This window comes from Mercenaria mercenaria, chromosome 1, assembly GCF_021730395.1.
Source record: "Mercenaria mercenaria strain notata chromosome 1, MADL_Memer_1, whole genome shotgun sequence".
Taxonomy (NCBI): domain Eukaryota; kingdom Metazoa; phylum Mollusca; class Bivalvia; order Venerida; family Veneridae; genus Mercenaria; species Mercenaria mercenaria.
This window is the reverse complement of record NC_069361.1, coordinates 52,972,993-53,107,469: the sequence shown is the minus strand read 5'-3', so window position 1 is coordinate 53,107,469 and position 134,477 is coordinate 52,972,993. Positions and strand designations below refer to the sequence as shown.

Genomic DNA, 134,477 nt, shown 5'->3' with positions numbered 1-134,477 from the left:
TACTTCATGATATTTTGGCCACATTGATGATCAACAGAATGGTACAATGTTTCAGTTTTAACTTTTAGAAAAAGCTATGGTTTTGTTTAATTTACAGTGCAGCTTTATGTAAAGGAAGTGTCGAGGGGTAACAGATCGGTTCCTCTAGACAAACCTGTTAAGGATTGTCTAAGAGTAGGTGTCTCCTTTTTTCCAGATATTGTTGGTTATTTACATCTTTAGGTTTGTTCGAAATGAAATATCAAATAAGATTTAGTCAATATTTACATAAAATTTGATTTGGTGCAGTTAGCCAGCATTCAACGAAATATCAAATAAGATCATTGAATTGGTGCAGATTAGCCAGAATTAACTTCATTGCTGACCTTTCTTTCAAAACATAAATAACCATGGTAAGACGAAAATAACACACAATGTCTGAAAAAGAGAGATCTGTAGTGCCAGACAATCCCTAACATGTTTATCTAAAGGTAATCAGATTCTAGAAGATTTAGTATCGATCCATACACCTGGACACTTCCTTATGTAAAACAGTAAAACGGAAATTAAAGGTTATTCCCAAAAGTTTTAAATTTTTGGAAGTACAAATGAGTGTGCCATTGAAGCCTGGTAAATATTGCTGCAAAGAATTGCATGATTGTGTGGGGAGATTTCAAATGTTCAAATTTAGATGGAAAAGTCTTGCTACATTTTGTAGGTCTGTGGTCCCCGCCGCCCCCTTCTTGACACAAATTCCTGCATCCGCGTTTTAAATATAGTACGGTAATGTTAATCAGTTAATATTTCAATTTCAGCTTTTCATACCATTATTTGAACAAAGTTAATCATGAACATGACCCAGTTGTCGACACTTTAACAGGCGATTTAGCTAACGATCGAGTAACTTTTAGTGTTATATTTCAACATTTTAGAAGATATAGAAAACACAAATGTTTGAGTTAAGGAATGTAAACACTAAAACAACCTTTACACTAAAATCAAAACATCATACAAGTGATTCCCACGTAGACCAATGTTTCGAAACAATATTTAACCAGCGATTAGTATAACAAACAACTTGGCCCTGGTTGGTCAATGTGAGATTCCGTATACATTGAAGACTACAAGAGCAGACTTCCATCAAGAAACCATAAAAATACTGTTTTATACCCATAATGTCCTAAATTTAGTGTAGATACTATTTTTTTTCTTGTGTAAAATGTCTGCTTTTCTGGCCTTACTAATACATTAAACTGCAATATAAGAATTAACATTCATTTTGCATTAAAGCAGTGTCAAGTGAATGTGTTGACTTTTATGGCGAGTCGACACAATCGCCGAGAAGAAATTATAGATCTATTAAAACGTAAATTGTAAAGCATCTCTGAATATGTATATGTAAAAACGTAAATTGCAAAGCGTCTCTATAAAAGTATATATAATATAAAAACGTATCGCAAACAACAATATTGCAAATATGTGACTCAAATATTTAATGTTCAGATTTTGTGATAAAAACTAGTGTCAACAACTTTAAACAAATTTCACTTTGGGTTTCGTGTGAAGAGAAAAATACCGTTTATTTTTATTTTTTTCAATGATTTTCATACGTTTATTTCTATTTCCTCCTCCTAACGCTATTTAAAAAAAAAAACTCGTAAAAAAACAAAACAGAAACAACACTGGCTTAAACAAAGAAACTTTGCATAAGACTTTAATTCGTTCAGTTCTGGGATAAAGTTGTAGTGTATGACATCTAACATCCACTTGTACAACTTAGTACAAAAACTAAGAGGAATGAATTATCATGATATATAGTCTTGATTTTCGGCTATTACAGACGTCATCCATACGATTTGATCGAGTGATTTGAACTAGGATCTTGTACTTGTTGAATTTAATGACGGTTGCACTAAACGACACACTTTAAATTATAAGACATCTTTGAGATTAAAGGCGTTCTCATATCGTTGTATTGTGTTAAACAATTTGTAAAAAAGAGTGATACCATTTTTAATCCCGATTAGACAAAGAATGACTGTCGGATCAATTTATCTACAAAAATATTTTTTAATAATTACCACATAAACTGATAAAATGGTTGGTGTAACTAGACACAGTCACACTTTTGGGTCAAACGCATTTTTGTTCGTTTCATAACAGTTGCAGAATCTCGAGGGATAGGTTGGTATCCGAGTCCGGTAGGTCGAAGGTACCAATGTTTCCTGAATGAAAATGCGCACACATTATTTTAGCATAAAATGAATATACAAATGTGCATTGTCCATCAACATCATGAAGTTTCCATTATACGCACAGAAATGCCATGTTGACGTCATTTCCTGTTGAACTATTCGTTATTGGGCCGTAATACGTCCACGCTTTGCCACAGAACGCTTATATATAAAAAGATGTGTTTACAGCGCGTGAGCGCAAGAATCTGTGAACACATGTACACGTTAACTTTCCTGTTTAAACATACCCTAACAAGAAACGTGGAAATTCCCCTAAATTCCTTGAAAACCAGGATTTTTCAAGCATTTTCCTTTTTAGTAACATTGACTTTGACATAACAGTGACCTTGACCCTAGTTACCAAATAAATCCCCTAATCATTCTTTCCTAATAAACTTCCTACATACAAAGTTCTATTGCAGCATCTCATTAGAGCTATTAAGCGTAAAGTGCTTTTCTTTTTTAGTTATAGTGACCCCAAATCATACATAATCCAAAGCTTTTTTCATATTTTCATAAGCTTTCTGTGGTCTGTTAATCTCAACTAAAATTATAAACCGGAAACCACCTTTCTGATGTTTCCAGCAAAAATAATAAAAATAATCTCTTTTCAGTAATGGTGAACATGACCTTGTGATGTAAATGGTTCTTGTTTTATTACCAAAAAAATAAAAAAAAATAGGCACTCAGTGGGATTTGAGCCGAAGCCCATCTGTTCCACACCACAAAATGCAACTTCGGTCTAACGCTTTAGACCATTGCGCCACTGTGACAATGGAATTTTCAAAGCAGTTATAAAGACCTTGAACCTGACTCCACTGACCTAATATGCAATCCAAGCCTTGGTTTTCTTAAAACTACTTATATACCGAGTTTGATTTCAATCCATCAATCGCAGAAACTGTTGTTTTTTTTTCTATTTTAGAACATTGACCTTGACTCCGCTGAACCCAACATTTATCTTACAACAAGCTACCTAGAGGCCAACTTTGATTTCATTTTCAATACCTTACCCAGACCAAAGTTTTGGAACGAACACTAAATTTGGATAACGATTCCAGCAAAATAAATCTTTTAGAAGCCATGATCGTAACATATATAGCCTATAAATAAAATTTTTCATAAAAAAAAAAAAAGAAAAAAAAAATTGGTTGAACCGCCAGCCATACGTTCCGCAGCACAAAATGTAACTTTTGCCCAACGCTCTAGATCATCACTGCGCCGCAGTGGAATGTTCTAAGTAACTATGCAAATTAAATCAGGTCTATTACCTTGTACATGTACCTGACCCCATATGCTGTCACAGGTATGTTTTGTTTTTGTAGGCTACTTATATGCCAAATTTAACCTCAAGCCATTAACCATAACTTGAGTTTTTGAGCTGAAACTGGTTTTCCCTATTTGTAGTAACAGCGACCCTGACATTGACCCCCTGACCAGAAATTAAATCCCAAGTTTGGTCTTACCAGAAGTACCCGCAGGGCAAGTTTCATCTCAATACCTTAACTTAAACTAAAGTTACATCTTGGCGCCGCCCATCCATCCACCCATCCGCCAATCGGCATCGCCAATTTAATAACTAGGTTTTCAACTTTGCAAAACCTGGTTAAAAACGCTTTCATGACCTTTGGTCCAAAGACACGTCGTCTAATTAAAATTTGATGTACATGATAATTTCGTCTGCTGTGACATAAGGCCGACCATGTTAATTAGTCTAAATTAATTTTTTTGACGAAATTGGTCGAAAATAGACAAAACAATGTATCATACTACTTTCACTTTAACTGAGCTTAATTGACAAGCTGCGTTTGGTTTATGATTATGAACAATCTGACTAAAGTACATCTCCTATTACGCTACGCATAGGATCTGACAACGAGCTATTCATGGCCTCGTTCTGACAACCCTTCCGCTAGCCAACCAAAAGCTACCTTACAATATCCTGCAAGCTTTAAAAGCCGTGGGTTTTGATATCAACAATTTTTATGTTGAAAGATGTCAGATAGCCGGTTAGCTCAGTCGGTAGGGCACTTGCTTTGTAAATGAGAGGTCCCGGGTTCGAGCCCTGGATTAACTGCAAATTTTTCTTACTCTGACATTCGAACAAGTTGTCTGGTTGGTTCAAACAAAAATAGATTTGCGAAAATAAAAATAGCAATATTGGAAATCCAAAATATACAGAAGACGAATGTGAATGGGTCGTTCTCAGATCTTCGTTTAGAAGATCAAGTACTTTAGTCAGATTGGATTATGAACAGTTACAAGTTTCTCACAAAATCGATCATTGCATGAACAGTCATCATTTGATATTATTCATAACTTTATCATGACATCTTCGTACATCAAGGGTTCTCACTGACCAATTAGAGAGCTGCATTTTCAAGTACCTGCCAGTTTCCAAGTATATTTACAATGAACATATAGTGATTTTACAAACTAATATACACTATATTAGAAATCAAATTAAGATTTTTCACCGCACATGCTCCAGATGATGCTACAAACAACAGAACTTTGAAGTTTCATTGAAAAGTTATATACATTTAATACCTTCATATTAGTTTAAAGTTTTACATTTTGCACACTCAGGTAGTCTATGATAAAGTTCAAGTGAAATTTAATCATTACCCAAGTGAAATTAGTATCCTTCCGCAATGTTTCGGACATGTTAAAGGGGGTTGCGGGGAGGGGGGCTCTCTTGTCAAATTCAATTCAAGCATAATTGGTCACATAATTGGTCGAAATGGGACGAACATCATACCTCATTATACGGTAAACAAAATCAATCTGCGACATTTAGTCGAATCTGATGATCTTTTGAATAGAAAAATGAAATCGACGAAATGTCGTATCTATGAAGGAAAAATGGACCAATTTTCTTATTAGACCAGCTGACGTATTCGACCAGAAACCAGTAGGCAAAATTTTAATTAGACCAGTTGTCTTTCGACCAAACGTCGAAATCAGCATTTTTATGCTAATAAGTGTATTAAATATCACTTTGTCTAAAGCTTGCGTAATATTTTATGTAAGAGCCGTCATATCACTGTTTATCGCCTTAATTGTCTTTAATAGAGATTTTTTTTTGTGATTTTGACACCTGAAATTTATTATCTGTTGTTTGTTAGAACGTCGTGTTATTTCCTTTTCTACGATCTCAAGTGTTCTACAGCTGTTTTGAAGTGTTTGATTTTAAACATACTTCACGTTGTGACATTATTCTATAACATTGTTTTGCAGCTTTGTGCAGAGTGAGTGAGTGAGTGAGTGAGTGAGTGAGTTGGGTTTTACGGCGAATCGACACAAAATGGTCCTATATCGCCGAGAAGAAGTCATATTGCAAACGCCAACTATAAAGCCTAAACATTGATGTAAAAATGTAAAGCATACCTAAAAACATCCATGTAAAAATGTAAAGAACACTATGAATAATGTAAAATATATCTAAAAGCATCCATGCTTTGTGCAGAATACATGTAGGATCCGTCGCATTAATACTGGATAACTTCAAATACTGGAAAGTAAATTACTGATTAATGCCGCAACAGATTGATTTATGTTTAGTTTATACATAATACATTCGCCAGATTGCCGGTACCCCAATCTTAAAAAATGCAAATAAAAATACCGCTTGCTCGAGTTTTAAAAAAAAATCGTTTCCATCCCATTTGTGCAGACATGGACGGAAAGGAATATTTTTAAGACGCTTAAAATGAAACATCCAAGGTAAATTCTCATTTCCTTCGGAATTATCTTTCTGGTTTTAAACACTGTTGCAATGTTAAAAACTAGTTCCGTCATACCCGTGCCCATAAACAATGTGTGTGTTTGTGTTCGGGTTTAACGTCTTGTTCAACAATTTTTCAGTCATATAAACGACGGTATAAACAACAATATGTAGCAGTTTAGTTAGTATTAAACACGAACATGTGCATACTGTTGCCCGTGACAAGACAGTGACAAAAGCAAGTGAGTAGGATTTTAAACCGCTTAGATGCAATTAAACCAAATATTGCCGAGGAAAATCAAAATTATAAAAAAAATGTAAATAGCTGAAAATATCAGACTGATATCACGCATATAAGAATGTGAGGGCACGAAAAGGCCTTTGATATTAAGGTTTTTGACGTACATGTTTGTTAACCCCGTATTTTTAGATAGAATCCTATCAATAGCTACAGATTTGGATGTACATGTTTGTAAACACCAGTATTTCTAGATAGATAGAAAGCTGTCCTAAGCTTGAATTTGATAAACATGTTTGTAAACCCCTGAATTCTAAAGAGATAAAGAGCTGTCAACTGGTATAGATTTTGATGTACTGGACTAGAACAATAATTGTCATGCATGTTATAACGCAAACGCTGGCTACACAGGTATCCTGCATTATGCATTTTGAGTCATGACATTAGTAGTGAAGGTCACTGGTACCAGACCAGAAAGAAAACATTATTGTACATGTTATTCCCTACCCGTAGGTATACTTTGAGAACCATGGTATGTGAAGAAAATCTAGCTCATTTCGATCGCAAAATTCTTACCTAAAACGCGTAGTTCAGTAATTGGTACTATGCTTTTTAAACAACTGGTAAATTAAATTTATTTTCCATCATACACCAATCACAATTATTTTTCAAGCTTCTTATCAAAGAGACACTGCGTATTTTTTTGTTATCGTCAACGGTATAGAAAACATTTTAGGTAGTATGGATCTAAAAAAAATTAGTAGGGAACGGTATAACATTTACTTACTGGCCTGGTGCAGTCCACGGTGACGGTGGCCAATTGTTACGGCTTTATATTTATGACATAGACTTATTGTTTTTCAAATAAATTGCCTAGGGCGTTTGACATATGTCCTACGCTTTTGATAAAATGTCGAGCGATCGGGAGTTGAACAGATGATGTAGCGCGCTTGAGATAAGATGTCATTCGCTCGAGATAATATGTTGCGCCCTCGAGAAATGATGTAGTGCGCTCGAAATATTGTGTCGTGCGCTCGTGATATTTGCTTAAAACGGCTGTAAGCCGATCATCTGAGTTTCACAACTAAGACATACCTAAATACGCATGTTGATGCAAGTGAGTGAGTGAGTTGGGTTTAACGGCGAATCGACACAAAATGAGAATATTTTGAATGATGGAGGAAGACCATTATTTCATCACGAGCGGGCACCTGGGTAGAACCACCGACCTTCCGTAAGCCAGCTGGACGGCTTACTCACATGAAGAATTCAACACCCCGAGTGAGGCTCGAACCTACATCGATGAGGGGCAAGTGATTTGAAGTCAGCAACCTTAACCACTCGACAAGAAAAGGGACATAATTATATAAAATTTTAATAGCCGGGAGTTATCTCCTTTGAACTAAACATAAGTCTAGATACAGACTAATTTTAATTATGAGGCCATGTAAAATAAATGTTGAATTTTACGTTCCCTGAAGTCTTTTCACATCCCAGGGTAGATTTCTTACATCAAGAACAAAGGAACATAAATACTCATTTAAATCGGTGTTCACACCAGATTTCATATTGTGATTATGCCCTGTATTTTTTGAAACCCTTTCAACGAGATTAAAATGTCAAGGTCCTTTTCGGGTGAGTGACTTGGGCCCGTTTAGGCCTCTCTTGATTATGTTTGGATCTTACACGCAAATACCTAAATAACGTTTTTTTCTGCTTGGGCTTTCTGATGCTCCTCGTTTGCCTTTTACCAGAATCCGTTTTGGTGTCACATGATTTTCTGTGTGAGGATGTAATAATAATAATACATAACTTAATTTTCTGAAGGTGACATACACACAACTTATTTCAAGTAAGGCCTTCTATGTAAAATGTTGATCGACAGTATCTACTTCAATAACAGTAACAGGAAAAAACAGAAATATATCAATACAAACACACTTTGACATTACAGAATTTGAATTCTAATATGAAAAATCGTGTTCATTTTTTGTGTCTGACAGTCATAAAAATGGCTTCACGGTGTATGTGCGTGTGAGTCTGTCTAGCCAATATTGTCCGGATAATACCTTTGATATGCATGGAGCAATTTGTTTTATATTTGGCAGAAACTAGGTCAGAATGTAAATCTTGATGATCTTCATGTCAAGTTGAAATTTGGGACAGGTGGGGTCAAAAACTATGTCACCAGGTCAAATCAAAGGAAATGCTTGTTAACACTCTAAGAGGCCACATTCATGAGTGTATCTTCATGAAACTTGGATCAGAATGTTATCCTTTATGATCTTTAGGTCAAGATCGAATCTGGGCTATGCGCGATCAAAAACTAGGTCACTAGGTCAAATTAAATATCAAATATAAAGTTACATTGGAAAAAACTTCAGAAATTTTCTAACATATTTCATATGCTATTAAGTATAACTACTTGATGACCCTTATTGATTACACAGTCCCTACTTCTTATTAAAGATAGTGCCATAAAATTAGGACCACTTATACAGTTTTGAACACACATCTCAAAACTGAATTTCAGTGACCTTGTTTTTGACCTACTGACCCACTTTCTTTTTTTCATGGTACAGCAATTAAATTTTTAAAGTCTTATACAGTTTTGAACAACAATTGTGCATCATCAAGTTCATTGTACATTTTCTCCCTGTGCAAAATACAAATGCAATGAATCCAATTTTCAATACCCTTGTTCCTCTGACCGCTGCTGTCTGGGGATATTCATCACCATTAGTTATGTCTTGTTTAATATTTTGTGACCCCGAGATAAGAAAAGAAATAGAAGTTAAGCTTTTATTGTCACTAATGTAGTGTTGATAATAATTGTAGCAGTAGGCCTACACATGGTCACGGATAAAACACTATTTAGAGCACGATGAAACACGACAGAGCCCTGACAATAAGCATAGTCCTTCCGTAGCAGAATTTAAGCACTTGTTCTGTCATCATCATACAACAAGCATGTGACTTTAAAAAGGCATTGAGTACATACGTTTTTGGTTCTAAAGGTTTGCTTTTTATATATTTATACACGAGCATTTTTGTGTTTTACATGCCATGCCTTTTTGTTTCCATTACGTGTGTTAGAGATTCACCTGGAGGGGATTACTTTTATTTACACTGTCCCGTGTCTTTGGAACATGGTGGGGGTAAGAGTGAGGTTGGGTGCACACCATAAACCGGTTTCAGCTCCCCAGTGGTGTTTTTGCCACTGACCGTTCCAAGGCGGTGCCCCACTGTGTTCCTTTGTTTGTTCGTTTTGTCCTCGTGTGTTGGCTTTTTGTGTGTGCGCGCGCGTGTGTGTTTGTGGTGTGCACGTCTGCGTGCTGTAGGTTTCGTTTTGGGGAGGCTGCGATTTTGGTACGTGGCATTCCCTGTTTGATATTTGTCTTTGTTTTTTTTTGTTTTGTAATGGAGAATATAAATTACGTCATTATCTCGAAAAATTACGTCATCATCGAGATGTATAACGTTATTTTGAAAAGTGGCGTTTCATGGCGGTGCCCTGCCTTGTGCCTTTTTTGGTCTAACGGTATTTTGCAGTTATAAAATAAAAAAGTGGAAACTCCACAGGTCGCTCAACACGACAAAAACGAAAATGTTGCAGGCTCGGTTTGATTGAGCCTGTTCACGGACGGTAGTGGAAACGCATGCTACCGTCCACGCCCTCTAGCCCCGGGTTGAGCAGAACTCAACATTTACACATGCTAAAAGTACAAAAAACAATTTTGAGACATCCGCAGATGTGTTCATACAGCGGTGCACATGGAACCTTCAATGCTACACTAGCGTGTAATTCCATGAAAAGCGGCGTATGGTCCCCAGTTAAAATAATGGGTTTGCCCTAAACGAGAAAACAATGATGAGAACTAAACAAACTGGAATTTAGAAAGGGGATCTGAGGTTATGGAGCCTGCATATAACAGGAACTGCTAAAAGACAAAATTAAAAAGCAGGCACCATTTCCAAGGGGTGATTAAACAATACCCAAAGCTATGAAAGTTTGAGTTTTGGAACCACCCAGACCGAAATGTTCATGCTGAGAAACTAAACAGTACCAGTAACACGACATAAAAGTCGTGCTGAACGATCTGAGAAAATCGAAATATAACAGCCCTGATTGAATGTAAAGTTAACGTTTTATTTAAGGTTATCAATCACATTAAAACAACTTTTTATGTCAGTTTTAACTTTCCATGTATTCTATTAAAAAGAGATATAGAGCTCTACTTAAGGAACAAAAAGACCCATAGTTTGTTCTTGGGTTTCTTAAATCCCTTTTACAGAATAAAAAAGTGGAAAACCTCAGGTCGCTAACACGACGTAAACGAAAATGTTGCAAGATCGGTTTGAATTTATGGAACTGCTATAAGTTCAAAAAAAAAACAACAAAAAACAAAGACAAATATCAAACAGGGAATGCCACGTACCAAAATCGCAGCCTCCCCAAAACGAAACCTACAGCACGCAGACGTGCACACCACAAACACACATACACATACACGCGCACACACACAAAGCCAACACACGAGGACAAAACGAACAAACAAAAAAAACAAACAAACATACATACACGCGCACTGTGTATAAAGTCTGCGATCGCTAAGGAGCAGTCGTAGATCAAACAAAATGGCCGCCGCAATATTACAAAGGCAACGCCAGCGGCAAAAAAGGCGAAATTTTAAGGAACGTGTGGTCATCATTGACCACTTGACAGCAGAAGGTCGTCTCCAGATACAGACTTGACAAAGCGTCAGTTGCAGAGTTGGAGGGGCTCTGTAGGGAAGACCTGTCGCCCAAGACACGGTTCTTGTTCCCTATAGAGCATGACAAAGGTGATTACTAAAGTTTAAAAAGCTAATTAAATATATGTGTATTGTAGGAGAGTCAACAAATGTGACAAAGTATCGTATACACAAATGCATGTTATCTCCCTTAACACAACAACAACAACGCAACACAGAGTTGTCGGATTGTGTTTGGAGGGGTCACGTAGACATCTACAGTTTACAATAAACTTGTAGATAAGTACGAGTCCTAAGAGACATTTTGTCCAGTTACTTTAAATGGTTTGTTATGGTATTCTTTCCATACTTTGGAGGAATTTCACTGACATGTGTTGCTACGTATTTCGGATGAACGAATATTCGGACTTGAAATTCCATGTTCGAATAAAATATAAAACGATGTATATACAGTTCGGTTGGATGTAATGTCTACGCGTACACATATCAAGACAATTGCTGAAGTATTATGTCTTATACATGTAAATTAGCTAAGCTGTAGCTAAACATGAATTATGGATAAGTATTGTGTTTGTCATATATTTTGAATGATGGGCAGTCTGGCAAGAAAAATAGGAATTGAACATTGGACAATAATCTGCAAGTGCTTGGCAATCAAATAAGGGCCCAAATTATTTGACTTTACGTCCGCATATGCAAATATATTTAATTGCATCTCCTAAAAGACACCATTACTGACTTTTCGAGAAACCGGACTCGAAAGTGACTCAGTAAACTACAATGAGCTAAAATAAATTGGTATAAACTAAGCGGCTAATGCATCCACTGTGCAAAATCATGAAGGGGCATTTGGCCACCTGTGCAAGTCTCATTCCATCGCAAGTGTCATGGGCTATATATACAGTAAAACCTGTTAAGGACTACCTGCTAATAAAAACCACCATTAAAAACCCTTGTAGCTGTCTGTAAAGATTACATCGGGAATGTTAAAATTCTCCCAGATTACATTAAGTGCCGTCAGATCATAATAAATATAATATATTTATCCTGTTTATAGACGGAAGATACCACCTGTCTACAAAGACCACCTTTTGCTATTCCTTGGGTGGGCTTTTCAGACAGGTTTGACTGTATATATCAGTAGAGCAACCAAGTCGTCTAAATCTGGTTTCTTTTGTTTTCCTTGAGCTGGAAAAATAAATTAATACAAGTCTGTCCTTATAAGTTGCATACTTGATTTTTACGCCAAATTATGATTATGTAAAGGGTGATTTATAGATGCGGTTTGAATTTAAATTCAGCATCAAGTGCTATAAATTAGTGGATTAATCATATCTATACATTTAATAATTGTACTTGAAATCAAATTAATTTGTGAAATGTCAAGAAACTCTCCCAAAAATAATAGAGAATATTTTAAGGATACCAAATGTTGATTAAATTGTTACGTTGAAATATTAAAAGTACCAAAATGAGTTTTGAAAAAATGTTGGATTGAAAAGGATTTTTGTGGTAGAAGGTAGGGTGTTTGAGATGGATTTTTGAGCGGGAAAAGAGCAGAAAATAACTGAAAAAAGACCCCCCCCCCCCCTTAAAATGGGGGGGGGGGTGTAATTTGATGGGTGTACGTTCATTTTAGTACAGGCTTGTTGCTGCAAATAAACCTTCATCGGCGGTAATATACTTTGGATGTCCAGGGATGAATGGGATGGTTGAAAGTTTCAACCAAAGATAATATTCGCATAAATTGACTTATCGTAAGTATATAAAAAGCAGTATGTTGTCTTTAAAATAAAACAACATGGGTTCGGTTTCCTATCAACACGGCGATATTATTAGCATAAGAGGTGTCGATGCTATTTGTCAGCAGGTGAACTGTTTGACGGTGAAAGCTCATGGCCTGTCATCACAAATAGCTAAGAAATATCCGTGGGCTGACATCTACGCGAAAAGAAAATCGATAGGAAATAGAAATCTAGCCACGGTGGAAACGAGAGGAACGCCAGGCGATGTTGCTATATACGGAGACAATTCGGGTTTTCACGTTGTTTGTTTGTTAGCCCAGTGGGAATACGGCAAATGCTTTCGGTCGCGAAGAAAACAAATTTCACCGTATTATGATACACCGGAGAAAAGGTCGCAATGGTTCAAGGAATGCTTGGACAAACTAGGAAAACGCGATGACATACAAACGATTGCCTTTCCAGAAAATATCGGATGCGGATTAGCCGGAGGGAATTGGAAAATCTACTCGGAGCACATTAAAAACTTTGCAAAAGATTACAATAAAACGGTGCTCATAATAAAGTATGACGACTGAATGCACGAGACACTCGGACACCGCCTTGGTTTACAAGCACAGTAGAAGAGACATCACTGTTGCCAGTAATACTGACTTTTCCAAGGCGGTGCCAACTGTGTGCATTTTTTTTTTTCAGGAGAAGTTTGGCATGCCGCAGGGCGATATTTCGAGACCAGATTTATATCTTTAATGTATTAAAGAAATGCAGTATATAAGCGTCAGGAAGGAGTTCATCTTACATTCATTCATAAGTTCAAGATGGAAAATAGCTCAGTAGTATTCGACACAATGGCGAATTCCTTTAATACTGTACTGAGCGAGGCGTGTCCGACACATCACAAAGTGTCGATTAGGGAAGAAAATATAAGCCGATTACATCTTGGAATTTCGGAAGAAACTTGGATGGAATTATTCACAGCCTACATCACGAACAGGACAAGTTTGAATGTGGACTTCTCAAACATACCAGACAGTGAATATTTGATTGATGTAGAGTGTGCGTTACGTGATTTTCTGACTGCAAAGAAGTGTCTGTACGTTAAGTACGAGGACATAGCAAAAATAAGGACAGACTTGGATATGAGGTTATCTACCTGGATGTATATGTTAAGGAAATACATGAGTAATTATCATTCTGATATAGAACTCGAGTGGTGCGAGCACAGTTTGGACCCAAATTCGGATTGTACTTGTAATATCACGACGGAACCCAAAATGACGAATGGAGCTGAAAAAGTCTATGTGAATATTTTAACATTATTATTAGACCACCACGTTGTCAGAAATTGGAGATAGAATAAATGTTTTTACTAAATGACTTAGCTATGAGTCTCATACTGTTCATTCACCCTTTTTATTCGCCAACGCTTCCCCCCATAAGGTTCAGCTGGAATTCGGCGAGTCAACCGATTTAACTTTCCAATGTTCAAAGTCACGCACTATACGTTTTAATTGAGCCGATACCGAGAGACTTCCTAAGAATGTTCTTTGCACCATTAACGTCTCTGTTTGTAATGTAATCGCAGGCAGGATTTGTGCACTTGAATGTTTCGCTGCCTCCTAATTTGTCGTTTATCGTTCCACACTCGCTGCATGTTTTGGACGTATAGCTTTCCTCTTGAACAATAACATTGGTCTTTGTGCCTTTGGCTCGATACACGAGCCTTTCGCGGAACTTGCAATGATTCCAAACTGTAAGGTGACGTACGGACTTCTTGTTGATGCGCCTTCGTTTTCCATTACATTGCCTACGAATGATACTAGGTATGCCTATCTTTCCGATGGCTACGTACGAGTATTGCATGAGATTAGATGTACAACGAAGATGCACCCATCTGATAGCATTACCTAGTTGATAATACACCTTTTGTAATTGTCTTTGCCGATCTTCTTTTGCTTGGGGCTGCTTTCGCCGTATGGCTGCTTGCATTTTTGAATTTACATAGTCTATCTTTGCGTGCAGACCGTCAATCTTGTCTATGGTGCTCCCGACCCGGCGCTGACTTTTCTTTTTCCTGTGCCATTTTTTCCCCTTTTTCTTTGTCCGTTTACGAACTGGCTTAGATGGCGCTTTACATCGAGATGCAATTTGAAATGCCCGTGGCTTTGATGGATCGTATAGAATCGAATGGTTCGTCGTACCGTTTGCTCCTCGTGTACTTTGGATCGCACGGTATATGTAAGACGAACTTTCCTTTCGCTGTCTTGACAATCTTGACGGCATGTTCTAAAGGTGGCAGTTTACTCACTGGTTTAGACAAGCGCAGAAATCGATTTCTTACATCCTTCCTTCGCGTCGTAAAATTGTTAGTCATGGCTAATACACAGTGGCGTAAGATATCATTATCGTCAGTGTCTGTCTCCTTCAATGTACGAATAAATTGTTTTTGAATCTCGAACGCTCCTTGATTCGGATTGATATCGTCCTTGTCCTTGAGACTCACAGACTTGATGTACTTTTTCTTCTTCTTTTGATTCGTTAACGCCGACTTGTACATGGTACAGAAGTTCTTACAAGCTGTTTGTTTAATAGATGTCATCTTGTTATTGAAATACCAGTCGTCGTCTTTGCACATTCTGTAATCATCTAGAACGTCACTAGAATTTGTCTTACAAACATAAGTCTGCAAGTCGTACAGTTTAGGTTTCAAGTTCTTTTCACGAACCAGATAGTTGCTCCAGTTGTACGCGTGATTGCACACTCTAAGCATCTCGTTCAGCACTCTTTTCTGATTTCGAGGTGGACGTATTCCGACACTGAAAGTCGTCAGGAATGGTTTTTCGTCTTCCAGTTTCGCTCGCTTCCTTGTTCGCTCGAAATCAGATGCAAACACCTTGTTGTGTGATTCTCCATCCTTCGCAAATTGTACCCAACACTCTAGGTTTTGGTGCTTGAACACGTGTGCCGCCTTCCAAAGCGTTAAAGGAGAGAGGCTTCTCTTGCGATTCATAGTCGTTGTTTGATCTGAACTAAGGCAACGTGCATCTTTTATGAGAGTAAGAAGCCAATTTTCACAAATATTATTTTTTTAGTCTCGGTTGCAACAATCTCTCTCGCCTGCCACTGACAATGCGACTGTACATGATTATATGCAATGTGGGATATGAAAACATAATGTTTCGCTAGTGGTAACACGATATCGAGTGTCATAGCATTTAGAAGCCAAAGTCACTTTCAAATTGACTAGATCAGTATCTCCACAAGACATTGTCATGCCAGTTCCCGATACTTGCCGCGGCACTCGGACGACAAGGCTATTCAAAGGTGTATTCGGACGTCTCAATACCTTCCAATGAACGTGGCACTGGCATCTTATTTCTTGCAGACAATCATTGCAATGACGGGCAAACTAATTCCCCGCACCGGTTTCATTGCCTATCAAGTGCGGAGTCGGGCCGAAGCCAGCATTGACAGTTTACCCGCGCCGATCTATGAAAGTCAATCTGAATGAAAACTTTCAGTTGCCGTTCGGTCCATTAGCATTAGTAATTTTGATTTTTGTTTTTTTGAAGAGCAAGAGGAGAGAGAAAAAGGTTGCATCGTTTTATGTACAGCTGTTACATGCCAAATGAGTTGTACATTAGATACAACATTGAATTTGTAGCTTTGACCTTTCAATTACAAGTAAGAGCTTATGTTTGCCAAAGTTCTGAAATTTTGATGTCACTTATGTTATCATGTAGCAGTGTGAGCAAGCCAAGAGTCGTTTTCTTAAATTAAGCTAAACAAGTAAGGATATGAAAACGCCCCTTGCCGTACTCCACCACCAATGATAAAAGTGACAAAGCCCTGTGAAGAGAAACACATTCAATAGCTACAATAAGTTGTGCACAACTTTAAGATTTAACAACTAACATCTAAGACATAACTATCATATCTAAACATCTTAACTATTCTTATACTAAGGTTGCAAAGGTCCCGTCGCTCTCGTTTCAAACAACTTGTCATTGCTCCTAACATGCAAAAAAGATGAAGTAAAAATGTGGTTCGTTAATTGCCTATCGCATTTTCTGGCGATCTGCAAAAGCACTGAACGATCAACAGGTGACCATGTCTACCGTCAATATCGGAAAGCAGCATCAACATGATGCAAGACTCAAACAGTAGACACTCAGACGACCTCGAGAGTAAGTATATCATCTCGAGTGTCATTTCAATCAAGAGAGAACTCCAGCTATTTTAAGCTGGAAAGATATTGGTCGGGATGACGGGGACAGGAGCTCAACCGTCTTTCCATTTTTGGTATATCAAGTCTCCTCGCCCTAACCCAACTACGCCGAACACTGGACATTCTCAATTGATCGAAACCCCGGATCAAGTTCTAGCCGAACCAAGACTCGGCATCGCTATGCCAATGTGCGTTGCCAGTCTTATGTCCTAACCAAGTCCTAACATGTGCATTTAGAGAGCGACGCGACTTTGCCAAAGTACTCACCCCAGGCATTCTTCATCTGTCTTGTACTCTTGCTACCACGAATAACACTTTCAAATCCACACTTGAACATTTTTAACACAAGAAAAAATTAAAAAAAATTGACGCGGAAACACCTTGAAATTTTGGTGAAATCCGCCCGGCCAACTGAACAACTGAGCTTATGCAGCCGCTTTTAAAGGCTCGCCTGCCGAAAAATAACTAACTGTGACGTCACGAACGATTTGATTGGCTGATAGCTTTCAACGTGGTTTCGTCCAACGGGACGAGTCTACCAATCAGCGTCGAGCATTTTTTCCTCAAGTTGCAAGTGGTCACATGACCAATTGTACAGCCGTCGAGAGCGGACGTGTTTTTGCATCGCTCTCGGCTTGGTGTGTGTGACAACGTGGTTTCAATATTATTTGATCTGGCAGACACAAACATAGTCCTAGGTCCCAAAGTATGTTCACGATGGTTGAAATGCCCAAATGCCAACTTTTTCCTTTAATACTTAAAAAAACACGAGTATGGACCACTTTAGGAAATATGTCTCTGCAGCATCAGACAATATCACATACTGTCATTAATGATGCTGTTTTGAAATCCTACATATAATGTAAAACTATCAAGGTGGACTGTTTTGACAAATTTGTCTTGCATGGTAAAATGTATTAGGCGTACAATGATAATACATCTACTTTCTTCTATCATTTGGTACTCTATCCCAAATTTCTGTAATGCAGCCATGGTCCAGTATAAACATCGGTGAATCTCAATGTAACTACATTTAGTAAGCAACTACATTGAATTCTCAGATGGTGATACTTGGAAACATGACGGTGGCAAGCCCGTTAAATGCAGAGCCACGGAAATTTGGTACTGTACATTTTTCTAAAGGTGATATTGCGATGCTGAACGAATACGTCGGCTCGTACCTCAGGCCGATGTCTGATTAGCTTATGATTGAAAAACGAAATGTCAATTCATACTGGAGAATTGGACACGATATTTTTACATGCTGAAGACCCTTGATGCCTAGTTTAGACCATCTATTTTGCTTTGAAATTGACACAAACTTAAAAACAAAGAAATCACTGCTTTTTTAGGTGATTAGCAAACTGGCTTGTTTTTCTTACCACGACAGAAATTGATATAACACATACAAGGCTCATTATTCATGCAACGTTTTCTCCAGTATGAGTTGACATATGCCTATTATATTTCTCAAGGCGTGAACGTATCTATAATGAAAAAGTTTAATCATAAGGATTCGTGACAGCGTTCTTTGTACACTTGTACAGAAACATGATGACATACCGAGTCTGTTTCAAACTCTGTCTAACCTAAGTGGGATTGCTATGTTTACATTACTATATGACAAAGTAAGACAAGGCACTTTCAGTTATGGTCATATATTTTTTTGTCATATTTGCTCTAAGGCCTAGATTTTATTCACTTTCATAGAGCTAAATGTTTTGAAATATATTTTTTTCACTACCGAGTGTTATATGCTACATTTCAGATTTTTGATCTCTTGATCAAGTTTTAAACCGAGGTACACTAAGCACAAGGCGAGATCGATTCTGTATATTCTCGTTTTTATAAGGCTAATTCACCCTACATCGACTTTCCCTCTCGGCACTAATCACCCGCACAGCTCATTTTCGCTTTCAATTTGTGGGGTAATTAGTCTTTTACCGTGCAAAAAAAATATACTCGTACCCTATATACCTACTCTTTTCTCGTGGGACCAATCGCTCTAGAAGCCGATTTCACTTTGGACAAAGCTAATAACCTATAAATATATCTAACTTATATATAACTGAAAATATGACTGTATGCATGTATTCCCCATATATACTGTTTGTGTGTGTCCTGATTTTTAAAAACTATATAACATATTTTACATGTTAGATTTTGATATGTAGACAGAACAAGTAGATTCTGCTAAAACAGCTTAAAACGTAATTGCGAAAAACCATAAGTATCAGTTTTATTTGCAAATATTTCCCCTAGATCCTTGTATTTTTTCATCCTATTTTTCTTTACGCATGTTCGTCATCAAACTAATAAATATCTATGAAATCTTTGTAAAATGAAGATGACAATGTGAACTTAAAGCATCTTTTGTATTTACAATTGATTCATGATACAAGCTGCGTAGTCTTTTTACGACAAGTGCTGTTTTCCGGTTCTCCGTAACCTCGTCATCTTGAAATCCACTTGTGAGTACTTACTTTAGAGAATGAAACTTTTATCAGCTCACAACACAAAGATTGTTAGTCCAGATATATACATGTACTTACAATGGAAGGTTCACTTATTCGCAATACATTGAAAATATTCACGAACAGGAAATAGCTATGGAGTCAGAACCCAGAGAAACGGTAAATCGTTTTATTTTTAATTTCTGAGTCTAGTTTCTTTTTTAGATTTAACTTTGCGAAGAATAAAAATCGCTTAAGAGCGCAAACTGAAGCACATTCAGAAAAAAGGAAACTGTATTGTTTTAAGATAAGTTGTCATTTCCCATAGAGGCAATTCTAAAAGGGAAATTAGACGCGCCTCGAATAACCGGTCACTTAGTTTATTAGGAAATCATAAATTAAAACACGAGCTTAGAGGATGCCAACATTTGTGAATGTTTCCTGCTTTTTGACAACTTTTTGCTAAATGTTTCCTAAATCATTGAGATCCGGTAGTTGTTGTCATAATCTCTTATTTCCTTTTTCTTGTTGAACTTTTCCTGAATGGCCGCGGCTAAAAAAAAGATATATAAAAGCAGGAACTAAATTATTAACATTGTGTATTGTACGAAAAAAAAAAACTAACCTGTTGTTGTTACCCTAACGAAATATCTTGGGCCGTTTGTCTATCATAATTATGTTGTAGATATGTCGGTGATAGGGAATGGACAAAGGTATGACTTGAAGTAATATGTTACCATGACAGATTAATGTCAGAAAGGTAGGTATGTTGGAATTGAATCACGAACACGTGACCATGGTTGCCATTTGACATATTGGTATATAAGAAACGTCAAACATATTTGTAATTAAGTTAGCCTTAGACTGCCGTTGCGGTGCTTAATAAAAAATATACTTAAAAAAATGATTATTAGTCAACACCTCATTTTTATATCTTTTCTTTGGCTTGCTTGTTTAAATCCTGTATTGTACATTTTGTATTAATGATATTCTATGCTTGATAATGTTTGTATAATGTTGTGTATATACTGCATATATTATGTTGAGGCCCACATGGTAGATGGGGAAACCCAATGTTTAGCCTCTGAAAATAAAGTTGTTACTTACTTACTATTATATTCTTTAAACCTAATATATAGATTCGGTTTTTTTTTCTGTACATGTTTATATCTACCTTTGAAATTATATTTCTCCGCCCTTATTACGGAAGGGAATTAGCTAAGGAAAGGAAAACGCAAAAGTCAAGAGCCGTAACGGATGACGTATACAGAAGCGAGTGGCCGTTCTTAAGTTTCTGCGATCTCGAATTACGTCTCCAGGATAGGTGAGTAATCTGGTACAAGTACACAGGTGGGTGATTTTACAAATTTAAACACAATATAAAGATTCTAGATAGATGTCAGAAAAAAACAACATTCATTTTTCTTTACATGTTTGTATTTACTATTGATGACATAAACTATATATATACATATATATATCTCCGCTCTTAATACTGAAGGGAAACGCAAAAGTCAAGAGCCGGTAAGGATGACGTACACAGAATCGAGTGGCCATTTTTCAGTTTCTGCGATCTCGAATTACGTCTCCAGGATAGGTGAATAATCTGGTACAAGTACACAGGTGGGTGATTTTACAAATTTAAACACAATGTATAGAATCTAGAAATTTACCGTTGACGACATAAACAAAATATATATATATATATCCACTCTTATTACGGAAGGGAATTAGCCAAGGAAAGGAAAACGCAAAAGTCAGTGGCCGGTACGGATGACGTATACAGAGGCGAGTGGCCATTCTTCACTACCCTTGACCCAGTTTCTGCCATCTCAAATAACACCTCGTGGATCAGTGAGTAACCTGGTACAAATACGCAGGTGAGTGATTTTACAAATTTCAGGTGAGTGATTTTACAAATTTACATTTTATACATGACAGTATTGTACTATTTTATTGACGGTACTTGTCAAAATTTTGTAGCCGGCTTTCATTACATACTGCTGACGCCTTAGTAAGATTAACATGAAAGCCAGAAACACGTTTTGACAGGTCAATGAAATAGTACAATAGTATGATGCCGTTATTGAATTTAAAAAATGTAAATCTATCTTCATTAAATTGATTTAATTGAGTTATAATTATTCTCAAGGTAGTACATTTTGTACAAATATTTGATAAGAATTTATCTATAATATGCTAGTGTGTGAGATCTAGAACAGTTCCAGGTGTTACGGTTACGGTTACAGTTACAGTTACCGAGAAGTACTACAGCCTATACAGTCACAGATTACAGGTTTTTTGCATGCTTAGTTATTATATCTTAAGGAATACACCGTGATTCCTTTATCAAAGTTGAGCTATTGCATTCATTCACATACCGATAGGTTGAGCTATTGCATTCGCTGGAGTTAACAAATGTAAACCATAGTAAATCGTTGTTTATTTATGACGAGAATTGTAGTCCAAATAGAATATACCGACCACTTTGTGTTACGTGTCAACGTATATCGTCCAACGTTACGGGTTAATTGTACATCTCAACTTGTCCCTCAAAAACTCGAGAGTACATTTCATATCACAAATCTCTTGCCGATACCGAATATATTTGTTCGGATACATACGATTCACCAAACCTCCAAACAATGACTTCAACAGTGTTTCGGTCACATCAGCGCCGTCAAGATTTCGATACATTGCAAAAAGAACGTTTGCCTCATCAATGATTTGTATGTTCTTCAAGATGAAATCATAGTTCTGAGTCGCCTGATTCGATAAGCGACAGCCGAATCATTCATAATTAAATGGCATGCAGTAACAGTCGATTGTTAAAAAAACTCTAACTTTTAGTGGTAATACGCACTTACACAGTGTTCAGCCATACCTGTATACAGTGTATATTATTTCTAACATAATACTCTGTTAACACACATAAACTTTATAATTGTATGTATGCTATGTAGTATTTGTTCATATATCAAATATGAAATTTTGGTTTAGTATTTAAGGATAGTAATCGGGAATATTTGTTTTTATCATATACCGATATAGATTCTGTAAAAAATGGCTTGTACTTCACAATTGAATATGAACAAGCAGAAAACGACCATATTGTACCTTTTAAATTCCGTATTGTACCTTTCGTATTGTATGCTGCCGGACTACTTTCATTAATATGCATGAACTGACACAAATATATAAACAGCGCACATAAAAACTTCACTTAGTTCCATTTTAATATAGATAAACTTTGAAGATTTCATTCAATAACAAAACAACATCTGGGATTTTGTATTCGTCGACCGTGGATTTTTCAAGGTCGGATCACACTTGGCGCTTGCGCGCCTTGTGAAATTCGATCTGGTAAAAATCCACGAGAGCTGAATACAGATTGAGCTACTGTTATAATAACCATATTATATCTTTTTGTAAAATTTGAACAACAAAATTTCTTACCAACACCACAAAGATTACAAAAGTCAGGGCACAAAGATTTAGCGTGATTTATATCTTTGCAAATTCCAAATACCGAGTTCATTCTGGGGCAGTCTATTGTTTCGTCATCAATGCATGCAGCAGCTGAAACAATTTTACCACACATTTTGTATAAAATAATATGTTGGCTAGATAGGACACATCGAATCAATGTACATATTCAAACCTTCTAAAAATATCACGAATGAAACACTTTTCCTATGCACAGCTGAGATGCTCTAAGATTTTTCTCAGAATGCATTTGAAAGTTGCCCTTCTTAACTCATTACGATTACAAGCGGAAATCCTCGAGTTCAAAATAAGGCTATTGTGTCTACAAAAAACAGTAGATATTTGTCCACAAGACACACGTGTTCCTTGTTTACTCACTGCGGAAAATGATTCCGTATACGGGAGTGTACGCAATTCGTATACTTCTAATATACGGGCGTATACGGAAACATTTTTCCCGTATTTGGAACATTCCATATACGGGAATCCTGTATTTCTTAACTGGACATTCAAGTTTTTCTCACATGTATCCGTTCATTCATACTTAGCATAAATACTTTTCAACAGTTTATGTCAGTATTCAAAGTTAGGGATTGTCAAGGTCCAAAAGTATGTTTAAGGCGTATGTTTTGATCATACTTTCAGGAAAGATACCTTTTATATGATATTCGTATATTAGACATATACGGGACCGTATACTCCCGTATATGCACATATTTTTCGCAGTGTACTGTCACCGCTAATGTATTATTCTTATCAATGCTAGACTAAATATAACTTAGTTTATCTTTACTTTTGACTTTACCGACAGTGACATTTCATTAGGTTTTTTGTAATTCCAATGCCAGTTTATTTTATCATCATAGGATATTGAACCTACGACTTTCAAAAATCATACACGTTTAATGGCGTTTAATTCATACTTATTTTTCGAAGACAGTCGAGCAATCTGAATGTACACTATGCCAAACACCATTATGCTTAGCACCATTTACTATTAATAAAACATACTTGAATTGATTGCCTGGATTTCACACCACAGCGCGGCCATAATTAAATGTTTTAAAGAGTTGTTTAGAACCTTTTCTGTCCAGATTTGAAAACAGACTGCCATACATCATAAAATTTGAACATGAAATGCTTTGTTTTTCTCATTTACTGCGATAATGTTGTGTTAAGTGCATCTTATTAATCCCCCGCCACGAGTGGTGGGGGTTATATGAATGGTCTCCGTCCGTCCTTCCATCCGTCCGTAGCACTCGTGTCCGCTCCATACCTACTAAACACCTTGAAGAATTTTCATGAAACTTGGATCAAATGATCACCTCATCAAAACAATGTGCAGAACTTGTAAGTCAGCCATGTCGGCTCAAGGTCAAGGTTACAACTCAAGGTCGAAGGTTTTAGCCTTCCATTTCGTGTCCGCTCTGTATCTCCTAAACCCCTTGAAGGAATTTTATAAAACTTGGGTCAAATGATCACCTCATCAAGACGATGTGCAGAACTTATGAGTCAGACAAGCCGGCTCAAGGTCAAGGTCTCAACTTAAAGTTAAAAGTTTGAGCCTTCCATTTTATGTCCGCTCTGTATCTCCTAAACCCCTTGAAGTATTTTTATGAAACTTGGGTAAAATAATAACCTCATCAAGACAATGTGCAGACCTTATGACAGACATGTTTGCTCAAGGTCAAGGTCAAAACTCAGGGTCAAAGGTTTGAGCCTTCCATTTTGTGACCGCCCTGTATCTCCTAATCCCCTTGAAGGATTCATATGATACCTGGATCAAATGATCACCTCATCAAGGCGATGTGCAGAACTCATGAGGTTTGAGCCTTCCAGTTTGTGTCCACTCTGTATCTCCTAAAAGAGGACTTTCATTAAACTTGGGTCAAATGATCACCTCATCAAGAACTCATGATTCAGCTTTGTCAACTCAAGGTCAAGGTCACAACTCAAGGTCAAAGGTTTGAGCTCTGTATCTCCTAAACTCTTTGAAGGATGTTCATGAAATTTAAGGTCAGATGATCACATCATCAAGATGATGTGCAGAATTCATGAATCAGTCATGTCAGTTCAAGGTCAAGGTCACTGCTCAAGGTCAAAGGTTTACCCTTTCACTTTCCATAACAGTGGCAGGGAATTTAGCTGTCTTTCCTGCCTTGTTTAACACTATAATTATACATATTTTTGCTAATTGATTCTAGCGATGTTTTCCAATATACATGTACACGTTATCAGTTTAGTTTCTTCTCGGCTGTAAAGATTAGCCTTGAAATCCAGTTCACTCCCTTATTTGAATTATGGAGACGCGTACTTGGCAGCCATAATGTTTTGTAGTATCACATCACGAGTATATGCTGTAGAACATGTCTTACGTAAATCGTAATTTTAACGCTCAACACGGTTATGATAAATTGACTTACTTCCTTTTTCAGTTAACACACAGAAAAAAAGATATATAAATATCTTCACATATTAAAGTGACACGTGTCTCTTCTAGATGTACATTTACTACAATAAATTCATGACATTGGCTACTATATTTGGACATATTTTCCCATGAAAACTCACAATTTAACTACTTGTCTACTTTTTCTTATTATGCTCGGCTTAATCAGGCTAAATTAAGCTAGGAAATTACATGCACACAATTATCAGCTTACAGAATTTCATGCATGTACCATAATGACAATCTATGAAATGCCTTTCTTTTGTCGTTCAAGCGTTGGCCTTGAACTTTTTAAGTCAGGCAGTATAAATTAGTCATATACATGTATAATAACAAGACAAACTGATACAAAGTACCAAGCAGGACCAAGATCAAGGTCTTCAGGGACACAACCCCGAGTTCCCATTTCGTTACAATAACATGACATCATTTACAGTCCAAAAAATAAACACACGTGTTTGTAAACATGGTCGGATCCAAACGGAAGGGGAAGAAGCATTTTATAGAAATATTCCGATGGCAAAATACAATACATATCGTAGCCCTGACCAACCTATAAACCGGGCCAGTCTATTTTATAAGTACAACAACACGGTTGACCCATTTAAACGAGTTGTAATATCAAGCGGAAAGCTTTGTAACATATATATCTCCACGTTTCAGTTTAGTGATGCAATCTATACAACAGAGGCCTTCTGGGAATATCCCAGCTGCACCAGCAATAAAGCGGGGCCCCTTCGAGGTATCAAAATAATAATTAGGCAGAAATTATTTACGTACGGTTTCTATGAGCACAAAGAATTTCGTTACATCGATCAGTACCACAGCATTCTAGGCATTTTTGTTCTTGTCGCCTTTTTATATCTCGACCAATCACAGTCAAAGAATCAGTTGTTGAAGCCCCGCATTGCTACAAAATCATGATTTTCTTCAATATTGTGGAGTTGTAAATGTTGCATTGTCAAAGAAATTAAGTTGCTAAATTGTAAAAAGCATACTTTCGTGCCAATCTTCATAAGCACATTAGATTCATATAAAGCATGATTTTTTTCTTTTCTTATACATAGCCAAAAATATGTCGTTTTGAAACAGAAGTGAAATGTACATATAGCTTTAAAATCCAGTAAATTCTGATTTTAAATCATGAGCGTCAGCTCGTTTGAGTAATCATACCTTGTTATTTATACATCCTAACGTGACTATTTTAGTCTGTCCCGACACAATCGATTCCTGATAACAAGCCTGAAATACATTTTTGTGTGTGAAAAGGGGGTTCTAAAATATCTACATGGTACTAGTGTTCTAGTTCTCTTCATACAAAGACAATTATTTCAAATTCTTTGATCCAGTATTTTCTGACAAAGCGACTAATGAAACAAAGATTTATCGAAAGAGGACCTGCATTGTGTTTTAACAAACGTCATTGTTGCAAATTAAAAAAGGGAAGATTTGCCTGTTTCACTTTTACACATATAATTTCGGAGAGAAACTATAAGAAGGGTAACATACTTCGTCTGCGGCACAGGTGATCGTGGTATTACACGTACTTGGTTCACTGATTTTCAATGTCTCTAAAGTGTGTACCAAAGCGAATGCGTAATTATCAATAATTCTAAGCATGTATCTAACAAGCAATTAGTAAATAAAAGTTTGTAAGGATTTTTGGTCGGTATGGTTACAAACTAAGTATATATGAAGAACTTTTGAAAGCATAGAACATGACCAATCAAGATAGTACATGACTCTCTTAGAAGAAATTCGACTGTTCAAATCAGACCATTCAACCCATAACCCAACAAACACTGAATACACATATTGCCATAGAATTACGCAGAACAATAAACATTAACGTTTTTGACTGAATTGTGGCTGCATACCGGACGAGGGATCTTCACCTACTTCGGTTTTAGATTTCTTGTAGATATTTTACAACGATTTTTAGATGGTTACAAGAGCGTAAAACTACCTTAAACAGTATAATTATAATATAGTTATGTAAAGATGTTCAAAGCTGGTTCAAAGGTGGATCAAGTTTATCTTGTGCCTCCGTGAATCTGCCGGTCTGTAAACCGTAAACGACTTAAACCATCAGTGCTAATGAAAAGCGACTTAAAGTCAAATAGGTTCAATCTCTTGCTTCAAGATCATCTTTTACTTGATTTCACATCTTTTTCTATTTCTAATATCAAGATATACATTATATATCCAGCTCTGTGTAAATATTTGTCACCTTAACTGAGAACGACTACTTGCGAAACTTTGCATACAAATCATTTCTAACTTACCTACATCTGTTATTATCAGAATTGTCCATATAGAAGCTGCAAAATAAAAAAGATGCAATGACATTATAGAAAACGTATCTTAAAATAAAAATCTTAGCTTATTTATATGTATTCAGTTGTCAAATCCTAATCAAGAAGACATATAGCCCCTACGTAAGTACTCTGGCCAAATATAAATATTACTGTATGATTTATGAATTCTGTTTTTTTTTTTTCGTTTTTATTTAGCAAGAACGAAGTTATGATCACATGTTTATGATTTTACGCGGCCAGGACGTGAAATTAAGAACTTAAAAAAATGAAAATGTATCTAATAACTGTATATTCAAAATTGTATTGTTCACAGAAAGGGAACAGTTCAAGGTTCGAACTACATTTTTGATAGTGCTGTAAGTGTGACCTGACAAACATTTTTATTCTAGCTGACAGCGAGTTAATACATATTGAATGATCCAATGCGGTGACAATAGGTATTTTTCATACTACTGGGTTTTTGTTGCATTACATTGTATGTTTTATATTCGTCATGGGCAACGAACGAATCCGCCATCCGTAAGACCTGTATTGTGTAGCTGTGGATCAAACTACATGTACTTTCCAGTTTTACTGTATTCTGCTTATAATTGATATCTAATCATGCTGGAACGCTTTTAGTACATGTTCCATTGACATTTATTTATCAACGTAACATTGCATCACGCTGCTGTGCTCCTATACTTTGTTCGTTTCGGGGAGGGGTAGGGGCTCCGTGGCCGAGAGGTTAAGGTCGCTGACTTCAAATCACTTGCCCCTCACCGATGTGGGTTCTAGCCTCACTCGGTGCGTTGAATTCTTCATGTGAGGAAGCCATCCAGCTGGCTTACGGAAGGTCGGTGGTTTTACCCAGGTGCCCGCTCGTGATGAAATAATGCACGGAGGGGTACCTGGGGTCTTCCTCTACCATCAAAGCTGGAAAGTCGCCATATGACCTATAATTGTGTGGTTGCGACGTTAAACCCAACAAAATAGATAAATGTTCCTTCCTGTGAGACAATATAAGAGATGATTATATCTTATCCTGACTTGCTGGACTTCATTATTTATTTCATTAAGGTTCTAATGTGTCACAACTCATAGCAATACAAGTTATTTATTTTTATGCCTGCGTACAGGTATAGAAATCGCAACTTCTGTATAACCGAACTTGTACAATTCTTGTTTCAACAAAATTATACTTTTATCCCGCACTGTATTTCTTGTTGATGTATAATTATGCATGGCGTGTTTTGATTGTGCATTTTAGTCATAAATATGTGCATATTATAAATTCTCTTTCCATTTACGCTAACTCAAAATAATCTTGTGATAACTTGTAATAACTTTGAAACGATAATGTCTTTTACAGTATTATTATAAGAAAATATAAAACGTTAAAGAATTACCTGAAAGAAAGTAGACCTTGTTCATTGCTGCGTTGACAGTTCTATCCTAAATTGTCAGACGGACTTCATAATGGGATGTTTAGATAAGCGGACTGTCTTGACCCAGATATATTTATGGAAAGTTTGTGCACTCATAATCAGCCAAACTTACACAGTAGGGCCATTATGACACCACTTTTTTCTCAGCTGAGTACATGTACAATACAGTTACTTAAAGTGTCTATAGTCCTGTTCAATAAGGGTTGTTATCTCCCCTGATTTATTACTCCCCTTGTGAACTCTTCAGTGCCAAAAGATAAGATCAGCATACATTCAAAATATTGGGGAGCAAACATGATTCACCGAATTTGCACATGTAACAAATTGCCGATAACATTCTATTGACAGAAATTGAATATTTTTCATATTTATATAATAATTGATAAAAGTGTAAACAGCATGTCATCTGGTCTAATCTTGCATTATCAATTATGTGAGAAATTCTGTTACTTTGACTGTAATATTAAATAATTGAAATCACGAGTGTCCTGATATCCTAGTTTTTTTGCAAGATCTGAAAAACAATTCTAAGCCTTACTGATTTTATTCAAAACAAAATTTCATGAGATACATGTATAGCTGATACTGAGAAAGACCATTTTTAAAGAAGTTGAAATAAATGCCAAACATTGTTAAAAAGTGAAGCGAGTGCGGATTTCCTCTTAAATATATCAAAAGTATTACAGACTAACAGAGCAGATACTTGATTGTTTCAGTTTAAAATTGAAATATATTTCACAGATTGGAACATCATAATATTACGTAATATTTATACGAGTGGGCAGCCACAAGAGAGCATGTAAATTCTGGTGTCCACATGTGAATTAAATTTCACCTAAAATATGAATAAGTCGCTTTAACAAAATGTGAAGTTATTAGAAATAATTAAAGGTACGAAAGTTTTCATGTGTATATATATGTGTAAATATTTTGTTGATTCACTGAATAAATGCTTTAGATGTTTAATTTAAGAAATAGAGTATATTTGTTATTAAAGTTTTTTGAACAATGAAAAATATGCCCCTTCGCTCACCCTGCTGGTTGCAGTTACATTTCATTAAAGAAATTGTTCAACAGGATTAAAATTGTTAATATGCAGGAAGACCTTTGTTGCCTAAAGTAAATCTGATTAAAGCATGCAGTCATTTACCAGTGTTCAATTTCATGATAGCTTGAACCTCATTTAAACAGCCACATTTATAACTTTGACCTAAGCCGTACTGTCCTTAAGTTACCTATCCGAATGTAGATATATATTTTAAACCAGTCATTACCTTTGAACTTTGAACATCTAGTAAGTCTAGAAAAGGTTTTAGTCCTTTTGGCCAAAACATTGTAGACTGTAGCATTTTAACTGGTAGGTAGCAGGAGGGGAAACAAAGTTTTATTTCATAGTGAAACATTAATTTCAACGATTGTTTCCTTCTTTATATGCCGCAGTTCTTCCCAATTCAGTCGCTACAGGACCTTTTTCCAAAGTGACAAAAAATTCGCTGAATTTATAGATAGTCCTTTTCAGGCCATTTTTTGACAGCTTATATACTGATCATGAGCTAACCCTCCAGTCATTATGCCATCTCAGTGATATTGAAATTACTCCCATTTGACAATTGTTGGGTTTTGTTTTAAAAAGTTAAAAACTATTTCAAGAATTCTCTCAAATTCACGAAAAAAATCAGCTAGTTGTGAAAAATATAAGGAAAATAATATGTTGCATTGTGTTCGGCGAAATATTTTAACTATTTAAGAGACGGAATAGCTCTTCTTGATTAGTATGTAGGTAAGTTCCATTTTAGGGCGAAGAAGCTGCTAAAATAAACTAAAAATACCCACTACTTTATGACATTTAATTATTCACTAGAAATAGTTCAAAAGTTAGACAGTTAAGTATTCAGTAACAAGTCACTGAAACATTGTTTACAGTAAGACATAATGAAATTTAACATTCACATGTAAGTGGTTGTTGACAAGTATTCAGTCTTTTTCAACTTTAATACAAAGATTTTCCCTGCTATACATGCTCTGAAAACAACTCTTAAATGAATGCTACCTTGTAGAATGAAATTAATTTTGGCAACATTTCATTCCAAACGCAAATTAGATCCTTTCAACAGAATGGCCCTTCAAAGTCTATACAAAGAAGTCTTGGGCTCAGGTATTTTCTCTCCAAGAGGAGTACAAATTTAAAACGTTCTAATTGTCGTTGTTTGTAGCGTTGATCGTTCTCGATATGTATTTCACAAAGTGGCCTCGTACCTAATTTAACAAGTCCTTTAGCACGTTTTATTAATTATGGCCTATTTCCTGGCACATATGCACCTCTATCCCTTCAATCGATTCATCAATTCCTTTGTTCGTCGTCATTTTCTGATATTATTTTCTCACCGGAAGTAGTTTCTATCAATAACGACAACTCACGCAAGGGAAGTAACAACCTTATTGAACAGGACTATAATATAGGTGTCGGCCCAGTACAATTTCTTCTTCTTTGCTGTATAGTAAAACAAGCAACTTCTGACATGGATTGTGACTTTCACAACAAAATTGCAGCATTGACAGTCCTGTACTTCTGAAGAATGACCCTGTTCCAGTCAATATAGCTTAGAAAATCACTATCATCAACGATGAACTTTTTTTGCTACACATCAAAGTTTTAAGTCCATGTTTATATTTCCAATACACATCTGTCATGTCTACCAGTCTGGAGTAGTTTTTTAATCCATCCGCACAGGAATATAGTCCTGAAAAACACAGACAAAACAACTGTTAAAGACATCAGAAATGGCACAAAATGTACACAGTGTCAGTAAATACATTTAAAATATAACATGTCAAAGTAAGAATGGCTTTAAATTGGGAACTTCAAAATTTCAAAGAACTACTTCCTAGGATACAACGACCCGGAAGTACTTCAATACCGGGATGACACCTAAATCTAACCAAAATTTGAATTAAGCCAAATTTTTTACCCATATTCTAGTAAATTAGGGTATTGCGAGAAATACTCAACAAGGCATTCTCACCACAAACTAAATTCTGTACCGTAGTAACACTTCAAACATGAGGCTTACTCTGCGGACAAATTGGCTCGGAAACCGGTATTTCAAGTGAAAATAGACACATTAGGAAAATTGTCATATCTTGAAAAAATTTTGATGGATTCTTATGAAATAAAGTTTGGTGTCACCGGCTTGTCTTGTAGAATCTTTTATATAACAGTATGCCTTATTTTTTCTGTAAACTTATATATCAAATAAGAAATTACTAAAAAAATAAGACATTTTTATTTAAAAAATACAGAATTTGCTAACTAAAATGAAAATAAATTGACATTTTAAAGATTTAAAGGACAAAATTCCATGACTGAGACCAATTAGGATTACTACAACTAATATCTGAAAGTAAAACACACCCATACACCACACTATTTACTAATAATATCAATTAAGATCAAAAGTGATTATCTAAGACTTAACTCCTCTTAATGATGCACTTCAAACAGACTTTCTGATAGCTGGATTAGCATATATTATCCTTGAAAAACAACCTGAATGTGTTAATAATGGCACAAAAAAGACTTCTACTTACAATACTGCCAGTCTTTAAGCAGACAGCATCAAAATCTTACATCAACTGTATAGAATTCAACATGGCAAAGGGTAAACTTAAGCGCCGTGCTGCTGGCAGACATTTCAAGCCAGGAAATAAGAAATCACCTGCTTGCCTTCTTCCTTCTAAGGCTGCAACCGATCCTGGATGTAGTTCAGCTGTAAATGAAGACCAGCTGGATAGGAGCTGCCCAAAGAAACCCGGACTTCGACCACACCAGCTGGATCTGAAAATGGAATGTGAACCATTAGGGAACAGGGTTGTGAATCTGGACCAACTTATTTACCTTATGAACAGTGTGTATCAGCAACATAGTTCTGGAAAGTGTAAACAGTTAAATATTTCACTGCACAAGGAAGAGAAATATGGACTAGGCTCAAAACTGCAGTTCACGTGTAATTCCTGCCATTTCCTCTCAAATAAAATGGAAACATATAAAAAACGTCGGGACGGCAAAGGAGCAGCAATTAACATGTTACTTGCTTCTGCCCTTCAGGATACTGCCATCGGAATAGAAAAAGTGAACTTGCTCTTAACATCTATGGACATACCACCACCAGCTAGAAGCAACATGCAAACTTTACTGAATGCTGCCAGCCTCAACACTGTCAAGCTGAATGAGGACATGACAGCAAAAAGGCAGCTAGTCATTCAGCATAATCTGGAACAAGGACATCAGAACCCGCAACTTCTAGACCTGTCCTTTAATGGCCGCTACAATGCAACAAGAATGGTGTCTTTTTACAAACCTGGACTGGCAGCTTCACAAGCCTATGGAATTGCTATTGAAAACCATACAAGCTACAAGTATATAGTGGGACTAGCTGTACAAAATAAACTCTGCTGGACAGGGGCCTATCTGAGGAACAAGGGGTTCGACATAACTTGTCCTGGTGGCCATGCTGAATGCACAGCAACAATATCATACATGCAGCCTCATTCTGAAAGAAAAATGGCATATGGCATTGCTGAGCAGTTGTCAAATGAAGACCTACTTGTCCGCACACTGACAACTGATGGAGATACAGCAGCTCATCTGGGAATGAATGACTTCTATGATAAGCTAGGCTATGCCTGCAGTGTCAACCGCCAGGCAGATCCGCATCATCTTGGCAGCAGGCAAGTGAGAAAAGCCCGGACTTCCAACTGGAGCCAGACAGTATTCGAAGGCAAGAAACTGACAGGCAGTGCCAGACAACAAGCCATTTCTGCTCTGGGTAAAGATATCAAGGCCAGATGTAGCGCCATCATAGAGAAACTTCGAACCGATGGAAATGGACTGACAGAAGAAGTAGTAAATCGCTTACCGGCAATAAGAGCAGCTACTATACAGTGCTACGCTGGAAACTGCAGCTTCTGTCCACACGACTCGATAGTTTGCTCTGGTCTAGGGGGTGTTGGTGACTGGTGGTACCATTCTAAGTTTCTACCAACCCATGGAATTCATCACCTGCAACTGAACAAAAATGACCGTTAGCTGTTGTCAACAATTCTTGAGATAAGACTCAGTGAGTGTGCCATCATGAGTGTGAAAAACAACACTTCAACACAGAAATGTGAGGGGTTCAACAGGGCAGTACTATCTACTATACCGAAAGATATTAACCTGTCCAGAAACTTTGCTGGTAGTCTGGCATCAAAACACTTCAGCTGAATAATTCATTGCAAGCTTCTGTGGAAAAAAAGTCAAAAGCATTACCGGACTGGCTCTTTCACCACGGGCAAAAAGGTATCTGAAAACAACTTCAAAGAGGTCACAGAGACACAGAAATCATCAAACAACAGCCAAGTTCAAGACCCGCAGAAAAAATAATCGAGCAAAGCTGGAATATGCCTATCATCAAGCCCGCAGTTCAGGCCAGTATCCGGACGAGTACGTGAAAGGACAACTTGATGAGGCTCCATCAGCAAAACAGTGTTTCTAAAATTTAATGCCTTAGAAACATGGCGGTTGTTCACCTACAAGAAAAAGAAACAGAAAAAAAGGGAAAGAGCACCGTCACATTCATGGCAGAATGTCTGATGATGGCCTGATGCCGGCCGAAACGGAAAGAGCTCTTGAACATTTACTGAAACTAAAATAATACATAAACAACAACAACAACAACAAGAACCAAAACAACAGGCATAACTAGTATCCATCTCAATTTCATTGTAATACAAACATTGCCCTGTAAATTAAAAAAAAAATAACAGGAAATTAAAACTATAGTCAATGTGTTGATAAATGCACTAGACAGTCTGCTAAGCGGTGCCCTGCCACATCAAAATGCCCATAACACCTAGAATGAGAAAAACAATTTTTCCTTAAATTATTTGTACTGTTTCCCTCAAAAACAAGGTGTTCAACATTTATGCACAGTTTATTATTGCACAAATGTGATGCCTGTTGACTGCCTGAAATATCAAAATCTCTATAATGAACCATTAATGTAACACGGTGACTGGTTCGTGTTCTATAACCGGCAGACGGTGGGTCTCTTGGATCTCTGTAACGAAACTGACCGTAGCCAAATTTGTTAATACAACCAGTCCAAAATATACATTCTCCATTTTCATGCAAGACACTGTTGATCTGCAGTTTGTTGCGGCAATGTTCCAGTAGGTCATCCATCCTAAAAAAAATGTTCGAAAAACTGATACACAAAAATAGTGATTATTCTAAAAAGTAAACAAATTAATTTTTCTCTATTTTTTTTTTGAATTAATAAAATCTGTATGATTTTCTCTTATATAGCCCGGTTAATAGTCTTTTTCTTGTTGAAAGTCTTTGCGCTATTGCAGACGACTGAATAATCAAAGGGAGATGACTGTTACTTAATTTAAATGAAAATTTAACTATTAAATTTTTCAAAAATTCAATAAAATTAAAATTTCACAAACTTTGATAAAATCTTTTTAGCCACTGGTTTTTATTGTTATCAGCTACTAGTGTGTGAAGTTTCATTGCTGTATACCCTTTGGTTGCTGAGATATTCAAAATTAACTTTTTTTTCCCATATAGGTGTCGGCCCAGTACAATTTCTTCTTCTTTGCTGTATAGTAAAACAAGCAACTTCTGACATGGATTGTGACTTTCACAACAAAATTGCAGCATTGACAGTCCTGTACTTCTGAAGAATGACCCTGTTCCAGTCAATATAGCTTAGAAAATCACTATCATCAACGATGAACTTTTTTGCTACACATCAAAGTTTTAAGTCCATGTTTATATTTCCAATACACATCTGTCATGTCTACCAGTTTGGAGTAGTTTTTTAATCCATCCGCACAGGAATATAGTCCTGAAAAACACAGACAAAACAACTGTTAAAGACATCAGAAATGGCACAAAATGTACACAGTGTCAGTAAATACATTTAAAATATAACATGTCAAAGTAGGGATGGCTTTAAATTGGGAACTTCAAAATTTCAAAGAACTACTTCCTAGGATACAATGACCCGGAAGTACTTCAATACCGGGGTGACACCATTATATACTTAAGGTATTCCATATATCATTGAAAACCACCATTGCAAAAAGGCCCTTATTTTATAAATAATACTGCACGATTTAAAAGATACTTTTTTAGGGGCATTAATACGTAGAATACATGTAAAAATTATAAAATGCCAATACTATTTAATGATCCAATGTGGCGACACGAGGTATCTTTCACGCTTACGGAATGTTTGTCGCATTACATTGAATATATCATATCCGACATGGGCTTATCGGGAACGTATCTGGCAAAAGCGAGTGCGTACATGCATGTCATCAGTTTTCGAGATATATATATATATATATATATTTCAAATTCTAAAGCTAATATCTGCGATGATATTGAATGCCTAGGGGATATATCAAAACAAATTTGAGCACACTGGAAGCAATTACGATAAAACCCCTTTATTTACACACATTAACATTCTTTTAACGTACTTCCGCTAAGTGGATTTACTACCGGAGCCTGTCTGTTAAATGGCAGTATTGTATAAGACATTTTATCTATTACTAGTCTAGTTGCTATACAGATCACAAGATATCTGACTTTTAGCAAAATTAAAATTGTCGTGTCTCCTTGGCAACTTTTTTTTTTTATATTTTACATATTGTATTAATACATATTAAAAAAAGAACATGTTTTAAAAGTAATAATGAAACATCAAGATTTAATCAGTAAACTTTGTAATCTGACGACACTCAAGATGTATCGAATACGGCCAACACAAAAATATGTTAGTTACTGACGGGAGCTCAGACTACATGACAGCTGACACTCGTGGAACAGTTCGACAACAGCGATAGTCAAATAACTTTGACCATTGCAAACATTTTATATTATTTTCTGGATTCCAAATGAGTAGACACCTTAACATGAAGTATAGATAAAACTAATGACTTTAAAGTACTTTTTCCTTGCCTATAGGGATGAGCTTGTTGATAATTTGTGCCGTTTCAGAAACATTTCTTGGACAATAGTTCCTCTTAACCGAATTAATTTCAATTAGTAGTCAGTATATCTGCACAAAAGTGCAACATCTGATCTGTTTATATATTTCATCATTCCAGGAAAACGCATTAAGTCTCCTGAGTCCGATGAAATTCCCGATATCACAGCAATGACTCAGTAATAGTTCTCTTAGCATGTGGATTGCAATTTAATACATACGCCATTCCTGATTAAATGCATGGAATTTGCAATAACACTGAAAGATGCGTAGGCTTTTTCCTTGTTTTGCAGAATACACTAATCACTTTGTCCTCAGTAAATGTCAATGAAAGTGTGATTTTCAAGGAAATGCCATAATTATCAATAATCATAATTATCAAGGAAAGTCCTTATCGCTAATCATAAAAATGATCTGTACAATATTTTTACAGACCTTGCATGGTTAACGATGCAGCAATGCTGTTCAAGGTTAATGTAATTTGTCTCCATAATAACATTGAAATTACAATGTTACAGGAAAGTTAGCAATACGAGCTGACCTCCTGTACTGAATTTGGCTAAGCTAATGATGCGCGATATTTTTTTTTATAATTTAAAGTTTTAACAATTGTGTCCTGATAATACTAACATTCAGTTCTTAGGTCAGGCTAAGATATTTTACAAAATTAACAACGAAATAGAATATGTTCTGCGTTTACATTTTTCATTAACAACCAGATCTAACAATGGCAATTTTGAAACAACCATACTGTTTGCTGCATTTTTATCATACATGTATAGCCTACTTGTATGTGAAATAAAAAACCTGTAAAATGGAGTAAGCAAATACGTGTACGTGTGTTCAAACCAGCCATAAACCTGTTGATAAAACAGAACAATTTGACATGCTTATGTTTTAATCTCATTGAATTTTCCATAGAGCTAATTTGCATTCACAAAACCCTGTTTGTGTTAATTTAACCCTGTAGTTATATTGAGAGTTTGATATACATGTATATGGCTTTAATGGCTCGAAAGTTTGTCACTGCATCTTTTTGTTGGGTTTAAGATCACACCGACGCCATTTTAGGTCATACAGCGACTTTCCAGCTTATAATTTTCAACTCCTGTGGCAGATTTTCTGTTTAAAAAATGTTTTTTAATTTATGAAAATTTTCTTTGATATTAAAGCCATTACACGGGTGGTGAACGCGCAATCCAATTCCCACTGGGAATACGCTAAAAATGGGTTGCGCGGCTTCCGGTGCTGGTGTTGCGCATCAATATATACAAAATCGAGGTAGGTGGGTTTTTGTTTTTGTAAATAATGACACATTTAAATGTGCTTTCGAAAAAAGCAAGATGCTATTCGACACAAAAATGAATAAAGATCATATGTGTGAAATACCAACTTATTAATTTAAGAATCAGCTCTGTTATCATGAAAACTCTGCTGGCTCGAGCTGTCAAAAAAGCATAAAATCATGAAAAATGCAAATTTTCTAACTCTTATGCCTTCTTTCTGGAAATGTGATGCCTCTAATGATCAAACGCGTGTAAAACAGTCATAAATATTACATACACTTGAATGAACTGTTGCTTTTGGGGGAAAGATTGGCAAAAAATAATTGGGAATGGGGTTGCGCCTTGGGAATGGAGTTGCGCGTATACATTATATACATTATGATGTATACGAGCAACTCTATTCCCGGTGCGCAACCCCATTCCCGATGATTTTTTTGTCTATTATGTCCCCGTAAGCAGGATTTGAAGCAAATATTTTTGATATTCGTTACATTATATCTGTTGAGTTATCATAAAAAGCATCAGATGTCCTCAGATTAGGCATATGAGGTCAGAAACTTCCATTTTTGTTGATTTCATACTTTTTTCACGCTTCGTGTCACCCGAGTTTTTGTGATAATAGAGCCGAATCGTAAATTACAAACCAGATATTTTACATGTTTGATGTATTATTATATTTGTGTCGAATAGCATTTTGCTTTTTTCGAGAAAATTCATTCTTGTCTCTTTCTAAGCAAAATCATAACTTCACATACCTCAATTTCGTCTTTTTTTACGCGCAACACCAGCACCGGACGTTGCGCAACCCATTTTAAGCGTATTCCCGACGAGAATTGGATTGCGCGTTTACAACCCGTGCATTAGCATCGTCTTTTTGAATCATTCACAAAAGTTTTTAATTCCTGTAATTAGAATTGAATTTTGATGACAGGATAATCATACACGACTAGTCAGTCTTTTTACTCTAGGGGAATAAAACTGTTATATATAAATATGCAGTCCTACGTATCTATTATGCTCAATGCGCATTAGGGCTAAACTGTTTGTTGATAGAAACTCAGCCAGCCGATACATTACGCTCATTTTGCGCCATTATGCATCATTTTGCTGTACATTGCTGTATTAAGGCAGACCCTACACGAAACATTTGTCTTTTGTTCGTGTCGGCGGGTCGAAGTAACGAAAGGTCGAAAACAGCTAAATTGTCGTGTGTTCGCATTTCGCCTTTAGAGGGGAATACACAAAGACACGACAAAAGAAGAGTGACAACACGAAGTTTTAATACCCGCCGACGCGAAAAGTGATTTATACGTTTGCCTATGAAATTTCGTTATTTTGCCTTCAATGTTTCGTTACTTCGTGCATGTATTCGCCTCGAAAGTCGAAAGGCGAACACACGACAAATAAGCATTATTTCGACCTTTCGTGTTTTCGTTACTTCGACATTTCGCCTCGCCGACATGAACACACGAAATGGCAGAAATCAGCCACCATAACCTCTTTGTTTTCTGTGAGTCAATGATATAACACTTTCGGACCTGTATACATGTAACATTTACGTTTCTGATGTGATATTCAACAGCTACATATGTACATTCATTTGCAGACCCTATGAACTTGTGGAGACGTTACCTTATTTCTAGCCCTTACGACCTATAAAACATTGCTATGTTATGTTCTGTTACGTAAGTACCAAAAAAGAATATTTACACATTAGAACACTATATCTCTACAGCGGTCACTTTCTAATTATTACTAAACAGTCTACTTCAATTTCGTACTTACTATCTTAATAAGCATGAAATTAACACTGGATGCGAACCAAATTGTTTTAATGTGTTGTCAAATATCGCTACATTCTACCCATTACTCGTATATATAAAACTTCAAAGATTTTATTCTAGTAAAATTTTAATGATAAAAGTAAATACATTGTTCGTCTATGAATAAGATAACTTTTGAGGTACTTAAATATTCTTCTGTGGAGAGCCCTAGATGAAGTTGAAATAAATTCGGCTGAACCCTTTTTGTATCCTTGTTTATATGCTTGTTTAAATGAGATGTATGCAGGTGTGTACATATACAATAGATATTATAAAAGCAAAATGTGGGCATAGTTTGGTTGTAGCCCTAATTCCCTGGGTGGCATATATATCTTTTTATGTACAAGGTTTATTTTTAATATCACGACAAATATGAATAATGGAATATCAAAATCATTCTGAAGATATACATAGAGCGTGACGCCACTCATTCCATCTGACGTCAGTCTGACAGTATGAAAGCGCTACCGTAGTGTACACAATGCCATCAAAATTGTGAGTTAGGCTAGTGGCCGGCTAAATGGCTTTAAAAATAGCAGTTATAATATACTTTAAAAATGAAAGTTAATATTTCAAAATAAAAGAATCGTCATCTTTTAAGCAAGGGCATCAACATTATAGCAAAACAGTATTTCCATCTACAAATCGTAGTTTGCGCTGATTCGGCGTTGTTTTTGACTGCACTTTTATACACAATATCCATTTTTGAATATATTTTAACTATTATGATATGCAAAAAATAATTTTCATCGTTTACCTTATAATCGTTTTACTGCACTTTATAATAATTTTTACCATCTTATATTTACAACATTACATGTGGTATTATGTTAAATTCTCTAAAAAAATGTTGAAGAGCCGGATTGTTAAACATACTTGAGTTTTCCATGTGTTACTGGAGCTACACAAATAATGCGTTTTTAACTTATCTCTGAGGAGAAAATAAAAACGTTCTTGCATTATCCATGAAATAAGAACGGTGCAAATAAGTGAATCTATTTCATTAACTTTTGTTCCACTTTCAGAGAGCAGCCTTTCAACTAAAGAAAAAAAAAATAAATACAAGTACAGATCAAGAGTTCCAAGCTATGTGAAAGTAGAAACATAGTATATCTGATTCAATAGTATATGTTTTTGTTTTCAATTAATAAATATTTTACATCTTTTCCGCCGCAAAACCATGAACATGAATGCAAAATTGTTTGGTGATTCCAGATAAATTCTAGCAAATCCAACACATTAATTTACGCCTGTGAGTAAATTAGTCTTTCATAACAGTTCAGCTTAAAGAACATTTAGTTTCTAAGACAAACAAGTGCAGAAAAAAACACAGGTCACCGAACTCGCTTTGATTTTACAGGTAACAACACACTAAATAGCAGTTCTTCTTTATTCTATATAAAATCGACACATTTCCCATGTCGCAGCACACATCAGGACCCACTTTAAATGCCTGTAACTTACATTTTCCTGGAGAATATTGTCAGTGCTGAATAAAAATCAAACGAAAAGTGGTGGTCATGTTTGACGCAAGAATTTTTTTTTCCAAATTGCAGTTGTGGAGTATGATATAAGTTTCCATGACAAATTTTGTCACGTTATTATTTCATTATGAAAATGCGACCTATATGTCAAGCATTGATATGTCATGTGATTTCAGCAAAACAAATGCAAAGAAAATTAAGGAAAATAGCATTACAGAGCAAACCACTGAGGACTATTTGAATCCGCCATTATGCCACTAACATTTTTTTCCGTGCCATTTTGCTATTTAGTGTATGTATGCCAACATGGCATTTTCTTTACCCACTGTTTAAGGTAATATGCGCCACCTAACGATTTTCAACGGACTGTTATGAAATTTTGCCAAATTAAAATTGACGGTATTTACGATTTGTTTTCCAATTTTCTATTATTCTCCATTTTGCAGCTGTAAATCTTCGAACATGACCATTAACGTCATTTTTTTTTCAGCATAGCAGAGATAGTTTTTTGAATAAATTTGAACAAGCGTGCAAAATTTCAATTGCTATCGATTCTGTAAAAGAAAAATGGGGGTCACCGTTTTAGATTTCTCTCTATTTACCGTGGTTACTTTTTCCGCTACCCCCAGTAAAATGAAATCTATCAGGCAATTTCTTAGATATGGGCGTCTTTACGTAAAATTTTGGGTGAAGCTCGACGTCAGTTTTACGAGTTTTGTGTTCATAAATCGTTTGCCTCCGATGTGACGTCGAAATAAACTTGACACATTATATATCATTGAAGAAATAATTTTAATACAAACTTGAAAATAAAGAATTTTTGCCGTATTTTTGTTGTATATAAAACGCTACTTAAAAAACCTGTCAAGTACGTCAATTTGCGCTCTGCTGAAAAAATGACGTTAGCGGTCATGTTTGAAGATTTACAGCTGCAAAATGGAAAATAACAGAAAACTGTTAAAAAAATACCAGTCAATTGGATATATCGTCAACTTTTATTTGGCAAAATTTCAGAACAGTGGCGCATGTTACCTTAAACATTTCTGAAATTATGTAATAATTATAATATGATATTGAAAAAATGGGGGTATTTTATAAAACGTATAATATCCCACTTAATGTTTTAGGGATTTCAGGTCTTACAGGTTACTATGAATACCAGGTGATATCAGTATTATAATAGCGTAAATGTCACATACAAATCTTTTTTTTTTGTTTGGTCAAATGGTACATTATAAGCCATACTTTAATTATTTAGCATTACTTTTTGGCTTACATTTTGTTAGAAAGAAGTATTCGAAGAAAATATTTTCAAAATGACGAATATCCTGATAAAAAAAAACGCTCATACACTCAATCTGACTTCGGAAAAGTACATAAATAGCGTGATCAAATGATTTTTCTCAGAAATTATACATGAAATGTACGAGAGCAAATGCACTTTGAATTTAGCTGCAAAAGATGTACATTAATAAATATTCAAAACAAAATGCTAGAGACCACATGTTCAAGTGGCATTATGCACACCTTATTGCACATACTGTGTTTTTGTGAAAGCATTTTTTGGTTGCTGTGTAGTTAAATGTGTTAAATTAACAATGATACCACATCAGTTTTTGAAGTTGATGCTATAGAAATAAAGAAATCGGACTTATAACATAATAGTTCTTTTCTTCAATTTTCTAGTATTTCTTTAGTATTTTTCTTTTCCCAAGTGTACATTTTAGTAATTGTTTTATTAATGACAGGTCTGACTAAACAGAAAAGTTTTGACATTTTTACCCTGCAAAATAACATCTTTAAACAGCACATCTAAATAATATCATTTTCTTTGCAGCTGGTCAAGTTTCTTAAATAACAAAACAACATCAATAAAATACTAGACTGCACATTCATAGAACTGCCTTATGAACTCTTCAATAAGGAGGCTAGAAATATACAATGAATATTATGTTATACTCCATACCAAAATAAATAATATATTGTCAAAACATTATTCCAATGCAGTGTATCACAATGAAACCTGTTTCAAATCAATGAGTATATAAAAACTACATCTCGTATGCAAACAAATCGATATATCACTCCAGAAAACTGTGTTAAAGCTCATTCAACATCACAAATACTAAATTACATGTATTTTGTAAGCTATATACAGTATAAAGTCATTGGAACAGACATTTACTTTGAGATAACCCAGCCTTGACTTAAAAATGATAAATGGAGCTGGCGTTTTCACTGAAAATATTTCCACGCTTATATATGTACATGCAACCACTGCAAAAAAAAAAATATTCTAACACAACAAGCAAATAACCTACATAAATGTAGAGCAAAATCTATTTCGAGTTATTCTGCAATAAACCACACGCGTGCAATGATGTCATCCGATTCAGGTGCGTAGCACGGCCGTAAAAAGTAGTTACCATATTTTCTAACACTGTTGATACTAGTATTTTGTGTTAGAATCGAAATAATAAATTTGTGCTTTATCGTAGAATAACCAGAATTTTTCGTTCTATTGCGAAATAATATATCACTCAGGCTTACGGCCTTCGTGATATATTCTTACGCATAAGAACTCAAAACTCGGGTTATTCTATGATAAACCACGTTTGGGAACTTATTATTTCTAAAATATACATTTTGAAAATATTTCGCAAATGGAAAACGTTTGATATGTCTTATATTCGTAACATAAGCGCAAATCTGTATTTAGCTAACATATACATTTTTCGACTTAACGAGTTATAACTTCAAAGGAATTTGACAAGACGAGACATCAAATTTACCTAGACACAAAAGTATCAGTATGTTCAATTTGCTTAAATCAGCATGAAGAAAAAAAAAAAACATTAAGAAGTACTTAAAAGTCGACTAAAACAATTCTTTGAGACATCTTATAACTTGAAATGCACTGAATCTGACTGTTTATTGTATCTGTCTGAATCTGCCACACTAAACATTATAATTAAACATCGAAAAACCTTAATGCGCTTTAACATTTTTCTGAATTCTCCTTGAGATTAAAAATATCCTAGAAAATTATATGTTCTTTGTTTTCCAAAAAATCCTAGAAATAAGTTTAGTAATATATTTTCTATATTGTAAAATCATTAATGTTCATGAGGAATAATTTCTGTGGATTTCTACATTCAACGGTCCAAGAAAATATTGTTCCGACAAAATTGTTAAGAATCAGAATAAATTACATGTTTATACTATTATGCACAATCTGAACATGGTTATTTTCTTGAGCATTTGTTTCAAGATATATGAAATTCATACGATTCGGAAATTTTGCATTACTTGAGCAAATACTGCAGATCTGGTTCCTATACTTAAGGTATTGGACCCCTAATAGTAATGTTTAAAAAATGGCATTTGCTTGGTATATCCTTAAAGTTGACCATGTTTCACACTGTGTTGCAAATTTTAAACAACTTTTACCGTGCCGTTTTTTGTAAATTTTGTATAATTTATGGTATTTCCTCACGCTCAAGAAGAGGCAAAATTCAATGTGATGGCCACTATCTAAAACGTTTGCAGATAATTCATTACAGCATTAATTTTGATAAAAGAAACATCAAACTATTGTTAAACAATTATAAAACACAAAATAAAACTGTAAAAATCATTTTTGTCTAGGGTGTCTCAAGTAAACAGATTTAATGAGACAGAATTTTAACTCCAACATTGAAACATTAAGGTCGAGTCCTGTGGGTCTATTTTGAATTTTGCTCACTTCATTCAAAAATAACCTTGGGGCAATAGTAAAACCTACCAGCATTTCTTCCACAATATGTAATCTGAAGAATAAAGGCAAAATAGAGAACTTTTACCGCACGTAACTCAGTATTTTTAAAGATGTCTAACTCTACCCCTCCTGATCCAGAGGTAAATTCACATTGAATAGCAAAAAATCGCTTATAAAATGAAAATTTTCCACTTTTGTACAATTCATCCATAATTAGTCTTGAAAGAAGTAAAAACTTACTAGAAAAAAGGAAAACATGGAGAAAAAAAATTTGGTCCCAGTGGGGTTTGAACCTACGCCCCCCCCCCCCCCTGAAAATTGCAGTCAAAGTAGGTTTATGGTAGGAATTGAATACTCTTCAAAAAGGAGATACTCTATTACGGGTCCAATACCATAAAGTACTACGTTTGGAGATCAAGTCCAATTATGCTGTACTGTCACTGGTCAAATTCAAGACTGAGTTCAAACCAGCCAATCAGGTGCTTAAGTTTATCAGACTGACCTCAAAACTCAATTTTATTACCTTTAACAATGGAATGTAGAAGATAGTCATGATTAATTTAATGTCTATACTATAATGCACAATGTAAACATGGTTATTTTCTTGAGCATTTCTTTCCTTTGTGACTATGTAGCTTTCTTGGCTAAAACCTATTTTCCCCATTTACCAAATCAATGTTTATTTAAACATTAGCTGTCAGATGACAGCTACTATCAAAATGAATGAACAAAATGACATGAACAAACGAAAGCTAAAGAGACAAAGTTTTAGCTTAAATAGGAGTCACAAACAATAGTTTACATTGAAAAAATAATCAAAAATGACGATGAAAAGGACTGTTAAAACAGTAAAGTATAATTATGGAACATGTGCACTAAATGTCAGATCACCAATGTTAATAATTGTGTAAAATTTCATTTCATTCAAACAAGTGTTAAAGGAGATACCTGATAACAAACAAAAACAAAAAGAAAGTATTAATACAACATATCTACCTATTCATATTAATACAATATGTCTACCTATTCATAGGATAGGCATCCAAAAAAAAAAGTCAAAACGAGGTTCTCTGTTAAATATAGATCTATACAACACATAACAAGCACTGATGTGCATCAACTGTCACAAACATAACACAGCTCAAACTTACTGTTTGATCCACTTAATCTCTAACAGTGTTTTTTTCTTGAGAGAGTATTCATTTTATTGTACAAAATAAGTACACGTACATCAAGTACCATTGTTTCCATTTTTGATGGAAATGTTGCTATAATGCTATAAACTGTGGTATACATAAAAGTTATTTTCTATAGATATATTACTAAAGTATATATTAGAAAGTGCTTATCAAATTCGTATTTGTAAAAGTAATCAAATCTATTCAAGATATTTTGGAAGTTTAAAGAAGTTCTAATACATATTTAGATATGAAATCTTTCAAAGGATGTATAATAGAAATATAATTGTCCTTTCTTTAAATAGAAACAAAGTACGGAAAAAGTAAATCAAACAGTCAACTTACACCATAGCAATTTCTATAATAAATACTATAATAATTTCCATATCAAATACTATAATAAAGGCACTGTACTTGAAATATTTTGAGCAATTGTATCATTAAGCAATAGAGAAGTAGTAGACAATGTTGTTAATTCTGTACTAATTAATGAAGTCAATGTTGAGTTAATCAGTGTATGTTCTGTTGAGTTTTTCACCACTCCAGTAATATTTTTGGCTATGCCAGTAATTCCCTGGGTAATGACTTTGCCCTGTGAGGATCCAGTCTGTTCTATAACAATGTCTCGTATAGTGTTATAAATATCATACCCCACAGCAAAACCAAAATATACAGGTATGATATACACCAAATAGTACACGAATGGTGGCATTGGAAGTGGAATCTTTAAATTTCTGAAACAAACAAAAATATACAGGTATTAGAGACTCACACTAAGCCCTCTTTACTCAAGGGAAACAATCTGTTTACAGAATAAAATTGTTAAGTAAACACTGTTTGTTAAATCCTAATCCTGTCAATGTAATATGAATGCAGTGGTAAACTAAACTATCTAATAGTATGTTACCTGCTATACAGGATAACACTGTCATTCATCTAACAGTCCTGAAATTGTTTCCTTTGATTTTCTCATATTGCTAGATATATTTGCCATTCTTTAATGCATATATATTGGTAGCATCAACAGCATTCTTAACAAATTTTACATTTTACCTTGTGAAATTTTGCAAGTTTCAACTTCCATTTAAAAGTTGTTTGTCTGTTGACAACTTTAACCATAAAAAATGTCGCACTTTCCTTAGGGCATTAACTGCATTTGATATTTACATTTTTTCTCTACAAACTGCTAACCACTGCAGTAATTATGCATGATTTATTCATGCCTAGAAGTAAAAAGTGCATGGTTTGCATGAGATACTATGTACATAGTCATCAAACCTACAATGATATTTTAAGAATTGTCTCCATTTTTTTCAAGCCCTTTTACAGGATCATAATCATCTTTTAAGGCTTTCCAGAATAAAAAAGGAAATTCCATTTGTCCTTTTTCTGGGGTGATATTGAAAAATGATTATACAGATACATAACATATACAGAAGAGCTATAGATAGGGTAACATCCCCCCACGTCCCTTTTAACAAAAACAAAATAACTTTTCAATTTTTCAAATACAGTAGAGCCATAGATAGGGTAACATCCCCCACGTCCCTTTTCACAAAATCACTTTTCATTATTCAAATACAAAAGAGCCATAGATAGGGTAACATCCCCCCACGTCCCTTTTAACAAAATCAATTTTCAATTTTTCAAATACAGTAGAGCCATAGATAGGGTAACATCCCCCCACGTCCCTTTTCACAAAATCACTTTTCATTATTCAAATACAATAGAGCCATAGATAGGGTAACATCCCCCACGTCCCTTTTAACAAAATCAATTTTTAATTTTTCAAGTACAGTACAGTCATAGATAGGGTAACATCCCCCCACGTACCTTTTCACAAAATCACTTTTCATTATTCAAATACAATAGAGCCATAAATAGGGTTACATCCCCCCCACAAAATCACTTTTCATGTTTCTTTAAATATTAAACTACCTCGTGGTAGGCATAACAAACTAACAACTCGGGTTTTAAATGTCACATACATTTTATTTGTAGAAAGGGGAACATTCCCCCACATCCTTTTTCACCAAAAATCACTTTTCATTTTTCTTTGAATAGTATACAATGTTAGGGTATGCATATAAAATTAATAAAACGAGTTTCAAATAACATAAACAGTAGAACCATAGATAGGGTAACATCCCCCCACTTCCCAATTAACAAAATCACTTTTCATTTTTCACATACAGTAGAGCCATAGATAGGGTAACATCCCCCCACGTCATTTTTAACAAAATCACTTTTCATTTTTCACATACAGTAGAGCTATAGGTAACATCCCCCCATGTCCCTTTTCGCAAAATCACTTTCTTTTTTTCTTTAAATATTGAACAACCTCTTGCCAGGCATAATAAACAAACTACTCAGGTATTAAATGACACATACGCTATAGCCATAGATCGGGGAACATTCCCCCTCGTCCTTTTAACAAAAATCACTTTTAATTTTTCTTATTATAGTATACAACGTCTAGGTGTGCATATAAAATTCAGGAAGCGAATTTCAAATAGTACATACAGTAGAGCCATATTTAAGGGAAGATCCCCCACGTCTCTTCTAACAAAATCATTTCAAAATATATAATATTTAACATCGTAGTATGCATGAAAACCTTACAATTCGAGTTTCAAATGGCATATACAGTACAGCCATACATGGGGAAACATTTTCAGTACAACCAGCTTTCATTTTTCCCTAAATGATGTACAGCGTTATAAAAATACAAAACAAAATGAAAATCTCGGAATTTCAAATGATACATACAGTATAGCCATAGATTGGGGTACATTCCCCCAACGTCCTGTTTAGCAAAATCATTTTCATGTTTTGAAAAATAATATAAAACGCCAGTGGAATGCATAACAAACTACCAACTCGAGTTTCATAAGACACATACAGAATAGCCATAGATAGGGAACACCCCCACGTCCTTTTAAGCACAATCACTTATCATTTTTCCTTTTCCTTATATGATATACAAAATCGTGGTTTGCATAACTATTGTTACCAAAAGTTAAAGCCGTAGAGAGGAGAATTTCCCCCCACATATTCAACAAAATCACTTTCGTGGTATTTTATATGATATATAGCGCCGAAGTATGCATAACAACTAACAAGGAGAGTTTGAAATGGCACATACTGTATAGGCATAGAGAGGGGTACATCTCCTTACGTCCAGTTCAGCAAAATCATTTTCATGTTTTGAAAATAATATACCGGTACATAATAATCACTTTTAATTCATCAACGTCTAGATGTGCAGATATCATTTGAGAGAAAAAATAAATGACGGAATAATCAGCTTACCTCAGAAGACACAAATTTGTTTGGCAACAGCAATCTAATGGTTAATTAGGAAGGTCCGATTTCTTCACCCCCACATATTTGCCAATAAATAGGAAAGACGTTCTGATAACCGGGCTCCTATTATCAGAACCTCTTACCTAGACAAAATTTTACAAGTTTATGATATTTGAATTTACAAACTAAGGTAACATTTGGTGCTTACCAGTTTGTATATAGTTAAGATAAAAGTTTTGAGTACTGTCTTGTAATATGAAAGTAACTGACTAGACATTTTACTTATATAAATTGAACTAAGGGCAACACTCACACAGATATATAAACTTGTCTCCATAGCATTAAATTAGTTTACATTTACATGTAAGACAGACAAAAACACATGATTCAAATAACAGTTAGACAGCGTCTTTTCATGGCCTAATATGACATTTAAAATTGTAGAACCTTTGTGTTTTAGATGAAAATGAAAGGTGAAAAATACCAACATATTATTTAGAACCTAATGTCGTCCAACGTACAAGAATGTTAAGGCAATATGGATTAAACAATTTTTCACTTAACAGCTGGTGATTTTCCTGGCTACACTGGGACAAAAAAAATATATGATGCCATTTACAACATTATGGTGACTATAGATTGAATTACATACTACGTAGACTTTACAACACAAACTTTATTATAGCGACTAAAGATGAAAAACTATCATTGTGACTTTACAACAAAAATAAACAATCTTACATGAAATTATGTATCATGGCAACTTTAAAACAAAAACTTTATTTCTGAGACTTTTGAACAGTTTGAACATGGTGAATTTAAAACAAAAACTATATGATAGCGATTTTATACAAAATATGACATAGTGCTTTATCAAAATCACATAATTATGACTTTTAATAAAAAAAATTATATCATGGTATGGCGACTGTAAATATGAAGATATGAAATATCATGTTGCAACTTTAAAAAGGTCACTTTATGTCAAGAAAAATGTTGGCAATGTTTCGACAAAAGCTATATGTTATTGCGACTACATCACATCTTCCTTAGCAATTTACTAGTTGTGCTGATTTCTTCCTTATCATGTGTAAAGCAGACTTGAAAAATACAGTTAAATCACTGCAATTATATTTGAATCTCAAATATTGCACATCAAGAAAGTCAAATATATTATACCATATGCATATCAGCTGCCACTACTTACACAAAAAATCGGACACGTTTTTGACACTTTCTAAATTATCATCACATTCGTTGTATAATTTGACATCAAATGTATTCTGAATGTTGATCATTTCTTTTACATTTCACTAACAGCCGCGTCTATTATCCTTTGTTTTTTTTACACGAAAACAGAAACATCGCACTAAATGCAGACATAATCTCATCAATTTAGTATTTTGGTATATAACAATTAAAGAATCCTTTCATTTTCGTTGGTCTGTCTGCATGTCTTCTATTTTTGTTTCTGTTTAACTTTCTTCGCTTTCACAAACACCTAGAAAAAATAGAATATTGATGTATTCATTTGAATTCATGATTGATGCATCAACCAATGTTGTCTATCTGATGCCAATTTACCTATAGAAGAGATCGTACTTGTATACCAATCTTTTGTATTTTCTATTTTTAGAACTGATAAGACATTGGTCGGATGGGCATGCCAAACATCCATATTTTGAGGGTAAAAAACTGATGTTTTCTACGGCCTAAACTTTCTTAAAGCACAAATTTTATCAATATTTTTTTAAAGTATTTTCCTATATAACTCATGTAACAAGTGCCCCATGGGTAGCCATTTTAGTATTAAAAAACGAGTCCTCTAACTTGTCTGAAAATAGAGTGATGCTGAAGTAAGTTGTTTCTGGTTACACAAAAGTTCAACTGTTTATTCTGCAAATTCATCAAATAAAGGTATACATGTATAGTTGAACATTAAAATTCAATTCTTAGGAAATAGGATGTAATTTTATAAACCAAAAAACAGAAAATATCCTTAAATGCCAATTCACTCCTTAGTGTATCCTAAACAGAGCTTTTCATCCTTTATATAACAGAGGCCTGTATAAGACCCCAACTGTGGCAGAGATGTTTCCCAAAATGCAAGGAAAGAATTCCCAAAATCATGCCAACAGATTGTTAATATTTTGTTTTAATTTTAGTATTTCCAGAGGAAGTGTTTGTCTGGCATTGAGTTTTTTCGCACTACAGCCTAACAGCGCACAGAACCACATGTGACATAATACAAGTCTAAGCTGTTATGTTCCATGGCCTAAATTCTAGTCAGTGTTTCAGGGGAGATAAATTAACTTGCCTTTTAGTGTTTACCTCTTGTTGATTATTTTCCCAAAATAGACAGTTACCGCGCATTTATAAATTTCCCAATTTAAAAGGCCTAGGCCTCTTACCAATTTCCTGACGAAAAGCACTGCTTAACCTGGGCATTCATTAAATGGGGTATAAAGAGAAAAAAGAAATGAGCAGAACACTAGAAATGAAACAAATGTTTTATAATGCCTACATCATTCCTATTATTGACTACGGTGCGATAATTTGGTGTAATGCTCCCAAAACATACTTTTCAAGAGTATCGGTGTTTCAGAAAAGTATTGCTAGATGGATATTAGCAAAACCTTTGGTATCTTCTTCTTTTGCTATGTTTAAAGAACTGAAATGGCTTTCTGTCGAAAACAGACATAAATTACATATAGCTGTTATGACGTTTAAAGCTCTACATGGTTCAACCCCGGAATATATTACTCAGTTGATTACTGTTTCCGACAACAAGTCATACAACCTAAGATCTAATTCCCAAGGTTTAATTACTCATTTCAGACTCAATTCAGATTATATGAAACAATCTTTCAAATTTTTATCAATGAAAGTGTGGAATTCTATACCAGTTATTATCCGTAATGCAGCGAATGTGAACTCTTTCAAATACAGTTACAAAAAACTTTTATTTGATGAAGTCTGCACTGCATAATCATAATGCTACAGGTGCTCAGATCAAATGTGTTTTTACCTTTTGTTGTTTTTTTATATTGTATTGTTTTAATATGCATTTTTTTTAAAATACTTTGTACCTTGTTGAAGGGCTCATTGTAAATATGTGATTTCATTTGTATCTGCTTATGTGATTGCATAATGAGTTTACCTTCGTAAAATAAAGAAATTATTATTATTATAACAGGTTTACAAAAGCTTGAGGCCGCATTCGTCCTGTCTAATTTTATCATTCATGTTATAGGCATGCACTACAAAATAGTTTTACATTTTGAATGAATAGATATGCAGATGATTTGCTCTGGTTGCTAATCAACCATTCACAAAGGTTTTCTCTGAGAATCGAAATGTCAAGTTATTCTTGATAAAAATGGCCAAAGTGTTAATTAACAGTATACATGTCAATCGTTTAAATGACATCAAAGAAATGATACCTGGTGGTCTTCTAACTCCTTATCCAGCATTTCTGTCAGATGAGGCTTTAGTTTTATTTCTTTGGCAGGACTGCCTTCAGCAACAGTGTTCAAGTATGGTAATAGCCACACTGCTTCATGCGCTGCATACTCTTGTAATTTTGTGTCGTTTGTTGAAATCTTTTCTATTTCGGCTATGAATCGCTGCCACCACCAAAACTGACGATCTTCCATATTGTATTTGTGTTTTAGGATGTTATCTGTGAGTGAATGGGTTATAATTTTGCCGAAGTGTGGAGGAATTAGTATGTCTGGAGTTCCATTTGGAATGTCATCCAATAGCGTAATCTCCGATAATGTCCAATCTTTTGGACTAGAGGACTTGAACTGAAATGAAACTTTGCTGTCTGCCATTTTACAAAATTTGAAATGAAGAGGTTTAGAATGATTTGTAACTTTGTTAATACATGGTTCCAACCACTGCTTTATGTCAAATAATCCTCTCGTTTGTATTGTATTTGGCAGCACATGTAGCAAAGCGGGTAGGGTCTCAGTGTCATTTCTTCGAAGGAGGTCCGCAAGATAAGAGAATTTGGCATCAATATCTTCATGTGTGTGGCCAACCGGTAGGAAAGAAAGATGAATCTAAAATTAAGTAAAAATACGTTCACGTAAGACATAATATACTGCTCTCATACCTTTAAAATCTTCATCCTTTTAAAGCGCAAACTCTTGGGCACTGGAGTGGTCACATTTATTTTAATTTGCCAACATTTGCCACCCTCACATACGCATGTTAAGAATGAGCGCCTAAACGAGAGTTTATGTGAAGACATTTAGAAAATATATTATGTAGCTTTTTGAGTGTTATTTATAACATGGTACTGGTATATGACCGTCCAAACATGGTATCAAATTTTCAAATTATACAGACTTTGAAAGTAAGTGCAGAACTAACTATCTTTACCTCACTAAATACATGTAGACGTACAAGTAATTCACAAAAAGACATCACGTATTTGTTCTTGTTCTCTCTTCCACAATTATCGGCCTGAAGAAACAACACCTCTGGTAAAGTTCCAAGCTGAAACAGAATTAATTTAATTTATAAGATGAATAATACAAACATTTTAATGCAATTAGTTCATTTGGTCGTTAGCTTGTCTATGTGTAAGCATAAGCAATAAACAGGGAGCGGCTAAAAACAGGGATTATAGTAAACTGTCATTATATAGTATATAAACTTTGAGATTTTTTATTTGGTATTCTTTTTTCACGAGGAGATTATTTTCAGAAAAGGAGAAAGTAATTGTTTAGAAATGCATCAGTAAGTTGTGTGATACTATGCAGTTTGAAATTTGTATTTGCAATGTTTCTTATAATTACATGCCAGTTTTTACTTCAGACAAAATCGAATAAAAATATAATGGCACAGACATACCTTTGATTGCGAGTCATGAATGGCACGCAGTAGAGTGTTCATCACAAGATTGGAATCATGGCTGTATTCATTTATGTCGACATAGCATTTAAAAGTACTGCAACCATGGTTTAGAATCCCCTGTACATGAGTCTTCAAAAAGCTGTTTGGATCTACACCCTTAGAAATCATAAACAAACTATCATTACTTGAACAGGCAGATTACTAGCATTCATTTAATTTCGTAATACTAGGTTAGGTATTGATAGTTGAAACCTCAGCAAAAAGTTTATTATACAATAAGACTTTTATTTTCAGTTGTCCATCATAAATAATACTTCTACTGTAATGGTTCCGGCTATTTCAAAATAGAAATTCACACATTATATGAAATGGTTCAGTGGTCTACAATTATACTTTGTAGTCAAATTTTTCAAAGGACCACATCAATGTCAATACAGATGCAAAATGAAATAACATTGAACAGGTAAATAAACAAATTTCTAACAAAACTGACATAAATTCTTAGCGTCAAACCTTCCTTTACCTTTAGCAGTCTGCCCGTAAAATGTGGCAGATTAGTTTTAGACTGGTCCATTCCATCAACAATGAGACTCAAAAAACGTCTAGGATAGTCCTTTGCCTTGTCTTTCTTCTCATAGTAATACCGCCTTTCATTCCTGAAATTCCAAGACATTCACAAATAACATGTGCATTGCTTCACACTTGATGATTTTTGAAGTTTTAATAAGAGCACCAAGTGGTCCTATGTCACTCGACTGAGGAACATCTGAAAAAATCTTGCTAAAAGATTGACCTTGACCTTAAAGCAAGTCATCCAGAACACGCGCTTTGCACGTCGTCTAAGTGTGGTGAACATTTGTGCCAAGTTTCTTTGAAATCCTTCAAGCAGTTCAAGAGTTACAGAGCGGACATGAAACAAACAGATATGACATTTGACCCATAAGTGTTACAAGAAATGTTTCTTATCAAATTTCACACCATTTTCAACTGTATTTTCAAGAAAGATGTCATACCAAACATATTGCCAAGTTTCATTGTGAAATTTCGAGATTTTAGAGAAAAATATACATTTAACAGAAGCCACCCCCTACCCATTTACTGGGCTAAATTTTGGCCCTATGGTCCTTTTGTTGTATATTTTGCTAAATGTTTCACTTGTTTGCATTATTTTTCACTGGGATTCTAAAATATCATTCATTCCGTCATGAATAAGACCCAGAAGGATGCATTTTGTGCATTTTCTGACATTCTGGAGACTAAATATTGGCTTTTCAATCCCAGAAATCGCTGCTGAAATAGGCGCATCTACTCAAAATATGGTCAAAATTCAAAATTTTTCAAATTTCATTATTATTTTACATTGGAAACACCCTTTTATATCATATACAACCGATTTATGACTATTAAGACTAATTGCGGTGTGTTTCGAGAAAAGTCTTATTTCAGCTCTTATAGGTTAAAGGTCAGTAACTCAAATCCTTCTTTGTTTCATATAAAAAACGACAACTTCCGGTCGTCTTTATGTATCTTTAGAGAACATCACTTTTTCCTACACCTATATTTCATGAAAGTTCTATCAAAAATTAACGAAAAAATGAAAAGAAAATAGGGGGTTATGTAGTTCCTAGTGAAATGCCAGTCAGTGTGGTCTGCTACCCTAAAAATGGCGCATATTTACTCTCGTCCGCGCAATAAACACCTACTTCCGGTTTCGATCTGCAAAACCCGCCATGTGGGGTGTATGAACATGAAAATCGTCTCATTTTATGCAGAATGTATTCTAGAGGTGAAAAACGGTGATTAAAGCACTCGTTCTACACGAATTTGCGCAAAAAATGGGAAAATTAGGATCTATTTATTATGGACTTCTTTCGACTACACCACGGAAGCACATTTTCGACCGAATTACTGACCTTATACCTACATTGACCTTGAAGTGACACATCCAAATCATGCCCGCTGCACGTCGTCTCGGTGTGGTGAACATTTGTGTCAGGTTACAGAACGGACAGGAAATTGCTTACGGATGGACGGACACCAGTGTCATAACATAATACGTCCCTTCGGGTGTATACAAATAGATACGACAAACAATGTTCCTGTATTTGAGCTTTAAATTTGGTCTAAATGGTAATGTGTGACCATGATGGTAATGAAGTGTTCAACAAAATAGAAAAAGTGGAAACTTCGCAGGTCGCTCAGCACGACAAAAATGAAAACGTTGCAGGCTCGGTTTGATTGAGCCTGTTCATGGACGGTATTGGAAATGCATGCTACCGTCCACGCCCTCTATATCAAACAGTATAGACAAGATATGGAATGATATGAGAAACTTAACACATATCTATGTCCAAAAAGGGCTATTCTTAGTAAAGGCTCTAGGCTTAGTTAGGAAGTCTTGCCTACATAATGTAGACTACGATGGTAAACAAGTTTCAAAGCCAAACACGTTAGCCAAAATATGGACTGGTATGAAATAATTAAAATTCTATCACAAATTAACGAATAAACTCATTTCTAAATCCAAAAAGGAACAAAATTCAGCCAAAATTGTTAACAGAGTTAAGTTCTCTTGCCTACATATGGAAATCATGGTGATGAACAATTGTTCAAAGTTTCAAAGCCACATGTTAAACAGTTCTGACAAAACGCTGACTTGTACGAAAAACTAAACCAATTTCAAAGTCCAAAAATGGACATAATTCAGCCAAAATAGTTTTCACAATTATGTACTCTTGTCTATAGATGGACATTATCATGAAAAGCCAGTGCAGTTCAAAGTTAAAAAGCCATATGTCAAATAGTTTTGAGAAAATATGCACTTGTTCAAAAATGGAACAAATTTCCAAGTCCTGAAAGGGCCTTACTTAAGCCAAAATAGTTGACAGAGTTATTTCCTCTTGCCTACAGATAGAGACTGTTATGACAAACAAGTGATAAAAGTTTCAAAGCAATACGCCAAACACTTTACACAAATTTGAACTGGTACGAAAAACTAAACCAAGATTTCTAAGTCAAAAAGGGGCCATAATACAGCCAGAAGTCTTGATGGAGTAACGAACTCGTGCCTATAACTGCACATGGTGATGGTTAAACAAGTGTTGGAAGTTTCAAAGCTTTATCTTTAAAGACTTTGTCAAAATGTGGACTGGTATGAAAATTTAACCAAGGTGTGACGCCGACGCAGACGCTTACTCTGACACCGTGGTGAGTAGAAGAGCTCTACTTATTCTTTGAATAGTTGAGGTAAAAACTAATATATCAGAATACTAAAACTTACATTTGTCTTTCATTGTGAACAGCAACCATACTTTTTAACTTGGTTCTTGATTCTGGGTCTCTTGTTTTTTCCAGCTCCCTCTCCAGATGAACGCATGTGTTACATTTCGAAAACGAATTGGTCTACAAAAACAAACATTAAAGTTAAAAAATGATCAATTCTATAAACTAGATGATGCTTTTCTACAAAAGTGCATGTTTCCTTCCGTGCTTAGTAGTTATAGGGAATAAGTTGAAAACGGACAGGAGCAAAAGTCAAATGGATTCTGACGGTTAGCTCCAATGGGGATCATCTACTTTGCATGGCAAATCATCCAAGAGTTTCAACGACCTGGCCTTAGTGGTCCTCACGCTATGAAATGGAAATGGTTTTCCCAGTTCAGGCCCCTGTAGCCTTGACCTTTCATTGAGTCATTTCAGTAAAGAAAATATTATTTTTGTAAAACATTATAGTATGCACTTAACTTCTATCTTTGCCAGCTAATTTGAGTTCTTTGAAGCATGAGAACCATACAAACAATAATACAAACATTTTGTGCAGGAGTAGTACTGTAAACACAGAACTGTAAAATTTAGTAGAAAATTATTAGGCAGAGTGCACCCTCTACAAATTTGTCATTATAGTCTATGCTGATTCATTGTTTTAATAAAGACATAAAACCAACCTGTTTGATTTTGAGATTTTTCTTCCTATTCCATATGTTATAGAATAGAGACTTGCTGACAGGATATTTAAACTGATCGGTCATCTCATTCTTGTACAAGTTATATATGTCAATTTTCCGTGTCCGGTATGGCAGCATTAAGACCCCAGTATCAGGCATTCTGTCTGCATGATAAAAGGCATAACAGTCTAACCATGTGTCGGCCAGATTCCTTGATTCAGAATATGATCTGGTATATCTTACACTGGCAGACTGTTTACCCTGTTGAGCCTTCTTGAGATACTTATAATAAAAGTTCTTATCTATTCTGTATAATTTGCGAAAACAAGTACCGCACACCTTCTTTCCTCCCTCAATCACGAAAGACAACCACTTCACTCTGCCTGAACTGTCTACACTTTCAACCACTTTGTCCATGAACCATTCTACTCTATTTTCAAAAGGTTTTGTCCAAAATTTATTCCTCATTCTTGAAATATCATCTTCTGTCACACGCTTCGTGCATTGTTTTGAACAACTGAATGTTACAACTTTTTTTGTTGTTTGGAGTGCCTTGGAGTGTAAGACTGATTTTTTTCTTCTTAGGGTAGGTGCTGGTAATTTGAAATTATTCAGAGCATCTTCAAAACTAGAGTTGTTAATGCTGACATCTCGATCTGATGTTTCATACTCGTTCTCAACATAAGATGGTTCCTATAAAACACAAATGTAAATAAGGACTGGTACAGGAACTATTAAACAGCATTGTCAATTGAATGAATACGGAAGTTGAAGAGGGGAATAATTCTGTACAAATGCAAAGTAGAGTTATGAAATGTGTGCACTACATTGTCATATCATGACAGTGGAATAGTGTGTGAAGTCTCAAGAGAGTCAGGATGACCCTAGGCCACTCACCTGATTAACACATCATAACAGTGTAAACATGTTTTCCCTTGTTTTACCACTGACAAATAACCACTTTGCATTAACATTGGACAAAAAAGGTATCTTCTGGAGTGTAAACCAGCACTTTCTTTGATTTGACCTAGTGACCATGTTTTTGACCCTAATTGACCCAGATTCAGACATGTCCAAAATTTAATGAAAACCACAATTCTGATAAAGTTTCAAGAAAATCGGAGTAAAAATGTGGCCTCTAATGAGTATACAACATATTCCTTTGATTTAACAAAATGACCTAGTTTTTGACCCCACGCAAGTCAGATTCAAAATCATTTATAATTCATGTTGTTGTTTTTTTTTTTCACATTAAGTGTAGTTCCGTACTAAATATTGAATTAAAACAGTGAAAATATCAATTTCATTTTACAGGTACATTTGTAATTTTAAGTATTTTCCAATTTAGCAGAAAATTAAACATTCATCTTTAATACTAAAACAATAATGCATTAAAACTTAAAAATACTGCAGTTTACTATTCATGGTACCTTTACATTTCTATTTGTTCCATCGATCAGTGGTTTTCGTGGAGTGGATGTGGAAAGTGGTGAGTGAAATTCCTATAATAATGAAAAAAGACAGTTTTAATATATAATACAAACAACAACAACAAAACTATTTTGGCTCTACCGGCACAAAATATATGAAGAGTTTGCTACTAAACCCCACATCCCTGTCCACAGAACTTCTATTATTAAAAAATAGTTTGATTCAAATAAAACACAGTTGTTCCACATCATCTGTTTCTTAGTATGATACAAGGTGCAGTCAATATTCTTGCCCAAACATTTCATAAATCATGCCCTTTTTAAATTTCAAATTAAAGTTTTGATGCACTGCTTTTTCACTGTATATCCAGCAAATCATTTTGCGAAACAGTTTAATAATTTGGCTCTAATAGTTTTTTAAAATATAAATCTAGCCTCTAAAGTGCAGTTGCTTTTTTGTAAATGTATGCATTATATAATTTTTTATCATTATCGTTTCCGCTGATGGAGTTTTTGATGCGCGCAAAGAATGAGAGTGAATCCTTAAACAATATGATAATATAAGATTGATGATTGTAGTTGCAGTTATGCCGACTATAATCAAGCTAAATGCTAGCAATTATATGCCCTCAGTGAGAAAATATTTAACACTTTGGTGTGAGCAGGAAAGAAATATAGTACAATTTTGCCTTTTCCAGACTGGATGTACAAGAAACTTGCTACTGACCGACCGCAAGTAATTACAACAGTCAATAAATCAGACAATTAATGTCAATCACCTGCAGTGATATAGCTTATAAATAAAATCAACTGAATCTTTGACTTTCAGGAACTTGTTTTACCCAATAGCTCAGCGACTTTGTAGCACGAATATCACTGGTCAGTGAAATAGCCATCAACTGATAAGTCCCGCCTTCGCAGTATCTGTTGCGGTCGTACACTCTTAGTTAACTAACTAGATACTCCTACCAAAATGTCTGACAGTTTTAGTTCCCTGGCATGAAATTCAATAGCATCTTTAGATTTACGTAAGAATTATCTAAGGTAGTTCTGCACGTTTGATAAACTGGAAGTGATGGCGTAACGTCATTTATCCGGAAAACGTGGAATAAAACCTGGATTCGGTGTACGATAATGAAGAATCATTTTATGAATTAATAACAACCTATGAGCATATTTATTTAAATGGCACTATTATTGTCTTTCTAAAGTTAATACATAATATTAAAACATCTAACGCTGTAAAATTTCATAATAATGTCTCAAAATTAACGGTTAAAGTGCGGTTCACATTCATCATGTTCAAATATCTTAACATTGAGCACACTGACCTTAACATTTGGCTTCACAACATTATAGGCCATATGACTATTCATAAGTGTGGAAAGTTTACTTAAATTCTAGATTGCAGAAAAAATCTATTCACGAAAATGTACTGAAAGTTATGATTTTCCCATAGACTTCAATTATGAAAAAATTGCGTGAGGTCTAAATCTTTTCAAATCAGTCTACGAGCAAAAATAGACCAGTTTCCCATTCGGCGAATTTAGCATTCTCGGGGTTTCTCGCCAAATCCCGCATTTTCAAAACGAGGCGCAGACTGCCAGATCAGAACAAAGTGATGATGATAATGAAGCGATAGGATGTTGCTTGACAAAATAATTTACTCTTCCTACAGAAAAGTCATTGTTCTTGAAATCCTTAAAAGACAATAAAGAAGAAATCTTAAATGTAAATTTTTAATTTGGTCAAAATTGATAGATCTGAACTACATAAGTTAGACACAGTGCCACTGCTGTTTTTCAAAATAGGTAGTTGATATTCAAAACTTTAATCCTCTATTCTTTAGACTAATTTAAAAATAATAAGATTTTACAAGGAAAAGGCGCTAAAATGCTTTCAGTCCATCACAGCCTTTTCAGTTGCTATAAATTTGTGTCTATTAGATATTTTTACAAAGCTTTTTATCGGGTTTTTTTATCATTTTTAATACTTATGCTCAGTTTTGTATATACCAGATTACGCAGCAAATTACTATTGTTCTAGTTATCCTCGATTTATGGAACCAGGTTTTGGGTTTCTGACATTTAATTCTAACTCAGTGACTGGAATTTGAATTAAAGTAAAATGAAGTTGAAATATCACTTTTCAATAAATGCAAAGATATCGGATTATAACCAGCATTTCGTCATGTCAGTGCAGTAACTCAATAAGTGTATATGTATTATAGGCACTTATTGAGTTATTGCGCTGACATGACGATTTAGTAGCTTTTCAACCGACATGTCCATTTTATTCAGCATGAAAGAACTATGACACTGGGTTTATTCTCAACTGATCCCCTCACTTTAGCTGACAAAACTATTCACTTTTATATACAGCTGCAAGTAAAATATTGTTGTGCCTTGGTGGTGTAGTCTACATTTTGGCAATTCTTTGTATCAGTTGTGCGAAAATGTAAAAGAAAGAAAGTTTTATTTCGCATAACTGCAAAATATTCTAGGTTGTTGAGAATCTAAATGCAAGCACTTAACTGACTACATATAGCGTAATAAAGTTAATAATTTGATATTTTATTAGTATGTTACAATTTTCTGAGTGCAGATGCATCTAAACATAGCTTTTACCACATTTTTGGCTATTTTATATACTGCCTGAATTTTCTTCTACAAACTCATCGCCTAGACTCGCTTAATCGCCTTATTGACTTTTACTGTTTAGTTATTATAATTACTTACAAATGAAAGTACTTTTAAAAGAGGCATACATCTGGAGACATTTTCCAGCTTTAAATAAATATTTGCAAATTGGTCACAGTAATCAGAAAACCAACCTGATGTCAATCAAGAAGGACCGTCCCCACATGCTGTCAAGATCTTTATCATAATCGAGCACAAAAAGAGAATTAATTGAATGATTATGTATATAATACCAAATTACATTATTGAGCTCTGACTGTCCTTTTAATCATTTAATCAAATACATGTTCTCATTGTTTGTATTAGCTGTTTATTGCGAATTTTAAGCTTTTACTTTGGCTGAAAATATAATGAATATATATAGAAAAAAAGTTTTTATTCATTTCATTATTGAACCAACTGGCAGGAAATGTTGAAGAAGTCTTTAAAAAAATAAAACCAAGAATAAAATTCAATTTTGTCCGATATTTTATTAGAAAGAACGGTTATTACAATATATCAATATGTCCACCGGCAGTCTGCGCCTCGTTTTGGATAACAATGTGCAGATAACTCTGCATGTAACCACGGAATGGGAAAAGGGTCTATTCAAGCACACGACCCTATCTTTTTTATTTGCTGATTTTCCAGGTATAATCTGTAGTTTTGAAGAATAAAAGTTTAATCATATGCTACACTGTAGAACAATTTTTGATCCGAACGTACAGAACTACCTTTAAGCTCACATATTTAGATAATTTAACAGCATGAAGTTAGTAATTTATTGACGCTTACTCTATGATTGTTGCAAAAAATCTGTTTAATTACAATTTACATTTATATATTTCGAACACAGGCATTTTAAGCAAATGCCTCATTCATTTTGATAATTGACGTAAGCAAAAAAAAAGTGCAGGACATAAAACAGCACTTTTTACCAAGATATTTCACTGAGGCGAGATCGTTACGTTTGATTTTGTTTGTTGTTTTAGGTTTAACACCGTTTCTCAACAGTATTTCAGTCATGAGTCACCCTTTCTTGCTATTTTTTTTTTTTCAGATTTTTTTTATTGTAAATTTAAGAGATATTAAAGCACTGAAGCACTAAGGTTTCGATTGCCGCTGGAAGCTCAACAAAATTGGATTTGTTTTGAATTCAAATACAGATTATGATCTACATGAAGTTTTATGAATACATTTCACAACTTCTCTTATCTGGATTTTAGCTATAGAAAATGTAAAAAGATTATATATGTCCATTAAGTCATTTCGAGCTATGCTCAAATTAAAAAAATCCCTGCTTTGTAGTAATATATAAGTATTATTATATAAAATACTAGAAAGTGAGCACTGGAAATAACAGTACTAGTGGTCAGTAATTTATTTAAGATAAGATCAAATAGCAGGCAATTAATGTGATGATGTTGGTCAGCACAACTGGTGTTGGAATTTAATGGAATATTAACAGATTGTTTGTCTAGCTGATAAGCCCCTACTTGATTAAGCAACCCTCTCTGACATTTTGGTAGGCGTGTAGAGGGTTTTTAATCGAACATCCCATGATCATCCTGTGAATTCAGCCGAAGATGCAACTGCAGGGTACGGATTTCGGCATATTTAACTGCATTCGTAGGGTTGTATTATAATATAAATAGCTTAATTCCCAATTAAAATCTTCATTCTTGATGAATAGTAAACGTCCAGCCGCAGAATCACTCTCAAGCGAAAGCACTAAAATATAGGCCCATGTTTCCGGCGCAATCATATTAAGCTCGCTTTGATTACCTACCATAATCTTTGCTACGTGACATTATTTGCAAATCTCATTGCTTGATAACGTTTTAGATATTGAATTGAGAAGAAAGATTTATTATACGAAAGTGTTGCTAAAGAAAGTGTCATTTTTTCACTCTATCAGACTTTGTTTTGTGAAATGATAAAATGATAAATAATAATAATAATAGCCTCATTTAAAGCATGGCCTATATCAGGTCTATACGATACGACATACTACATATTATATCACACTAACAAGTGTGTGAAGTTAGCTTAGAGAGCGGCAATCGACATTCAGCTCGACATTCGATTTTCGAGCTGACTCAAAATTCAGCTCGACATTCAACTTTTATACTGTTTTGAATGTCGATCCAAATATCAAGCTGGCTCAACATTCTGCTCGACATAAAAATTTGGCAAAAATATTTCGAGCCGTTTTTCCGTTAATTAGACAAGTGTGCCATTTTTTCTAAAAATCTAAAAAATTGAGAATGTCGTTTTTCTTCATTTTTTTCATAATTTTGAAAATAAAAGTGACAAATATTGTCTAGCGCCGTAGACCTTTGTATATCACACATAAAGATGTAAGTTTCGTTGCTGTAATTAGAAAAATAAACAAATGAGAGAAAATAAACCGATTTTTATCGCTTTTTAACGTGGCGCCAAAACAGACGTGCATGGTAATGTTTGCGACGTCATAGCTAAAACGTGTCACTAGTAACCAAGAAAACAGTTACACATTCACGCCGGGGATAACTTCGACTTTGATATGATATCAAAATCATATGCGGGTTGTAAAAAAAATACAAAGTGCTATTCCACCTTAAGCTCATTTTTGGTGTACATAAACATAACTGACGTTTTCTCCGCATTTTACCATTTTGACGTAACAGGGATGACTTGGGGTGTTTGGGTTACAGTTTTCATAAATCATTTCGTTCCGATATTTAAAAAAGAATCATATAGATGTGCATATGGTGCTTATTCCATCAAATTATTCATCGGACAGTGAATTATGTTGGAATGTTCGGATCGATTTTAGTGCGTATACGCTATTAAGTTTTGAAGTGTAACGTCGATTTTACATTAATTTCACGGCTGTGACATTTCGGCTAGATTTTGCAATTTTCACCGCTCGTGATAAAAAAATGTTATTCAACGTAGGACTTATGCATATCAATTTGCAGACAATTGTATCTAGTTTCAGACTTTGTAAACAAATACATATTTCACCTTAATATTTCGTCGCGTAACAACTTCGTTATTTTATTTTATTTATTTATTTTTTATTTTTGACACGTATGACAACGAGGCTAGATTAAAGTATACATACATTAAACGCAAATAATCAAAGTCAAAACAGGACAAAAACTTAATTATTCAAAAGGAGAATATATTTTTTTTTTTCAAAATAAATACTACAGAAAACATACAATAGTTAAGGTAAATACAGATGTATTAAGAAATCCGTTAGCCTCCGATTGTTACATGAAGTCTTGAACAGTTAATTATCGAAATGACGTCGAATATAGTAGTTGTCACGTCACCGAGTCTTCTTACTTGACGGAATGACGGGAAAAAATAATTTTATAGATTTAACAAGTCGCTAAGTAATGCGCATTGGTAAATTTTGTTACATCTTACATGACGTTTCTGTGTTGTTTTTCCCATCATTTATGTCGAAATAAATTTTTACTAATTATTAACCGTAAGTGCGATCACATTTACTAACATGGCGATTGTTTTGCCTTTCTGGTGATATAAGACTATAAACAACAGTATTTCTAAAACGGATTTCATGAAACATTGAAATGTAAGAAACTTACAAATTCCGATAACCGCCAACAACGTACGCAATGTCTTGCATTTTTCAATGTAGGCCGAATGTCGACTTTGCTAGACTTACGGCTAAAATGTTTAAGTTGATTAACATATGATTAAGCGTATGATCCAAGTAGCATTCACCCAGTCATGAAATGACCACGAGAAAAATATTCAGACAATGATTTGAAAATCTGAAAGGACTTAACAAATTAAGACTCCGTAAATACTACATGTATAAAACACTTCATTGAGTCAAATGATTGCAAGACTTTTCCTACTTACTGTGATGTCTGGAGTAAAGGCTAAAATATCGCTTTCTTCAATTCTATGTTCATTATGGGTACCAGCTCTGGTTAATACATCGCCAGTCTCTTTTGTGAATCCACTGTTGTCTCCTTGCCTGGCTTGACTGCTCTCTTCATTCTAAAACAAAATAATACTCATAATTGAATGTTATTTCTGACTGTATCTAAAAAGAACCATTACACTTTAGTTTTCATCGCCTGTAATAAGCAATTCAAAAGGAGGATTATTGTTTGGTTATTTCGTTCAAAATGGAGGATAGCAAAGGACTGAATTTAATTTTGTTCCAACAGTTCAAGCATAGCATTATTTTTTCTTCACATTTTGAGATTTCAAATATATTCTTTATGGCAAATAGGTTTCAAAGAATTTTTTTGTCAAAAAACTTATAACATTTACTATTTGTTGTTTTATGTTCTGATTCTTGTTTTTAAGAGATCTATGTTTTAGCGAATAAAGATGAGAATTTCATAATAGATGATAGGATTAATTATATTAAATATTAAATGAAAGTTTACTTACGTTTCCGGTACAAACGGATGTAACCACGTCATAATGACATTCATCCTTGTGGTGAAGATAAATCGCACCGTCAACCTTAGTTCTCCGTTGGCCGGGTTGAAGATGACCCAGTCATAATTATTGCCATATTTTGTGTAGACATAAAAATCTTGCAGCAGCTAAAATCTCCGTGTCTGTTCCCCACACTTGATTTTCCTGCATTTTTGAATCTTGCAAGTAATTTCCATACGGTACAATGTTTTTTCCATGTTTGTCAAAGGACAAGTAAGATACAATAACATTTCTTATATACCCATGATACTCCTCATCTCCACACAAAGATTAAGACAAAGCCCTAAACAGACAATTTCCGTCACCTTTAATCATATGTGTACACGACGGAGGTCCTAAAAACACTCCAGTAATATCAGATTGTTCTGCAACACAAACGAGTCCAAGACTGTCACACAAGATAGTCTTTTCATTACACGAAAGGGGTTTAAAGCTCCTCATTTTAAAATCTACATTCACACTTTAATACATTTTGTTAATATTATTATCACGAAAGTTACCTGGTTACAGGATAGATATATGAATGTTTCGTATACTAATCAAATGCTGTATTTATACCATGTCCAATCCTATTTGTTTTCTACCAAGACAACTCAGCCTAAGCGATTTCTTTTCACAACTGAACTTTCAGTTCAAAGACTAATAAATCTTTTAACAGGAGCGTGGCACTAATTTTGTGTTTGTTCAGTTACACTGGAAATGATTTCAACGTGAGAAAATTCAACAACGGAAGAGCAGGTCAAAATGAAGCTATTCAAACAGAAAGATTTAGAATCTTAAAGATTAATGGGGTATTCAAACAGCATGACTCACGACTTGATGTTTAGACAATAATTGCAATAATTGCTATTGTTTTATCAAGCTTATCAACATTTACTCCTTCTGAAATGTGAGTATATTTACTGCAAAATGCAAGCTATTGAAAGAAGAATTTCTATAAATTATTTATATGTTCATAATTGTACAACTTACAATAATAATAAATGTATTTCATGCGTTTAATAATTGAATAACTTAAAAATTATAATAAAGATAAAACGACTGTAGCTAAATATATAAACTGCAAAGACGTAATACTTGAAATCAAATTACAAGTAACATTGATTATACACGATAGAGGAATGCCTCGTTTTAACTTAGAATTTTTTGTTTAAAGTTTGATGAAGATTTGACTAGCAAATTAAGTCAGTCAGGCACTGTGAAAAGCCGAGCGCACTGTCATCAGGCAGCTTTTGTTTCTATTAGAAACTTAATTATTTGTTTTTAGCAAAATCCTAGGATGAACTTCTCGTATGATTGAATCAGTCTAGACTCTTTTAACGTACACTTATCAAATGTATAAATTTAACAGATTTATTAAAAAAAAGTAGTTATTCATATATTTATAAAAAAATTCCACTGAATACTTTGCCTTGTTTGTTTAATAATATTTTATATTTTCTTATATGCATACATCAAATTTGATGCATACTTTCTTATATGCACACATCAAATTTGATACAAACATTAAATCAAATACATATAAATGGGTTGGGCCAAAAGTTATTCCTAGAACCAATGTTATGAATTTGAAGTGTTCAAGTACAGTGCAACCTCTCTAGAGCAGCCCTCTCTATGGCGAAAACCTCTCCTCAACACCATCATCAGAATTTCCTGTAGCTGAAATTTACTATCAATATAACCTCTATAGAGCAACAACCTCTCATAAGAGGCCAATATCTGCATCTCCCAAAGGGTGTTGCTCTGCAGAGGTTGCACTGTATTGAATGATACACCACACTATATAAGGATGTTTAAATCACTATATAATAACTATTCTTAAGTATGTGTAAATGTGTGTGTTTTTTATGAATGCATTGAATGTTTGTAGTATCTTAATTACTTTTTGTCGAAAATTAGACATAGTCGCCCAAATGACTGTCCGATGTATGTGCGTGCGTCCGTGCTTGCCTGCATCCCTCCGAGCCCACAGTTGTATACTTAGAGGTGTGTATGACCACATTCGTAACAGATCGCATTTGTAACAGATTTCGTACGTATGCGATCGCATTCGTAACAGGTAAAATCTGTTACGAATGTGTTTGTCCAACATGGGGGTTGACATAAGAAGCACATGTATCATGTTGAGTTTTATACTGCACATGTTCAATCAGTTGGTTGTCATCGCAACATCATTAAATAACTGCCATAAGAACCATCACAAGTTAGCGTCGTCGTCGTTGACGTCAATGACGCCATGAAATTATTTGAGCCGCATCATGAGAAAATTGGCCTTCGGGAATCTTCTAGGCTTTGCAACCAGTGTGGGCCCTGATCAGCTTGCGCATCCGCGCAGTCTGATCATGACCCACACTGTTCGCTGTTATTTCAAAGAAGGCTTATTCTACCCGAATATGAGATTTTCTGACCCTAGTTCAGATGCATAAATGCACAGGTCAGCCTTAATATAGACTTTTCGGAAATTTACGAAAATGTCCGAATGCCTATTTTTCCGTGACGTGACTCAATTTTTGTTATCATTTCTGCATCCACTGCCACTACTACTATTATATGATTACAACTTCAGCCACTTCTACTGTTACCTCGACTAGCTGCAATGTAGACTCACATGCTCAGGTCACTTGTTCGAACTCGGTGGAGACATACATTTGTAGCTATCTTTCGTTATCTGGAACTGTTTCAAGTTGGGTGACAAACAGGAAGTTGCTTTGTCCTGGGACAAACTGTACACAAGTTGTCATGGACGGAGTCGTAAGCCTTAAGTCTAGGAGGGTCCGACCTTGTGCATGCTGCGAACTAATGTCTATGAGATTTTAGGAAAATACACCTTAGTTTTTAATTACCCTCACCCCACTGAGCCCACTTGTAAGGAAACAGGCCTTCTTTTATTATAACCGCGCCGTTAAATAGCGGAGTTTGTGTGTTCGTGCAGTTTTATATAGGTTTTTGTCCTTGGTAGACGTTGCCCATGCATAGTCAGATACATATTATGTATTCAAATTATTTGGTACAAATGATCAGCATGGATAGTAGGTTTGTTGCGATCATGATTCATGTTGCTACATCCAAGATCAAGGTCACAACTTTGAACTTAGATTTGTTTTGTTATTTTGTTGTAATATATACGTCCGAATCATAACTCGCTTTAGGCAGATTTCCAAATACTTTGGTACAAATTACCACCATTTATTGACAATCTGTAGTGATCATATTACACCTAATTACTGCAAACGTCTCACAGTTTGGCACCCTGTAGAATGGTTTTGATTAATATTATGTTTGTTTGTTCGATTCAGATTCCACAGTATTTGGGTAATACAGTTTAGGACAGTTAATCTTACCATTGATCCTACAACGGACCAGTCAAAGATGATGATGGTGATTATGATTACGATTATGATGATGATGATGATGATGAAGATAATGATGATTAAAATGTCAATAATATCAAAATCAGTACAACAGTATCTTTATGTTAGTAACAGACAATTTACCAGCTTGAAACAGCACCGATAGAAAATCTCAACAGTAGTTTTTACCCGGTCTCGAACGTGTGTCCCTCAAAACTCTAGTCAATGGTTAGTTCTTCCCATTAATTTCAATTGAAATCATATCCTGGCTCATATACCAGTTTACACTCATACGTACGGATCTGGTAAAACGCCCTGATACACTTAAAGTCTTAACTGGGTGGATGAGAGACACAATATCTCTGGAAATTCCGGCCCTGACTGGGAATTCAACCCGCTCCGCCGGTTTCGTAATCTGTTAAACTATCCACTGCACCATTCTCACTGATGGAGTTACTCGTGCCGCTCCTATAGAGATACAAAATAAGAGTGTTTCCATACGAATGCAGACACCAGGCCTGGCAAGAAAACTCTCTTCGATAATATAAGCCAATAAAGTTCACTTCAGGGTTTTAAATGGGACATATTTCATTTGATGTATCCATTGTCGTCAGTATAAGTATCTTTTTTTGTTTAAAACAATGCGAATTGACAAAGATAAACAAATTGAAAACGAAAAACCTATCTTGCAGCGAACTCGCATACGCCGACAACATCAGGATCAGAACAATAGCCATGAGCAGCTTCGAACAGTTAAGCTAGTCACTATTTAAAAGTATACATAAATGTATATATACCCGGTGTTCTACGGAAACAAGCTTTTACAAGACTTTTTATTTTAGTTGAGACTGTCTTGATCTTGATTATAGTGCATTTTATTTGTTGTTAAAGCGATACTACCAGCGATTTGCCGAATATAGAAGTTGAACAAGAATTGCATGTGGTTTGCATCCTCCCCTTTAATCATACATATTCATATATTCATGCATTTAGTAAAAATGAAATCTTAAAAACCAAAACCGATATGGGAAATTTATGAGTGACACGTACATGTAGTACCATGCTGCTATGAACAGACCAGTCATGATAACTGTATTCTTGCTAAGTTTAATTGCCAGATAACAAAGCAGTACCAAGATATCAGCCTGACCGGAAATATCCCTTCAGTCAAAAAGAGGGTCGTGGCCCACTATCGCTCACATCAGTAATACTACACTAGACATGTTATAAAATATGCGATTTTTGCCATTTCAGGGGCCATAGCTCTAAGATAAATAGCGTGATGTGGCTACTCTTCGAGGAAAAAAGCAAGATCTTAATAATATATAACTTCAATGCAAGTTTGGTCAAAATCAAATAATAAATGTGATCTATGTCATGTTCACAATGCTAAAGTCAGCAAATTTTGTCATTTTAGGGGCCATAACTCCAGGACAAATGGTGATATAACTTCTATACAAGTTTGGTCAAAATGAAATAATAAATATGGTCTCTATTGTGTCCACAAGACTAAAATAAGCAAATTTTGCCATTTCAGCTATAACTCCGAGACAAATGGCGTGATATAGCTGTTTTCAAAGGAAGGGAGATCCTTTATATGTTTGATAAAAATCAAATAATAAATGTAGTCTCCATTGTGTTGACAAGGATAAAATCAGCATTTTTTTGCCAATTCAGGGATCGTAACTCCAAGTCAAATGGTGCAGTACGCTTGTTTTTGAAAGGAACCGAGATCTTATAGATATGTAAGTGTGCAAGTTTAGTCAAAGTAAACAAAGATGAGATCACAGAGTGATCTTGTCGCCCACCACTGAGCCATTTTTGAATGTTCCAAATTTCAAGACTAGGTCAAGGTCAAAATCAAGGTCAAATTTCATTTCGGTACACAACACTGTGCATGTGGTCCATGTATGTGGTCCAAATTGAAAGCTGTAGCTTGAGAAATGTGAAAGTAGGTCATTAGATCAATTTCAATGTCAAATTTCAATTCAGAACACAAAAATATGCATGTGGTCCGAATTTGAAGCCTGTAGCAACGTCATTTTTTATACACCAGTCTGTACTAAAATTGTATCAGCTTATTAAGCTGACTTTTTTTTTTTCTTATTTCATGTGGTAGAGTCATACGGGTGGATTTCAAAATATTTTTACTTGTATACATTCAAAGATTTTGTTGACTTTCCTTTTTTTCGGATTGTACACACAATATCATCCCGAGGAATTACCACCAAGTCTTGCACATTTGACAATTATGCCATCCGTGTTTGATCAGATTAATGATATCCTAAAGAGCAGTGTGTACGGTAACTCAATGCCATTTGGTAGCAATTAGTTAATGTTTCTCGATTTAAACTATGAGATAGAAGAATTTATTATGACAAATCCTTCTGGTCCGTAGTCCTTCCTCAGTTTCTGATTGTCAAATAACAGTTTATGCTAGTAATAGATGACTGGTAACAAGGAACACTTGTTTGTAAACCAAATACGATTTCTTAACACAATCGTATAAATTATCGAATAGATAACTGGATGTAGAATGGGAATATACCTTTCTGAGAGTCTTGCAATTTTTCATGATACGTTTTAGAACAAGATACCATGGTTTGCCTATGGAAACAGGAAAATCTAAAACTTATAATATTTGCTATAAATCTAGAGATTAATTTCATTACTTAGTAGAATTTAAAAGTTTTCGTGAAGAGCGGCTAAGATATAAAACCGCATTACTACAGTCGGCCCAACACTTAAAAACTATATCAATTAATATAGAAATTAGCAAAATAGAGTATACCAAGTTATGTAATTTTGTGAACTGTATACTTTCTAGATAGTAACATTCGCATTATTATACTGACTGTTCTTTTTGCTCGTCTCTAAAACGTAGTACTAGTATATAACATTGTATTATATAAAAAAGATTTGTATTAAGTTAATGACAATTTTCGACTATACAATTTTCAGAATATGTGTGCTGTACTTTCTTCTCTGATATAGTTTGATTTCTGTTTTTGTTTGCAGATTTAAAAGGACTCTTAATAAAGTATAGTGACTCTCCGCCATAAGATTAACTGTGGTTTGCATTTAATTATTGGGTATTTTAAAATTTGATTGTCTTTCGTCTTAGAGATATTGTCAAGAGCCTCATACAAATGTTTGTATTATATGTTACTCATATATTCATGTACACCTTGAAGTGAGTAAATGAAAAAATGACTTCACCGGACTTCTTAAACATATTGTCTCCAATTAGTCCAACATAACGCCACTGCACTCCGTGGATACAGACGACCGAGTTCTTGCAGGAACCTGCCACAGATTTGTTACCTAGACGGTACCTAAACCATACTTTTAGCACACTTTGTTGTGTAAAAGACCCTTCCAAACATGACCTGTTTTTTCGCTTCATGTGAGGTATGGGTTCGAATTTTCAGTCTGTTGTTGCCCTATCACCCCTATCCCCTCCCTCTCCTCCAAATTCATGTAAAATTCGCGTGAGAATCGTAAAATACTTTTTGTCGAACCGGGAATCTAGGTCACAACACGATCACGGGTACTAAACAGTGCCTGCGGCACCGCCTGTGCCGATGAGGAATGAAGGCACTTCGCTTCCGGTACCGCAGGCATTTCGCCAATGTTGACAAATCAAGCGAGATCGGTGAGTGATTTTTTTCGTTTTTGTCATGTTGTTACTACATGTAGCATTTTTTCAAAAATCGGGGAATGTAGCGGGGTGTAGAAGTACCTCATGAACATATCCATGCTAAAGTTTATGGGAAATAATCGATTTCCTAGAAATGTAAGGACAAATAAGTTGGGAATGAAACGTGATTTTTTCGTATCAGTGACTGTTTAGATTCATTTCTTTCCGCTGACCCAAACCATATCGTCTCTGCCTTAGTAAAACATATTTATAAATGATATGTGAACCGCAAAAACATAAAATATGTCCAGAAAATCCCTAATTTGAACGTTATGCCCATTTTGAAAATGTGCCGCAGCCCCACAGAGGTGCCGCAGGCACTTCTTAAAGTATCGGGGCATAGATTTGGCCCAAAACTAACCAAATATCGAATAACTTGCATTCATGCGATTATATATAACATATTCACAAACATTTTCAATACATGTGATGAGTTATCAGATCAAATATTTTAGCAACCGGTTTATCTCCACACTCTTTTTTTAAGATCCGATTTGATCAGTTTAAACAAACTGTATTTTCCCGAAAACATGCAACTTTTTATAACCTTGTCACGCTGAAATTGGTTTGTTATAGATCAATATATTGATAGCAAAATGGGTTTCTATCTGTGTATGCGTGTGTATTCTTTTTTCCTTTTTTAGAGGAGCACAATCGATCATTAGTATAAGTCACTAATCTACTTTCCTTGTGTTTTTCTAGGTTGTTCAACTGAAAAGCAGTTTTGTTGAATGATAGATGTAGTCATGCCAATTGAAACGTAAGTATATTTATAGATTAGCTCGATTATGTGCTCCTTTTTTGTCCTGTACCCCAATATCAATTTTCATTCGTTTCAGTCGGGCTAGTTGCACGCGCATGAATTCGGTAAATTTTCTAGCCCGATCGGAACACCAAGGCGCAACTCAGTGTACCAGTCACGTGATCCGGGTAGCCGGCTTTGTATTATGCCTGTCCTCTGTACGACACATAGGGCACACTTCTTTGTTGTTTGTGTTTTGCAAACAAGTAACTACTACAAACTAATGGAAATATTGAATTGAAACCTATCACATTTCTCAAGGTTTATAAACCTATGTTATAGCATAAAATTCCACAGATACCGATTGAAATTTAGATAGATATTTTAATATTAAATGTTATATTCCCGAATTCGAATAGTCGAGGTTTTGCTGTCTTGTGGCTCTTGTTATAAAAGTTTTGACAATAAGACAGCACGCTAAGACAACATGGGTTATACCTGTCAACTTATTATCATGATTTATTTTGAGAAAAGATGTCTGCATTTCTGAAATTCATGTTCATTATCTTTTATTTAATGACAATCATAAGAATCATAATGTTTGGGAAATACAGTTTGCTTCAACTGACTAAAGCAATGGTGTAGAGTTTAAGATTACCCGCGAATATAAACCGATTGCTGTTCATACTGTTGTAGAGGCCACATGAGAATAAGTCCATTTAAACATATCGTTTCTGACGGCCTTTTTTTTTGTGTTCTCCCAAATTCTTCGTCAGTAGCAACTTCCGTATACATGATGCATTCTTCACACACGTTATATTCTTATAAACTTTAGTCGTCACAATGTCTCAACATCATTGATAGCAACTAGCCTTAAATTTTATAGAAAGACCCACCCAATGTTTATTTAAACGCGATTTAAATGCATTTACTGAGGGTGCTGACACTACATTATCAGATATAAATTGCTAAACTTTTTGATTGATAACTCGTCGCATGTATTGAAAATGTTTGTGAAAATGATATATAATCGCATGAATGCAAGTTATTCGATATTTGGTTAGTTTTGGGCCAAATCTATGCCCCGATACTTTAAGAAGTGCCTGCGGCACCTCTGTGGGGCTGCGGCACCGTAGAAATGGCTGCGGCACATTTTCAAAATGGGCATAACGTTCATATTCGGGATTTTCTGGACACATTTTATGTTTTTGCAGATCACATATCATTTATAAATATGTTTTACGAAGGCAGAGAAAATGTGGTTAGGGTCAGCGGAAAGAAATGAATCTAAACAGTCACTGATGTGAAAAAATCACGTTTCATTCCCAATATATTTGTCATTACATTTCTAGGAAATTGATTATTTCCCATAAACTTTAGCATGGATATGTTCATGAGGTACTTCTACACCCCGCTACATTCCCCGATTTTTGAAAAAATGCTATATGCTGTAACAAAATGACAAAAACGAAAAAAATCACTCACCGATCTCGCTAGAATTGTCAACATTGGCGAAATGCCTGCGGTACCGGAAGCGAAGTGCCTTCATTCCTCATCGGCACAGGCGGTGCCGCAGGCATTGTTTAGTACCCGTGACGATAAAATTCTTTTATTTAAGAATCTTAAGACATACGCTAGATCTCTATGTATGAGAAATGTGCGAATTTTTGCCATTAACTGATTTTTTTTTAATGTGAATATTGGACAATCATTTATGAAACAAGGATATGCAATAAAAGTCATATGTCACCAGTATTAAGAAATATTTATTTGTAACGAACGGCGTTGAAAACTTGATATGTACTAGTTTTTTATGTGTTACTTTCCTTTAATAAACTTAATAAAGCGTTCTTTTGCGTCTACCATATCAAAGTCTGAAGAAATATATTTTGCCTGGTTTTACTTATACCGCGATCTTTATTTTACCATTATTTTAAATTATTGTCTAGCGATAAATTCACGCATCTAACTTGAATGCTGGTGTTTATTATGAAATACTTAGGCTGTCAAGCATTTCTATGCACTATTTTGTGGGAAAATGCCCGATGATCCCTTCTTTGTTATTCTATATCTTGTAATCTAGGAATTTCAAGGATTTCCATGTGAGTTTTTATAGTATGTCCCACGTAATTTTTGACCTCAGATGATTTATGCTGAATGTAAAATTTTCAAAAATAGCATTGTTAATACCAGCAGGTTAATATCTCAAGGCACCTTTTTCATTGTTTGAAAAGATCTAAAATGAAGTTAAAAATCAAAATTTTACGTTTATCTCACAGACTTGCGTTGTAAAATGATGTAAGATGTCGGCGTCCATACAAGCGTCATTTAGGGGTTTGCTCACAGTTCGCGACGTCTGTTATATTCATTGTTGACAGACATGGAAAATTAAAACATTTTTTGTCCAAAACTTGTAAGAAGGCCCTGAATTAACATTTTACTTCAAATTAAGCAGTTATTTCCTTTTCAGGTTTTCAGCTTCTTTTTTTCTGAAAATGTGTTTGTACTTACTCGTTAGCATTGCCGTGAAATAAATACATGTCTGAAGTCAAGTGCGTCTCATTGTTTCAGCCATACGGGTATCATAACAGAGGTGAGGACAGAGCGCGACCCATTTACATGTAACTCATAATAATATCAATTCGATTTCAAACCTAATCTGTTTTATGGGAGGAAAAATAGCTCTTTAAGTGTAAAAAAATAAATAATAAGTGTGAAACGTCCCCTAGGAATAACACGTGTACTTTCCCGAAAATCTCCAAAATAGAGAATATTTGGCAATGGCGACCAGAAATAAACAACAGTGATTTTCCATAGAGGAAATGAAATTGAGTCGCACGGGAAAACCAGATTATTGTTGCAAAAATCCTTGAAATTCCCGAGGACGACTCTTTTTTTAATTCACAAAAACATGTTTTATGTTCTTTGATCCCTTTCCAATTCTTCATATCAGTCCAAAGTTGAAGTTCAAAATTAGGTTTGACAGACTATAGTTGATTGGATCATTTTCCGTTGACCAAATCGAACGAGTAGGGGGCAGGATTTCTGGGTTAAAATAAGGCACAATATCGAAATGCATGTACAACATAAACATGTTTAAATGTCCAAAACATTTCCAAACTCTATAGTCGTCTTCCCAACTCGATTTTCGCCACTTACATTTTCTATTCGATACTCGCCCATTTAAACTCTATACTCGCTTTTATTTACTAGGTACTCGCCGTTTTAAACTCGTTATTCGCTTTATTCTCGAAAATTACTTTTTCTACTCCAAATTTGCTTGATAACTATTTAATGTATGATTTAACAAACACATAACACTGTGATGTATAATAGTGGAATATTGCATCTTTCTCGAATTAAAATTTGGTTAATGTTCTGCAGCGCTGTATTAAACATTAGATGTTTGAAAACACTTTCCTTCGAGATATTTTCCCCCAAAATGGAAGAGAAAGTACGATTTCAAATTTCTAACTATTGTTCTTGGTAAGAGGAATAAGTTATTGTTTTTAATTGACACGACAATTATACAAAAAAAAAAAAAAAAAAAAAAAAAAAAAAAAACATGACAAATTTATCTAAAGTAATAGGTCCATTTTTATCGGTGTCTATTGACAGAGAAAACAAGTTAGTTGTCATTGGATTGTCAACGACAACTTAATGTAGAAATCAGACGGACGTTCAGCAACTGCATGCGGTGCTTTTACTTTATACACATAATTATATTCATTTAAGACGTCACAGGATCTAGTTTCTAATAAACAGAAGGATGGGCAAAAAGTCTGTTCCGGTAAGACTTTAAAAAAATAAGTAATCTGAAAATTATTTGCGATATTTAACTGAAACAAAAATGTTATTACATAAATCTTTTCCTGCTCTAAAACACATTACAAGTATTACCCGGTCAGACATAGTTTTGAAATTTGCACGCTATAACCAGCCAGATGCCATGCATAATCTATGTGCCATTTGAGATTTGCAATTAGTTGGTTTAACCCGTATCAGTCTGTGTTTATCGTCATGAACTCGCACATTAGCATTAGGGTTTTCCGCGGGCGGGAAATTATACAGACTTGATAGATAGCGCATTATAATATGAACTGGTACCTCGGCGAAACTACTTTTACAATCGAGACACTCACACCTTGCTGTCCGACTAGAAAAAAAAATACAAGTTGGTCATACACTGAAATTTTAGAAAGTAGGTTCACAAAGGCTAGCTGTGGTTTGATAATTCAGATCTATTCCGAAATCACCGTAGACTAAACAATCTAATAATACATATGACCCATCCTCAAGCAGGTGACAATGGCGTTCAACTAGTCTTAGATTCGCAAGTCTGTCCTTTTCTACACGCATATTAAAATATTCAAACTGGTATTCTAGAAAAGACCATGTGACCGATTCTCAAGTTCCAATTCATTAATACTCTCGTTTTTTAAAAACTACAAAATAATAAAAACATAAATTTAATTGGTTTTATAAAGATCAATTACACAACTGTTCCTTTGTTCTCCATGGGGTAATAAAAAATGAAAACCTACATACCATACCTGCGCACGTGCACATGTATCATACTATACCTGACCATGTGAAAATATTCAGAGATAAGTTCACTGTAATGATTATTTAATGCCATGTAGATCTACGTCAAGTAGCATTTACAAATGTATACTTACTTAAATAAGTATAATATTTATTGTTTATTTTGACCTTTGAGTTAAGACCGCAATATTTTTATCAGCAATAATCGAGGGAGAAGTACACATAGCATACATATATATCTCGCCTTACGCTTACAAACAATTGTCATCGTGTGCGAACCTTTACAGATGCATCTATTATACTATTAGAAAATACACGTGGCATTGAGTTATAGTAATGATAACAGACAGACAGACAGACAGACAAATTCTTTATTTCATCTCAGGTACATATGTACAACATGAGGAAATACAAATATTCTGCAAAGAACAGTTATGGTTCCAATAGTGAAAATTTTATAGCCAACAATGTACATTAAAGGTTGAAGCAAGAAAACAGAATTTTTTTCTTGTCATCTATGGGGGAACCTTGGCTAGTAGTCACGTGGTTGCTAAATATATGGGATGGCTGATCACGGACTACTTTATTATTTACTCGATCAGCTGTTTTAAATGTGGGGTTCAAAATTGCGTCCCATTCAGGAAATCTGTCCACAATTACTTCACCATCACACACAATTTTTGCAGGATAAGCGAGTACAGTTTTGCTATCAGGGTATTTTTTCCTGATCGACTTATATGTGGCCCATAGCTCTTTTCTCGCCCATGCTATTTCATGAGGATAGTCCCTATTGATGCTTTTATCACTACCACCAAGCAGATACGCGTTACTAAGAATCCATTCAACATCAGATTGATTTTCAAAAGTTACAAATATGGCCCTAGTTCTTCTGCTGTCGTAAGGACCAAGCCGCTAAGCCCAGACTATACGGAAAGGTCAGTCTTCAACAATATTTTCAGCTAAAAAGTCAACAATCCTGGTTCTACAATTTTCACCCTTTTGCTCGTCAAAACCATAAAATATCAAATTGTTTTTACGACTTTTTGTTTCGAGATGTAAAGCCCTTTATTCAAGGAATTTCAAACGATTAGCATGATAGCAAACCTGACTTTCAATAACATCAACCTTGCCTTGTAACTGTGTAATACTGTCAAGTTTGTGATCAATGTCCTCCATTTTGACCAGACACATCTCCGAAAAAAGAGCAGACATTTTTTCATCAATTGTTAGCGAATTATACTCCTGGAGTAACATATGGATACTATTCACAGAACTACCAGTACCAATTCCTGGACGTTTAGAGTTCCTCACTAGTTTGAATACATCATTATCAAACACACTGTCATTTTGCATGGGTGGGGACTGGGTAGCCATTTGCACGTCGTCCACGTCAGCGAGCACGCTGTACTGGTTTTGAGTCAAAATGCTCTGACTGGGCTGACTGGAAGCTCCCTGGCTGTTCTCAAAGCTACTGGACATATCAAGAGTTCCTTATACCACCTTTCAGGACAGTCTATAAGGTTGTTCGTCTAAATTTCGTGATTTTTTGTAATTTTGGCTAAACAGTGTAAACAAATGCGAACATTCCTTTCACCACCGGAAGCAGAAAAAGAGCTGTCCTTAAGACAGCACGCTCGACTTTTCTCAGTGCTTGTCTTTGAATTAGAGCTTAGCCAGTAAAACCTTTAACAAAAACAATAAAAAAGGGGCATAAGTCTGTCAAAATCCATATCAGAGTTACGTGGATTGATTCTCCTGGTGTAGACTTTGATAGTTAATGCTTTGATAGAAAAAGAGATATTTGACTCTATCAAGTGCAAGGGCAAGGGTTGAAAATGCTCAATGATATAAAATATGGTAATAATACTTTATTATTGAATGTACGTTATAGGCCTACCAATATTGAGATAAGAAAGCGATATATACCCCGTTGATTTTGGATAAGACCGAACATGTTAAAATTTACTTTACTTATGACGTCAGAAAACAAAGCTTTAATGTAAAATCTTGATATTAATACCAATACAATATGTAAAGTAAAAACCAACCTATGTCATAAATATATCTAACCTATATTTTTCTATTTTCAAAGTAAAGCAAAATCTTTCTTGTTTTCTTTTAATTTTACGGTTACTGTTCTATGATAAAAAAGCTATAATACAGTACGTGAACTTTGTCTGTTTTTGAATTTTCATTTAGGGTATAAAAAGGTGACATTATTTTTCGATGACTTCGTATAAGGTCTTCCTAAACTAACTGTTGTTTAATGTACATCATCTTTTGTAACTTGTCTTGTATTTTTATTTTCGACAAGGCTTGTCATCCATATTGTAGTACAAAATATAATGTAATATATATTTTATGTACATCTGTATTTATTCAACTATTGTGGTGCTGTAGTGTTGTTGTCTTTTTTTTTATTCTGTCCATATTGGTTTCAAATGTGTTACAAATGTACATAATAAACTAATTGAGAAACTACTTTTTTGTAATTGGCTTACCAGTCTCGTAAATAACCTTATTATCTATCATAAACAAACGTACATAAAGAAGGAAATGTCAATACAAATTGCAAATATGTGTTACACGTTTTACTTGTATTTTTCTCTTTGACGACTTGTATGAGAAACTCCTAACATCCAACATAACAAAATTTTCATCTGTATTTACATAACAGAAAATGGAAATTTTACATCAAATCATCAAACTAAGAAAATCAAGGGGATTCATTCGGAAAAAGTGTTTTTATTATAAGAAAGTTATCCGTCAGTTGTCAATATCTGTACAGGTTATGAAGGATTCTTGTATCATTTTGACAATTATCTACGTCGGTATTGAAAAAAAAACAACAACAACAAAACAATCGTTCTTATCGCGTAATTGCGAGATATTCTTTCATTTTCACAACAAAAACCTTACCACATACTTACGAGATATTTACGATTTCATATCTTGTTTTGACCAGAAAATAGTTCGTAATTACAATAAATAATAACTTAAATACAAGAAAATAGTATCGACATGATAAGATAAGTACGGTCAAATTTTCTTCTAATACCGAAACGTGTGGTAAAACTTTATGATTTGTAAGACATTAGACTTCTTTGCTGTAGAAAGGTGACTTGAAACATTTCTAGGTGGGACATTAATAAATGTGCTATGACCAAAGAAAATAAATAAATATATTTCACACCAACACAGCATATAACATGAGCCGCGCCATGTGAAAACCAACATAGTGGCTTTGCAACCAGCATGGATCCAGACCAGAATGCGCATTTCAAATTCTATTGCAATTAGAGAAACTGTTATGGAACAGCATGAATTCTGACCAGACTGCGCGGATGCCTGGCTGGTCTGGATCCATGCTAGTCACAAACGCACTATATTGTTTTTCTCATGGCGCGGCTCAAATATGGTATGCATCATTGAAAAATATAGGAAAAAGAATGTTTTTGTACATTACGTTGTCTTTTTTTCAGCTGAAAATGCCATACTAAGTGTATTTCTGCGATGCTTTTCTATCACGATTAAGGGGAATACAGAGGACTTTCTAACGGTAGATTCTGTATCTACTCCTGGCATATTCGTTCATTTTCATTTTATTGAGACGGTGGTCAAAGTCATACTCTCCCTTTAGAATTTTATTGTTGCTATAATTTCTGCAAAACGTCTCAGTTTATTTTCCGAAACTTGAATTTCATAGATCGATGTACTTACCGCACAAGGCGCGATGATGAAACAACGATGGTACGATGGTACGATGGTGAAAACGCGATGGTACGATGATGAAATCGCGATGGTGCGATGGTACGATGGTGAAATCTCGATGTAATATCGCGTTTTCATCATCGTACCATCGCGTTTTCACCATCGTACCATCGTGCCATCGCGTTTTCATCATCGTACCATAGTACCATTGCGTTTTCACCATCGTACAATCGCGTTATCATCATCGTACCATCGTGGTTTCACCATCATGCCGTCGCGTTTTCACCATCGTTCCATCGCGTTTTCACCATCGTACCATCGCCTTCCAGTTAGAAATGCGTAAACCCGTACACTTGTATTTTTGTCAACAATAGATGAATGTATCTCAATGTATTTTATGGGACGAAATTTACCATTTAGATTCTGCTGTTTTGCAAAATGATTTACAAAATGTTCAGTGCTCAGTTCATTAAAACTGTAAAATGTTCAAGACCACGTCCTTTGTATTTTATGTATGCATGAGAGTAAATAAAAAGGCGGTTGTAATAGTCACATGGTATAATTCTAACTCAGCTTATTCTTGTAAGGATGTAGAAGGTGCATAGTGCAATGTGAAAATGAAATTGTAACAAGCCTGTATTTTACTGACAAAAATACTGTACCACTGCGCATGATCACCGGAAGGCGATGGTACGATGGTGATAACGCGATGGTACGATGGTGATAACGGAATGGTACGATGATGAAAACGCGATGACACGATGGTGAAAACGCGATGGTACGATGATAAAAACGCAATGGTACGATGATACGATGGTGTTAACGCGATGGTACGATGATAAAAACGCGATATTACACCCGGCTTTCGCATCTTTACCTGCACCATCGCGATTTCACATCTTTCCCAACGCGTTTTTTCCCCCATCGTACTATCTTTTGTTTCATACGGCCATCGCGCCATCGCGTTTTGTCATCGAAACCAATGTGCATCTCGGTTTAGTATTAAATAAAGTCAGGGTTTTTGCCCTAAACGGAAACCCGTAGGGGGGCACGCATTTTAGACAAGTTTTTTCCCCGGGAAAAAAGACGGAATTCTATCCCGGGGCGTGCTCGGAACAAATTTTTATATTTTCCCCCCCAGGTGGGCAAGAAAAAAATTAAACCCCCTTTTCCCAGGCTATAATTTAAAAAATTTTTAAAAAAGAGTTTTATTGCAGGTATAGGGACGATATATATATTATGTACAGGGAATACCCTTTTTGTATTTCAATAAATAAAAAATTTTTTTTTAAATTTTCCCTCGAAGTTTTTTAAAGGTGTATTAATAAAAAAACATCAACGGGGGGTCGTTTTAACAATACATGTAGTCTTGGGGAAAGCTCCTTAAAAACTCAAAGAAAACTTTTTTGTATACCCAAAATAACTCCCTGCAAATTTTCGACGGGGAAATTTTTTATACAAAAAATTTTAAAGGGATGAATATGTATTTAAGAAAAAATTTTTGTAAAAGAGTGTTTGGGAATACTACTGGGAAAAACCCGTTTTGGCGTTATACGACGCGCGTATAATTGCCGAGGGAGGAGTATTTCATTTTTAAATTTAGCGCTCTTTCTTGGTCGAAAAAAAAAAAAAAAATTGACTTCCCGCACGTTAACGGGGCCCTTTAAAATTCTAGCGTATGTGTGTTTTGTTTGGGAGAAAAGCATTTTGGGAATATAGGATCTTTATTTTCATTTGGAGAATGACTTACTTTTTTTAAAAAAACAATTAAGAAATTTCTTTTTTTAAACCCCGGGGTTTATTTATTTTTTTTTTTTGTTGATAAAATATTTTTTGAAGAATTTTCGAAAAGAAACCTAAAAAATTTCTTTGACTACAATTTTTGTAAAATATTTTTTACTTTCCCGGGTTTTTAATATATCATCACTGGGCCCCTATTCTCGTAACAAAAAAAAATGATTTCCATTCTAATTAGATTTTAAAAATCTATAAAATTTGGAAACTGGCAAATTTTTGCAAAAGAAATAATCGAAACTTTTTAAAAACTGTCTTTTTGCATAATCTCGTGCAGTATCGTGATGTCTTTGACTTTTTACTCACATTTTCGTCATTGTCTATATTGGAAAAAAAACCCAAAAAAAAAAAAACAACAACCAAATTATTTTTTAAAATTTTATCGTTAGAATCTGTGCAAAACAAAAAAAACTTTAAAATAAAAAAATTTGAAAACTTTTTAAATAAAAAATTGAAAGGTTTTAAATTAAAAAATAACCATTACTGCTGCACCCCCGCTTTTGATTTTCTGGTTTGGTAATTAGCATCTGTAAATAAAGTAGGGCCCCCCCCTACTCCCAAGCTCTTGCCCAGTCAAAAAATGATTAAACATTTTACAAGCACTCAGGGGGGAATGAGAATGCTTTGGGGCCCAAATGGGTTACCCCGCAACAAATTTAAAAGCTGTCGTTTTGGGAAAATTAGTTTTTCAAAAAAAAATGGATTCAGAGGATGGGTTTTTTACGGTTTTTAAGAGCACAGATTTTTTTGATTTTTAAAAAACAAAAGATTGGTAAGTATTGATTGTAAAACGATTCAATTTTGACAAAAAGAAAATACATTTACAGTTATTTTCTTTTGGATTTTTAAATTTAAGGGAATTTTTTCCTGTCATTTAGCTCTGTTTCCCTATTAAGAAAAAAATTTTCGTCTTTTTCCCGGTTCCAGGGTAAAGGTTCATATCATTTAACCGGGCACCCCTTTCCGGGTTTCCCAAGCAGCAAAACCCTTTGGATTTATGACCCCCATTAAAAATCTGAAGGTTGCTTTTCAGTGAGTCGTTTCGGAAGATTCCATGCCCAAAGGGTTGGGGTTTAGTTGATAAACCCCCAATAATTTAAAAGATTTTTAATCCCGGGGAAAGTTTTTCGGTAAAAGTGATCGGGGAAATCATTAAAAGACTAGAAATACAAGAATCAAAGTGACAAAATTTTGGGTATTTGTAGAGGTGTTTTCCCCAGTTAAAAGATGCTCAACCCCTATTGATTGGACTAGAACACAACACGTCCCACAAAAATGCTAAAAAAAAGGGACATTCCAGGTTCCCTTTCTTTTTTTCCGAAAAAATTTTCCCCTCGAAAAAAATTGAAAAAATGAAGGTTTACCGCTAAAAGAATATGGGGAATTGTGGAGATCAGAATTTTGCTGGAAATAAGGGGGAAAATCGGTATGTTGTTTTTAATCATGTTCAACGAATGTGTATTGTATTTCCCTTTATGTTTTGGGGAGGTTTATTTTTTCCAAATGCCCGCCCAAGAGGGGGATTCCTGGGCCGCATTTAAACCCGAATGTAAAAAAGGTTTTTGCCCTAAAACACAGAACTTTATAGCTAAACAAAATACAAAGAAAAGTTCGAGCTATTTACTACTTTTTTTTTTGGGCGTGGGGCCCGTTGACGTCGACGTGGCTTTGGGTTCTTTAAAGGGTTTTGGGTTAAGTTTCCCTTTTGCAAGTTCATATTTCTGTTACTATTACAGTATTAAATTTGAACTTCACACATTATTTTGGGTTTGCCCGTTATGAAAGGTCACGGGCCCAAAATACCCTTTAACTCAAACCTGCATGATAGAAAAAAATTTCCTCTTTTGTAAGAAAAAAAATTGGATACATTTTCGGCTAAATTGACCCAAGACCAAGAGGGGGGGGGGTTTGGTTATTTAAACACACAAAACCCCTTTAATTTGATGTAGTAAACCGGGGGGAGCACGATTTTCATTCTGCAAAATTTGGGAAAACTTAGGACCCAAATAATTTTTTAAATTTAAAAAAAACTAGGTCAGTAAAGCAGGGTTTGCTTTTAAAAATTTACCCCGCACCAGTACTACTTGCTTTCCCCAATCCCCCCCCCCTGGTAAAAAAGTTACTCAATGACACCCAAAAATTTAAAAAAACAGCCCCGGGGACGGGCATCACCCGAAAGATTTCATACAATTTTAATGCATTTTGGCCATAAAATAAATTTCCTCTCTAATGTACTTTCTCAAAAAAAATTTTCGATATTCTTATCTCTGTTGAGATGGCCTAGAGAAAAAATTTTTTTTTAAGAAAAAAACAGTGTCGTATGAAAAGAATAAAACTGTGTTACAAATTACTTGATCTCGATTTTCCCGGATTACTTGTTTCTCAACAAACTTTGTAAAGTCTACCCGGGAAATTAGGCCCGCTTTGTTAAGGTTTCAATTGAATATCTTTAGAAAGGTACAGAGATTTATGTTCTTCTCGAAAAAATTTTAACCTGAATTTTTTTTCCCAGTAAAAAAAGGGGCAAAAATTTACAAATATAAAGGTTCCGTTAGGGGATTAGCCAGTGCCCCTAACATAATGACCCCCGAACCCATGGTAAAGTTTCAAACCTAATCCGGCGGGTTTTTTGGGAGATTTTAAAACTTGCGGCAAAATTTTTAAACCAAAAACATTGCGTGACACAGAGTCAACGCTGGGGTTTTGGAGAAAAAAATTTCCCTTTTCTTTTTTTTTTTTAAAAAAGTGGAGCTTAAATGTCGTTTTTCTTCTCAATACCCCCTTTTTTTAAAAACCCCAAAAATTTACATTTAAAATTATCGAAAAAATTTTTTAATTTTTTCCCACGGGAAGGGAAAAAAGGTCTTTTCTGTGTACCCATCTTTTAATTTTTGGGTTTCCCTTTGATTGATCTCCCTCTAAGGGCTTTTCAATTTATTGCAAGAGCTTTTTTATTAAAGTTTTTCATAAAAATTTAAAAAGGGTGTGCCTCCTATCAGTTTGCAAGTTCCCAAAAAATTTCCATTTATTTTTTAAAACCAATTTTCGGGGAATATAGTTTTTTTTACATTTGCTTAACTGGGGCAAAAAACAAAATCATGATTTCTACCTGGGGTTTTTTTAAAATATGGGACAGTTTCTTTCAAATAATTTTAAAAAGCTATTGATTTTACTTTCTTTTTTTACCCCCCTTATTGAAACAATTAGACAGACGTTTGGGGGGACGGAATTAATTTATAAAATGATTTTTTTTTTTATGATTTTTACGTCAGAGAAATGGGGGATAGGGGAAAAAATTTAGGAAAATATTTCCCGAAAACGAAGTGGGTTTGACTCCATTTTTTTTGGGGGGCATATTTTGCATTTTAAAAATTAAAAATTTTTAAGTAATATTTGTTTTTAAAAAAAAATCTAGGGGGACTTTTTTTTGACCCTTCTTAGTCATTTCCTCACAAAAAACAGTTTTTATAAAAAATTTTTTGGGGCAGTTTTTTTTCCCAAAAAGTAAGCTTCCCTTTCGGAAATAGTGGAAGTATTTATTTAAAAATTAAAATCACTGTATAGGTTTGCTGGCTTTATTATAAAAAGGGGGAAAAAAAATACTTGTTGTTAAATGAACCCGGGGAAACTAAATTAATCGCTATAAAAAGGGAAAAAAAAAAGCGTCAAAATTTATTTCCAACTAGGCAAAAAACGAAAAATTTTCGACTCATTTGCGCAAAAAGTGTGCTTTTGGGCCCTTTTCAATAATTTAACACCCGGATAAAGATCAATTTTTGCTGTTATTTTCGTTATGTTATCAAGGGATAAAAACTTGTTTTAAAAAACCCCCGTCATTACCCCTTTCTTCCCCCTTAATAAAAATTTAGGGAATAAATTAAATTTACTTTATGTTTGGTCTCCTGTAGCAACATAACCCCCGATTCTTTTTTTAAAGCGGGAAACAGGGGACTGAGGGAAAGTAGAAAAAAACTAAAAAAACCCTTGGCGAAACAGGTAGGGGACTTAATACTAATTTTCTTAGTTTTATTGCGTATGATAAAAAAAAAAACAACCTTTTTCGAAAAAAAAACTGTACTGTACTGTACTGCAAATTGTTTTTGCCAGATAAATTTTGTTTCAAAAATAACTGAAAAAAACAAATATATATAATTACTCATCTGTAAAAAATTGGAAAAATAAGTTTAAAAATTTTATTGTATAGCTTTTTGGGAAATATAAAAAAGGGCAAAAAACATGCGGTAAAGAAAATTTATGTGAGAAAAATGTCATTAGCAGATTTAATTTTGAGGATGTCGGTCGCAAAACAGGCCGTGGAGATTTATGGGTTTATTAACTTTTACGATTAACTGAAAAGTCCCTCCCTGTTTTTAGAAAAACCTTGCCCGGACTTTTTGGGTGGGGACTAAATGCTGAAAACAGAAAATAGTTCAATGATGAAAAACCCCTGTAAATTTGTCTTTAAATAAAACAATTCATCATTTGAAAAAGCTTGGCGGGGATTTATTTTTCATTCATGAAAATCTCGCAAGCTTTATTGGGGCCCCCAAACGTAATTTTCCCGTAATTTTTTTGTATTTTAAATTTGTCCGTCAGGTAATGGGGGTGTCTTGTAGGGGGGAAAATTTAATGTGTTGTCTTTTTCAAAACTGTTTAAAATTGATCTAACTCACTTTATTTTCCATCTTATAACCCCTGGGAAGTTTTTTCCCCTTTCCACGGCGTTTCCCCCCGCCCCCCAAACCCCAAAACGCAAAAAATTGGGGTTGCCAAATTACTAAAACTTTTTTCCCGTTTTTTTGTATTTATACTTAAGTCAATTTCAAAAAAAACTCCTTTTTTTTTAAAAGTAAGCTTCTTACAATCAAGCCCATTTCGTTCAAAATAATTTCATTTTTCAGGATCAAGGGAAAATACTTTTATTTGTACACTTAAATTAAACATTCGTTTTTGTTAAATTTTTAAATTTTTTGTTACGACGGCACGTAAATTAAAGTGGTAAAAATGTTGGCTGTAAAACCCAAAAAGTCCCCCGGTTTTAAAATCTTTGTCGGGGGCAGGGAAAATTTTGAGTTTTAATTTTTTAATTTTCCACCTAAATTAGGGGCAGTGTGATAATTCCTAGGGGAAGGGCGGTTGCATGTATCAGTGCTAACCCCGGGGAAAAACTTTAAAAAACCAGACTGTAAATTTCCAAAAAAATTAGGCGAAGTTGCTAATCAAGCCTAAATATAATATGAAAAGAAAAAACGTTTCTTCTCGTTTTAAAAACTTACATTCTGAAAAGGGCGATATAAAAAATTTCTGGTAATAAAATGATTTTAATTTTACAAAAGGATGATTTGAAGGGCTTATTCAAAAGTACCCCCGCTTTGCTGCTTTGGGACGACGGGCCTGGGGGAGGGGTTCTTGACTTTCCCCTAAATGTTTACCCCCCAGGTAGTGTTTCTTTTTTAAAAATTAATTTTGCTTTTCCCTTTTCAGTTTTGAAAAAATTTGGATTTTCTAAGAATGTAGTACCCAAAGTTTAAATATGTATTTTATAAAAATCCCAAAATTTTCTGTGTGTTGCAAATGCATTAAACTTTAACCCCAAAACGCTGATAAGTTTGGCATACACATGTCCTATATTTTGGATTAAAACAATTTGATATCTGTCTTTTTTTAGAAAAACCCTTTACTGAATTTTTAAGGGGCTCAAATCTTCTAAAATGACCGGACCGGGGAATGCCCGTGCTGCGCTGCGCTGCACTGAAATTTGCATGCATTGCGTGTCCCACTGCAAAAAGGTGCCTTTTGAAAAATATTTTTTTTTGACTTTTTTTGCAGCTCAAATGAGCTAGATTTTAAATTCCCCCACAAAATTTTAGCATATAGTGCTGTTCCCAAAACTTTTGCCCACATTTTATCTTTTTTAGGAAAAAAATCAAAGGAAAAAAGGGCAGGGTTTATACCGAAACAGTTTGTATTGGGGGACTTTTCAAATTTAAAAAAAACCATTTACGAAATAAAAACTATTAAAGTGCTCTTGCTTCTGGAAAATTAAAACAGTTGCCCATTTCGGGAAAGAAGTGTGCAAGGAAAATTTAAAACTTAGGGTTTAAAACTCTTTTTTCATTTCAATAGGGATTTATGGGAACGTTTATTAGTTTATCATTTTAGTATAAACATATTTATTTTCCCCTAAAAGAGACATATTTGGTGCATTGTCATATTGCGTGAAGGCCCCAAAAAAGGAAAAGGAAAAAATTTAAAAAACAAGTTTTATGGGAAATTTATCTTCTTTGCGGCAAAATATTACTGTATGGGGTTTATCGGCTTCAAACTTTAATGGGGGCTAGTAATATTGTCTTAAAAAAATGAAAATAATTTAAAAAATTTAAAAAAAAAAAATGTCTTTGAAAATTCCACACAAACATTAACTGGCTTTTCGATGGACAACAAGTTTTTCGGTTTTATAAACACCTTTGAAAAGTTTATTTGGTTTGCAATCGTAAATTTTTTTTTTTGGGCCAAAATTACACAAAAAACAGTTTCTTTATCTTTTAAAAAAAAAAAAAAAAAAAAAACAAACTTTAAATAACATTTTTTTTAAAATGGTTTTTTATAATGACATGTTTTAAGAAACTTTTAAAATCCATTTTTTCAGTTTCAGAAATAATTAATTATTTAAAAAATTTATTTAAGTAAAATAAAAATATTTTTTTTTTGTTTAAAAAAAAATATTTTCAAGAGGCCCATCAAAATTTTTAAAGAAGCAAAATGGTTTATTTAGATTAGAATGGTTTTAGTTATCACCATTTTAAAAAACCCCGTTAGGTAAAAAAGGGTTTTTGATCGGGAGGGTAACACTTGACCATTGATGAAATTTTTTACCAAAAATTTTCCACGGGTAATTAATAGGGCCCTAGGTTTCAATCAAAACCCCCTTGAGAGATTTTGGATCTCCTTGACTGATAATTTCGCTCATTCCCCTGTGAAAAACCTTTAAAAAAAAAAGGCTTTTTTCTTATGAAATTAAAATTTGTCAAAAAAAAGGGAAAAAAATTTGACATATATTATTATCAGTCTAGTGGGTTTGGGGGCTTTGAGGAAAAAAATTTTTTTTCTGAAATTTTTAAATTTATTATTTTGAATAATTTCAGCAATGACTTATTGATGCATAAGGGGACTTGTTTTGAAATTTCTCTTTTTTTTTGATTTTTAAAACCCCCGTAATAAACCAAAAAAGTGGCCCCTGAGGTTGTGCCCATAACTCGATTTCCCCATTAAAATCGCCCCGGGGGAAACCCTTTGATAATGTAGAAAAATGCCCGCTGGGTAGTAATTATTAAAATAGACAATGGAAAAAAAAAAGGTTTTGTAAAAAAAAGGAAAAAAAGTGGCAGTTAAGAAGGCGTACATTTTAAAAGGGAAATTTTTGGTCCCGAAAATTGCATAGAATTTTTGTCATTTCAAAATATAGCTTTTAAGGAAATTAGGAAAATTGTATAAAGATCTTATCCTAGACTGGCATCAGTCGTTAAAAGTCATAAAACGTAAAAAGGGACTGGCCCTAAAATCAATCCCCTCTGATACCACTTTTTTGAAAAATTTTTTTTTCAATATCCTCCTCTGTCTTTTAAAGATTGGACAAATTTCGATTTTGAAAGGACAAATTTCATTTCCCGCTAGTAAACACCATCTCATTACGATCATTGCAAACTGTTTGATGTAATTTTAACCTTTGGCCGGGTGCCCCAAAAAAGTTCCAAAAAGCCGTGCTTTGCTTTTAAAGACTTGGTGAGTAAGATAGAGGGGAGAAAACAATGTTCAAATAATTGTAAAAGTATAGATAAAATTTCAATTTAAATTTGAAAAATGTATGTATCAAAATACGTTCAAATTTTAATTTTTAAGAGGGAAAAAGATTTGGAAAATGAAAAGAAAAACAAAAAAAACAAAAAAAAAAAAAAACAGAAAAAAAAACATTTATTCAATTTATCTCGAAAGTTGTTTTTTACTCCCTGTCAGAGGGTTTGATTAATTCTGCAGTAAAAACCAAAATTATTTTCCCCATGTTTCGTCTCCATGCAGATTTTGTTAATCAGGGTGTTTTCCTAATATAAAACCCAGATGGTTACGCCCTACACCCTTTTCCCGCTAAATTTATTAAAGAACATACCCCTCATTCAAATTTTGAAGGAACCATTTTCTGTTAAAAAGGGGGGGGGGTTTACCAAAAAAATTCCGGGCTGAATGGCCCAAAAAGTGCAGAAAAAGATCAGACTGAAAAGGGTGTGCGGTGGGTCATGTCTTAAATGGTCGCAAAGGAAGAATCAATTGGGTCCAGGTGATAAGGGTTAAATGGGTTCGCGTTTTTGGTTAAAAAGGGTTTTTGTGCAAATAATTTACGTCTGCAAATATTTGATAAGTAGTATTTTTATGAAATTAGATAAAATATTGACAGAAATAAATGAAAAATTTAAACGGGCAAAAAAAACATGCAAGAAAAAATTTATATTGGGAAAAAACACATGGTTTTGGGAAAAATTTTATGAAAAAATGTTATAAAAAAAAGGGTCTTCGTCTGAAATTTAAAAGGCCCAAAAAATAATTTACTTACACCCTTTGGGTTTAAAATTTTATACTCCGGTATTTATTCCTTTAAAAAAAAATCTCAGGGGAAACAAAAAAAACATGGCCCTGTTTTAAATGGGCCACAATAATTGGTTTTGCCATAATATTTATTTGAGGTTTTTTTAAAATTTCACGAAACGCTGGCTAATAAAGGGTTTTCCTTTACAACTAGAAAAAGAAAAATTGGGTAGTATTAAAAAAAGAAAAATTTTTCTTTTGGTTTAAAATTTAATGAGTAAAACGAAAGTAAAAGTGCCCCAGTTTTTAAAAATAGTTTTAAAAGGTCCATAAGATTTTTTTTGAGCCTTTAATTAATTTTTTTTTAAAATGTTACAGGAGGGAATTTTCCTTGATTGTTATGATGCCCTCAAATTTTCCCTTTTTTTAAAAAAGTAATTCTCATTTTTAATTTTAAATTTTTTTTAAAAGGGCAAAATAACTAACGATTTTTTAAGCAATTTTAATGATATTATATTGAAAACATAAAACTTCTGTCCCTATTTTCCCACAATAATTTTAAACAATTTTTTTTAAAAAAAAAAAAAAAAGAAAAAAAAAAACGAAAAAAAAAAAAAAAAAAAAAAAAACATTTCAAAATTTTGTGAATTTTTTAAAATAAAATTCGCGCAGCTATTACCCAATATAAATGCTAGAGAAAAATCAAACATCTGGTACAGGTTATTTTAAATAGTTCATTCAATTAAATCTTGGGTTTCGGTCAGTTTTTGGTTTTCGCATTTTATAGTTGTTTGAAATGAGCCTAAGGGGAAAAAATGTTTTTCGGGGAAAAAAATAGTTTTCAGTTTTGACGAAAGTAAAAATTATTACAGATTTTTGATTTTCAACAGATTTGTAATTTTAAACTTATCCCTACACAGTAGGGGGTAAAAAACCCTGACAGATTAATAAAACCCCAGTTAATCTAAATTTTTTTCACTTTCTAAAAATTTCAAAATGATTTCCCCAACCCTTTAAGTGAGTCTTTAAAATTATTTTAAATTAATTTCGAAATGGCCTAGTAGTTTTTTTGGAAAATGGAAAAAGAAATTAAATGGAAATTTTAAAAAAAATTGTTGTTTCGTTAAAAAAAAACAGGAATTTTAAAAAAGTTTTCTTTGAAAAAAAGGGTAAATTTTTTTAAAATAGGGTTTTATTTTTCAGGGGTGCGGTTTTTTTGTAAAACGACGATGAATGTCTTCTAAAAGCAAAATGTTTTCGAAGTAAAAGGAAAAATTTAATTACCATGTATATGTACATTGTCTAAAAATCTCGAACGTTATTGACAGTCAGTATTGCTGGTTGAATAAGAAAATGTGTTCTTTTATTTAAACAATTGAAAGTTACTTGAATATTTGTGAGTTATTTCTTCAAGATAATACCAGTTAATTTTTTGCTGTGTGTACATTTTTGGAAAATAAACATAAATTGCGGAAACTTGACCTCATGCCCTCGGGGGGGAAAATTTTGTAAACACATTTCATATTCTAGTTTCAAATGCTTTCCAAAAACTATCCGACTTTCGTGATTATGACAAAAAAGGAAAACTTCGGTTTTCGCGGAAAAAAAAAGTTAAGGGGATTGGTGACGTCTTTTAATGAAAGAGCCGTTGCTAATGATGGTTTAAAGGGGGAGGGGAAATTGCATTTGACCCAAAAGATGAGATTTTTTTTTTTAGATTGCATTTTTCAAAAAAGGTTTAGCTAGTCAGTGCACAAAAAAAAAATATTACGACGGGTTTGCGAATCCGGGGGGTGAAGGGTTTTTCCTATCAATTTTTCCCGATTTTTAGAGCGTATTAGCGGTTTTATTTGAATGGTGGAGCGGGAGTAAATCTTGGCTTATAATATAATTATGCAAAAAAAGGGGAATCTCAAAAAAGAAAAAAAAATGCGCAAAATAGGTTACAGTGTAAAATAGATGGCCAGTGTATAAGAGGTCTGGTTACCGAATATACTACATATCCTGCTCAGTAATGCAATGGACCGTCGCAAAACCACGCCTCACCATGTCGATTAAAATGGACTATAATAGATGCTGGTATATAAGTAGTTGTATTATGTGTTTTGAAAAGTTTATTCATTTTTATGATTTTATAATACTTAACACTATCAATTCCTTGTTTCAGAAACGGCCAGGAAAATCAGAATTCTCAAACATCTGCAATAAATAGGTAATATAAAGAAATATTTATTGTCCCGGTTAATTTTCTGTAGGTTTTCAGTTTTTTTAAAAACCATTGATATTTTTTAAATTTTTGTTTTGAAATTTTTAAAACATCGACCATTTTTAAAACATCAACCATTTTTAAGTAGGCATTTAAGATTGATTTTCGGCATTTTTATTCCTGGGACAGATCGATGTTGTATGAAATTTTCTCAGTTTTTGGGGGGAACCAATAAATTTTTCAACCGGGCTCCCGGGGGGATTGGTGGGCGCTAAATGTAAAGAAGCAAAATTTAAGTTTGATAAATGGGTTTTTCCCGCCTCTTGAGTAGCCCTTTATAATTTTTAGTTTTATTTTTCCTTTTTATTTATCTTCATCTAGCAAAATGTATGGCTCGACAAATAAAACATTTAAAAAACTAGAAAAAAGTGCATGCAAAAAGGGTTTTTTGAAAAAAATTTAAAGGGGAAATACATGTATCAGAATACTTATTAATCTAGCTCTAAAGCAGAGGATACCAGCTCTGAATGATTTTATGACCTTATAGCCTCTACAAAATAAAACTTTCAACAAGACGCCGGATTCTTTTAATTGTCACAGACTCAGTACCTGAAGTATTCATGTAAATTCTATAGACAGGATAACTGATCAACGTAATGGTAGTCAAGGGCAACAATGTCGGATTTATTATTTTACAACTTAAACTGGGGGCGGGGAATACTGCATTCAGTTAAAATACATGTCATAAGTCAGCACTGACTTGATTTATCAATACGGTTTTAAAAATTAAAAAATAAACCCTTTTTTACCAAAGTAATTTTTATGGGAAATTTATGATTATGTGGCAAGATGGGTTAACGAAAAAAAGTTTTTAGAAATTTTGTTAAGAGGCCCCAAAAATGATGTATACTTTTCATATAAGCCCCCCCCCCCCCAAAGAAAATAAATCTTCCCTTAATTTTAGTTTTCGGTTGTGAGTAAAGGGGATTTTCCCTCGGGTAAGATATTTAATTTTAAGTTGGGGAAAAGCCTCGTTCTTGTACTTAAATTCCCAAGGCATTGGGTGCAAATTTTTTTATTCAGCTGACAAAAATGTTAAAATTTTACTTTTTTTTTTGCCCCAAAGAGTTAAATAAAAAAACACAGCCCCTTTTTTTTTAGTCTCTTTGGAAAATGAAGTGAAGATGAAACTTAAAGTTGAGGGCAAGGGGTGGGCTGTTCAAAAAAAACAGCATGGTACACACTTGACAAGGGAAAAAAAAAAATTTAAAAATTTCAAATTTCATTTTGTGGAGTTTAGTTTATTATAAAATTGATAATAAAATATAGTATTTTTTGCTATATTAATTGAAAGTTTGAAATATAAAATTATTTGGGCCAATGGATTAAAAAAATTTAATTAAAAATTCATTGTATATTTTCAGAAAACATTAAAAATTAGTCACAGATCAAAGAACTAATTCGATGTTGCCAAATTGAGCTTTTGCCGTCTGTATTTAATGGTGGCAATTCACAGTTTTATACATAGAGAATGAACTGTTTTCAAATTTTTGTTTCATGCATGACATCTATGAAGTGCCACGAAATGTTAGAAAACAAAAATAAAGGATTGGAACTGTATGGACCTTGCTTTCCCCGATAAAGAAAACCAAATCGGGCTTCGTTTATACTTTTTTTTTGAAAATTTGGTGAAATTTGGATAAAAAAACTAATTTAACGGAAAAAAGCAAAAGCGCAAAAATGTTGATTGTTTCGATAATTTGTTTCTTATCGCGTAAAAAAAATGTAAAAAATTTTCAAAGTCTGTGAAATTGCCCAATTTTTTTTTTCCCAATGAATTGTTATTAGTATACTTGTATTTGTTGCAGGAAGAAAAGAAGAGAATTATGGGACGATTTCTTTTTTGATAACCGCCTTTTAAAAGGAAAAGAATTAAGAAAAATGGCCCAGTCGTGTTGAACGAAATGTATTTTGGCAAGAAAAGGAGAAGTATCCCCCAAAATGAAAAGAAAAGGAAAAAAGCAAAGGGGATGGTTTAAAAAGTTGATTTATGTACTTTATAGTAAATTTTTTATGAAAGCCCAAAATTCCGAAAAAAAACCACTCGCCCTTTACCCCAAACTTTTACTGCTGAAGCCTTTTTGAGCACACCCCCTTTGACTTTGGGGGGACCGGTCAAAAGGGCAAGGGCTGCGGGTTTTTCCTTATACCTCTTGTTTTATCAAAAAAAGGTCTCCGTTGAAAAGGTATTATATGTATTACGTACTAACATATGTCAACAGTATTTAGCATGATAAACGGTTCAAAATTTTAGGGGTCGCACTCGGGATAATATGACATTTATTTTATGTTTTCGATACTACATTCCACATTTCACTCAAAAGATATAGAGAATCCATCATTGGTCTTCGGTTAAGATCAGAAAATCCCAACCCGAGGGCGCGACAGCTCAAGTCTTTAAAACTGGCTGAGCGAGTTTAATGACTTGAGGCGGTGCGCCCGAGGGTTGGGGATTTTTTCTGATCTCACCGAACACCAATGATGGATTATGATTTCTCGACTTACCACAACAGAAACAATAAAAACAAGCATAAAATATGAAATCTACTTCAAACGCGGGAAAATTGACGTCCGTAAGCAGAGTGACGTCGTGACATTTCAGTGACGCACAAATAACAAATTTCCGCTTTAAGTTTATCGTTTGTACGTAACGGTACGTTATCTAATCATAAAGGAATGAATTTTGATCGAGAAATACACTAAAATGAAGGAGAGAAAAGGTTGTATAAGTACCTGATTTTCAATTAATTTTACATAAATATTTGTATATCAGCGCATGAAGAGTTCCGTCATCAGGAGTGTGGGATAACCCATGTGATGTAAGATTTTTCCCAGCACTTCTAAAAATATCGAATTTTTCTGTCCGATAAGTGAGAAATGTTTGTCTTAAAATTTTACGGTTAAATTCTAAGTGGTGAAAAATGACAAAGTTAAAACCTGTTGTTTGTCAAATCGATAACCATTTCAAAGCACTTTACCCATAGAGTTATGACATCTTTTTCAAAAATATTGACTTACTGAAATTGTGATTCCAGAAACACGAAAAGGATCTTGCTTCTGTTCAACATGAGATGGAAAGATACAAAAGGGATAATAAAGCTATGATGGTATACCCTTTTTGGTATTTACATTGTACATAGCAGACAGTTCGGTAATTAAAGTCGCTTTATCAGTGAAATTTGATTAAGCTATTTTTTATTCATAATTTAAGTACAAACAGTTTCATTAAGTCAAAAGAACTGTTATCATTAGTTTGTTGGAGGTAGAGAATAATTAAGTATATACAGGTTTGTATTTATCTGGTTCGCTAACCTTCTGTTCGTTTAAACTATATAAATAAAATTAGTCGGCTGGCTAGAATCAAAACAGGGCAGTAGTTTATGACCCATATTCCCTTCTGTTCAGTAAAACAAAAAATCTGCCTGTGCTCATAGTTAAAAGCACTTCCAAATTATTTGACTGAAAATACGCAGATTTACTTGTAACATTTGCGGCACTGACTGATTGCTCTATAGTCCGTTTTAATAATGTAGTATATTCGGCAACCAGATTTCTTATTCACTGACCATCTACCTTACACTGTAACCCTGTAGCTCTACCTATTTTGCTTGTTACTTTTTGAGATTTTTATTACTTGCATAAGCCAGAGAATAACTCCACCCCGCCAGGTTAAATACAACACACTGTACATTGTATCAAAACAATGGGGCCTCCGTAGCGAGTGGTTAAGGTCGCTGACTTCAAATCACTTGCCCCTCGTCGATCAGGGTTCGAGCCTCACTCGGGGTGTTAATTTTCTTCATGTTAGGAATAATCCAGCTGCTTACGGAAGTCGGGTGTCCTACCCAGGTGCCCGCTCGTGATGAAATAACCTCACGGAGGGCACCTGGGTCTTTCCTCCACCATTAAAGCTGGAAAGTCGCCACATGACCTAGCATGTGTCATTGCGACGTTAAATCCAACCAAAAAATAAAAATAAAAAAACAGGTACATATTGTACATCTTTTCCAGACATATTTCATAAGTGTTCAAAATGTTTAGCAAATTATGAGTGAAGTATGATGCTTAACATATTAATTTACAGGGTTGTAAGTACAGGAACTTAAAAACAACTTTGCAAAATGAAAGAATGAAATGTCGGGCCGCTGAAGAACAGGCAGCAAGGGCTAAGAGCCATGTTACATGTTCATCTACAAAGGTAGGTAAATATTCGTTAGTAAGCCATATCAACGTTAACAAGTAAATGGTTACTGCAGAGATGAATAATATTTTACATCATTGAATTATCTACATTTTAAAGCTTTCATATACTTATCAACGACATTAATGAAGCTTGAATTGGAGGCTAATTCAATATTCATGTACATGTTAAGCAGCACTTATTTATAGCCTAGGGCTAAATTTCATTAACCGTTAGATGTTGATGAATTTCTGCAACTTAAAACAGAAGATTTATCTCATTTCTTATATGTCCAACTCAAATATAGAAAAACGGCAATTGTCCTACATTTTTATCATCCCCTTTAGTTTCAATTTAATAGATATTTCAATTCATTCAAAAAAAAAAAAACCGCAATACTGTTTATAAGTTTACTGCACATTTACGAGTATTTGAATCGAAACCTCTCAATATTTTATACGAAAGAGTTATATTGTATTAAAATGTTTTGACAATTAAAACTAAATTCATTGTATTTCCGTTTCTATCATTTTTTTTTGTCTGTTTATCTTAAGCAGACACCGTTACAGAGGAAGACCACTCAGATGGAAGGATGTGCATACTCATAATTTAACGCCAATAGCGTTGGTTTGATGCAAAAGAATATATCAAACTGTTAATTATAAGTGTTTAGAAACTTTCAAGACAGGGTGGAATTCTCTTTTGATCAACACATTTTGTTCCATTTCGATCAACACAGTTGTCACAATATCACAAGTACTTTGACTGTTCAAATTCTAATGAAATATAAAGCTGATTTTTAAAAATTATATATTTATTTCTTTTATTAACTATTGTGTGTCTAACAAATTCTTCTGTTAACCCCACGGGAGTTGAAAGTGATTTAAACAATGTACATTTCAAACATACAAAGCAAGCAAACGAAAGTAAAGTCAGGGTCTGTCAGGTAATAAAAAATCGTGATCAGTTGAATTGAAACATTTTTAATTAACAACACAGTTGCAGTTTGGTTAAGTTACGTCTGTAAAAATAGTTTTAACTAAACTAGTTTCCATGTCATTTTTTCTTTCTAAATTTGTATCTTTTAATGTTTATGGTAGATAAACGTTGCAAATACATTATGACAGCAGTCATTGGTATCTTTCCGTTAGTGGCCGAGCATTCATCATTCTACATATCAAATATTGAAGCTAACTCATTCCACTACCATTTAAAGCTTCCAGGGGTGTGGTCTACATGAGTCCTAAGCATTCCAGCGCTAACAGTGCTTTTGATTATTCAGTGACGTATTTTACTTATTCTTGATATACCAGTTAGGTCTAACATTGTCATATGCAAATCCCTTGAAATATAATATGCGTATACCCATACTTCATTATTGTGTTTTGGTTGTAGTAAAGGAAACAATCTAAACAGTTAAGAAAGCAAAGACAGATCAAGAATATCATCCACCAGATCCAAAAGAAGGATGCAATTTTGATTGTAAGTTAAAACTCTTTATATCTACATATTAATAATGATGCGCGGGATGCATTTATAGACGAAAGTTTGCATTCCTGACAACATTACACATTCTGATTTCTCTGTATATTTTAAAGAAATATAGTGCTTCACTTGATAATTAGAGTAAAACGCTACTCAAACTACTTAACTGATGTATCTATATGAGTTCATAGAATAATGAAAATCAAAACGCATAATTATTGCATTTCATTTGGAAAGCATATATTTATTGAGTTAACCGTATAAATTGTGTTATTATATCAAGATGAGATGCCAACATGTACGAGTTACAAAAGTCATTATAAAACAATAAAAGTTATCTGAAGCAGCAATTTTAATGACGATAAAACTTCAACAATCTAGTATAAATTTTCAGCCTCCAAGTCCTCTTAAAAAACAAAAGAAACTGACAAAGAAAGCCATTGTCTCTTTGGTAAGATTTTATTTCTGATTTTAATTAAATACCTGCATTGGTATTAAACACACCGGTGTTCCCGTAAATGTGCATATTTACCTTATGCTTTACAGTGAAATACTGAAATTTATCAGTGAAAAAAAAAACCCGGATATTGTCACTGTTTCAAACAGTGAAGATTTAGTTAACTAGCTTATATAAATGTGTTCACGCATATTTTCGTGATGAGAAAAATTGTTTCCTTGTCGCTTACAATTTTCAGTTAATACAGCTAAGTTACCCATACTTCATTATCATGTTGTTTTGTATTAAAAGGATCCTCTTCCAGTAAAGAAAGTTCAGACAGATCGAGACATTATTCCAGGTGCAAAGGAGGATATGATTTTGAGTGTAAGTATATCTGCAAGAGAAAAATACTTACAAGAGAAAACATTTTTCTGTTACCTATAAAACATCCAAAAACATTAAAGTATTTCACTGAAGACCATCAATGTCGTGCAGAAAAGGACGCCATTCGCCCAGTAAATACATTTTTGTCAAACACGGCAGTTATATCTATGTATAGTTAGAATTATCTAGTTTGTCTCTATTAAAAAGATATAGTATTATAATGCGGCTAGCGATGCCCCAGCAACAGATTTTAGCATTCTCTCCCTAACATAGCTGCATATTTTAATTTGAGGTGTATATATATTGATGGAATATAGTACTGCACATAATGTCAATGTGAACCATTTCTCAAACTATTTGAGATATCATCATATGAATGAAAACCCATATTGTAAATGAATGAAATGATGTAGTAAAACGTATAGATTATGTTACTAACTTTGATGCACATATCAACTCGTTCGCGTTCATTTTAGCTACAAAATTAATGACCAGGTTTTAACAATATGGTATCAATTTTCAGTCCCAATGTTCCGTAAATAGACAAAGGAATCTGACAAAGAATGCCAGTGACTCTAAGGTAAGTTTGTATTTCTAATTTCATTTAATACCTGTATTAGTATTGAAAAGACGTTTGGAAAGAGGTATTAGTAACAAAATATTTTAAAAAGAGGAATTCACAAATTAACTCCCTTTTAAGTTTATGAAAATAATAAGGTTTGTCGCACATCTGCACACATATGCTAAAAAAGGTCATTTTTGTGTGCCCTGCTGTAGTGATAAAAACTTTTGCGAGTTTGATTTTTCACCATAGTTTTCTATGATGTTGGAAACTTTGAATTACTGTATATAGCCAGAACAGTAACCTGTATTACGTTAAATGTTGTGTATTAAACTAGAAAATAAATCCTATTTTATGAACAGCTAAGTCACAGCTTTAGATAAGTGTCAGCCGGCGCAAAAAACAATGTTCGCAAAGGGTGTTACCACAGTATTGAAATATACTTAACTGCAAAAACAGACTTTACTAATTGTCTGCTGGTGGCATGTTATAAACGCTGTGTTCAGTGAACACACATGGCCCGGCAGGTGCTTTGACCGGAAATGTAGTCAGTATGAGTAGCCTTATGAGTCCGAATGAGGTCAAGATCAACAGTCGGTTGGTTTGATCAGATGAATGTCAAATGGACAAAGACAGTGTTTGTGCAAGTATCGAATGTTTATGAGAAAAATTAAACGGCACGGTCGAAGATTGGAAAGAAAAAAATAAAGGAACTGCAGAATATGTTTAACATGGCATTTTTCTCTTTCACTAGCTCAAATATCGTGTGACCACCTCGTGGAAGTATAACTTTCATTAAACGAGGTCACATTGACCTGACGTTCAGTCTGATGACGTCATTTGGAAGAAGACAACCTCCCCCTCCCTCCACAGGAATATAATTTATTACCTTCAGGAAAACTTAATTTGAAACGGGATCCTTTGCTAAAAAACATTCATGACCATGCCCTTTGCGAACATTGCGACAAACCTCATTATTTTCATAGCGTAAATATCCCTTGCCTGAAGTAGACATAGCATGTGATTACGTCCTGCTAGGCTTATTCCAACACACGATTACCTGTTTTAATCAGAACTATGTTGGCTTGTAAACGGTTCAATATTACTTGCTTGCTAAATCCAAGCGTAACTGCTGCACTTAACACTGTTTTGAAAGGGTGACGTAAATGCGTACTGATTATGTAACAGTCTACACCTGCCGTTGTCTCGGTCTACCTGACCTAGGTTCGTCTGAAATGTCTACAGGTTGTCGAAGTCGAACAATTCGACGTACATCTGTATTCCTTTGACATTATAGTAACAGTACATGTCTTGCAGCGTCATCAAGGCCAGCATTTTTTTATTTTCTGGTTTACGGGAGATTTTTTAAAAAATTTGGGTCGGGGGGGACAAATAAAAATAAAAATAAAAATCCCAATTTTGAGCAGTCGACCAAATAAATAAAAATAAAACGTCCAAAAGGATACAATTTTTTTATTTTTTGTACACCACAAAAAAACAAAAGCTTGCAAGCTTAAATTGCATACACACTCACAAATGAACTATTCTGAACTGGTTTATATCTCATCATCTCAGTATACTGTTGTTTTCTTAATGTGTAGCTTGTATGAATATTGCCATTTTCAAAGTCACCAAGGATATGTATTATTTGTGTTTGTGTATGTATCTATTTTGTAGTAAAAATAGACTTGTGGAAACATTTTTCATAATAAAATATACCGATACTACAGTTGACATATCATAAGAACATTGCCTAATGTTTATTATTTAAACATGATAAACATGAATAAAAACTGCTATTAAAATGGGGATATGCAAGGACTACTTTAGGTCTTCATACTGCATACATGCATATTATTAAATTGGCCGGAGATGCAAAGTCTTAAAAGACAGGCATTGTCATATTAGAAAGCAAAAATTACGAATTGATAAAAATTATGCACACTGGCTTTAAAATTAAATTTATGGCTTTGGGCAAGTTTCAGTGACTTGAATATTGTTTTATATTTTGCCGATTGTCAGTGCCACCTATATTGTACGACAAGTGGAAACAATCTGAATTTTGGTTCAGCTAAAATGTGTACAAAATAAAAACCTTATCGGCTGATGTTCAAACAACAGTATCGGAGATTTATAAGACTCTTAACCGAGATGGGACTTGGACTTGGTAAATTATGAGTTCGAAAAAACATTTATTACTGGATATGTCATTATGTGTTCCTCAGTGTCAAAGGCACATGTGACATATAGTGTCTGAATGTCTGTCCCAAACATACTTTCAAAGGGTCTTCTTACAGATTTTATCGGTGTATACTTCAAGTGAACATGGGAATGTTGCTGGGAGTTTCATGTTTGATATTGATAATTATCTTTTGAGTTACAGTACCTGGCCTGAACTTTAGTCAAACTAATTTGACGCAATCCTGATTAGATTGCCTGTCAAACATATTAAACAACCATTAATCTGACTGTCCAGTTATTTTGACTACATCACGTAGTTTGAATTTTTTATCACATGTATCTTTGTCAAGCATTTGCATGGACATGTGTCATTTTACATTGAAATTGCACTTTGTTTTGAACAGAACTACTGAAAATTGTGGTATTAGTTATTTTATCTTCTCTAACCCCCAAGACTTCAAAGTAAAAAAAATGTGTTTAGCAAGTTGATACTCACTTTTGCTCCTCCATTTTGCCATTTCTTTGGTTTCTTTCCTTTTTATCAATTGTGGTATTTTTCTGACAGTCCCACATGAATTTGATCGTTGTCCAATTATAATATACAGACAACAAATCTCGTACATGTGATACGCCAGAATTTTCAACATCTGGACAGCATTGATAGTGAAGGTCATTTTTCGTAGGTGATTATTCCTAATGTTGAGCTTTAGGTGCTGTAATTTCTACTCAGATCCAATTTCTTTACAATACTTGTTATCTCTGCCAACTTATTCCAAAGATTATTGTCTGTTAACTTGTATATTTTTCCTATTATTTTCACACAATTTACATTCATGGAGGCTGCCATTTTTCATGCATCTATTGATCTTGATTAAAAACCTCTACCTTACAGTTAAACTTTTATTTTTGGCAGCAGCAATTATGGACGGTCGGCGGGTAAAATGAAAATAAAAGTACTGAAAATGACTTTTATTTTTATTTTGTTTTGTCAAAAAAATAGGGTCGGCGCTCCCGTAAACCAGAAAATTAAAAAATGCTGGCCCAACGCAAGCTCCGTATGTCAGTAGTACTAGCATCTAGAGTCTCTCTTGTCTGTTTAGGCGTGGTATCCCTGTTCCCGATAAAATATGGAATAGTATGTGTTTTTGTACGAATAAACGTTCTAGATATCGATAAACCATTGAAGTGGCCAGAAAAGCATAAAAATACTTTTTTGAAATGTAACAATATGTTTGAAAAAGATTCAGAATTTGAATTAACGTGATACATACTTATGTTTCCGTTTTATTGATAAGAATTGAATTTAATGATAAGTGACATATTTTTCAGATTGCTTTGGTAGAGTACAACCAAGGTAGAGTGTATTATGTTCTCCGAGATCCAGAGGACACAAAGAAGGGAATTTACTTCAAAGCTCCGATTGGATACATTAAATATGGACTCTTTTGTCATAAACCAACAAAACTGTCCTTTGTTTTAAACAAAAAAGACGTACAATCAGTTGACAGAAAATTTATCATTTGTGAATTTACCGGTGTTATAGAGGATGGTATCATACGAGTTAATAAGATGTCAATATCTCCACAAGAACAAGTACTCCTTATTTCAAACTATGTGAAACAGTGTTGAACTTTGTAATGCAATGTTTTGTTGTTTTGTCTCCCACCACACAGTTATGTGGAAGACATATTGATTTACCCCTCTGACTGTCTGTCTGTCTGTCACAAATCTTGTCCACGCTCTAAGTCGAACATCTCTCCGATCTTCATCACAAAAATGTGTTTAACCATAAATCCTCTGCCAAATTCGATAACTAGCCAAACTGATAGCCACATTGGTATTATTGCCCTTGCATCACCGAAAATCGGCTTTTTTACATTTAGTCTGTGCTTTTAAGTCGAATAGTTTTCGTATGCCCTTTTTCGACTTCGAAGGTTTTTTTGAAAGGCTTTAAATGTTAGCTTGTATCTAAGTACCACCTAAATGAATAGATTGAATCTTCACACATTCGTTCACTGTGGTGATCTGGCATGTAGTTTACAGGTTCCATAACTCTCTTTTGTGTTTTTATAAATCATGCCCCTTTTTCGACTCGTCTGTCATTGGTTAAGATTTTGTATGAAAGCTGGTATCTAACACAAATGAATTGAAACTTCACATACGTCTTCGTTGTCATGATTTGATTCCATTACTACTTTGTTTTATAAAGTTAAGCCCTGTTTTGTACTTACCGGATATTTGGTAAGTTGAATATGTAAGCTGGTATCTCAGTACCCGCTAATGGGACTGGATTTAAAATTCTCACAATTGTCCGTTTTCGTGAGTTAATATGCAGTACACATGTTCCTTAATTCTGTTTTGCAATTTTACAGAATTATGACCCTTTTTAATTTAAATATTCATTCAGCTGGCAAGCCTGTTGAATAGTCAAGCGTTGCGGTCATTCATAAGCTGTTGTTTTTTTAAACGCTTTCTCTCCTGTAAAACCTGTATTAGTGACATGAAATAATCATTGAATAATAAGTAGTTTAATATACATGAAAATCTTTTTTTCATTATGTTATCTGAGACAAATTAAATTCTTCATTATTTTTATGTAAATGTTGTTTCTGTTGTCATGGCAACGGAAATTCCAAAGCACCCATGCGTCATGAAAATATAGAGGTGTATAAATGAAAGGCCCGTGATGAAACAAAAATATACGGTTAAGTTTTTTTCAGTAAAATTGCTTTAAACTATTCCCAGAGATTGAAATGTATGATGTCAAGTAAGTGTTATGCATACATCTGATTTGTTCCATGGATGACTTGAAAAATACACGCCATGCACAACGACGTGTTACTGCTTTAATGACGTTCTTAACGTCCCGTTTCAAAATGCGCTCGGTGACAAACTTTAAAACGGTGTAGAGCTTAAAATAGTAAAGATAATCACTTCAAATTTTCAGATTTGAAAGATAAAAGAATGTTTTTCATGAATGTTTTGTTATCTGAATTTTGATTTTTTTATTATGTATTTGTTGGCGGATTGACATTTGCTATCTGCATCTTTTTTCTTCTTTAATAACCTTTTTGTAGCATGTATCTTTTATTCTAAACATAAAATGTTTTGCTGTACAAGTTAACAATGCCGAATGCAGGTCCACACTTTTGGAACTCGGCATCGTTTCAGTTTTTATAGAAAACCACGAATGTTTGAGAAACGCTTGTAACTTGTGAGATTGTTTCCAGGAATCGTGTTAATGATTTCGGCAAGAATCAAGGTACATTTTAATTGTTCTCGAAGAATTTATACAAAATGCTTGAAAGTTTGCCAAAACGTTCGTAATATGTATCGTTTCTCAATCGTACATACATATTCGGAAACAATCGGTTTTGTACAAAAATGGCGAAAAACCAAAGTTGCTTCTTTTTTTTTCAGGAAAAAAAGTCGTGTTTATTTTATATAATTATTTATAATATCCCTCTCAGTAATTTGCCGCTGAACAAAACATTGGTGTTCAGATGCGTGAGAATTATGTCACCCGGGCGCAGGCTCAGTGATATAATAATACACATCTTAACGACATACAATGATTTTAGTCAAGAGCAAAACATTAAAAGATATATATTTACTCTATTCTAATAGGTTACCAATGATTTTAAAGTACATCGTTGTCGACATCTGTTAAATATGTGTCTGTTTTTCTTGGTTTCTTATCCAGCGCGCCGCTACCGTTTGACGCCAAGTAGATATCTAAATTGAAAATAAAATATACAACAAAATAAGAGGATAACTCCATTATATCCTTAAATAATATCTTAAAACTTATTTTCTCCATTTAGCGTAAAGAACGTAAAAAGAAGTTGTAATAATGACGATTATGATGATAAGTCAATCCATGGTTTAGTCTGTTAATATATATACAAAAAAAACGTTCTTTAAGACCCCAGTGTTTGTCATCGGCTTGTCTGACACATATTACAAATCATTTCTTCATCTGAACGTTTCGTTTACTATATTGTATTTCATATTTTTTTCATGTTCCCAAATGTACTGTTTGAAAATATTTTATATAACCATTATAAAATACTTTGTATTGTATCATCTATACTCCAAATAACTAGAATGTTATTATCCTTTAAAATTGTGTTTCTGTTAACCAAATTTTGAGTTGTATAAAAATATTCAATTTGGTAATTTCACTTTGTAATGAAAAGATAAAAGATTTTTTAAAAACATTTAGTATATTCTTTAGTAGTGTTCTTGATTACTGGGTCTGGGTTTATATATCTAAAACATGTTGACCGTTTTCCAAGCACAACAGAATTGAAATTAAAAACATACTGGAATCGTACAGTCATCGCATATGAAAACAATGTATTTAGTCTCGAGTAAATTGAAGTATGAAGGAATAGCGACAATATACGTCTGTTTTGTGTTTCAACGTTTGCACAAGCTCTGGTCATATTATTTGCTCTGTGATTTTGGTAAGCTCTAGTCATATTATTTGCTCTGTGATTTTGGTAAAATTATTATACAAATAGTACTGCTTTACATTACCCATTGGAAGCATCCTTTAGAATTCGATAAGGTACTATTCAGTGGATTTGTTTTCTGTCCGCGTCTTTGAACAAAACTGACCTCTTTTCAATGAGATGTCTTTTTAACTAATAGGAAAAAATTGCATTGTATCATCTTTAACTCATTTATACGTGCCTCTTCCTACAGAAGAGTTGCATTAATTTTACTGTTGTTAAAGAAAGCAAGACGTTCTTATTTATCTGTCAGCTTAATTATTCGTTTTTACGTGCTTGTATATTAAACTAACTGTTTAATAGTACTCGTAACTTGCGTCTGAAAATTCCTAGAGTTGACACGTCGAAGCAGAAACTTGTTCATTAACTTGGGCCAATTACTGTCATGTTATTTTCAGCAAAAAGATTTCACTTACTTTGTATGTCATGTAAATAAAATACCAAAAACGAGATTTTTGCTTACCTTTTTGTGGCATTTGAAGGGTTATATGTTCTTACACATTGATCGTGTTAATGGTTTACCTTGATATGGCTTTTCGTTTGTATTTCGGGCTTTGCATTCGACTGCAATTTCAAGGCGTATGTATATATTTTAAATGCACCATACATATTTCATGGCTCTTATTTCTATCAACTATTGACTGCTTAATAAACATAAATATGAACCTGTAACTTCAAATGGGTTAGAAAACCAGTTTATATTAAGGAACCATGACGGCTTATGTCTATGACGAACTATATACCTATGTTATGGCTTTAGCGTATGTGTCATTTAAAACTCGAGTTGTTAGTTTGTTATGCCTGCCACGACAAAGTTTATTATTTAAAGAAGAATGAAAAGTGATTTTGTTAAAAAAGGATGTGGGGGATGTTACCCTATCTATGGCTCTATTGTATGTGAAAAATGAAGTGATTTTGTTAAAAGGGACGTGGGGGGATGTTACCCTATCTATGGCTCTACTGTATTTGAAAAATTGAAAATTGATTTTGTTAAAAGGGACGTGGGGGGTTGTTACCCTATCTATGGCTCTACTGTATTTGCAAAAAATGAAAATTGATTTTGTTAGAAGGGACGTGGGGGATGTTACCCTATCTATGGCTCTACTGTATTTGCAAAAATTGAAAACTGATTTTGTTAAAAGGGACGTGGGGTGATGTTACCCTATCTATGGCTCTACTGCATTTGAAAAATTGAAAATTCATTTTGATTTTGTTACAAGGGACGTGGGGGGATGTTACCCTATCTATAGCTCTTCTGTATATGTTATGTATCTGTATAATTATTTTTCAATATCACCCCAAAAAAAGGACACATGGAATTTCCTTTTTTATTCTGGAAAGCCTTTTTTCCAGATAAAATAACTCTTTTTCAGAAAATTATATTTTAAATATCTGTTCAGACAGTGTACTCTGATGCAGTTAGCTACAAATACATCTAAATAAATAGCGCTTACTTGAAGTTTGAATTTTAGTTCCAGTGATTACAGATATGCAATACATCAAAGAGTACAAAAAACGGTGGCACTGAAAGCGGAAGCTTTAGATGTGTAGGAAAACGTTAAAAATTCATTGCAACTTTGTGCGGTTCTTTATCTATTTCATAATTTTATTGCCAAGGTAAAACCAAATAAAATTTGTTTGTTTTGTGTTTAAAACCGTTTTTTTAACAGTATTTCAGTCATGTATCGGCAGTCAGTTAACCTTACCAGTGTTCCTGTATTCTGTACCAGTACAAACCTGCTCTCTGCAAGTAACTGCAAACCCCTCCACATGAATCAGAGGTGGACGACTAATGATTTCAGATAAAAATAAATAGATATTCTCAAATTATATATCTTACCTATTTTCCTTATTCCTTGACTTCATGAACATCAAGAAGATGAAGAGTGCAACCTCAAGGTTAATTGTCAAAGAGGCAAATTTTTCTAGCATATCTAGGAAGCCCTGTGGATCCATCATTGCAATAAAGAACACGATACCAAACACTAGGAATGATAACATTGTATTGCACATACTGAAATTCAAAAGCAAAAGAATATACAATTTCCCAGACAAAGCCTGACTGGATCAAGTCTATTAGATTTTCTTTACATTTGATTTGTTTCTAAATATTAATAAACCAGAAACTGTCACATGATATACATGTAATATGACAATACGAAGGCTTTAACCAGCAGCATCCATTTACTGGCCCTATTTTCTGTGAGGTATACTCACCACTGTGAGGTACAAACGCTTTCAAGTCAGCAACATTGACCACTCAGCTACTGGCCCTATTTTCTGAGAGGCATACTCACCACTGTGAGGTACAAATGCTTTCAAGTCAGCAACATTAACCAACCAGCTACTGGCCCTATTTTCTGTGAGTTATACTCACCACTGTGAGGTACAAACGCTTTCAAGTCAGCAACATTGACCACTCAGCTACTGGCCCTATTTTCTGTGAGGCATACTCACCACTGTGAGGTACAAATGCTTTCAAGTCAGCAACATTGACCACTCAGCTACTGGCCCTATTTTCTGTGAGGCATACTCACCACTGTGAGGTACAAACGCTTTCAAGTCAGCAACATTAACCAACCAGCTACTGGACCTATTTTCTGTGAGGCATACTCACCACTGTGAGGTACAAATGCTTTCAAGTCAGCAACATTAACCAACCAGCTACTGGCACTATTTTCTGTGAGGCATACTCACCACTGTGAGGCACAAACGCCTTCAAGTCAGCAACATTAACCAACCAGCTACTGGCACTATTTTCTCTGAGGGATACTCACCACTGTGAGGTACAAACGCCTCCAAGTCAGCAACATTAACCAACCAGCTACTGGCCCTATTTTCTGTGAGGTATACTCACCACTGTGAGGTACAAACGCCTTCAAGTCAGCAACATTAACCAACCAGCTACTGGCCCTATTTTCTGTGAGGCATACACACTACTCTGAGGTAGCTGGCCCTATTTTCTGTGAGTTATACTCACCACTGTGAGGTACAAACGCTTTCAAGTCAGCAACATTGACCAACCAGCTACTGGCCCTATTTTCTGTGAGGCATACACACCACTGTGAGGTACAAACGCCTTCAAGTCGGCAACATTAACCAACCAGCTACTGGCACTATTTTCTCTGAGTGATACACACCACTGTGAGGTACAAACGCCTTCAAGTCAGCAACATTAACCAACCAGCTACTGGCCCTATTTTCTGTGAGGTATAAATGCTTTCAAGTCAGCAACATTAACCAACCAGCTACTGGCCCTATTTTCTGTGAGGCATACTCACCACTCTGAGGTACAAATGCTTTCAAGTTGGCAACATTAACCAACCAGCTACTGGCCCTATTTTCTCTGAGGGATACACACCACTGTGAGGTACAAACGCCTTCAAGACAGCAACATTAACCAACCAGCTACTGGCCCTATTTTCTCTGAGGGATACTCACCACTGTGAGGTACAAACGCCTCCAAGTCAGCAACATTAACCAACCAGCTACTGGCCCTATTTTCTGTGAGGTATACTCACCACTGTGAGGTACAAACGCCTTCAAGTCGGCAACATTAACCAACCAGCTACTGGCACTATTTTCTCTGAGTGATACACACCACTGTGAGGTACAAACGCCTTCAAGTCAGCAACATTAACCAACCAGCTACTGGCCCTATTTTCTGTGAGGTATAAATGCTTTCAAGTCAGCAACATTAACCAACCAGCTACTGGCCCTATTTTCTGTGAGGCATACTCACCACTCTGAGGTACAAATGCTTTCAAGTTGGCAACATTAACCAACCAGCTACTGGCCCTATTTTCTCTGAGGGATACACACCACTGTGAGGTACAAACGCCTTCAAGACAGCAACATTAACCAACCAGCTACTGGCCCTATTTTCTGTGAAGCATACACATCACTGTGAGGTACAAATGCTTTCAAGTCGGCAACATTAACCTACCAGCTACTGGCCCTATTGTCTGTGAGGTACAAATGCTTTCAAGTCAGCAACATTAACCAACCAGCTACTGGCCCTATTTTCTGTGAGGTATACTCACCACTGTGAGGTACAAATGCTTTCAAGTTGGCAACATTAACCAACCAGCTACTGGCCCTATTTTCTGTGAGGTACAAATGCTTTCAAGTCAGTAACATTAACCAACCAGCTACTGGCCCTATTTTCTGTGAGGCATACTCACCACTCTGAGGTACAAACACTTTCAAGACAGCAACATTAACCAACCAGCTACTGGCCCTATTTTCTGTGAGGCATACACACCACTGTGAGGTACAAATGCTTTCAAGTCAGCAACATTAACCAACCAGCTACTGGCCCTATTTTCTGTGAGGCATACTCACCATTGTGAGGTACAAGCACTTTCAAGTAAGCTATATCAACCAATTAGCTCAGACACTATTTTCTGTGAATTACCCTTACTCTTTGTGAGGTACAAATGCTTTTAATGCTTTTAAGTATGCAATTTAAACCATTCAGCTACCTTAGGTACAAATGATTTAAGTCAGCAACATCAATGACATGGCTACTGGCACTATTTTCTGTGAGGTATATACTCACCATTGTGAGGTACAACATGAACATTTTGTTGGAGATTTCAGTTTATCTCTGTATGTTGCCATAGAATCTTTGGTCCAGAAAGAATTAACCCATCCATTTACTGAAATAAAGAAAATATTATACAATGTCTTTTGCATAATACCCATGCTTTGTTAAACTGTCCATAACATTCCTCCGTGTTTCTTTTGTTGCAGTTAACATTACACCAACACAATTATAGGTCATATGGCAACTTTCAAACTTTGATGATGAAGGAAGACACCAGATATCACTATGTGCATTATTTGAACTTGGAAGTTTGTTTGTTTTGGGTTTAACGCCGTTTTTCAACAGTATTTCAGTCATATAACGGCGGGAAGTTAACCTAACCAGTGGTCCTGGATTCTGTACCAGTACAAACCTGTTTTCCGCAAGTAACTGCCAACTTCCCCACATGAATCAGAGGTGGAGGACTAATGATTTCAGACACAATGTCGTTTATCAAATTGTCACGGAGAACATACGCCCGCCCGAGGATCGAACTCACGACCCCGCGATCTGTAGACCGACGCTCTACCTACTGAGCTAAGCGGGCGGGTTTGAACTTGGAAGGGCACCTAGGTAGAACCAACGAACTTCCTTAGGCCAGGTAAAGGGTTTCCTCACATGAACAAGAGGTCATGATGACCCTGAATTTCTAACTCGAGTAATAACAGCCATGTATTTAAAATGGCAAACTGATGCTAAAATATTGTAAATAGGTCAGTAGGTCACATTCATGGTCACTGAAAGTCAGTTTTAAGATCAGTGTGCAAAACTGAGTAATTTCAAAGCTGACTCTTAAAAAACAAGAAAGTAGGTCAGTAGGTCAAGGTCACTGTCAAGTGACCCCTAATCACTTGGGGTTATCAGGTAATTATAAATAAGCAGTCCAGGAAATATGATCTGATAATATTTGAAATATTTATTCCTATATAACTCATGTAACAAGTCACCCTCAGGACGGGGCCTCTTCACCCCAGGGGCATAATTTGAACAGTTTTGGCAGAGGACCATAAGGCAATGCAACATACCAAATATCAAAAGCCTAGGTCTTGCATGGTCAGACAAGAAGATTTTTAAAGATTTTTTCCTAAATAAGTACATGTACATGTAAAACCTGAGACAACCCTGGGGCAGGGTCTCTTTTCAACCCAGGGTTATAATTTGAACAATTCTGGTAGAGGACCACAAGGCAATGTTACATATCAAATATCAAAGGCCTAGGTCTTGTGGTTTTACACAAGAAGATTTTTAAAGTTCTTTTTCCTATATAAGTACATGTAAAACTTGTGACTGTTTAATATAAGAATATGAATCATTTGACCTTTAGTCTGCAACCTTGACCTTTGACACACTGACCCTTGAAACAATATGAACAGATATTGAACAATCAAATTCAATAAATTGGTATTCCCCGCTGAAAGGGTTTGTTTCGAGGAATGGCAAAAAAATATATCTAGCAAAAGTTAAGGATGTTACTAAGAAGCAAATAATTTCATTAGTCAAAATCACTTTAACAGAAAATGAATGTTTTTTTTTCTTTTTGTGGGAAAGGGGTTGGGGAGCAGCAGGGGTGACCAGGTGAGGGTATAAAACTTAACACACTGATTATAAATATTAATGGAATTTTTTTTAAAATGCGGTAGGGAGCAGGGGTAGGGGGATGCATGATCTGGTTGGTAAGCATGACTGGATGGAGGAGTGAGGTGGGGGAACGGTACAACTTTGCATACTGATAAAAGTTCATGGAAGGTTTTAAAAAATAATTGAAAAAAAAAGGAATGAAAGAAATTATTTTGGGGGGGGGGGGGGGGGGGGGGGGGGGGTGTGACCTAGGCAAGGTGGTGATCTTGTGTGGGTACACAACTTCACATGTTTATAATAAATGTTCATGGGAAAGAATGAAAAAAGTTAAATGAAATTGTACAAACTGGTTGGTTTCTTATGTGCGAATCTGTGGATTTTTAAACAGTTAATGGGCAATAACTGACCAATCCAAAAAAATAAAAAAAAAAATTGAAGGGCATCATCACAGTATGATGGTTCATGTTTATATCAAGTTTTATGAAATTCTTCTTGCTACTTACTGAGAAATGACTGCAGATGGATGAAAATGTGCATTTTTGACTATTTCATGGGCCATAACTCTGAAAATAAGGGGCAGACCCAGATAAAAACTCGATGGGCATCTCAGTATGTTCGTTCATGTTTATTTCAAGTTTTATGAAATTCTACCTGCTAGTTACTGAGAAATGGCTGCGGACTGACACACGCATGGACGGATGGACAACGCCATTTCAATACCCCCCTCCCAATTTCATTGGCGGGGGATAATTGTCTAGCGGACAAAGCATTCACCGTTTATTGATTTCAGTCAAAAGGGCACTGTGACCTTGAAGTATGACCTACTGACCTTAAATCACAATACAGAACTAATAACTGTTTGAAAATACTTACATGTATGGTGGAGCACTGCTCCTATTGTAAGATATGATACTGTAATACTAACTACTATAAATAACTCTACCAGCATTGCCACCCATTTGAAGGTCGGGTAACTCTGGTTAATCACCTGAAATTGAATAAAAGCATACTTTGTAATGTTCAAATATCAGTAGTGTCACTGGGTGTAATGAGTAACTAACCTGGCAAAGGTTTGATTTTCATTTAGTATACACCCACAAAAAAAAGTTTGGGGGGATATACATGTATAAGAGTGAGCTCGTCGGTCTGTCTTTCTGTCTGTCAGTCAGTCTTTCTGTCTGTCTTAGGTCCGTTGGTTTTCATGGTTTCTAGACAGTAACTCATGAAAGGCTAGACCAATTTAAATAATTTTAGGTACACAGGAATAACATCAAACAAGAGGGCCATGAAGGCCCTGTATGGTTCACCTGACCTATTGACCTAAAGATCATCAGGATTAAAATTCTGACCAAATTTCATTAAGATATGGTCATAAATGTGGCCTCCAAAGTGTTAACTAGCTTTTCCTTTGAATCACCCAGTGACCTTGTTTTTGAACCCACATGACCAAGATTTGAACATGACCTATAGATTATTAATGAAATGGTCATAAATCATAAATGTGGCCTCTAAAGCGTTAACTAGCTTTTTCTTTGATTTGACCCAGTGACCTAGTTTTTGACCCCCACCTTGACCCAGATTTGAACATGACCTATAGATCATCAAGATTATCATTCTGACCAAGTTTCATTAAGATATGATCATAAATGTAGCCTCTAACAGTGTTAACTAGCTTTTCCTTTGATATACCTGGTGACCTACTTTTTTATTCTACATGACCCAGATTCAAACTGGACCTTCAGATCATCAAGATTAACATTCTGACCAAGTTTCATGATGTTACATAATGTTGCCTCTATAGTGTTAACAATCTTTTCCTTTTATTTGACTTGGTGACCTATTTTTTTACCCCAGAATGGTCCAATATCGAACTCATCCAAGATCTTACTGAGGGCAACATTCTGATCAAGTTCCATTAAGATTAGGCCAAAATTGTGATCTCTAGAGTGTTAACAAGCTATTCCTTTGACCTGACCTGGTGACCTAGTTTTTTTACTCCAGATGACCCAATATCAAACTCATTCAAGATTTTATTGAGGGTAACATTCTGACCATTGATTGAGCCAAAATTGTGACCTCTAGCGTGTTAACAAGCCTTTCCTTTGGACCTGGTGATCTAATTCTTGACCCCATGTGACCCAATATGGAACTTGTCCAAGATTTTACTGAGAGTAACTTTCTAACAAAGTTTTATTAAGATTGGGCCAAAATGGTGACCTCTTGAGTGTTAACAAGCTTTTCCTTTGTTTTGACCTGGTGACCTAATTCTTGACCCCATGTGACCCAATATGGAACTTGTCCAAGATTTTATTGAGAGTAACTTTCTGACAAAGTTTTATTAAGATTGGGCCAAAATGGTGACCTCTTGAGTGTTAACAAGCTTTTCCTTTGTTTTGACCTGGTGACCTAATTTTTGAAGCTTGATGACCCAATTCAAAACTCGTCCAAGATTTTATTAAGGGTAACATTCTGACAAAGTTTCTTTCATATTGGGCCAAAATTGTGACCTCTAGAGAGTTAACAGCCAATTGTTGACGACGAAAACTGTTGACGGACAACAACACAGGGCGATCACAAAAGCTCACCTTGAGCTAAAAATCCAGGTCAAGTTCAACTTTGAGGTTAGTAGTGACCCTGAACAGTTAAACGGTTTCAGGATGATAACTTGAGAGACTTAGGTCCAGGATCATTTGTACATAGGTGCACCATGATAAAATACAAGTAAAGTTGGAGTTGAGGTTAGTATGTCAAAGGTCAAGGTTACAATGACATGAAACAGTTGAATGGTTTCCAGGATGATAATCTGAGAACACCTTGGGACTAGGATCATGAAAATTGATAGGGAGGTTGGTCATGACCAGTCAATGACCCCTAATGATTTTGAGATCAGTAGGTCACAGGTCAAGGTCACAGTGACCGAGAACATTTAAACAGCTTTTAGACAATAACAATAAGTACAGAAGTGAATCTGTTCAGCTAACCCGTTATTCTAAATGCCTAGTACAGAGTGAACTGCTCTACTGACACATTGTCTTAAATGATTATTATAAAAGACAATCTGCTCAACTGCTACTTTATCCTAAATGATAAGTGCACAGGTCAATCTGTTCAACTGACACATTATCTTAAATGATTAGTACAAACGTTAATTTGTTCAAGTGACATTTTATCTAAATGACTTGTACACAAATTAGCCTGCACATCTGACACTTTATCTTAGATGATTAGTACATATCAAAAGAAGCCGAATGTGCACAACTAAGGTAGGTACTGATCACCACTGTGATGTCTTGTCATAATCCAGGGAGCAGTTTGACATATGAAAGCAGGACAACATTTTTCTATTTTTAGCACAGATGACCATTTTGTGAAGCCAAACATGCCAGTGATATGCACAACTAGGCTTAGTACTGAACACTCCTGTGAAGTTTCTTAGAAATCTGACCAGCAGTTTGACCAAATTTAGAAACTATTACATGTACCTGGTATCAGTACAATCTGTCATATTTTCAGCAAAGTAGGGCAAGAAATTAAGGAAAAATTTAACATCACTTTTCTTTCTCATTAACAGCCCCATTATTTTCTCTTTAGTCTGCTGGTGCCATGTGATTCTGCCTTTGTGACCAGTGCAGACCAAGATCAGCCTGCACATTTGTGCACATCAGTGCAGTCTGATCATAGTCTGCACTGTTTGCCTTTCAGTCAGTATCTTTTTGAAGAGCACCACTCTTAACAGTTAATGGAACTGTCCAAATTGAAAGATGGACAAGTTCATTACAGAAATTTAGCAGCGTAAGGGTTAAATATTATACTTACAGTTGTAAGAGGAATTGTTGAGATTTCACCATTCAAAGCTGCGCTGAAAATTAAAAACAAAAATTGAATCATAATTTTCAGACTTCCTTTTTATCATTGATAAATATTTCTGACAGCGTTGACATCCGGACTGCATGATAACAAAAAACAAGTAAATTCGATGAATTGGTATCCCCCGCTGAAAGGGTTTGTGGTGAGGAATGGCAAAAAAATATATCCGGCAAAAAGTTAAGGATGTTACTAAGAAGCAAATAATTTCATTAGTCAAAATCAATTTAACAAAAAACAAATGTTTAATTAAAGAGTACATAATAAATGTATGATACTTTGATCCTGACTAAAGAATTTATTTTGAATGGTACATGTATATGTTTACTGTAATAAGCTTAGCTTTTAAAATTAAATGCAGTTAATTGAAATGTGAGCTTGAAGTTTAGGTGGAACGAAATACTGTCTGAGTGGTTTGGCACTAAGCTTTGCTGTTTAACATGTACATTTGAACTTAAAGGTGTTTTTCACAATTATTTCTAGCGGACAGAATTTTTTGTAACTTTGCATATTTATAGATTGATGTATGACAAGTTAAAATAAAAAATGAAACTAATAGGTACCCGTGCTTCTTTTTTCAATATTCAAAGTTTATTAAGAACACCAAATCGGTATTTTTGTCTGAAGAAACAGTACATACATGTTATAATAAAACTACTGCAAACAATTATTTATTCGAAGTTTCATTCTGATGTTACTTTTTATGCATCCGAATTAATAACACCACTATAACTATGCATAAAATGTCAACATATAGATATATTAACTCAGAAAAATTACTCTTGACAGATGTCGAAAGTATCTGAAACTGAGAAAAACACGAAGTATTTCTTAATGATATGAAAAATCTAGCGGACAGATTTTTTCCAAATTTTATATTATGTAAGCTAGAACTAAGACAAAAAAATCTAAACCAAAAAAATAATATCAACCCGTGCTTGTTTTCAAGAAAAATTAAAAAATATTCACTCCACCCACAAAAGTATTTTTTCATTACCCCACCCACCTAAAAATTATGAACATTTTTTGTTCTTACAAAACAAATTGCACAATGTTATTACCAGTTCCTTAACCAATATTCTTACTCACATGCGGAATAATGCTCCTTTAAGGTTGCAAGCCTCTAGATCAAATACTTTTTGAGATACGTGCTACACAAGCTTTCACATCCCATTTACGTATATATTTGACCACGTCAAGGGACATAAATCTGTTTTTATTGAGTGAAACCTCAAATAAAAACACTGGTGCACAATTTCGCATTCTGAATTTAATTCTTGTGTGGTTTCATGACTCTTGGCGCATATAATTTTGAGGTACATGCGACACAAATGTTTAGACCCTTTATGTACAATTTGACTATCAGGGGCCATAACTCTGGTCTTACTACGTGAAATTCGGGATGGGGCACAAAAAGTATAACACATTTTTAGGAAGTCACAATTGAACTCGAAGGAGATATATCTACTTTAAGATTTTCTGGAATTTTATTTGACTTGGAGTCGGCTGCATCATTACTGGACGAAATAGTTTACTTTCAAATGGCTGTCCACAATGTATTCGATTCGAGCACTTCCTACAACTACTCCTCCAATAAAACACCATCACTTTTAATGGTAAAATATGGATGCACGACCTATATTGTCAGTACATACGATATATTTTGCGTGAGTGCCCTCATATCCGACAATTATGCACTTTCGGCGGCGAATTCTGAACTTTACAGTGGATATCGCTTGCTGCGCGATTGAGCTGCGCACAAAATATTGTGATGAACTCCTTTAAAAGAACAGATGTCCTTAAGAGAACACAATCAAGTAAGATACCTCTTGAACATGGCTGGGGGGCAAGATTGGTGCAGTTACAACTTATCATGTTGAAGGTTTGAACATTTTTTTAAAAAAAGGAATGGAAATATATATATATATATGTATATATATAAATATATGTTTATATTCTTTTTTTGAGGGGGGTGGGGGTGAGGAAACAAAACTTCACATGTTGATTATAAATACTGATGGAAAATTAAAAAAAAAAAAAAAAAAAAAAAAAAAAATGGGGTGAAGGGAGCGAGGTGGGGGGGGGGGTGGAGGATGCATGATCGGTAGTGGGCATGACCGGGCGGAGGAGCGAGGTGGGAGAATGGTACAAGTTGCATGTTGATAAATATTCATGGAAGGTTTGAAAAAAATCTAAAATAAGGAATGAAAAAAAAAAATCGGGGGTGGGGCAGGGGGTGGGGGGGGAGGGGGAGGGGGTGTGGACCAAAGCAAGTTGGTGACCAGGTGTGGATGCACAACTTCACATGTTTATAATAAATCTTCATGGAAAAGAATGAAAGAAATTTAATGAAATTCTACGAAATGGTAAGTTTGTTATGTACAAATATGTGGATTTTTAAACAATTAAAGGGCAATAACTCTGAAGTTACAAAAGAAATCCAAACGAAATTGTGTGTGCACAATCACATTATGGTGCTCTAAATTCTATATATGTTTCATAGTTCAAGGTCAAATATATCAAAAGTTATGATGCAGAAATTGCCATATTTAGAGTACCCTATATAGTTAACACTAGAAACTTCTAAGGGCCATAACTCTGGTGTTACTTGGGCAGTCTGACTGAAACTTGACGGGCCCCATAACCTCATAGTGGACATGTATATGAAGTTTGTTTGAAAAAAATCTAAAATAAGAAATTATTTTTTTTTTTTTTTTTTTTTTTGGGGGGGGGGGGGAAGGGGGGGGGGGAAGGTCGGCAGGGAGGGGGTGTGACCAAGGTAAGGGGGTGACCAGGTGTGGGTACACAACTTCACATGTTTACAATAAATGTTCATGGAAAAGAATGAAAGAAATTTAATGAAATTCTACCAAATGGTAAGTTTGTTATGTACAAATATGTGGATTTTTATACAATTAAAGGGCAATAACTCTGAAGTTACACATAAATCCAAACAAAATTGTGTGTACACAACCACAATATGGTGATCTAAATTCTGTATAAGTTTCATAGTTCTAGGTCAATTATATCAAAACTTATGATGCAGAAATTGCCATATTTATAGTACCATAATTATATAGTTAACATTAGAAACTTCTAAGGGCCATAACTCTTGTGTTACTAGGGCAATCTGACTGAATCTTGACGGGCCGCAAAAACTCCTTGTGGTGTACATGTATATGAAGTATTATATAAATATTCCCAACCACTTTCTAGATATGGCTCCGGACGGACGGACAACGCCAAAACTTTCAATTTGGACAGCACCATTAATTGTTAAAAGGGATGTTTACAAAAAAGATGCTAGCTGAATGCGAACAGTGAAGATCATGATCAGACTGGATGGATGTATCTACACTGGTCGCAAAGGCAGAACCAATAGTTTCCAGCATGGTACGGGTAAACGGTCTTTCTGTTCATATTCCTCCATGATGTATTGGTAAAGACAGGGTGAAAGCTTTTGCTAAAGCGGCCTGACCAGGGCATCTTTTTTCTTGATATAGCATTTTTAAGAAATATAAACTCAAATTCTGATGTTCATTATATGACCAGACATCAAATTTACTGAAAGTTCATTTTTTAGTCAAAATTTGGAGTGCAATGTTTCTGTATTGTATTTACAGGATTATAGAAAAAACCTTTATAAAGGTAGTAAATAAATTCTTAAGATTGACTGAAGAACTTGTATTTGTCAAAAGCATGATTATCATGTAATAGTATAACCTTAGAACATCTTTACTGATAAGTAGCTCTATAATGGAATACTGTTAAATCATTTAATTTCGTAGGTATGAGATTTTGTGGTTTTGGTCAAAATGGCAATTTCGTGGGGATATATAAATTAGTGAATTTCAACTTTTGAACATAAAATGAATTGGAATTTTACTTGTTCGTTGGGATTAAATTTCGTTGATTGACCCAACTACGAAATCCATGAAAATTAGTGATTTCACAGTAGTATGGACCTTTTCTATAATGGTCTCTTACATCTCTACAAATTTATATATCATTTTGCTAAATTGGAACAAACTTTCTCACACTCTTCGATAAACTTTTTATGTATGAGGCAGTTTTTACTTACCTTTCTAAAGAAATATCATTATAACAGACATCTGTCTCGTTGCCATGGTTGCACTTGTATGTCTGTAACTGGGGGACAATGTCCAGCACTGCCCAACTCCTGCAAAAATAAGCGCATTGATATAAATATGAAAATAATGCGCAATCCTTGTTCCAATCTTAGCAAATTTAATTTATAACACAATCAAATGTCAGCTAATGTTATAATATTACCAAACACCTTAAAACTTCAGCTCCTGCTCGATAAAACACCTTAAAAATTTTAGCTAATGTTATATCAAACACCTTAAAAATTTCAGCTACTGCTATATCAAACACCTTAAAATTTCAGCTACTGCAATATCAAATACCTTAAAATTTCAGCTACTGCAATATCAAACACCTTAAAATTTCAGCTACTGCAATATCAAACACCTTAAAATTTCAGCTACTGCTATAACAAACACCTTAAAATTTCAGCTACTGCTATAACAAACACCTTAAAATTTCAGCTACTGCTATAACAAACACCTTAACATTTCAGCTACTGCTATATCAAATACCTTAAAATTTCAGCTACTGCAATATCAAACACCTTAAAATTTCAGCTACTGCTATAACAAATACCTTAAAATTTCAGCTACTGCAATATCAAACACCTTAAAATTTCAGCTAATGCTATGACAAACACCTTAAAATTTCAGCTACTGCAATATCAAACACCTTCAAATTTCAGTTACTGCTATAACAAACACCTTCAAATTTCTGCAAATTTTACTTCAAACACCTTAAATTTTCAATTACTGCAATATCAAACACCTTAAAATTTCAGCTTATGTTATATCAAAAACCTTAAAAGTTTTGCAAATGTTACTTCATACACCTTAAATTTTCAGCTACTGCAATATCGAACAACTTAATTAAAATTTCAGCTAATGTTATCTCAAACACCTTAAAGACCCACCATCTCCTTAGAAAGTGGCCCGCAAATACTTCATGAAAATCATTCTTATCATTATACAGCTACTAGTATTCAGGTGGACGATACATGCCCTTCCTATGTGATCTCACAACTTCATCTTCAATTTTTCAGTCAATTTCTTTACAGCATAGTTTTAAGAGTATAGATAATTGCTATCTTACACTGTCGAAACAAAACAGTACCTTTTTGGTAAGAACCCCCTTTAAAAGGTTCATGGCACTGTTTAAATTAAAACATGGACAAGTTCATTATTGTATTTTACCAGAGTAAGGATTAAGCATAATTACATGTTCTCACAAATATTAAAAATTCTAATTAAGCCTCAGATATTACTGTATATGGAACAGACTTTAACCCTTATCATCCTGGACACAATTTATGCTGGCTCTGCAACCAGTGTAGATCATAATCAACCTGAACATCCATGCAGTCTAATCAAAATCTGGACTGTTTGCTATTCAGACAGTATCTTTTTTTGGGAACCAACCCTGTTGGTATAATAATAATTTTAACAGTAAATGGTACTGTCCAAATTTGAAAGATGGACCCTATTCATTATAGTAATTAGCAGGATAAGGGTTAATGTAATACACTGTAAAATAATTAATATTCATAAAGTAATAATTCTCCCAGTTGAGTCAATCAACAGAAATAAAAACAGAGGAATCTATAAATTCATATCCCCAAATGATCTGAATACTTTTCTACGCATATTTTTTTCTTCTAATTTTATGAATAAAAATGGTAATTGCTGAAGCCCATGACACACAATTATGCATCTTAATCAAAAACTGATTTCACTTTTTTTCAAACTTGATATATCAAAATAGTTTGCAACACAAAAAGTTCAATTACTAAAATTGACCAAACAATTATGATTTGTCAAACAAGTTGAGTACCTTCTCAAACACTGCCTTTCATGAATAAGTCAATTACTGGATTAAGACATTGGATAATTGGACATGAAAGGAATGGCCAGGTGAGATTATTGGATTTACAGGACAAACAATGGTCAGGTGTGAACAACTCATTTCAATATATGGCTTGAGAACCCTGTAAAAAATGAGGCGGAGCTAAAATACCATTTTGACCAATGAAAAGCCAGGGATTTAGAAATTGATCTGCTGAAATAAGATACTCATTCAAAAGTCTGTAGATTCTCTGAATCAAAGCAAATCATACTGTTCAAAAGTTGTAACTGGATCAAATGAGCACAAATGGAGTAATAATTGAGCTGAATGTGTGTAAATGAGTAAAAATTAACTAAAATACAATTAGTATTATTAAACGTGAGCTATTATCTCAACAAAAAAAACTTGTATAATTCAATCAGTTTGACAAGAACAAATTGTACACAAAAAATGGCAGGAAAATCTCTGAACTTTGAACTTGAGGATGGTGACAAGGTAACCATGACATTGAGTGATTCTGCAAGAATATCGTTAACAGACATAACTGCTGCCACCATCGGCAACCTGGGTGAAGAATCACAATGGGGTGATAACTCAACAACTGCCGACGATTCAAATGTAATGGTTTTACGTTCATGGGGAGATAACTCCACTACTGCTACTGATCAAAATGTATCTGTCTTGAGGCCATGGGAAGATAACTCTAATCCTGATAAACCTGAAGACTTACCTCAACATGTGGTGAGTTACATTTACTATTAATCTGATGTTCCTATATCATAAGGCTAAAAACGTTATTTACAGACAAAATTTTTAGGCAAATTCTTCCAATCCGGAATTAAAACTTATTTAGGATATTTAAACACAGCTCAAAGGATAATGTAAGAAATATATGCTGACGAAAATTTGAACACATTTTTATAACAAAGGTTAAAATAATTAAGTTACGGTTGGAAATTGCATTTACTATATATAACCCTGAAAAAAGAACAACTCACACTTGGCAATGCAGTGAAGGGAAACATTTATTTAGTCTCAATTTCGATAAATTCCTAGATACTGTGAAATCATTTAAATTCGCTGGCATGAAATTTCGCGCAAACATGAAGAAGGACTTTTCGCGCGGGCTTTAATTCGCGCATTTTCAATTTTAGAAAGGAAGAAATATAATCAAAAATAATAATAGCGCGCTCTTAAATTCACACATCAGTCCTAGCGCGAAATATGCGAAAATTCGTCCTTCGCAAATAAAAATGAAGTCACAGTAATAAATCTCCATATATGTATCTGTATCAGAAATTCACTTAATAAATGTATGATATGACATTTCATGGGTCGGGGGAGTGGGGGGTCTGTTAAGAGGTATGCAAGATCAAAGTAAACAGTATCTCTCCACGTATTATAGCTTTTAGCTCAACTATTCGGTGAATAGTGGGGCTATACTACTTGTCCCAGAGTTGATGTCGGCGTGAGCTTTCTTGGTTAAAGTTTTTCGGCAACCTTTGTTTTCTTTCTTTCTTGTTACTATTGCTTATATCTTACTGTAACTTCACATTAAAATTGTCTAGCATACAAAGTATGTGTAGGGGTTAGGCCCATTATACCGAAGGTCAAGGTCATCAAGGTGTTATACTTAGGCTATTTATAAGATTAAAGTATTTCGGCAAACTTTTTTCTTCTGTCATATCTTAGTTACTATTGCTTATATTTTCATGTATCTTCACATTAACATAGTCCAGCATACAAACAATGGGGCTGGGCCAAGGTCAAGGTCACAAAGGTGTTATACTTAGGTTTTTGTTCAAGGTTAAAGTTTCTCAGTAACCTTTGTTTTTCTGTAATATCTTTGTTAGTATTGCTTATATCTTACTGTAACTTCATATAAACATTGTCCAGCATAGAAAGTTTGTTCATGGGCTGGGCCCATTACACCCAAGGTCAAGGTCACCAAGGTGTTAAAAGAGGTTATTTTTAAGGTTAAAGTTTTTCGGCAACCTTTGTTTTTTCATCATTTCTTTGTTACTATTGCTTATATCTTACTGTAACTTCACATAAATATTGTCCAGCATACAAGAAAAGTATTGCAGGGGCTGGGTCCATTATACCCAAGGTCAAGTTCACCAAGGTGTTACACTTGGGATTATTTTCATGTTAATTTTCAAAAGCTTTGTTTATAAAAATATCTTTGGTACTTTAAAAGATAATAACTTGAAAAATATTTCTTTATAATCTTCATCTGCATGTGTGGTTATAATCCCCATAACTTTAACTGTATTTTTGACAGAGATATGCCCCTTTCATACTTTAAGCGTCTTGGCAATCTTTGCTTTCTGGAGTACAATATAAGATAATGACTTGACACTTAAAATGTATCTTAATCATCATAAATTGCATGTGTGGTAACAGTCCCCATAACTCTAATATGTATTTTTGACCAAGTTATGCCCCTTTCATACTTAAATTTTTTGACAAACTTAAGTTTTCTGGACATAACTTTGGTACTATATAAGACAATGACTTTGAAACTCAAAATACATTGTTACCATCATTACCACTTCCATACTTGACCTTTAACCCCTCTGTGTAGTAGGGTCTTTTTCTATCTGGGTGTATCTTCCTTTAAAAGTAGAGGTCTCTTATTGAGATATAAATTCATTTTGTCAAATAGCCAAATAGTAGAGCGCGCTGTCTTACTGACAGCTCTTGTTTTATTAATAGGCTAGACAATAAGCTTTAGTTTTAGCTCGACTATTTGAAGAATAGTGTAGCTCTACTCACCCAGGCATCAGGGTTGGCCTCACGCATTGTTTAAGTTTTGCATGCAAGTACATATGGCTATCATTTGAGCCGTGCCATGAGAAAACCAACATAGTGGCTTTGCGACCAGCATGGATCCAGACCAGCCTGCGCATCCGCGCAGTCTGGTCAGGATCCATGCTGTTCGCTTTCAAAGCCTATTGCTATTAGAGAACCTGTTAGCGAACAGCATGGGTCAATGAAGTTTGCTTGTTCTCATTATTTGGCAGGAAGGTTTCTTTTTAGTCTTGAATGGGGTTCTACTGTGAAAATTTATCTTCGTACCAATAACTCCTTTTGTCCGCCGTGCATGTGTAACATTTTTTATCGAAGGACCATTGCTGTACCCGTCGAAAATGATATAAGCTTGACCATAATTGTTCTTTACAAGACTCACATATCTAGAACATATTTGGTCAAAAGATTTTCCATAATTCCAAGGTATTCTATGCAAAAGAGACCCGCCATCTAAAACATATTGTGGATTATCCTCTTGAATGCTTTCAACGCCACAAGGACCACTTTCCCATATTGCATTTGCTAATGAAGGTTTCTGTGCTTCCCTCAAGAGTCCAGAGGAATCGAACAAAGCAGACGGATTAGCACAAAGTTCATATTCAAATAGTTCTTCAGTATTTTCTAAGGAGCTGTCAGAGAGGGCTACTAAAAGTTGAAAAAGTAATTGAACTTAAGGATGTTGGATACGTTTCAGGCCAATTTGTTCTACAATTAAGAATTCTTTCATACTTTGCATGTTTGAAGATCTTTAGTATCTATTTCATATAAAAGCAAAAAAACGGTAGGTCACCGAACTCCTTTTCATTATATCGGCCATTTTCTACACACACTGTCAAGACAAAAGTGAAATTTGAAAAACCTGGAAAAATTGGGGGTACATTTCAAAGCACAAACTATCTTTATCAGTTGTAAAATAATTGTATTTCTAACAATTCAGTTTGAATATGCTATGAAGTCAGTATGACATTTTAATGATTTTCACATAATACTGTTACTCATTTTCAAAAGGCAATATAATTACCCCACCCACTTTTTTCCAATGGGACCAGTACTTGTATCAGTCTAAAGATAGCATAACATTATTTCTACAATTAAGATTTTTGAAATACTTTTTGTATATATTGTGTCTCAAAATTGCTTCAAAATAAGGGTAAAAAAATTGGGGGTCACCGAACATATAAGAGAGATATTCTGTATTTTATCATGAAAGTACCAAAATTTTAGAATATTTGGGTTTGCTTGCAAATAAGCTATAACAACAAATATTTTCATGAAAAAAAACCGCCTAAACAATATGAACATGTGTGCAAAACATAGTTTTAAATAACAAAATAGTTCCAAACCATTTACATCGACATTTCATCATAAAAAACAGATGTAATATTACCCCACCCACTTTTTTAAAGTTAAGTATAAATTATATAGCATTGTTAACACTCCAGCATGAATATTACTATAACAGTCTTCACCAAAGTATAAAAACAATATGCATGGCTACATAATCTGGAATGTGTTGCATTATGGGGATGAATCGACCAGTATATCAAGAGTAATGTGCCCCTGATATAGTAAAACATAGCAATATTTACCAATTTTTTACAACTGTATCATTTTTATTTAAAGAAATCTCGAATAAACTTAGAAAATTGTCTAAAATATACAATGTGTACGGCCATAGGGTCTTGCAAGACCGAGATTTCAAGCATTTTCAGACTAGCAAGTCCAGAGTTATCTGTCCCTGTTATATAAAAAGTTGCGATATTTGACAATTTTAACGCTCTAGTTTGAACATTTTCAAAACAATTTTGATCAGATTTATGGCAATGTATACGAGCACAAGCTCTTGGAATAACTCGATTTTGGGTATGATCAGACCAGCTTGTCCGGTATTATGTGCTCCTGATATATCACAAAAGCTGTCTGTTAACAGCACACTTGAAGGGGTTAAGGAGATACAGAGCAGACATAAAATTGAAGGCTCTGAGTTGTGACCTTGACCTTGAACCGACATGGGTGACTCGTGCCCCACTGTGTTCATTTGTTTGTTCGTTTAGTCCTATGTGTTGACTCTGTGTGTGTGTGTGTTCCTTTGTTTGTTCGTTTTGTCCTAATGTGTTGGCTGTGTGTGTGTGTGTGGTGCACGCGTCTGCGTGCTGTGGGTTTCGTTTTGAGGAGGCTGCGGTTTTGGTGCGTGGCATTCCCTGTTTGATATTTGTCTTTGTTTTTTTTCTGCACATTGTCTTGATGAGGTGATCATTTGAACCAAGTTTTATGAAAATCCTTCAACAAGTTCAAGGGGTTTAGGAGATACAGAGTGGAAACAAAATGTTACGGAAGGACGGAAGATGGAAGGACGAAATAGGGAAGGATGGACAGAGACCATTCCTATAAACCCCACAACTTGTGGCGGGGGAGTTATAAACACCACGACAATAACCATGGAGGAAATGACCTTCAATTCATCACCTATAAAATTTCATGTTGTGATAATTGCCTACAAAAACAAGTCCCAGTACCGTACCGTATTATCGTTTTCTAACAGATGGTTAATCACCTTAAATATTTCTAACAGGTAGTGAACCACCCGAAGTAATCTAAAATATGTCTAATTGTCACTCAAAAATGTTCTGGTATGTAGGGCTCTTAATGAAAATTATCTTATATCATATATGATAATAAATCACCTTAAACTATGTCCAGAAGTTGTGTTGAGCTACCTTAAATAATTCTTCCTATAGTAAGTTACTGAATTAAACCAACAGGCTACTTCTAATCAGGCCATAGAAATATATAAAGTGTGAAGTAGACCAAAAACCTATCAAAGTATCTTTCAAGGTCAGTACTGAAATAAATAAATTTCTTTTTAATTCACTGCACAAGACCACAGACACTTGGGGTTCGGACCTCCACACACCCCATTCTCCTACGCCCCTGGTTAAGTTTAGCCAATATATTTTAGCATTTTACCATGTATTGAGCATAGGTGACGATCATAAAACGCATTTTGTAACATTTCAGCGTGTTTTTAAAAAATGCATATTTACCATCAAAGCTCTCAATATTACAAGATATGAAACATCTCACGAACACTAGGGAAACAATAGCCAGTTAAACGTTTAAATGAACCCCCACCAATGAATCACTGGTATCAGTCGTCAGATCTGTTACCATTCTGTCAAATGACACCGGTCCCGACAACTGTCGTTTGTATTCCGCCGAGAAATCAATAAATAATATAAATCAATCTATCTAAATTCTATGGAACACTTCCTTGCGAATAGATCCCTGCTTTGAACTGCGCATATCGTTGCCGGGTACCAAAATTGATACCGTTTCGACTGCATTATACCGGATTATCGCTTCACCACGTGTTACACGAGGTTTGTTTACATAAAGAAGTGATGATCTGGTTTAACATAGCCTTAGACCACGATAATCCGTAAATAGCCAATCGCAAAGCAGACTTGTACCCGTCTATATTTCATATACAACAGTAGCGTTGTATATATATCGGGGGAAACTTGGGGAAAAAAACGCGTGAATTTCGTGTCAATTTACCATCTAACAATACAGGCTAACTCCGGAGTTAAATGACCTTGCAATATTCTCACCAGTTATCACTGGGATAAAAAATAAGAATGACTTTGAGGTAAATTCAGTTGACAACGTCTAAATGTTAATATCGTAAAAATGACCCCATCTTATTAGATATCAATAAAATTGAATTACAATAAACTACATATTTGTAGTGTAGAACCAACTGGGTAAAAATGTAATTTTTTACATTCACTGAAACATTTCCAACAGTTGTAACTTTTTATGTTCACTTTTTATAAAAAAAGACATGTCAGCACGATCCTTACATTTGCAAACAACTGGATCCAGTTGTTCGAAACTTTAACAGGCGATTGAGTTAACGGTCGATTAACTTTATCAGTAGATTTCGACAGTTTAGAAAAACTTAGGAAAAATCAAATGTACTTGTTAAGGATTTTAAACACTAAATCATCTTTACAGTAAACTTAAAACATCATACTAGTATTTTCCCACCCACCAAGACTAGTATCTTGAATAGAAATTTAACAGGCGGTTAGTTTATCAGCTTAATGCAGTAGTCGTGGGTTCGAGCATCATTGGGGACACGACCATGACTTCTCATATAACCCCAGTACTAGTTTTCATAGGAAACGGACTCGGAGATGGTTACAATAAGCTTAAACAGTTAAAGCTTTCATCACAATCGAGCTAAAACAAATTAGTATAAACTAAACTAACCTAAACTAATTACAACCCGTTAAAGTTTCGAACAACTTGGCCCAGTTAGAAAGTAAAACAACTACATCATTCTTACAAGAAGGGCACGATATAGTAAAGGTATTCGTAGTCCTACGAGCATCTACGCTCTAACTATATCCTGATAGACAAAGTAACAAATAAAAACAATAACTAACTAACTAACTAAATAAATAAAAATAAATAACCTGGCTATCTTCTTGAACCAACGAATCAACGTATCTGTCATCGTGTTTCGCCAACATGCAAACTTCTCACAAAAACTAATTGTTCAGCATGCAGTCCAGTTTTGAGTATTTTTTAGAAATCCATATTTAACTGTTTAGCATTAATTTTGTGATTGCAAATGACTCAAAGTGTTAATGAACGTTAAATCTTAGTAAATCCGGTATTTGAGTAAAACTGAATTTATACAAGTAACCTGCATTATTTCATATGCCCTACTGACAATTAAGCGCTAACGGTACAAAGATGATATTACTCTTATAAAAACACGTTCATCCTAATTTCTATAGAAAGCGTGGGAGAGTTTTCAATAATTGCAGTTTTTATGCCACTCGCTTTGCTCGTTGTATATATCCCGTAGACAACGGCACTCGTTGTCTATCCTATACGTAAGAGTAACAATTTTGGTTCCCGGTTTATGACATGCGCTACACAAAGCGAGGGTCCAGCGCAAGCAAGTGTTCCCATTGTTCGTACAATGTAGACATTGTAACTAAAAAATTAAAACCGGAATTTTTAACATTTTGACTCCAAATATATATTGCTAAGTGCATCAGATAATATATATACAATATTAAAATGCTGTGTGTTATTTTTTAAAAGAGATATTTACTCCAAAAAATTTAGTCCCCATAGCATATTTGGAAATAGGATAGACAACTCCTGAATGACTACCTCATCAAATTTGCTGATATAAAAATAAACTTAGGTATTTTCCCGAAATACCCTCATTAAAGTCTGTTTCTTCATTCATTCAGACATGGATGTAAACAAATACAGGAACAATTTAACAGTACAAGGACATCAAACAACCTATTTTATTTTCCTTCAGGACAGGTACACATGGTTAGGTCATACTTGTAGTTAATAAACCAAAATGTAAAACAATTAATTAGCTCATCAAAGAAATGAAGACTAATAACTTCACAATATTTTATTACCTCCCTTCATTACATTTATCATCTACATTCTACATATTTTTTTATGGAATTACCTCCCTTTATCTCAAATAAGCTTTCTTATATTGCAATTTAATCAGTCAGTATTTTTACCTTAATTTTCAGACAAATAAATTCATATTTTTTTAATCCATGGTAAGATGAAAAGCATAGATTATATTAAAGAATACCATAAAAGCATTTATCACACATGAATGCAAGGTATACACAACAAATAATTTTGAGCCTTGTTGCCAATGAAAATGTTGAAAAATATTAAAGCTCAGATGGCATAACAGTGAGATAAAATCTTTTTAAGTTAAGTTAATAATTCCCATATTAACTTATGACTACAAAAATTTAAAGTATGTTGTTATTCCCATTTCAGTCCAACATATCTAAAGAAGTAAATACATGTACTACAAAGACTGTATATCAAATTTTTGAAAATAAAATTCCACCAACATATTTTGTTTTTATTTCTTTT

At 34.6% G+C, this 134,477-nt stretch overlaps 3 protein-coding genes and 1 long non-coding RNA gene across 5 annotated transcripts; 1 reads left to right on the top strand and 3 right to left on the bottom strand.

Annotated features, from left to right (window-relative positions):
- The first annotated feature begins 12,733 nt into the window (after positions 1-12,733).
- On the top strand, positions 12,734-13,252 carry LOC128558327 (uncharacterized). The gene has a single exon (XM_053547269.1). It carries the CDS (start codon positions 12,734-12,736, stop codon positions 13,250-13,252), a length of 519 nt encoding a protein of 172 aa, XP_053403244.1.
- Positions 13,253-22,811: 9,559 nt separating this feature from the next.
- On the bottom strand, positions 22,812-29,061 carry LOC123545592 (uncharacterized). Its single transcript, XR_008369879.1, has 5 exons — positions 28,997-29,061; positions 27,576-27,611; positions 26,464-26,532; positions 26,071-26,200; positions 22,812-22,934 (listed from the first exon to the last, which is right to left on the bottom strand). It is a non-coding gene; the product is annotated as an uncharacterized LOC123545592 (long non-coding RNA).
- A 13,966-nt stretch (positions 29,062-43,027) lies between these two features.
- Positions 43,028-123,952, bottom strand: LOC123555714 (uncharacterized). Its single transcript, XM_053547828.1, has 6 exons — positions 123,850-123,952; positions 119,721-119,763; positions 116,778-116,892; positions 114,300-114,399; positions 111,579-111,752; positions 43,028-47,339 (listed from the first exon to the last, which is right to left on the bottom strand). The coding sequence occupies exons 3-6, from the start codon at positions 116,851-116,853 to the stop codon at positions 47,000-47,002; spliced, it is 690 nt and encodes a 229-aa protein (XP_053403803.1). The 5' UTR covers positions 116,854-116,892; positions 119,721-119,763; positions 123,850-123,952; the 3' UTR covers positions 43,028-46,999.
- On the bottom strand, positions 50,317-67,751 carry LOC123534087 (uncharacterized). 2 transcript variants are annotated; one of them, XM_053547815.1, is made up of 10 exons: positions 67,255-67,751; positions 66,712-66,852; positions 60,152-60,223; positions 58,722-59,414; positions 58,058-58,179; positions 55,301-55,433; positions 54,775-54,933; positions 54,301-54,417; positions 53,355-53,978; positions 50,317-51,412 (listed from the first exon to the last, which is right to left on the bottom strand). In XM_053547815.1, exons 4-10 carry the CDS (start codon positions 59,187-59,189, stop codon positions 51,371-51,373), a joined length of 1,665 nt encoding a protein of 554 aa, XP_053403790.1. In that variant the 5' UTR covers positions 59,190-59,414; positions 60,152-60,223; positions 66,712-66,852; positions 67,255-67,751; the 3' UTR covers positions 50,317-51,370. The 2 variants fall into 2 exon arrangements, with proteins under 2 accessions (XP_053403790.1, XP_053403787.1); XM_053547812.1 differs by lacking the exon at positions 66,712-66,852.
- Positions 123,953-134,477: the final 10,525 nt, after the last annotated feature.

Excerpts from the sequence above, each read along its gene's own strand:
- LOC128558327 (XM_053547269.1), top strand. The coding sequence starts at position 12,734 with ATGGGTTCGGTTTCCTATCAACACGGCGATATTATTAGCATAAGAGGT.
- LOC123555714 (XM_053547828.1), bottom strand. The coding sequence starts at position 116,853 with ATGCTGGTAGAGTTATTTATAGTAGTTAGTATTACAGTATCATATCTT. Across the intron at positions 114,400-116,777 it reads AGCAGTGCTCCACCATACAT|TAAATGGATGGGTTAATTCT; the intron begins GTAAGTATTTTC and ends TCTTTATTTCAG. Across the intron at positions 47,340-111,578 it reads TCAAGGAATAAGGAAAATAG|AAATTTAAAGATTCCACTTC; the intron begins GTAAGATATATA and ends TGTTTGTTTCAG.
- LOC123534087 (XM_053547815.1), bottom strand. The coding sequence starts at position 59,189 with ATGAGGAATAAATTTTGGACAAAACCTTTTGAAAATAGAGTAGAATGG. Across the intron at positions 54,934-55,300 it reads TTACGGGCAGACTGCTAAAG|GGTGTAGATCCAAACAGCTT; the intron begins GTAAAGGAAGGT and ends ATGATTTCTAAG. Across the intron at positions 53,979-54,300 it reads GTCTACATGTATTTAGTGAG|ATTCATCTTTCTTTCCTACC; the intron begins GTAAAGATAGTT and ends ACTTAATTTTAG.